This window comes from Loxodonta africana, chromosome 22 (assembly GCF_030014295.1).
Source record: "Loxodonta africana isolate mLoxAfr1 chromosome 22, mLoxAfr1.hap2, whole genome shotgun sequence".
Classification (NCBI taxonomy): domain Eukaryota; kingdom Metazoa; phylum Chordata; class Mammalia; order Proboscidea; family Elephantidae; genus Loxodonta; species Loxodonta africana.
In genome coordinates, this window is record NC_087363.1 from 4,517,114 (window position 1) to 4,661,292 (window position 144,179).

At 40.5% G+C, this 144,179-nt stretch overlaps 2 protein-coding genes and 1 pseudogene across 2 annotated transcripts; all 3 read left to right on the forward strand.

Annotated features, from left to right (window-relative positions):
• Positions 1–42,605: 42,605 nt before the first annotated feature.
• Positions 42,606–58,875, forward strand: LOC111748942 (ATP synthase membrane subunit K, mitochondrial-like; annotated as a pseudogene).
• A 14,562-nt stretch (positions 58,876–73,437) lies between these two features.
• Positions 73,438–102,965, forward strand: LOC100659498 (olfactory receptor 9K2-like). The gene is made up of 2 exons (XM_003422842.3): positions 73,438–73,476; positions 101,817–102,965. The coding sequence occupies exons 1-2, from the start codon at positions 73,438–73,440 to the stop codon at positions 102,798–102,800; spliced, it is 1,023 nt and encodes a 340-aa protein (XP_003422890.2). The 3' UTR covers positions 102,801–102,965.
• A 34,944-nt stretch (positions 102,966–137,909) lies between these two features.
• Positions 137,910–138,863, forward strand: LOC135228442 (olfactory receptor 9S13-like). The gene has a single exon (XM_064274222.1). The coding sequence runs from the start codon at positions 137,937–137,939 to the stop codon at positions 138,861–138,863; it is 927 nt and encodes a 308-aa protein (XP_064130292.1). The 5' UTR covers positions 137,910–137,936.
• Positions 138,864–144,179: the final 5,316 nt, after the last annotated feature.

Sequence of the window (144,179 nt, forward strand, 5' to 3'; positions counted from 1 at the left end):
ACTCAAAAATCTTCCAGAGGAAGATAACGTCTTGGACTTACCAGAGGTAGAATTCAAAAGACTAATATACAGAACTTTTCAAGAGACCAGGAACGAGATCAGGCAATACAGAGACCACACCACGGAACACAGAAACAAAGCAATAGAGGAACTCAAGGTGTTTCCACTAGAGCATAATGACAAATTTAACAGGCTGTAAGAATCCATAGACAGCAAATAGAAATTGAAGAAATTAACAATAAAATTTCAGAATTAGACTACTCAATAGATAGTCATAGGAACAGAATTGAGACAATGGAAGTCAGAATTTGTGAGATTGAAGATGAAGCACTTGACACCAACTTATTTGAGGAAAATCAGATAAAAGAATTAAAAAAAATTAAGAAACCCTAAGAACTATGTGGGACTCTATTAAGAGGAATAAGCTATTAGCAATTGGAGTACCAGAACAGTGGGGGGATAAGAAGAAATACAGAGAGAATTGTTGAAGATTTGTTGGCAGAAAACTTCCTTGAAATTGTGAAAGATGAGAAGCCATCTATCCAAGATGCTCATTGAACCCCACACAAGGTAGATCTGGAAAGAGAGTCACCAAGACATATTATAATCAAACTTGCCAAAACCAAAGATAAAGAGAGAATATTAAAAGTGGCTATGCATAAATGAAAAGTCATTTACAAAGGAGAGTCAATTAAGCTCAGACTGCTCAGCAGAAACCACGCAGGTAAGAAGGCACTGGAATGACATATGTAAAGCCTTGAAGGAAAAACATTGCCAGCCAAGAATTATATATACAGCAAAACTGTCTCTCAAATGTGATGGCGAAATTAGGGCATTTCCAGATAAACAGAAGTTTAGGGAACTTGCAAAAACCAAACCAAAATTATGAGAAATGCTAAAGGGAGTCCTTCGGTTAGAAAATAACATCAGATAACAACCCAAGACTAGAACACAGAACAGATATCGACCCAGATAGGGAATTCACAAAAATAAATCAAAGCTAAAACACTGAAAATACAGAAACAGAGATGTCAGTCAATATATAAAAGATGACAACATAAAACAGAGGAACTAAAAAATGTAGTCATAAATCTTCCGTATGGAGAGGATGTCAAAGCGATATAAAGAAATACAAAATTTGTTTAAACTTAGAAAAATAAGGATAAATATTAAGGCAACCACAAAGGAAACTAACAATCCTACACATCAAAACAAAACAAAACAAAACCACAGACTCAGCAAATACAAAATCAACAACAATGAAAAAGAAAATACATAAAGAAAAACAACGCACCACAGGAAATTAAGTGGAACAAAGAACTGTCAGCAATACACACAAAAAAATATGTCGAAATGACAGGACTAAAGTCATACCTGTCAAAATTACACTGAATGTAAATGGACTAAATGCAGCAAGGAAGAGACAGAGAGTGGTAGAATGGATAAAAAAAAAGATTCATCTATTTGCTGCCTATGAGAGACACACCTTAGACTTAAAGACACAAAAACTCAAAGGATGGAAAAAAATATATCAAGCAAATAATAATCAAAAAAGAGCAGGAGTGGCAGTATTAATCTATGACAAAATAGACTTTAAAGCTAAATCCAACACAAAGGATAAGGAAGTACACTATATGATGATTAAAGGGTCAATACACGAAGATGACATAATCATAATATATATGCACCCAGTGACGGGGCTCCAAAATACATAAACTCTGCCAGCATCGAAAACAGAAATAGTTCCATGATAATAGCAGGAGACTTCAACCCACCGCTTTCAGTGAAGGACAGAAGATCCAGAAAGAGGCTCTATAGAGACACAGAAGATCTAAATGCCACAGTCAGCCAACTTGACCTCATAGACGTATACGGAACACTCCACCCAACAGCAACCAAGTACACTTCCTTTTCCAACGCACATGGAAAAGTCTCCAGGATACATCACATATTGGGCCACAAAGCAAGCCTTAACAGAATCCAAAACATGGAAATACTACAAAGCGTCTTTTCTGATCATAAAGCCATAAAAGTAGAAACCGGTAACAGGGCCGGCAACTCTCTTTGGAGGGTTAAGATGGAAAGCTGAGACCTAGCCTGTCCAGAAGCCCAGGGTAGATCAGTCACCCCTCTTCAAGGATTGAATTGTGTCCCCCCAAAATGTGTGTCAACTTGGCTAGTCCATGATTCTCAGTATTGTGTGACTGTCCACCATTTTGTCATCTGATGTGATTGTGTTGTAAATCCTACCTCTGTGATGTTAATGAGGTGGGATTAGTGGAGTTATGTTAATGAGGCAGGGCTCAATCGAAAATATTAGGTTGTGTCTTCAATCAGCCACTTTTGAGATATAAAAGAGAGAAGCAAGCAGAGAGACAGGGGGCCCTGATACCACCAAGAAACAAGAGCCAGGAGAATAGCGCATCCCTTGGACTTGGGGTCCCTGTGCTGAGAAGCTCCTAGAGCAGGGGAAGATTGATGACAAGGACCTTCCCCAGAGCCGAAAGAGAGAGAAAGCCTTCCCCTGGAGCTGGCATCCTGAATTCAGACTTCTAGCCTCCTAGACTGTGAGGGAATAAGCCATCCACTTGTAAAATTTCTGTTATAGCAGCAGTAGATAACAAAGACATGCCTGTAGCAGTCAAGGTACAATCAGAAGAGAAAAAAGCACACAAGGTTGTTTTTTCAAAGAAAGAATTTAATATAAATAATTTCTAATTAAACAAAACAAAAAAACCTGTTGCCTTCGAGTCAATTCTGACTCATAGTCGGGCTATATAGGGTAGAGTAGAACTGCCCCATAGGGTTTCCAATGATTGCCTAGAGGATTTGAACTGCCGACCTTTTGGTTAGCAGTCAAACTGTTAACTGCTATGCCACCAGGGTTCCCAAATTAGACAACTGAAAAGGCAAACTAGAATTTTATCTGGGAGTAGAAACTGTAGGAAGTAGCTACCACTCACAGGCCTGGAGAACAACAGGAAGAGACCGAAATTTATTAAAACTTAAAAACTCAGGGAAGGGTCCTAGGGGCTGGGACCCAGACCTCTGAGGAGAGGGTACTGCTCAGCAAATGCTGGTGTCTCTGAGGGGCACCATGAGGTGAGTTCTGTAGTGTTACAGAAACTGCAAACTGGACAAGTGCCCAGCTTCCCCTCCAGCCTGCTGTATTCCTCTATCGCCCTCTATTGGCAGCCCTGAGCGGGGAGCCACTGCAAAGCAGAAATTTGGTTTCCCTGTCCCAGCCCCAGCATCACAAAGCTGAGTATGGAAGGACATGTTTGGAGTTGAGAGGCAACAACTTGGTAACTGGCACATCTTTCCAAAGGGTACATTTTGCAGGAGTCATAGAGACAAGCTGCCTGTGACTTGGCCAGCACAGGCCAACCCCAAGAATATAGTCAAAGGGAGAAGAAGCAAGAAAATAATTTGGAGGCCCAGCAGGTCATTGGAAATTCAGTTTGTAAAAGGAATGAGCAGTTCAGGGTTACCATAGCAAGATGACCCAGTGTTCAGTAACAGGCAGGGACATTGCTAGAGCTACTAAGGACTTGGAAATATCGATGCCGTAAACTACCAGTTTACATGCCTTTCTTTGTATCACTCCACTCCCCTTCCAAACCCTCTGTAGACCCTTCATTGGTTGCTGTGTCTGCTTTGTAGAAAACAGGGATTAAACTTTCGACCACCTTTCTCAATAACACCACACAAGGAGAGTCCTGAATTAGTGACTGTATTTGTTACCTACTGCTGCATAACAATTACCCCCAAATTTAGCAGCTAAAACAACAATGTATGATCTCACATTTCTGTGGGCCAGGATACCCTTGGTTCAGAGTCTCTCACAGGCTGCATCAAGGTGGAGCTGCCGTCTAAAGGCTTGACTAGAGGAGGGTCTGCTTCTAAGCTCACCCACGTGGCTGTTGGTAGGTCTCAGGTTTTCTCTCTGTTTGGTGGCCAGAAGCCTCCCTCAGTTCCTTGCCATGTAGGCCTCTCTATAGGGCTACTCACAACATGGCAGCTAGCTTTACCCAGGAGAAGTAAGAAGCAAGAGAGAGTGAGAACAAAAAAAAGTCTGTTGCTGTCAAATCAATTCCAACTCGTGGAGACCCCACATGTCACAGAGAAGAATCGCTCCATGGGATTTTCTTGGTTGTAACCTTTTGCAGTACCACTAACCCTGTTGCCCTAGAATGGATTTTGACTCATAGCCACCCTGTAGAACTGCCCCATAGGGTTTCCAAGGCCACAAATCTTTACAGAAACAGACTGCCACGTCTTTTTCCCACAGAGCTGCTGGTGGGTTTGAACCATCAACCTTTTGGTTAGCAGCTGAGTGCATAACCACTTCGTTACCAGGGCTCCTTTTGTGGTACCACTGGGGGTGGGGGGTTCAAACCACCAACATTTAGGTTAGTAGACAAGTACAAGCCATTTGCACCACCCAGGGACCTAGAGAGCGTGAGAGGTAGAGAGAATGAAGTCACGGTCATTATTCACCTAAGCTTAGAAGGGATATCCTATCACTTCCGTTGCCTTCTATTTGTTAAAAGAGAGTCACTAGGTCCAGTCAACACAGAAGCGCAGGGGATCACACAACAGTGTGAACACCAGGAAGTGAGGCTCCCTGGGAGCCATTTTGGAGGCTGCCATAGTTGCTTTTCCCTCTGTGGCTTAGACCATAGTTGCACCAACTTTAAGATTAGTAGATATCCATTCTGTACCAGTAACAAAATGAAGGCTCAATTCATGTAGAGCCTCCTGTTCTAACCAAATTATGCTTTATAATGAAGTTAATTTAAGGCATATATAATGATATACATAAGTATTATGGCGTCATATAGGGATTAGGCATCCCTGCTTGGAGGCCCACCCAAATGACTATAATTAGTCTTACTTCGACACAGCCAAACCAATTTAACTCTTCATTTGTTGAGGTTGCCAGTATCTATCATCAGCCTCCAGGTTGACAGTTTTCCCTGATACCACTTACCACTTAATTATCACCCCGCATGCAGACCCTGACATATAAACGCAACTGCAAACAGCCTAGATATTACCATGCAATAGCTGGGTTCTTTTTCTCTGCCTCCCGCTTCTCCTTGCTCCCCAAACACAAGTTCCTGAACAGCAGGAGACTTGAGGTAGCAACCCATTGGATGAGGAGACTGAACTGAATTTCTCAAGGCAGGTGCTGACACAGTGTAGGGCTTGGTGAGACCAATATAAAACTCTCCAGCATTTCAGAATGGTCTCCTTCAATTAATTAATGATATTGCTCTGTAATTTCCACATTCGGTTGGATCACCTTTCTTGAGAATAGGCATAAATGTGTATCTCTTCCAGTCAGTTGGCCAGGAAGTTGTCTTCCATATTTCTTGGCATAGACGAGTGAGCACCTCCAGCGCTGCATCTGTTTGTTGAAACATCTCAATTGATATTCCATAATTCCTGAAGCCTTGTTTCTCACCAATGACTTCAGAGCAGCTTGGACTTCTTTCTTCAATACCATCAGTTCCCGATCACATGCCGCCTCCTAAAATTATTTGAACATCGACTATTTCTTTTTGGTATAATGACTCAGTATATTCCTTTCATCTTCTTTTGATGCTTCCTGCATCCTTTAATATTTTCCCATAGAATCCTTCACTATTGCAACTTGAGGCTTAAATTTTTTCTTCAGTTCTTTCAGCTTGAGAAACACCGAGCGTGTTCTTCCGTTTTGGTTTTCCATCTCCAGCTCTTTGCACATGTCATTATAATACTTTACTTTGTCTTCTTGAGCCGCCCTTTGAAATCTTCTGTTCAGTTGTTTTATTTCATCAGTACATCCTTTTGCTTTAGCTGCTCGACGTTTGAGAGCAAGTTTCAGAGTCTCCTCTGACTTCCATCTTAGTCTTTTCTTTCTTTTCTGAAGTTTCAGTGACCTCTTGCTTTTTTCATGTATGATGTCCTTGATGTCATTCCAAACTCATCTGGTATTTGGTCACTAGTGTTCAATGCATCAAATCTATTCTTCAGATGGTCTCTAAATTCAGGTGGGATATACCCAAGGTCATATTTTGGCTCTCATAGACTTGCTCTGATTTCCTTCAGTTTCAGCCTGAACTTGCATATGAACAATTGATGGTCTGTTCCACAGTCGGCCCCTGGCCTTGTTCTGACTGATGATATTGAGCTTTTCCATTGTCTCTTTCCACAGATGTAGTCAATTTGATTTCTGTGTGTTCCATCTGGCTAGGTCCATGTGTATAGTCCCCATTTATGTTGATGAAAGAAGGTATTTGCAATGAAGAAGTCATTGGTCTTGCAAAATTCTATCATTCAATCTCCAGCATTGTGTCTATCACCTAGGCCATGTTTTCCAACTACTGATCCTTCTTGTTTCCAACTTTTGCGTTCCAATTGCCAGTAATTATCATTACATCTTGATTGCATGTTTGATCAATTTCAGACTGCAGCAGCTGATAAAAATCTTCTATTTCTTCATCTTTGGCCCTAGTGGTTGGTGCGTAAATTTGAATAATAGTCATGTTAACTGATCTTCCTTGTAGGCGTGTGGATATTATCTTATCACTGACAGCCTTGTACTTCAGGTAGATCTTGAAATGTTCTTTTTGATGATGAATGCAACGCCATTCCTCTTCAAGTTATCATTCCCAGCAAATTTTGCTGAAGATCATTCAAACATGGCTACAGCAGTATATCGACAGGGAACGGCCAGAAATTCGGGCTGGTTTCAGAAGAGGACGTGGAACCAGGGATATCATTGGTGATGTCAGATGGATCCTGGCTGAAAGCAGAGAATACCAGAAGGATGTTTTCCTGTGTTTTATTGACTTTGCAAAGGCATTCGACTGTGTGGATCGTAACAAATTATGGATAACATTGTGAAGAATGGGAATTCCAGAACACTTAATTGTTATCATGAGAAACCTTTACATAGATTAAGAGGCGGTTGTTTGGACAGAACAAGGGGATACTGATTGGTTTAAAGTCAGGAAAGGTGTGCGTCAGTGTTATATTCTTTCACCATATCTGTTCAATCTGTATGCTGAGCAAATAATCCAAGAAGCTGGACTATATGAAGAAGAACGGGGCATCAGGATTGGAGGAAGACTCATTAACAACCTGCGCTATGCAGAGGACACAACCTTGCTTGCTGAAACAAGGATCAAAGACCACAGCCTTCAGTATGGATTACAGCTCCACATAAAGAAAACAAAAATCCTCACAACTCGACCAATGAGCAACATCATGATAAATGGGGAAAAGATTGAAGTTGTCAAGGATTTCATTTTACTTGTATCCACAATCCACAGCTATGGGAGCAGCAGTCCAGAAATCAAAAGACGTATTACATTGGGTAAATCTGCTGCAAAGGACCTCTTTAAAGTGTTGAAGAGCAAAGATGTCACCTTGAAGACTAAGGTGTGCCTGACCCAAGCCATAGTATTTTCAACTGCATCATACGCTTGCGAAAGCTGGACAATGAATAAGGAAAACTGAAGATGAATTGACACGTTTATATTGTGGTGTTGGCGAACCATGGGTTTAAATAAAAACGAACGAAAACAAAAAAAAAAAACCCATCACTCTGGGCAAAACATTTCTTCCTGAGCAGCCCATGTTAAAGGGATTTAGTTTGCCCCTTGGTGAGCAGCATGGGAAGGCAGATGTGAATCTACCCCCTGTAGGAGTGAGTGCCTGGGTGGTGCAAATGGTTAACAAGCTCTGCTGCTAACCTGAAAAGTTGGAGTTTAGAGTCCATTGAGAGGCACCTTGGAAGAAAGACCTGGAGATTTACATCTGAAAAATAAGCAATTGAAAACCCTGTGAAGAACAGTTCTACTTTAACACACATGGAGTCATCACGAGTTGGGGTAGATTCCATGGCAACCAGTATTAATACAGGTAGAGCTTCTCTGAAAACTAACTTTTTCAGTATTATGGATCCTATTTTTTGATTAACAAAGCAGACGAAGGCACAAGAAATAGTTCACTTGTTCATTGTGGAGCAGGAAAACAAACTTGGATCTCCAAGGTTTCTCATAAACCAGAAAAAACAGGTTCCATTAAATCTTAATCTCTTCCTCTAATTTGTTCTCTATCCTACTGTCTAACCGCAGTATGGGTCAAACTGTTGCCTGCGCTGGGAGAAAACTCCTGTCTTTGCCAGTTGTCTAAGTAGCAGAAATTTCCTGGATTCTTTGCTGAAGTTTCTCAGAGTGAGTGGACACACGCTGACTTTTTAAAAGCTAGCTGCTACTAGGGGCCAAAAGAAGTGTAAGAGAAAAATATTTATCTTCTGGGCCTCCAAGGTAGGCAAAAAATTCTTCTTAAGAAAATGAAGGACAATGGCCAAAATGTCCATATTGCTCTTCGTAAATCTGCAACCTGGTTCTGAAACTGCAGGATCCTAGGGCCCAGGTGGGTTGATAAGACAGGGAGGATAAAAGGAACAAGACAGGATCTGGTCATCAGAACTGGGACCCAGTGTTGGACCAAGTGGTTCCTGCTGTCCAGCTAACCTTATCCCACAGCTCTTCTCCTTTCCTCTCTGCTCATTGTTCTCACTCAAGCTGTTTCATCCCTCTCCTCTGTGCCCATAGCCTTGCTGGCCCTTCTGCCCAGCTATCCCCACTCCATTCTCCTGGCTACTACTTCCCATCATTTAACACTCAACAAGAGCAATGTCTCTTCCAAGCAGCCCTCCACCCCAACCCTCCCAGGTTGTGTTAGGTGCCTTTCCAGTGTGTTCGCACAGCAGTCTCTGCCTAGCTCCATCATTGCATGAATCACAACATATAATATTTGTTTGTTTTGGTCTCAGGCTCCTCTACAGTATCCGAACACCTTGAGGCCAGAGACCATGTCTTGTTCAACTCTGTACACCGGAGTTTGGCACAGTGCCTGGTCTGCATGAGGCAGGTGTGTGTTCAGTGGATGGCTGGATGGGAAATGACTTTGATAGTGGTGGCTGGAGAGCTGCATATCATTCATGTCTGCCTGGATCTTGTGAGGATAGTAACAAGGGCCTGTGTGGTGTTTCTAAGATTTCTAAATGCCCCTTAAATATCACACATTTATCCAGGGTAAGAAAACTCCCTGATGAAAATGTCCATTTGCGTTGTTTCTGGCTGGAATTCCATACGCCCTCTCAGATTACCCCAGTTTTTTCATGAGGAATAGAGAATGTAATTGGCTGTTAATATATGTATATCCTTTTAAAGAAGTGTGCAAATTATCGCATAAGTGCAGTTTTTGGAGATAGAAAGGTACGTAAAATCACCAGTAAACTGTACAGGATAAAAAATAAAATGTTTTCCTTGGTAGTGAAAAGGTTGAGAGCCAAATTTATGTCATCATTTATTTAAATATTTATTGAGCACCACTTACATGCCAGGCACTGTTTTAGGAGCTTGAGATACAGTAGTGAACAAGACAGACGAGGTCCTCTCCTCCTGGAGTTTACCTTCTATGGGGAGAAAGACATCGTAAACAAATAAACCAATAAACATATGAGAAAATATCTGATAATAGGAAATGCTCCCCATAGAATGGAGTCTCTGGGTGGTGCAAATGGTTAAGGTGCTTAGCTGCTAACTGAAAGGTTGGTGGTTCGAGTTCAAGGCCTGCTGATCCACTCCCAAAACATCAGCCACTGAAAACCCCGTGGAGCACAGTTCTACTCTGACAGACACGGGGTTGCTGTGAATCAGCATCGACTCAATGGCAACTGGTTGTACTCAGAGAATGAAAATTGAGGGATGTTCTAAAGGGTGACTAGGTAGCAGGAAAGGCCTCTATGAGAAGGTGACATTTAAGCAGGGACCTAAGTGACAAAAACTATTAGAAAAAAGAGCACTTGAGGAAGAGGGAATCATGCAAAGGACCCCTGGGGCAGGACCAAATGAGGCATTTTCATTGCGTGTGTTTATTTACTTGTTTATCATCTGTCTCTTCCACTAGGCTGCAATCTCCAGGACAGGAGGGACCATGTCTATTTTATTTACCAACATATCTCAGTGCCCAACATAACATCTGTTTGTGTCATAGAAGGCGCTCAATATATATTACTGAGCAATGAATGATCACTCATTTTGCCCAAGTTAGGGCAGTCCCTGCATTGTGGACCACGGGCTCACCTGGTCAGAAGGGAGGAGGCAGAAGCTGTGCCCTGGCAGCCTGGCAGCCAGAGGGCCCAGAGATGTGGGGGTTGGGTGAGCGAGCATCGCTCATCACTCCCCTCCCCCTTTCAGGACTTTATGTTCAGACTACTTATTTTCTGTGCGTATGGAAATCTGAAAACAGACTTGGCCGAATTAATTCTTATCACTCACTACATAATAATTTCTTGGTAACGGAACCTTCTAATAAAGAGTTCGAATCCCATAGAGGCCACCAAGGCAACAAAAACCAAAAACCCAAACCCGTTGCTGTGGAGTTGATTCTGGCTCATACAGACCCTATGGGACAGAGCAGAGTTGCCCCATATGGTTCCCAAGGAGCGGCTGGTGGATTCAAACTGCTGACCTTTTGGAGAGCAGCCGTAGCACTTAACAACGCACCACCAGGGCTCCCACCAAGCCACATATTTAGAAAAATCTCCAGCCATCTTTCTGGTACGTGGATGGTAACAGGCAACTGGCATGCTGCTCTGGGACAGTCGGGGCCTTTAACTCAAACACAGCAATGACAACACGACTATTAAAAAAACCTGCTGCAGCTGCCCATTCTGGGGACTGGGGTTATTCGAGGGCCCATCTCCTCCCATCTGCTTGGCTTCTTCTCTCTTGTTAGGTCCTGGAATATTTAAGGTCTTTGTTGACCTCAGACCTACTTCACACTCTATCAAATATCTTCACTTCCACCCACATCCCAAAGTAGGCATACGGAATTTTTTTTTCTTTTTTGAACTTTAGGTGAAGGTTTATAGGATAAACTAGTTTCTTCTCAAACAGTTAGTATACACATTGTTGTATGACATTGGTTAACAACCCCATGACATGTCAACACTCTCCCTTCTCAACCCTGGGTTCCCTATTACCAGCCTTCCTGTCCCTGCCCCAGGCATGGTGTGCCCCTTTAAAAAGTCTTGTTTTTTTCCATGGGCCTGTTCAATCTTTGGCTGAAGGGTGAACCTCAGGAGTGACCTCATTACTGAGCTGAAAGGGTGTCCAGGGTCCATACTCTCAGGGTTTCTCCAGTCTCTGTCAGGCCAGCAAGCCTGGTCTTTCTTTTAGAGTTAGAATGTTGTTCTACATTTTTCTCCAGCTCTGTCCAGGACCCTCTATTGTGATCCCTGTCAGAGCAGTCAGTGGTGGTAGCTGGACACCATCTCATTGTACTGGACTCAGTCTGGTGGAGGCCGTGGTAGATGTGGTCCATTAGTCCTTTGGACTAATCTTTCCCTTGTGTCTTTAGTTTTCTTCCTTGTTCCTTGGTCCTGAAGGGGTGAGACCAGTGGAGTGTCCTAGATGGCTGCTCATAGCCTTTTAAGACCCCAGATGCTACTCACCAAAGTGGAATGTAGAACATTTTCTTTATAAACTCTGTTATGCCAATTGAGCTAAGTGTTCTCTGAGGCTATGGTCCCCAGAGCCCTCAGCCCAGCAATTTGGTCTCTCAGGGAGTACGTATGTGTCTATGGAGCTACCATATCCCTGCCTTGTACAGCCTGTGCTGGCTTCCCTACTGTTGTACACTGTCTTACCCTTCACCAAAGTTACTGCTTATCTACTGCCTATTAAGAGTTTTTCCATCCCCACCCTCATAACCATCAAAGATTGTTTCTTTTTATATGTAAACCTTTTCATGAGTTTTTACAGTAGTGGTCTCATACAATATTTGTCCTTTTGTGGTTGACTTCTTTCACTCAGCATAGTGTCCTCCAGATTCATCCATGTTATATGATGCTTCACAGATTCATCCTTGTTCTTTAGCATTGCATCATACCCCATTGTGTGTATGTACCACAGTTTGTTTATCCACTCATCTGTAGATGGGCAACTAGGTTGTTTCCATCTTTTTGCTATTGTGAACAATGCTTCAGTGAACATGGGTGTACATATATCCATTCGTGTGACTCTTATTTCTCTAGGGTATATTCCCAGGAGTGGGATTGCTGGATCATATGGTATTTCTATTTCTGGCTTTCTAAGGAAGAGCCATAACATTTTCCAAAATGGTTATATCATTTTGCATCCCTACCAGCAGTGCATAAGAGTTCCGATCTCCCCGCAGCCTCTCCAACATTCACTATTTTCTGTTTATTGATTCGTGCCAGTAATGCCGGGGTGAGATGGTATCTCATTGTGGTTTTGATTTGCAGTTCTCTGATGGCTAGAGATGGTATTTCCTCATGTGTCTGTTGACCGCTTGAATATCTTCTTTGGTGAAGAGTCTGTTCATATCCTTTGTCTATTTTTTAATTGGATTATGTGTCTTTTTGTTGTAGAGGTAGGCATACAGGATTTTCCTTTTTGAAAGGGTTTTGTTTCACTTAGCTAATGCTGTGTAACAAATCACCTCAAAACATAGTACCTTAAAACCTGGGTGAATTATCCAATAAGCCTGGTAAGCATGGTGCTTACCAGATCATCTGTAGTGAACAAAGATGTGGTGAAATCCACGTGAGATTGTTCACTACAGATTAGTAAGTAAGCACAAGGAAGCCCGTGCTTACCTTGCTTACTGGGTCATCTGGCCCTCTCAGGGGTTATAAATTTAAAAAGAGGCTTTGATTCAGTAGGAAGGTGCTATGGGATTGTGAGAGAGACAGATTCCAGCCTGACCTAGAAGAAGAATCTTTGCTGTGGTGAAAAAATGTGAAATTGTCACTACAGATGATCTGGTAAGCAAGGTAAGCACCTTGCCTATTGGATAATCTACCTCTGCAAAGCCACAATTCTGTGGGTTGACTGGTTCTTCTGCTCCAAGTAGTATTGGCTGGGACAGGGGGTGGTTACAATCATCTGGAGGCTCAACCAGGAGCTCAGCTGAGACTGGAATGTCTGGGATGCTTGGACATCTGGACATTTAGAGTCAGATGGAGCTTGACTGAGAGCTCAGCTGGGTCTGTCAGCGGGGGGCCTTGGTTCTTGTCCACGTGGGTCTGTCCATATGGCTGCTTGGGCTGCCTCACAGCATGGTGGCCGAATTCCAAGAAGAATTGTTCCAAGAGTAAACATTCCAAGAGGGAGGAAGCAGAGGCTGCCAAGTCAGTTAAGGGCTTGTCCTGGATTGGTACAGCATCACTCTCTGTATTTTATTAGTCAAAACAGTGACAGGCCCAGCCAACAATGTGGGAGGGAACTACTGGGCGTAAATCCTGGGAAGTGTGTTCATTTGGGCCATCAGAACAGCAGTCGACTACAAGTTCTAAAACAATTGTTATTATTTTGAGTTTTGTAAACGTGAACTATTCACTTTTTTGATGTCTGTTTCTGCTTCCATAACGATTACAGCTTAGGAAACCCTATGGGGCAGTTCTACTCTGTCCTATAGGGTCACTATGAGTCAAATCAACTGGATGGCACACAACAACATTATATTTATAACTATGTAATTGTTAGCTGAGCTGTAATTAACTTTCTTTGCTATGCAAGGTGTGGTCCATGGACCAGCAGCATCAGCATCACTTGGGAGCTCATTAGAAATGCAGACTCTCATGCCCCACCCTAGACCTCCTGAATCAGTCTGTATTCAAAAAAGAGTCCCATTGGAGAGAGATGCCAATGAGGATTGAGCTACTTGCATCAGGTGGAGACTTGAGACCATGTTGGCATCTCTTGTCTAGAGAGGAGAAAGAAGGGTAGAGGGGGTTAGAAGCTGGCAAAATGGTCATGAAAAGAGAGACTGGAAGGAGGGAGCGGGCTGTCTCATTAGGGGGAGAGTAATTGGGAGTATGTAGTAAGGTGTATATAAGTTTGTATGTGAGAGACTGACTTGATTTGTAAACCTTCACTTAAAGCAAAATAAAAATTATTTAAAAATAAAATAAAGAACCCCAGGTTTTTTGTTGCTGACTAGTGTTTGAGAAACAGTGAGTTAGTTGACATAATGCTGTTTTGTAGAAATTTAATGAAACATTTATTGATTTTGATTATGTAATTTTCCGTTTTGAAGGCATTACCCCCTCCCTTTTTTTTTTTTTTGAGCCCTGGTGGTGCAGTAGTTAAGCACTTGGCTGCTAACAGAAAGGTTGGCGGTTCGAATCCACCAGCCACTCCTTGGAAATCCTGTGGAGCAGTTCTTCTCTATCCTATAGAGTCGCAAGGAGTCGGAACCAACAGCAACAGTTTTTTTTTTTAAATACTTTTTTTCACCCTTATAAAATTTCACAGGCTTTTAGGAAGCTCCCAGGCCCTAGGCACTATGCCTAGAGTGCCCAGGGGATGGAATTTGTAAAGTTTGCATGTAGTCACATCCCTTTGGTTCTAATCCCTGACTTTTCCTCACAGTTACAGCTCTCCCCGTCATCTGCCTCGTTTTTACATGAGCTCTTCCCTGAGATGAAGCTGCTGGGACACTGCTGGGCTTTCAGAACAACAGCCCATGGCTGAGTGACCTCAGCCCTCAGAGCTGACCCAGGTCTCTGGGATACCAGGTCCAGCTGGCCAGGGAGACAAAATCAACCATGTTGGCTCCAACTACCCAGTGTTCAGGCCAGCCTTAAAACTTCCTCTTGGAGAAGGTAACCTCAACTTTAGCGCCATTACTGTTATTATTTATTGAAGTACAATATACATACGGAAACCCTGGTGGCATAGTGGTTAAGAGCTGTGGGCTGCTAACCAAAAGTTCGGCAGTTCAAATTCACTAGGTGCCCACTTGGAAACCCTCTGTGGCAGTTCTACTCTGTCCTAAGTGGTCGCTATGAAGTCCGAATCAACTCCTTGGCAATGGATTTGGTTTTTGGTTAATATACACACAGAAATATGAACATATAAATTTACAACTCAATACATTTTCATATACTAGACACTGTCTTGTAGACAATCACCAGATGAAGGAATAGAGCATTAGTAGCACCCAGGAGATCCTTCTAGTCACTACTTACCCCAAGGATAACCATTCTGAGTAACAGCATGGATTCGTTTTTACCAATTTTTATTCTTCATGTAATAGAATGATCTAGCATATTCTCTTTTATATTTTGCTCAACTTTACATGTATGAGATTCTTCCACATTGTTGCATGTAATTGTATTTTGTATTGTCATGGCTGTATAGTGTTCCATTTTCTGAATTCACCAAACTTTTTTATTCATTATATTGTCGATGGGCATCTGGGCTGTTTCTGGTTTGGGGTTATTATAAGTAATGCAGCTAGAAACATCTCTGTACATTTTGGGGGGATGGAGTTCACATGTCTGTGGGAATAATGTAGGAGTGGAATTGCTGGGTCACATAGTGCATGTCTGGGAGCCCTGGAGACACAATGGTTAAGAGCTTGGCTGCTAACCAAAAAGTTAGCAGTTTGAATCCACCAGCTGCTCCTTGGAGACCCTATGGGGCAGTTCTGCTCTGTGCTTTAAGATCACTGAGTCAGAATTCACTCCATGGCAATGGGCTTGCTCAGTTTAGTGTGTGTCTTTGTTTAGCTCTAGCAGATACTGCCAAACAGTTTTCCGAAACAGAAGTCCCACTCTGAACCTAACGGTGAACGTCCCTACTCCCCTTCTGGAGCATTCTGAACCTAACGGTGAACGTCCCTACTCCCCTTCTGGAGCCTGGTGGCATAGTGCTAAAGAACACAGGCTGCTAACCAAAATCTCAGCAGTTCAAATCCACCAGCAGCTCTTTGGAAACCCTACGGGGCGGTTCTCCTCTGTCACGTAGATTCACTATGAGTTGGAGTTGATTCGATGGCACATAAGAGCAACAAAACCCCATCCTATCCTTTCTTTGAGTTGTGAGGAATCTCAAACGTGACATTACTTCTCACATGCAAGATTTACAAATCTCTACCAAAATATCAGTGCTAACATTTCAAAACAAATAAATGCTTCTAGGAAATCCTCAGGAGTGGCTGACTGAAAAGCAAAGAATCTGAATGGCAGCTAGAAAGCCAAGATGCTAAGACATTTTTCTTTGTTGTGGAGAGGACCGGGAGCTTTTTGCAAACACCCCTACCAACCAGGCTTGCTGATCATTGCAGGGCTAATTAACAACACTTGGGCAAGCAAGGCGGTCAGACCCTGCACAGTGATGTGAATTGAGCTGTCCCAGGGCTTTTGACTAATTATAAACACAAAGAGCACTTAAAAGCTATGATTTAAAAAAAAAGAGAGAGAGAAAAGTCTTCAGGGTGCTTGTGATTGAACAGCTGGGAGGCAGGGGTGCCAGTGAAAATCTCCTGCCACTGACTAAATCACATGGAGCCCCCCTTCATGTAGCCATCCTCCTCTGCATGCACTGAGGAAGGGCTTCCTCCGTGTCCTGCAGAAGTTGGCGGGGGGGGGGGGTCAATTCATTTCCATCGTGGGGGCCCTCCTGTGATAAATCTGCTATTTTCCTGCTCTCACAAAGCATGGATGCACAGACGGGGGTAATCCAGGCCTCTGGAGGGAGGCTGTTGTATGTGCAAGCTTTGGTCCCCATTAGCTACAAACTGCAAATAATCCATAAGGTCTGCAAATCAGGCTTCAATTAATAGCACTTATTAACATGTCCTGGAACCTGCCAGGAGAAGCTGCGAATGTCTGCCAGGGAGGAAAGGCACACTTGTGGGCCTCACTGCAAAAGCTTCTCTGGTCAGGTGAGAAATCCTGGGCTCATTGGGAGGTAAGAAAGAAGCTGAAACCGAAAGGCTGCTCTGGTGCCCACAGGTCATCTGGAAAAGTGTCCACACAGTTCAGGTTTGAGGGGTGATTTGCTGTGAGGTGGAGAAATGGGACAGGAATGCATTTCCCTGCCTCCCCTGCCTTGGGGCCCTGCCTGGCCTGGGCCCTAATGAGTTCTCAGTGCACAGCCTCTGGGAAGGGCCAGGCAACCTAAGGCTGGAAAAAACTGGCAGAGGCTGGGCCCGGAGGGGAAGACTGATGGTGAAAAGTTGATTGCATTAACAGCCTTGCTTACTCCCTAGAGCTATAACCCAACCTAAGCTGTAACCCCACCCATTGCTGTTGAGTCAATTCCAACTGATAGCGAGCCTGTAGCACAGAGGAGAGCTGCCTCATAGTGTTCCCAAGGAGTGACTGGTGGGTTTGAACTGCAGACCTTTTAATTAGCAGCTGATCTGTTAACTGCTTTGCCACCAGGGCTCCACTCCCTAGAGCAGGGGCAGGGGGAGGGAAGTTAATTTTACTTGATCTGTGGATCCCTCTGGCATTCTAGTGGAGACCGTGGACCCCTTTTCAAATTAAAAATTTTAAGTACATAAAACATAATGTATAATATTAAAATACAGCTTTCAAAATATTTAAAGTATTATAATATGGTAGTAAATGTGGTTGAAATATGAAGATCTAGTAACAGATTGATGACTGCAATAATTTTAAAATAATGATGATCATAAGCAGTACTTCCAGATATCTGCAATAACTGTAACCTTGTATAAGAATATCTGTGATTTCTATTGGCAACAGTTAAAATTACTGCTAACACTCCTGTGATGTGTTACTCACATTCATTACGGAAGGTAATGCAAAATTTCAGTTAGAGGTTAGTGAGAATGTGATTTTTGTCTTCCAAGTTTGTAAACCTTAGAAACCTATGGGGCAGTTCTACTCTGTCCTATATGGTTGTTACGAGTCAGAATCGACTCGACAGCACACAACAACAAGAAGCCCTTGTTTAGCATCATTTACCGATGGCATAAACTGGATTTAAAAATATACATCCAAGGTTATTAATAAACATTTCCCTAGCTTCAAAAGACTTATACAACAATTAAAAATGATTCTTATGAAAATTATTCTTAGGGGCATTGACATTAAAAATATTTTAATGGCTCTTTACAAGAGTTGAGTTGAGATATGAAGAGATATTCATCCTTCCAGTCTTTCTTCTACTTATCTATTAAGAGTGTTCTGAGTTGGAAACAGTTTGATGGCAGTGGGTTTGGTTTATTTGTTTGTTTTTTAATGCAGCAACTAGGGACAAAACCTGCCACAGTAATTATAACAAGTTTAGCTGGTGGCAGACAGCTAGCAGTTCCCCAAAGATTTGTTCTCTCCTTCCATAGAGTAGAGTTGTCCCTGGGAAGTTGCTGCCAAGCCAAGGACTGTATGTCCTACTCCTGCATTTAGGTGGAGGTGATAAGATGAGTTCTTATCAGTGGAATATGAGCGTAAGTGACAGATGCCTCTCCCAGGCCAAGGCTGTGAAGAAGCTGACATGCCTTTCTCACCGTCTTTTCATCTGTCTGCCAGTTGAATATTGAAGAAGTCAGCCTGGGTCCTGGAATGACCCATGGAACAAAGTGCCCCCCAGTCCCCTTCCACAATTTTCAAGACCCATTTTGGACATCACAGGATTGAGTGATAAACTTCTATTATGCTAAACTTTTGAGATTTTGGGGTTTGTCTGTTATAGCGGCCATTTTTTCCTTAACTAATAGGAGAGGCATCAGTTAGGGATTTTGCATGGGGGCCCTTATTTCCCTGCCCATCATGGATGGTATGGCAGGTATTGCAAACTGACTCACTGACCTCCATTCCAACCCCTTTGTAGTGGGAAAGCTAAATGGGAGGAAGTTAAAGACATTTCCTTATTATCCAGACACCCATTTATACTTCAGGCTTCACATGGGACATACATTGTTCCACGGGTATACTTGTGTGTAATTTAGGAGGCAGAAATGAACATAATGAGGTAGAGGTCATGCTCCTACTATTTCTACTGTTTCTTCTATCAACCATGTTTGTGAGGCTACAGATAATAGAAAAATCCACTTTCAAGGGCTTAAACAAATAGGAACTTATTTTTTCACCTAACGCGAAGTTTGGAGGTAGGCAGATACTGGTGTTGGTTCATGAGTTCAACAGTGTCAGGGTCAGCGTCTGTGCAATTCTTTTGGATGTTCCCTCATGGTTGCAAGGCCATTGCTGCAGCTCCAGCCATCACATCTGCATTTCAGGCAAAAAAAAAAAAAAAAAGTAGAAAGGGGGAACATCAATGCCAACTGCTTTTTATCAGAAAGGCAAAAGCTTTCCCAGAAGCCTTCAAATTACCTGTAGGTCTCACTGTCCAAAACTGGGCACATTGCCACCTGAACAAAATTAGGGTTCTATTGGCATGCAGGAGGGGAGGATAGCTGTAGGGTACCCTAAAGCAGAAGTCATGGTCACTGTTCTAAAGGACCTGATAATGGCTTTGTAGAAGCAAAACATAGGCATGCACATTTGAATAATAATACCAGAGTTAAGAAAAGCTATATGACAATAATGTAAGTTACAGAGCAGACATTTTAGAGGAGATGGGAATTGTAGGGGTCTAACTACCCCACCTCATTTTCGGGAGGGCTGGTGTGAAGAACCATGCATCTCAGCTGAACTCTGTGGGTAGCCTCTTGTTTGCTCATGGTGCCATGCTAGCATCACCTGCCAGAGCAAACCAGTGTTCTGAGCGAGCGTCCAGATGAAGTGCCCTTGGCAGGATTGATGAGCAGGAAGTGGTGAACTTGACCTGACCCTGGGCGCATGAGAAGGTACTACAGGGACCAAGGAAAGTGTCCTGAATACAACTCCAGAAGTGAATTCTGTGAGTAAAGCATTTCCCTGGATGCCAGAAACACTAAGGATGGCCACCTGCCTGTAATTAACCCGAATCTCCTTAGTCACCCAGACATAATGCAGGCTCTGAATCTGCCTCCAGAGAGGAAGGGGCCCTCACCCGGGAATTACTGGCACTTGCCTTTTGACGTGACATTTATTGACATGAATGATCCCAGTCCCCTATGGAGTTGCCTTGACCACTGAGATGATAAATTTACCTTCTATGGCAGCAGTGCTCCTGAGGAATGAGTATTAAGTATTTGGAATGAGTTTATTTTCCGGTTTTTATTTCATTTTGGTGGCTTTTGTGATATTTGTCCCTGGATCATTTGTCATTCAAGCTCAATTTTAATTTTCTCACTAACATGGTTCAACAACCTATTGGGATGCTGCTTTGGGAAAGGATAAAAATCTGCAGAAGCACCTCTCCCATATCCCTAGGTCTTTACCACTTTGTCGTGTCTCAGGCCTGCTTCCAGCTGCCAGTCTCGAACCTCTCTGCCTGAGGGCTCTCTTGGAAACTGTGGAAAGTCTCTCTCTGTCTGCCCACACTGCAGGCCAGAGTGCCCGAGACTCATACCACCCTCCCTTCAGGGTAGCTGTCAACCAAGGACTGATGGGATTTGATGAATTTACATATCTCAGCTCCTCCATCCCTGTGGTAGGATAACCCTGACGAGTGTGTTATCGCACATGTGTGAGCATATGAGACATGTGCGAGCATATGAGACATGTGCCCATGGCTTGTTGCCTACCAGACCTTCGGCACTTTATCTCTTGTAGAATCTCTCTGGGTAGCTCCCTGGGCTGGACTCCTCTTTCCACCATTAGTGAAACCTGGAGATAGCAATGCTTCTTCCCCTTGGTCTTTCTGGGGTTGCCAGGGCTTTTTCTTTTCCAGAGTTGATTGATAACATTAACATTCCTCACCTGATGTGCCAGCCTGCTCAGGGGAACCGGTGCAAGGCAGGTAGGAGAGAAGAGCTCAACGGGTTACCTCAGCTCCTGAATTTTCCCCAAACATCCTTGTTGGAAAAAAGAAACTAGTTCCTAAAATTTAATACCACTCTTTGGCCAACTTTAACCTTGACAGAGTATAAATACACTTTTTTTTTTTTTTAAAGAACTTTTCATTAACAGAGGTGAATTCCCCCTTTTTTTCACAGATAGCCTTTTAGTAAAACCCAGTGTGTGCAGAAGAGAGAAACTGGCTGTCTAGGCTTGGGCAATATTGATGTTAGTTGACTCAGAGAGTCAAAAAGACAGAACGTCCCTTGAACATTAAGGAGTCAAAAAGAGATCCCTAAGCACTCAAAAAAGTAATGGAAAAAGGGAGGTTTAAAAAAAGAAAGAAGAGGAAACATGTATTAAACATCTACTCTGAGCTGGGCACTTAGCTTTTTTTTTTTTTTTAAATCAATTTTGCCGCTGTCTGTCCTTTCCCTCATCTCCTAGGGAAGAGATTGCATACCTCTAGGGGGAGTGTCTTAGTTATCTAGTGCTGCTATAACAGAAATTCCACAAGTGGATGGCTTTAACAAAGAGAAATTTATTTTCTCCGTCTGGTAGCTAGAAGTCCAAATTCAGGGCATCAACTCCAGGAGAAGGCTTTCTGTCTCTGTCAGCTCTGGAGAAAGGTCTTTGTCATCAATCTTCTTTTGGACTAGGAGCTTCTCCTTGCAGGAAGCCCAGGTCCAAAGGATACACTCTGCCCCTGGTACTACTTTCTTGGTGGTGTGAGACCCCTATCTCTCTGCTTGCTTCTCTTTTTTAAAACTTGAGAAATTGGTTAAAAACATAATCCACTCTTGTAGAATGAGTTCTGCCTCATTAACATAACTGCCCCCACCCCACCTCATTAACATCATAGAGGTAGGATTTACAACATATAGGAAAATCACATCAGATGACAAAATGGTGGACAATCACACAATACTGGGAATCATGGCTTAGCCAAATTGATACTTATACTTTGGGGGAACACAATTCAATCCATGAGAGGGAACCATTCATATCTTCTTAAGAAGCATGGAAAGTCCCATCTTGGGGATTTCCCCCTCTTTGCTAGAAATTTTGCAGACCATCTCCCATTCACCCATGATGATCCACTGCTCCTTGCTTCTGTATTCTTAGATGCTTGGACCTCTATTTGTCTCTGACTTCCAGCTTCTGTAAAGGGGCTCTCACCCTCCCACCCCCCTTTAATGTCCATACTGGACATAGCTATTTGGCTTGACTAGCCCCTTTTTCATCTGCAAGCCTGGCCTCCTGCCCAATGATAAGCACCCACCCTTCCTGTTTCTATTTCAAATATTGAGCTGCTCACAGTCCTGTGGGTCTGCTACAGATTAACTGGGCTAGGCATTCTGTCCCAGGCCCCAGGCTACAGGTTGGGTTCAAGTCTGCTCCACATGTCTTGTTCTGGAGCCCAGGCCAAAACATCAGCAGCTACCTAGAGTATGTTCTTCTCATGGTGGATCACCAGAGCACCAGGGAGTAACCCAGCCACACAAGCACATTTCAGGCCTTTGTTCACATCATGTGTCTAGCCCAAAGTTGAGAGGTAGGTATACTCCATTCTCCATGAAGCCGTTACTAGACTGTGAATAATTTTATTACAAGAAGATGACAAATATGGACTAGTAATTCAATGTATCGGGTAACCTATGGTAAAGTTGACGTGTGTCTCTTTAAATAAAACTTTGGTCCCATTTGGGCTTTTCCAAGTAGCCAAAATAAGTGTCTATGTTACTGGCAACAGAGGAAGTGGGGAGAAGGAAGAAGCAGAGAGTTAGCGTGGCACGTTTGCACTCTCAGGATACTGAATATATACAACTCCGTGTTGGTGTGTTCCTGTATGTGTTTATTCATGTGAGAAAGAAATGCAAAGAAGGACATGAAAGTTGTAAAACTGCTTTAAAGTTCATTCATTAACTTCTAAAAAGAAAGCCCTTCAAATTCTGAAAGACAAATGCTTAAGGCATATTAAGGGAGTACCTGGTGCACAAAAAAAGTTCTTTTTAACTTTGACTAAGCAGTGTTTTTAAGGGAAAAAATAGAAACATCAGCTAAGGTGCTGCGAAACTGTCAATCAGAAAACTCACTTACAACTGATAAGTCATTTGACTAATTCAAGGGAGGGAGGGAAAGGGAAAAAATTGGTGGTTGTACCAGTATTTGTTGGCAAATTCTGACTTACCCTTCGGTAGCTACCAGTTGACAAAATTGACAGTATTCAAAAACTTATGACTAGTCCCATTATTGAAAAAAAGAAAAGAAAAATTTGAGACAATCAGAGACACCTTGAAAAGATGTTCTTGGTTTTTCCATAGTAACTACGTGTGGCTGAGTACTCTGGGACACTTCTCTCCTGGGACCATTCCCGCAGCAAGTCCTGGGCACTACTTCTGTTTGCCACATGCAGCTCACATAAGCAGCAGCACATTTTCTGGGCCCTCAGCCACACAGCCCTCCTCATCTATTGTCTCAGGCCAACATAAATTGCACACGCTTTAGAACAGGGTCTTACCCATAAATACTCAATGATTTTCATCTTCAAAGCACTATGCAAGGAATACTTGGTCTTTGCTGAGTGTGCATGTCCAATCTTATTTTATGGCATAGTTTTGCTTACTGATTATTGTTGTTGTAGTTGTTAGTTGCTATAGCATCAACTCTGACTCATGGCGACCCCATGTGCAACAGGAAAAATGTTGCCTGGTCCTGTGCCATCTGCACAATTGCTGATGTGCTCAAGTCCATTGTTGTGGTCACTGTGTATTTTGAGTGGCTTCCAACCTAGGGGGCTCATCTTCCAGCACTATACTGGGCAATATGCTGTTGTGATCCATGAGGTTTTCATTGTCTAATGGTTTTCATCAAATTTTGGAAATTTTCAGTGATTTTCTTTATTCTTTCTGTCCCTTTTTCTCTCTCCTCTGTGACTCCTATGTGTATGTTGGTTAGCTTGATGGTGTCCCAGAAGTCTCTGCGACCCTGGTCATGTTTTTTCATTCTTTTTTTTTTCTATTCCTCAAATCAGATAATCTTAATAGTTTTATCTTCAGGTTTGCTGATTCTTTGTTTTCTGCCAGTTCACATCTGCTGTGCAGCCCCTCTAGTGAATGTTTCTTTTTTAGTAATTGTAGTTTAAAACTCTAGAATTTCTTCCTTTTTTTAAGAGTATAACTGCTTTCTCATTATCAATATTCTTTATTTGGTGAGACATTAATCTCACATTTTCTTTAATTTTTTGGACGTGATTTCCTTTGTAAAAGCTGATTTAAAGTTTTTGTCTAGTAAATTCAACATATGGGTGCCTCAGGAACAGTTTGAGGTATACTTTTTTTTATTTTTTTCATGTCTCATAATTTTTTGTTAAAGACCAGATAAAAAAATATATATATATATATAATTTTTTTATAATGTGGAAAACCGAAAATCGTATTCCTCACCTCTGTAGGATTTGTTGTTGCTGTTTGTTTGTTTAGTGTCTTTCTTGGATTACTTCTGTAAAGCTTGTATTCTTAGTTGTGTGCAGCCACTGAAGTCTCTGCTTGGTTAGCTTATCCATAAACCCATTGCTGTTGAGTTGATTCAGACTCAGAGCAACCCTATAGGACAGAGAAGAACTGCTCTATAGGGTTTCCAAGGAGCTGCTGGTGGATTTGAACAGCCAACGTTTTGGTTAGCAGCCTGAGCTCTTAACCACCATGCCACCAGGGTTTCTTAGTGTCAGCAAATGATGGGACAGAGATTTCCCTAAATGCCTTGAATCAACAAGCCTCCCAGCCTTTTCCAAGGGGCACAGCATGTGTTAGGCATGGCATCAATGCCTTGGCAGGCATTTTACAGCTTTACCTACCCTTTAGTTCCTTCTTGTGCAGAGCCTCAAGGCCAGCAGTTGTGAGAAAATAGGGTCTTCTCAGGTCTTCCCTGGGCATGTGCACAGCCCTGCATATGCATGAGACCTCCTAGAATCTCAGAAACATGTCCAGACTTTACAAGGCCTCCCATGGACATCTCACTCTCAATCTTTTTCTTTTTTTAATTAATGTTTTTGATCTGCCTCTTGTTAACCCCTACCAGTGTTTCTACTTCAGGCAGCTGTGATGTTAAGCAGTTGCTACTAATTATTTCTAACAAATGCCCTGGGGACAGGGCTGGTCTCACAGAATGAGTCTGAGTCAATGAAGAGAAACTCTGAGACTAAAGCTTTTTCAGTGAACTGCCAATCTGGTGAAATAGTGACATTTTTCTGGGGACAGGACTTTTGGGGGGGCTTCAAACCTTTTCTGCTCCCTCTGGTGGCTACTAGGCTGCTGGTTTTCATAGCTGCTGTGGTTATGAGGCTGTTGGTTTTCAAGGTAACTATATATTTTTTTATAGAGCTAGAGAGCAGGATATGGGAATAGGTCAAGTTAAAATGCCACAAAGCCTGTGGTTCTTACAATGATTCGGTATTTTTCTTGAATAAATGCCCCTAGGATTGTTGCAAGGAACTTCCAGTTCCAAATTATCATGTTGTCAGTGTTACATCTAATAAACAAGACATGTTGACGCAGCGTGTGCATGATGTCAAAAATACTTAGATATTCACATTTAGTGATTTAAATAAGTCAAATTCAAAGAATCATTTCTTGTTTAGCTCTTATGATGAGCCAAGCACTGCACCCTGGAGAATAACAAAGGTGAGTGAAACTGTATTATTTAAGATTCTCACTGTAGAAGCAGACAGAAAATCACCTTAATCTCGTGCAGATGAAAGGGAGACCTGTTGGGGTGGTTCAACAGTGCCCTGCACAGATCAGAAGTAAAGATTGCGTGGGAATGAGAATGTCTCAGCCAACACCAACATGGATAGGAGACAATACCCAGAGAAGAATTCTTCTCCACACTTATATCAACCCTGATGCCTTGGCACCTATGGAACCCAGAGAAAACTCTGGGGAGTGGTGAGATTAGAGCTCTACCACTTGAAAGTTATAAAAAAGTAAATTAAAGAAGAAGTTTCTTGCAGGATTGAACTTGTAGTTTGAGATTTGTTCCTACCTCCCTTAAATGTTTATAAAATTGATGTTACATCACACATTCTGTTTTATTCATGAAAAAAAAAAAAGGTTATGGACATTTTTCAGTGTCCTTAATCTGGTTTTACGGTATATTTCATCAACTAGATATGTTATAATTTATTTTGTCTCCCTAAGTGGGGCATATAGTTTCCAACTTCTTATTATTATAAACGATGCTGTGATCAATAATTTTCACATTAAACCCTGTCTGTCAGGTTTTACAGCACTCTCATTTCTCCTACATTTACAGTATCTTTCTTGTTCTCATTTTATCTTTATCACAGTTAAACATTCAGTTAAATTTATTGTTTTGTATTGCATTGTATGCATTTTAATGAGGTGCTCCTCAAATCCTTTCTGGAGCAAGATAAAATATAAATAAATAAAAGAAGAATGCCCATATTTGTAAAATAAAAATCAGGATGCTTAGTGTGACAAATATGAGTTCACAGGGATGAAATTGCCCAGATAGTCTAATGGATCTTCGAGTTACAGAAACTTAGTCATAGAACGCTTAAACGCTCAATGCTCCCTATCTGTAAAATAGGGATGATAATAATAACAATACCTTCTTTATAGAATTGTTACGAAGACTAAATGAAATAATTATGTATACCAATTAATACAGTGTTTGGCTCTTTGTAAGTGCTCCATAAGTGTTACTATTTGTAGTATCATTGATGGCCACTCAAAAGTAACCAGTGGCAAACAGGAAGTAATGTGACGGCCTACTTAAGTGACTAGATGACCCTGCTGGCCACCACAGCATTTTCTGGCAAAGCCAGCTCTTAATTTTAACCCTTCTTCAGGGTTTTCATAAATTATAACTATTTTGGTTTGAGGTCACAAAAACTCAGGTCAGACTAACAGAAGCAAAAAAGGAGATTGTAACATTGATATGGAAATTTTACCTGGAATCTAGTGGCAGCAATGATTTGGGCCTCAGGATCCCAGTGGAACCATGGATTTGAAAGACTTCATGACTTTTTGCCATGGCTTGCCTCTGCTCCTCTCTGGGTCTTTTTATCTTTTCTCTCTTGTAATGACTGGTTTCTTCTCCTATTTAGTCTACACAGAGGAACACGGCCACCATTTGACCAAGGTTTTACATATAGCAGGTTCAGCAGCCTGGAGGGAAACCCAACCCTGGGACCAAAGACAAAGCCCAAAGCCCAAATTCCTAGTGGATCAGATTGATTACCACCTTCTGTCACTTTGTGGTACTTGGTGACTTGTGTGTTGCTGTGATGGGGGAAGCTATGCCACCAGCATTTCAAATGCCAGGAGGGTCACCTGTGGACACATTTTAACAGAGCTTCCAGAATAAGACAGACTAGGAAGAAAGGCCTGGTGATCTGCTTCCAAAAAATTAGTCAGTGAAAACTTTATGGATCACAACAGAATATTTATCCAACTCACTTGTTTTGGACACCACTGTGCCACCCGGGCTCCCGACACATCATCAGAAGGGACCGATTGCTGGAGGAGGACATCATGTTTGGTAAAGTAGGGGGCCAGCTAGGGTGAGGGAGACCCTCAAGTGAGATGGATGGGCAAAATAGCTGCCATGACAGACTCGAACCTGCTGGTGATTGTGAGGCTGACACAGTCCCAGGCATCGTTTTGCTCTGTTGTATGTAAGGTTGCCCTGAGTTGGAGTCGACTTGACGACAGTTATCTACCTATCTATGATTGATTAGCCTACATTGGGATGGGTACCTATCCCAGAATCAATCACTTATAGCTAAAGGAGCAGAATAATGTTGCATAAACTGCTTGCTGCCATGATAACCATGTGGCTTGGCTCTCAGAAAATGGAAAGGCAAAATCCAGAAAAGTAAGGACTAAAGTCAGATAAAGTAATAGGAAATAGATGTTCGTTACAGTCCCTCCTCCCTGCCATTTTCCTGTGGTTGTTGAGACAGCAGTTTATGCAGGACCCCAAACACTCATCCGAGGAGTGGGAATTGATTACTAGACGTGGTCATTCTTTCCCTTAGCTTGTAGGCATACCTTCCTCTGAGTTCCCTCTGTTTTTCTCTACCTGTGCCCACTTTCCAGCCTGTAGGCAAAGGAAGGCTTGCTGAGTGTTCCAATTGAAAGGTGCTGTCACATTTTACAAAACCCTTAGGACCATCACTTGGGACACTTTGGTCCTTTGTGTCCTGAGAGCAAGCACCTTGGTGCTTGGTGGAGGTGTCTTGAATAGGTGTTAAGTACCAGCTCACAGAGATGGTGAGGTGGTGTGTTTTAGAGCCTAACCTGCTATCAGGGAACATACAGATTTTGTTATTTCCGTTTTAGCAGCTTGCTCTCTGTGGACTTTGTCACATCAATTTCGGAAGGATGGAGTGTTTTCCTGATTGACCCCTTAGAATTGCTCTTTGTGGCACAGTCACAAATATCCCCAGAACTTGCTGGCTACTGTGAAGTCTGAGCTGCGAGAGACAATCTCTCAGTATCACCTGACACAGTGTGCGAGGTCGGTCTGGCCGAGCTGAGCTGCTTGTATGGACACAAAGCCAGAGCATTATGTGCCCTGCAGGAGGCCCATCGCCCTGAAGCCTGCCCAGAAGGAAGACTGACACATGTGGGTCATTCCACGGAGCCTTCTCTCCTTCACAGAGCAGAGCAGTCCTGACACTTCCGGAAGAAAATGACAGGGAACGCGCTCAGACAAAGGAGGGACAACGTTACCAGCCCTTTGTGGACTTGTACCAGTCATTCTTTTACCCACTTCATCTAATCCACTTCTAGCAACTGTTATTTAATGAATTCATTCTGTGTGCTGCAAGCAGCGGTACGTGTGCCGGAGATGGTTTGTACAGGCTCACGAGAGCCAATTGTTTGCTTTCCAAGAGTTTTGCAAGAAACTGTTAAACAGGGCCTTAAAAAAAAATTAAAATATGTTAACATAATTAGAAATGAAATAAACTATATTAAAACGAAAGAGATAAATATTCAGAACTCATTGCTTTTTAATTGTTTGACTACATTTTACTGTTACTTATGCTGTAGCGGTTATTTATGTCTGTGGTATCTGTACATTGGGAGTATTGTATAATAGCTTGCTACTGCACAACTCTGTTGTATTGGTGGCTTGGAATTGGCCATGGTGGCAGTATTTAGTGGAAACCCTGGTAGCATACTGGTTAAGAGCTACGGCTGCTAACCAAAAGGTCAGCGGTTCGAATCCACCATGCGTTTCTTGGAAACCGTATGGGGCAGTTCTACTCTGTCCTATAGGGTCGCTATGAGTCTGAATCGACTCGACGGCAATGGGTTTGGGTTTTTTGGCAGTATTTAAGTGGTGCAAACAGTTCGTGATCATCTACTAACTTAAAGGTTTGGTGGTTCGAACCCACAGAGCAGAGCCGTAGAAGAAAAACCTGGCAATCTGCTTCCATAAAGATTACAGCCAAGATAATCGTAGGGAGCAGTTGTACTCTGTAACACACGGAGTCGTCCTGAGCCAGAATTGACTTGATGGCAACAAGGTTTCTTTAGTCAATATTTATACCACAGAAATCAACAAACCCTACAAATCAGGGCTTGATTTATTGCTTTGTTGATTGCCTTAGTAAGTGATGGAAAAAGGTGAATAACATGATTAAACTTAAAAGTGTCTATAGCCATTATGTTATGAATACCACAAAAAATTATGGATCTATTTTTCCAGTATTCAAAATTATTGCTGGATTCAGCAAAGAAGTTGCTCACGTCATTGGCCAAGCAGTGAAGTCTCACATTCATTTTTGTCATTTCACTTTTGTCTTACTCATTAACATGAGCAAAAAGGTCACCAGCATATCTGTGTCTTATGTTGTTGTTGGTAGGTGTCATGGAGTCGATTTGTCTCATACTCCTACTCATAGCAACCCCATGTGACAGGGTAGAACTGCCCCATAGGTTAATCTTTACGGGAGCAAATTGCCAGGTGTTTCTCCCATGGAGCTTCTGGGTGGGTTCAAACTGCCACCCTTCAGTTAGCAGCTGAGCACTTAACCACTGTGCCACCAAGGCTCCTATCCATGTCATGGCTACACTTATTTGTCAGTTGCAGCCCTAGTTTGGCTATGGATACAGTGGCAAAAATCAATGAAAGCATTTCATGAAGAACTAATTAATAATGAGTATCATGTATTTTATTAGTAGTAAATTGTGTTCTACATATCCTTTCTATCAATATTTATTAGTAGTAAATTGTGTTCTACATATCCTTTCTATCAATAACATTTATAATAGTTATAATCTATGACACATATACACGCACAATTTTTGGAGAGCCCATTGTAATTTTTAGCTATTCTTAGCTATTACTCTGCCATGAGCATATTTCCCTCCTGATCTCACTCTCCAAGATCCAGTTCAGAGGCAAATTTATTCCTTCTTTGGGGTCCTCTAGATTGGTCACAGCCCTTTCTCAAGTGTATTAGGGTGTATGCAGGTCCTGAGCAGAAAACAGAGATTTCTTAGCACAAACACAGCTGAAGGGCAGGGACCTTGAATTTTCCAGCTCTGAAACTCAAGATCTGAGCTAAGTATTTGGTACATAAACCCATTGCCATTGAGTTGATTCTGACTCGTAGCGACCCTATAGCACAGAGTAGAACTGCCCCACAGGGTTTGCAAGAAGCAGCTGGTAGAATCGAACTGCCGATCTTTTGGTTAGCAACCGAACGCTTAACCACTGAGCCACCGGGGCTCCGTAAGACGTACTCAAAAAGTGTTGGTTGAAAAACATAGCCAGTGCCTTGTCTGAGATACAGATAAAGAGAAAAGGAGGAGATCACATATATAGAAAAGGGACAATCAAAAATACTATAGACCACCTTTCTTTTTAATTTTGAGAGTTCATAGAAAGATTGTGCAAAGTACAGAGATCCTATACGCTCCCTTTACCCCACCACAGTTTCTTCAATTATTAACATCTTGCATTAGTATGTTACACGTGTTATCATTGATGAATGAATATTGATACATTGTTACTAAGTAAAGCCTTTAGCTCACATTAGAGTTCACCCTTAGTGTTGTTCAGTCCTGTGCATTTTGACAAATGCATAATGTCATGTATCCACCATTACAGTATCATACAGAATAGTTTAACTGCCCTAAAAATGCCCTGTGTTCCACGTATTCAGCACCCCCGCTCCATCCCTTCAACCACTGATCTCTTCACCGTCTCTGTATTTTTCCCTTTTCTATAATGTCATATAGTTGTAATCATACGGTATATGGAATTTTCAGACTGGTTTCTTGCACTTAGGGATATGAATTTAAGGTTCCTCCATGTTTTTCCCCAGCTTGTTAGCACGTTTCTTTTTATTGCTGAATGATATTCCGTTGTATAGGTATACTGCAGTTTATTTATCTGTTCACCCACTGAAAGACTTCTTAGCTGCTTTGAACTTCTGGCAATAATGAACAAAGCTTCTATAAACATTTGTGTGCAGGTTTTTGTGTGCGCAAAATTTTTAACACTTTTGGGAAAATACAAAGGAGTTGTTGGTCAATGATGGCACAAATGGTTTGAACTCGACAGCTAACCTAAATTTTGGTGGTTTGAACTCACCCAGCAGTACCGTAGAGGAGAAGTCCTGGCAATCTGCTTCCATAAAGATTACAGGCAAGAAAACCCTATGGAGCAGTTCTACTCTGTAGCACTTGAGGTTGCCATTAGGTGGTACTAAAGATAACAACAACACGTTAAGGCTGCTTAGCTTTGTAAGAAACTGCCAAACTGTCTTCCAACGTGGTAGTACCATTTTGCTTCCCTACTAGCAATTTTTACTAGCAATGAAGGAGAACTCCTGTTGCCCTGTATCCTCCCCAGCATTTGGTGTTGTCAGTGTTTTAGCTTTTAGCCATTCTAATAGACCTGTACTGGTGTCCTGCAACCTTGCTATCGTCACTTGTTAGTGCTAAGATTTTGTAGATGCTTTGGGATTTTCTATGTAGACAATCACGTCGTCTGTGAACAGAGACAGTTTTATTCTTTCCTTTCTGATCTGCATACCCTTTATTTCCTTTCCTTGTCTTTTTGTGTTAGGTAGAACTTTCCGTATGATATTGAATAGCGGTGGGGAGCAGAACATCTTTGCCTTGTTTCTGATCTTAGGGAACATCATCTAGCTTCTCACCATTAAGTGTGACGTCAGCTGTAGGTTTTTGTAGGTGTTCTTTATTAGGTGGAGGAAAAGTCTTCTCTATTCCTAGTTTGCTGAGAGTTTTTTTTTAAGTCATAAATGGGTGATGAGTTTAGACTACTTTTAAAATATAAATTTCCTTAGGATTCCTAAAGGCGACAACCTGTATAAAATACAGCCAAGCTTTGGTTGACAAAAGCCCGATGAATGAAAACCCTTAATGAAGTGGAATTGTTTGGAGGTGATCATGTGTAGAGAAGAATGAGATAAGTCACAAGGTAACCAGGACAACTCAGCTAATTGCCAAATCCATCCTGATGGGTTCCATTGTAACACTCATTGAACATTTTCTTGAACGTGGCAGGTGCTGGGTTTTCCATGCATCGTGTGTGTAAGCGAAGTGCCAATGGAACATTAAAAGCCCACGAGGACTTACCCTTATCCCAGCCTGCATGTCCTGCTGCGCATCCTGGCTGCAAGCTCCTCTCCAACCCTCTTGGTGGGACCTGGATGCTAGCTCTCCTAGTCGAGGTATTTCCGGTCTTTAAAGCCCAGCCATTGTTCACAGGCTAAGTTTCCTGTTCAAAGAGTGTGCAGTTAACTATTTCCCCAAAATACATATCCCACCAGGATCAGATTTTCCCGGGGCTGGCCAGCCACTCCTCTCAGATGGGAAGTTCCCAACAAACTTGGAAAGAAACACAGATCTCTCTCCATCTTCCACTTCCTCTACCACAGTTAGTCATAACCCCAGGAGAGGTCAGCCAGAAGCTGTCCAGTCTCCAGCACAGCCCGGTGCAAGGTAGGTGTGTCAAAGGGAACAGAACCATCATTTACATCCTCCCCCCCCCCCACTGTGTATTACATGCCATTTTCTCAGCGGAGCCCCACAATAAAACCAAAAAACCAAACCCAGTGCTGTCGAGTCGATTCTGACTCCTAACGACCCTGCAGGACAGAGTAGAACTGCCCCATAGAGTTTCCAGGGAGCACCTTGGACTTGAACTGCCGACCCTTTCATTAGCAGCCATAGCACTTAACCACTACGGCACCAGGGAGCCCCACAATAGGCAAATTAAAATGTCAGGGTGTGGGTCATCATTTCTCCCCTGGATTATTGCAGCAGACTCCCTGATTCTGTCCTTGCCAATTTCAAATCTGTTCTCAACTCTGAGACCAGAGGGATCCTGTTAAATGGCACATGACAACATGTCACTCCTCTGCTCAGAACCATCCAGTGACCCCCACTTCAATCAGAGGTAAAGCCAAAGCCTTACAATGGCTAAAGGCTGTACATGATCGATGCTCTACTACCCCAGTCCCTCATGTAGCTGATTTCTTTTGTGTTAATATCGGGGATTTTGGTTGAGGTACATTTTGTAGACTACAGTTACCCAGGATTGCTGATTACCTGTGGGGTTCATATAATGGTTGATATTTTTGTGTATATAACCTTTTTGAAAAATAATTTTTTTTGCTGTTGTTGAGAATATACACAGCAAAAACATAAACCACTTCAAGTTTCTACATGTACAATTCAGTGTCATTGATTACATTCTTCGAGTTGTGCAGCCATTCTCACCCTCCTTTATTGAGTTGTTCCTCCTCCATTAACATCAACTCGCTGGTTTCTAATATTCCTGTCTAATCTTTTGAGTTGCTATTATCAGTTTGATCCCATGTAGATCCATCTTAAAAGACCATAATGCTCTAGGCAGACATTCTTTAGTAGTTAAGCTAAATTACTGTTTGGTTTTAAGAAGATTTCAGGGGATATTTTTGGTTTAAGGTTTAAAGATTATCTTAGGGCAATAGATTTGGGGGTTCATCCAGCCTCCATGGATCCAGAAATTCTGGATTCCATGAGAATTTGAAATTATGTCCTGCATTTTCTCCCTTTTGATCAGAATTCTTCTATAGACTCTTTGATCAAAATGTTCAGTAATGGTCACAAAGCTGATTTCTTACTAGTCTCTCCCTTACTCACTCCTTCCCAGCCACAATCATCTTCTTGCTGTTCCTGAAACTCACCAGGCATACTCCCACCTCAGGACTTTGCCCTTATTGTTCCCTGTCTCTGGAACTCTCCCGTCAGATATCCTCATGGCTCACTCCCTCATCTCCTTCAAGTCTTTGTGCAAATGTCACCTTCTCAATAACATGTATGGTACTAGTTAAAATGGCAAACTGCTCTCTTCCCCTCTATTATTGTCCCTCCTTACCCTGTTCTATTTTTACCATAGAATTTATTACCTTCTATCATCCCATGGAAACCCTGGTGGTGTAGTGGTTAAGTGGTATGGCTGCTAACCAAAGGGTTGGCAGTTCAAATCCGCCAGGCACTCCTTGGAAACTCTATGTGGCAGTTCTATTCTGTCCTATAGGGTCGCTATGGGTCGGAATCGACTCAATGGCACTGGGTTTGGGCTTTTTTTATCATCCCATATCATTTACATATTTAGTATGTTTATTTATCTCTCTTTCAGTAGAATATAAGCTCCAAGAGGGCAGGATTTCTGTATTTTTTGTCTATTTTGTTCACCGATGTATCTCAGATGTCTAGAACAGTGCCGGGCACAGAGTAAAAAAACAAACAAACCAAACCCATTGCCGTCGAGTCGATTCCAACTCATAGCGACCCTATAGGACAGGACAGAACTGCCCCACAGGGTTTCCAAGGAAGCACCTGGTGGATTCAAACTGCCAAACCTTTTGGTTATCATTGGTAGCTCTTAACCACTACGCCACCGTGGCACAGAGTAGGAACTGAATAAACATTTGTTCAGTGAATTACATTCCATTTTAAAGATGAAGTATCCGAGATGCAGAGAGGCTAAATGGCCTGCTCAAAATCACAAATGTTAGTGAGGCAACCTGGAATAGAGATCAGTTTCCCCCTTGTCAGAACCCACACCGACCTTCTAATCCTGGCTTCTCTGTCATTGACAAGTGGAATTGTGGGAGAAAGTTCTAGGGAGTTCTCTCTAGAAAGAGCTGCTCTTGGGCTTTGCTAGCTTTACTTTTTCATCAAGATCAAGAAAGCCATTTAAAAACTCTAAAATGTGGATTTTTTTCAGTTTTTTTTTTTTGGAAATCGTCCTCTTATTTGGATAATTTTATGTACATATGTTGATACTTGCAAAATAAACTTAAGGAATTTTTATTGCTGGTAGTGGAGGAGGAGAGAGGTGTGGTTGAGGAGGAGGAATATAGAAACAGCTTAATCATGTGAACTGCTCTAATAATAAAGCTGGTAGCTCCTTTCTGACAGAGAGCCTCGGGAAACTGAATAGGAGATAACTTTCCTTTTAAAAGACAGTTTTGCTGAGTCATTGTCCATCTCTGAATTCCCTCTATCCTCCTTCCCACTCGGACTGCTGATTTCATTTCTAATTTATCTAAGGGGGTTTATGAGTCATCGCTGACATTGCAATTTCTTTAAGGCCCTCTATTTCTAAACACTGTGTTATTTCAGTTATTTATTGATGTATAACAAACTACCCTAAAACCTAGTGGGTTGAAACAACAACCATTTATTTGCTCACCATTCTGTAGGTCAGGAATTCAGGCAGGAATCAGTGGGGTGGTCTTTTGTTCCAGGTGATGTCAGCTGGGATCATTCACTCGACTGCATTCAGCTGGTGGCTGGCTAACCTGGAAGCTTGGCTCTATGCACACCTCTGATGCTTCAGTGCTCTCAACATGGCCTCTCTCCAGGCATTTGAGCTCCCTCTCAGCATGGTGGTCTTAAGGTTTAGCCTTGAAAGTTGCAGAACAGTGGTATTTCTACTATATTCTTTTGGTCAAAATAAGACATAGAGCCAGCCTATATTCAAAAAAAAATTCAAAGGGAAGGAATATTTCTCACTGGGAGGAGTAGCAAAGAATTTAGTTATAACCCTATGCAGTTTGAATCCGCCAGGCGCTCCTTGGAAATTCTATGGGGCAGTTCTACTCTGTCCTATAGGGTCGCTATGAGTTGGAATTGACTTGATGGCACTGTTTTTTTTTTTTAATTCATTAAGTAACCAAATATCGATGATTTGTTCCCACTTTCACTGTTTCATCTCACTTCTCTGATAAATAAAAGAGGTATTCAAGGAGCCTTGATCCCATGAGCACCTAAAATATGCATCTCCGTTATTTATGAACGCTCCCACTTCAGTCAAGCACTCACTTTAGGAATTTCTCTGCTTCTAGATCTGTTCCTGCTTAGAACCACTCTGTCTTGCCACAGAGGTTACTCCCCAAATCCCAGATCCCCATCACCACGAATCCCTACCTCACAGCCAAACCATCCCCCATATCCATTGTGTCTGCTTTTTCTGGGACCTTGTGGCCCTAGGACATCCTTCTAAATGTTATAATTGTTGCAGGATACAAGGAAGGAGAAAATCTAATTCCCACTGGCTGAAGTTCTAATTTTGACATTGGAATTAACTTTCCCATAGGAAATTGTTGGCTCTGCCAAGTGAGAAATTTGGGTGAGCCCAGCAGCAGTTAATTTTAAGATGGAAATGGTACATCTGGGACTGAGCTCAAGCAGGACCAGAGGGCACAAGTTAACTGCATAAGCAGATAGTTCAGATACCCCATGTCACCCACGTGGTTGTACCAGCACTGCTCCCTCAGCTCACAACTATGGCCATATGTGGGATTTCATAAGAGCAGCTGAAGAAAGAGGAAGAAGCCTTAGCTTGGTTTACATTTGAATTGGCTCAGTGTGTGGGTTCAAGCCTAAAATGGACAGCTACTACATTACAACCAAACTCAGGGTTGGCCTTGAAAGAAAGTGGGGAGGGGAAATCTTCCCAATGGGCGGAGCTGCAAGTAGTGCATCTGGTCTTTCACTTTGTGTGGCAAGAGAAGTGGTCCAATATGACAAAATATGTGTACTCATGGGCAGTGGCCAATAACTTGGTAGACTGGCTATGGGCCTAGAAGGAAAATGACTGGAAGATTGGGGACAAGGTGGTATGGGGTAGAGGCAGGCATATGGAGCTATGGAAGTAGGCATGAAGTGTGAAGATTTTTGTATCACATGTTAATGTCCACCAGAAAGCATTCATCACAGAAAAGGCATTGAACAACCAAGTAGACCAAATTCCTGGCTAGTTGACATTAACCAGCCTCCAACATTAACCCTCCAGAACTGGCATGATGTATTATTGAATGGATCCATGAATGGAGTGACCATGGTGACAGAGAGGGATGTTACGCATAGATCCAACTGCATGAGCTTCCATTTAACAAACCTGATATAACTATTGTCCCCTCTGAATGTCCATTCTGCCAGCAACAGAGACCAAAACTGAGCCCCTGATATGGCACTAATCTTTGAGGAGATCAATTGATCACTTGATGGCAAATTGTTTTCACAGCAATAGACAACCTATTCTGGCTTTGAGTTTTTCTTTCATGCTGGCAGAGCCTCATGCAGTACCATTATTCAGTGGCTTATGGAGAAGTTGTCCACAGGCATGAGATCCCACACAATAGAATATCTGATCAAGATAAACACTTCAGAGTGAAAGACCTGCTGGAATGGGCCCATGATCAAATTTTAAGAGGCCATCAATCGTAACTCACACCCCCATTTCAGAGATATTAAAATGTGAAACAATCTTGCATCTTTCAGGGTTGACCTTACCATTCCCCTGGGTTTCTTCTGGGCTTAAGAAGCTCAGATGATCTCATGGCCTCTGAGATGGGGCATCTTATCTATGGTTTGTGTGACTCAATGCTGGCCTTTACTGTGCAGCTTTGTCCTGCTTGGTCTTTGGTGATGGCCTCCTTCCTCAGTGGCCTAAGATTACATCTAGTGAAATCCATGGTCTGTCTCTTGGCCTGACCTGTGCCTAGGGGTCCCTGGGAGTCATGGCCCTCATCCCAGCTCTGGCAGATCCCTTGGGGGTCTGTCTGTGACTTTGGCCCTATAATGCAGGCCCCGGCCTCCAGAACTGCCCAGGCGAGCTCTTTAGGCAGCCCTTTCAGCTGTCATCTGTTAAACCCACCAGGGCCCTCTGTCTTTTAGACCTACCCTGCCACCATTTCTATCCCAGGTGGTGATTCCATGTTGACATGGAACGCTTGGAAATTTCCCTTCCTCTCAGAACTTCTGGTAAGAAGTAGGGCTTCCTTCAGACCCCAGAACCTGAGTCCCTACTTCCTCTTTTCCGGGGTTCAACCTTAGGAGGGGACAGGGCCAGAACTGCCACTCAAAAACACTCGCCTGCATCTAACTTTCTTACCCCTCTCCAGCCTTTATCCTTCCTGCATTTATTTCTCTGGGTATGAAAATTGCTTTTACATACTTTTATATATCATATCAATAACCAATTTGAAAATATCATGGGGAAAAAAATTCTACTTACCATAGGGGGGAAAAAAAACCCGTTGCCGTCAAATTGATTCCAACTCATAGTGACCTATAGGACAGAGCAGAACTGCCCCATAGAGTTTCCATGGAGTGCCTGGCAGATTCAAACTGACGACCCTTTGCTTAGCAGCTGTGTAGCACTTGCCACTACGCCACCGGTGTTTCCCTATTTGCCATGGCAAAGAGAACTATGTATTACCAAGTAGCCAATTTAAAAAGGACAAGCATAAGGAATATTTCAAACTGTGTCGAGAGACAAAGAAGACTTGAATAAATGGAGAGACATTTTATATTGGTAGTTTAGAAGTCAATATTGAAAAGATGTCAATTATTCTCAAACCAATCTAGAAATATAGTATTAGTCCCAAATTATTAACATTTTCATCAGAACTTGCCAAATTAGTCTTTTAAGAGAATATTTAATTTCAAAAGCTCATTATATAAAAAAAAAAACCCACAAATGTGTCATAAAATATTTCCTTCAGAAATAATCACTCTTTATAGTTAGGATTATACTCTTACACACACACACACATCTTTTGCTTTTTTTAACATAAATGGATCATTTTTCTCATTGTGTGCTGCAATTTTTCTCACTTATCAGTATGTCTTAGACATCTTTCCAGGCTATTAATATGCAACTATCCATTCCTCTTAACCAGGGCAAATATTTGAAGGAGGGTTGCCCCATCATCCATTTATCCATCTCCCTATTAATGGGTATTTGTGTTGTTTCCAGTGCCTTTGCTAAAATAAACATTGTTATACATATATCTTTACACATTTACACTAGCATTTCTGGAGAATCAATTCCTAAGAGTGCTATTGCTGGGTCATAGGATGTATACAGTTAACAACTTGATTGATGCCATCAAGTTAGTCTCCAAAAATCTTGCGCCTATTTACATTTCCCCAAGAAAGACTGTTTTCTCATACATTTTTCAACACTGGGTGCTATCAATCTTTTTAAAATTTTGCCCATCTCTTAAGCAAATACTTCTTCCTGTTGGTGTTTAGTTGCCCATTTTCTTGATCACTAGGAGAATGGAGCTTCTTTTCATAGTTTTTGTGGCCATTTTGTGTTTCTTCTTTCATGATTCAACTATTTATATCCTTTGATGATTTTAAAATTGTTTTTTTTTAATTAATTTTTTGGAACTCCATAATATATCTTCCCTTTGCCTATTAAGTATATTGCAGCTATTTTCACTTCATCTGTTTTTCTCTCTTTTTTTTTTTGGTTGTAGTTGTTATGACAAAGCTTTTAACTTTATGTAGAGAATCTGTCAAATTCTCCTTTTAGTCCCTCTGATTTGCATCATACTGAGAAATTCCACCTCAACCCATAACCATAAATGCATCATTCTATATTTTCTTCTCATGCACTTAATTCACTTGTGTAAGGTTATTATGGTGTGAGGTTGAGAGCTAACTTATATTTTCTTCCAAATGTATAACTGATTCTTTTAAGATTGCTTATTGAATAACCCATCCTTTTCCCACTGATTTGAAATGTTCCCCTCCCCACATACCAAGTTCCCATATGTAACTCAGGCCCAGTTCTAGACTTCCTATTCTATTCAATTAGTCTGTTTGTATATTCCTATACCAGCCCCATACTGCAGGGTCTGAATACCTTTACATATTTTCAAAAGCAGTTGACTAAGTGAATCTAAAGCTACTTTGGTGAGTAAACAAATGAGAATAGCAAGAAGAAATAAGACAAACAAAGGTAGTGGGTGATGAATTGTGTCATAAAATGTCTCTAATTATGGGGCTATGATACTAGTGAAGGGATAAAAAGACAGATTAATAGAACAGAATAACAAGTCTATATCTTTACCTATTTACATGAACTTAGCATATTATAGGAAACCCTGGTGGTATAGTGGTTAGGAACTATAGTTGCAAACCAATAGGTTGGCGGTTTGAATTCACCAGGCGCTCCTTAGAAACTCTATGGTGCAATTTTACTTGGTCTTATACAGTCGCTATGAGTCAGAATCCACTTGACAGCAATGGGTTTTTTTTTTTTTTTTTTGGTTTTATCATATTATAAAAGTCTCAAAGAAATAGGGAAAGTCTGAATTATTAAAATAAAAGGATAGTCTTAGGATAATTAGTTGTATTTTAGGAAAAAATAAAATTAAATCTCTACTTCACACATTGTTAAAAATAAATAGGTGCATTAAAAAAAGACAAGTTAAAAGATTAAAGAATAATACAAGAAAACATAGAATATTTTTATAATTTGAGTCAAAAGCAGAAAAACTGTAATAGAAAATATTCATATATTTAACTCCATAAATGGAAATTCCTGTATGGCAAATGACAACAACCAACAACAAAACAAAATTAAAATGCAAATACCAACTAGAGGGGGAGGGTTTGCTGTATATAATAGACAAAATCTTAATATTCCAGAAGTGTACATAGCTCTTTCAAATCAATAAAGAGATAAACAAGCCGATATAAAAGAGTATGAACAAGCACTTTTCAAAAAAAAAGAAATACAAATCACCAACAAAGATATGAAATGATTTTCAACCTCCCTCATAATGAAATAATGCATATCTAACAATATTTTTCACTTGCCAAATTTGGCAAAGGTTTTAAAAACAATGATAAGAAGAATAATATTACCGAGTATTGCTGTAGATGTAAAAAAAGAGGGACTTTCATGTATTGTTGATGACAAGGTAAACAGTGAAACATTTTTGGAGGGCAAGTTACTGACTAACTAAATAAATGAATAAACCTAAAGTTGGATCCAGTAATGCTGCATGCAGAAACTTAAACTCTACTGTAACGCTAGCACAGCACGCAAGGATGTAAGTCCCAGATCTTTAATTGCAGCCTCACCTATTATCTGTAGAGATAATCATGCAATAGGCTAACTCCGGGGCACTTAAGTCATCGAGCCCTAAAAACCACAAAGTGTGCAACACTAATACAGTCCATTTAGATTGGTTTGCACCAAGCTTAGTCTGATTCTTTTCCAGTATCTTCAATTGTTCAAAAATTCTTGATGTCTCATATCATTTATTACACAGTCATACATATATGTACACTTAGACACATACAGAAGCCCTGGTGGCCTAATGGTTAAGAGCAACAGGTGCTAACCAAAAGGTTGGCCGTTTGAATCCACCAGACACTCCTTGGAAACCCTATGAGGCAGTTCTGCTTTGTCATATAGGATTGCTAGGAGTCAGAATCGACTTGACGGCAACAAGTTTGGTTTGGTTTTTGGTTGGACACATACACACACTCATGCCTACAAACACATGAAAAAATTCCAAAAGGATATATATCAAAAAATTTTGTGACAAGACTACTCTCTTCCAGCATCACTGCCCTGGCTCAGCCAGGTAAGAGGAGAAACCAAGAACCAGGAAGAAGCTATTGTGTATGGTGCTGTTCTGTGTTAAGTGAATGGAAAAGAGCTTTAACTCAAGGTCCTCCACAAGGCCTTGTTGTTTTCACATGGTAAGATCAAAGTGCTGCTGGAGTTGGCTTATACTGGCTCTCAAGAGCATATTGTTAACTTTTCAGGAATTTCGTGAGTCTGTTGATAAACACCAGTTACCAGTTCCCAGCCAGGCTGACTCCAACTCATGGTGACCCCATGTGTGTCAGAGTGGAACTGTGCTCCACAGGGTTTTCAGTAGCTGACATTTTGGGGGTAAATTGCCAGGCCTTTCTTGAGAGGCACCTCTGGATAGACTGGAACCTCTAAACTTTTGGTTAGGAGTTGAGTGTGTTAACAATTTGTACTACCCAGGGACTCCTTGATAAACAGACAATATTAAAAAAATCACATACATAAACTTATAATTTAATAAATTATTTAAAAAAGCAAAAGTTAATCAGCCCTCAAAATGCATCACTTCCAGTTATGATTTACTGCATTTTACTATTATGTGTGCTCTTGAGATTACTTCCATCTATTGCATCTTGATGATGGATATGGGCTGTATTGCTGTGCTGCTGTGCATCTCTTCCCAACTCTGTGATCATGACATCATGTTGGTAGCCTGAAATTCACCGTAGTGGGAGTATTTACACCATGAGAATTAGCAGGCACTGCAAATCAATACCCTTTTTTCTTTACAAAGAGCTGGTTGTTACACATTTAGCAGCACACAGCTGGGTCAAAGTCACTCTAATAGGAACAATATGTACATTTTCTGTATTATCTGTAGTGAACTGTGTATTACCAATGGGGGCTTTTTGTTTTATGTGTATTTTAACAAAAAGGGAGAAATGCAAATTAGAGCTCTGTACCTTGAAGTAGAATAAATGGGTGAGAAAGAAAACGTGTTTCACAATCACAGTACATGAGGTTAAAAGGGTTTCTCTGGATCCTGGCTGCCATGGTCTCCAAACCTTCTGTTGGCCCAGGACAGGAACCATTCCTGAAGACAACTCATCAGACATGGAAGGGACTGGACAATGGGTTGGAGAGAGATGCTGACGAAGAGTGAGCTACTTGTATCAGGTGGACACTTGAGACTGTGTTGGCATCTCCTGTCTGGAGGGAGATAGGAGGGTAGAGAGGGTGAGAAACTGGCAAAATTGTCACGAAAGGAGAGACTGGAAGGAGGGAGAGGGCTGACTCATTAGGGGGAGAGTAAGTGGGAGTATGGAATAAGGTGTATATAAACTTATATGTGACAGACTGACGTGATTTGTAAACGTTCACTTAAAGCTCAATAAAAATTATTAAAAAAAAAAAGGGTTTCTCTGGGGCCGAGGGTGGCTGCATATGTTGAAGGACACAGGCTGAGGAATTCGTGGCTTTGACAAGATTGAAAATCATGGCGGCTCCAGAAACTGATGGGCAATTTCAGTTCAGTGGTACAAAAAAGTATTTCAAGTCTTGTACTCTCACCAGTAAAATGAATCGTGTGCTGGTCACGTACTGGGCATTGCTTTGCTTCTCCTATACTTCAACTTAAGGTCTGAAAAAAACTCCAGCTGTGAAAGCAACATATTCTAAACTGTCTGAACCTCAACTAGTATGTTCTCACGCTTGGAGAAGCTCATGTCAACTCATCATGTGGTTCTCAATCTGTACAATAAATGACCAACCTGAGGGAAAAACGAGCTTCCCTGTGGCAATGTACTTAAAAGAGTTACCAGATTTAAGAATGTGTTTTTTCTTTTATAAATAATGTTCCAAACTTGCTGACTTTTTCCATGATGAAAATGATGTCAGTAATGCACCTAAAGGATATTTGAGAAAATAACCACATTTGTCTTTTCAGGGGAAAGGTTATGTTCTAACAAAACAAAAGAGAGAGAGTAACAGCTCTTCAAAATAAACTCACACTGTCCGTAGGTGAGCTGAGAAGGCAGAAAGGGACAGGAGCTGGCTGAATGGGCACTGGAAATCTGGGGTGGAAAAGGGGGAGTGCGCTGTCATTATAGAGAGAACAGCTGGGGTCACATAACAATGTGTTTATAAGTTTTTGTATGAGAAACTAAAGCTGTAAACTTTCACTTAAAACACAATAAAAAAATTAAACTCATACTTTGTAGAGAGTATACTGACAAGGGATAGTGGAAATGTCTATAGTGTTAGGTGATTTTGAGGCAGAATATTGTGTAAGTGGGCCACCTATTAAAATCGTTTCTATGCTTTAAACGCTTGGAAACACGGTATTTGAACCTCATAAAAAGCTAAAATAAGCTAATTTGTTAACAATATGAAAATTATTTTGCAAGAATAACTGATTGACATTAGGAAAAATGGAAATCGTTAGCTGAATTTCAACAAAGAGCTTTGCATGCCTGGTGGAGAAGGCTGAAAAATGAGTATCACAACTTGTTAGGCAAAGTCCATAAAGCGCTTTTTCCATTTGGTGTCTGTGCTTGTTGCTCAAGTTCTTTTTCAAGTACTGGAATAATCTGAATTTAGAACTAAACCAACATTGTCAAAAAATTGAGCATATTTACCTTTTCTAAAACACACACACGCACACACATATATAAAACCAAACCAAACCAAACCCGTCGCCGACAAGTGGATTCCAACTCACAGCAACCTTATAGGACAGAGTAGAAGTGCCCCATAGGATTTTCAAAGAGCGCCTGGTGAATTCGAACTGCTGACCTTTTGGCTAGCAGCCAAACTCTTAACCACTACACCATCAAAGTTTCTATATATATATATATATACATGAACAACAACAAATAAAAACCAAACCTATTGCCATCAAGTTGATTCCAACTCATAACTTCCCTAGAGGACAGAGCAGAACTGCCCCATTTCCCAGAAGAGTCTAGTGGATTCAGACTGATGACCCTGACCTTTGGGTTAGCAGTTGGATTCTTAACCCCTAGGCCACCAGGGTTTTATATATATATATACACATACACACACACATATTTTTTAGTGAGAACAAAAATGTGCTGTGTCCTAATAAGTAAAATAAAAATTTATTTGTTTTTATTGTGCTTTAAATGATGGTTTACAGAGCAAATTAGCTTCTTGTTAAATAATTAATACACATATTATTTTGTGACATTGGTTGCCAGCCCTGTGACATGTCAACACTCTCCCCTTTTTGACCTTGGGCTTCCCATTCCCATGAGTCCAGCTTTTCTGTGCCCTCCTGCCTTCTCCTTCTTGTCTCTGGGTTGGTAGTCCCATTTAGTATTATTGTTCATTTTATGTGCCTATCTAATCTTTGGCTGAAGGGTGAACCTCAGGAATGAATTCAGTACTGAGTTAGAAGAGTTTCTGGGGGCCATACTCTTGTGGTTTCGCCTGTCTCTGTCAGACCAGTAAGTCTGGTGTTTTTTTGTGAGTTAGAATTTTGTTCTCCATTTTTCTCCAGCTCTGTCTGGAAGCCTCTCTTGTGATCCCTGTCAGAGCATTTGGTAATGGTAGCCAGGTACCATTCAGTTCTGCTAGAAAAATAAAAAATATTTTTCAAAGGTAGTTTATTTGATATTTATATTTTCTTTTCAGAATGTGAAAGTGTAGTACTTGGACCAGCAGCATCAGCACTACTTGGAAGCATGTTATAAAAGAAGGTTCGCAAGCCCCACCCAAGGCTCCAATGTCACTGCTAAGAGTTAAATGTGGGAATTACCTGCACTGATGAGTTTGGTATAAGTACAATCAGAAGAGGCCAATCTGCCGCTAGGCGTCAGAATCGACTTGACAGCAAGTTAACATAAAACTTATGGTTTACAGATGAGGAAGGTGAGGTATAGAGAATTTTGTTTGCTCAGGGTCACGCCCCTAAAAAGTAGCATGGCCAGGATTTGGAATATAGTCCATCTGGCTCCAGAGCCCAAGCTCTTAACTATTACACTACACTGCCTAGGTATAAAATGTATAAATGAATAAATATTCATATATTGGAGGTGTATACACAAATATTTTTATTGATAAGGAACATAATCAAAAAAATTTGGGTACTGCTAACCTAGGGGATATAAGCTCAAACTCTAGTGTGACATAAAAAGCCTTTTGTGACCTGGCCCCAACCAATTTCTCTGACCCCACCTGTTGCTCTCCTCCCTTAAAACCTGTGTTCTGACTTCTGTCATACTGAACGAGCATCCTGGCAACTCCCTGAATTCCCAATGACTTCTCTTATCTCCTACTCCTACTTGAATTTAGGAACTCTACCTGCCCTTCTCAATCCCCACCTTCTCCACTTCCCCTCATTTGCCCTAACCCAATGCCAAGGCCAGCCCAAGTATCCTATGTACACTCCCAGCATTCTCTGTATACTTCTCCATGACCCTTGTTTCACTAATTTGTAATTATCTATTCACTTGTTTCTCTATCACCCTTGATTGCAGTGTTCTATCTTGTTAGTTTCTTATGTCTAGCATCTAGTGTAAGGTCTGGCATATAGTAGGTGATGTTCATATGAATGAATGAAGTACTGTTGAAAGAGAAAGCAGCCCTTGCCCTAAGAGTTACTCTTCGACCTGTTATTTGTATAATGGCCACCGGGGGGGGGGGGGCAGATGAACAGGGTCAAGTGAACACCACACATTTAGAAGAATTAGGGGCCAAAAACTTTAAAGAATTATTCTAGATCTGGAAGGGAAGTTGTGCAGTCATGTAGGCCATTGCCGTGTTTTATACAAAACTTTTCGAATAATCACAGTGATATTTAAATTTTTTTTTTGTTTTGCTTTTGCTTTTATCTAGGTAGTCTTCCCACCACTTGTTTGCCAGCTTGTTCTACTGTGGTGGCTGTCATGTTGCTGTGATGCTGGAAGCTATACTACCACCAATATTTCAAATACCAGCAGGGTCACCCATGGTGGACAGGTTTCAATGGAGCTTCCAGACTAAGACAGACTGTTAAGAAGGACATGGTGACTTCTAAAAAAAACTGGCCAATGAAAACCTTCTGAATAGCAGCGAAACATTGTCTGATATAGTGCTAGAAGATGAGCTCCTCATTTTGGAAGGCACTCAAAAGACGACTGGGGCAGAGCTACCTCCTTAATGCAGAGTAGACCTTAATGACTAGGATGGAGTCAAGCTTTCAGGATCTTCGTACGCTGATGTGGCAAGACTCAAAATGAGAAGAAACAGCTGCAAACATCCATTAATAATTGGAATGTGGAATGTGCGTAGTATAAATCTAGGAAAACTGGAAGTCTTCAACAATGAAATAGAACACGTAAAGACTGATATTCTAGGTATTAGTGAGCATGAAATGGACTTGTATTGGTCATTTTGAATCAGATAAGCTTATGGTCTACTCTGCTGGAAATGACAAACTGAAGAGGAGTGGTGTCACATTCATTGTCAAAAAGAACATTTCAAGGTCAATCCTGAAGTACAGTGCTGTCAGTGATAGGATAATATCCATACTCTTACAAGGAAGACCAGTTAATATGACTATAATGCCAATTTATACACCAACCACTAATGTCCTTTAGGGTCGCTATGAGTCAGAATTAACTCAATGGCAGCAGGTTTGGTTTTTTTTTTTTTCTTTTTAATCATTAATATCACATGCAAATAAAATTTTGCTGGAGAAAATTCAAAAATGTCTGCCGCAGTATATGCAATACCGACCTATCTATTTATATATCAATTCCAAACTCAAGGGGACAGAACAATGGCAAGTCAGATTATCAAGAGCAGGGAGGCCAAGGGATGGGACACGTCTCTCAGGAATGGGGTCCTAGGAGCCATTAAAAACAGTCAGCATCACAACCCAGCTAGACACTGATTGCTGGAGAGCAGAAGTCCCTTTCCTACGAAAGACCTCGGGTTGCACCATTGACATCATATGGACACTGCTATGTCGAATCCAGGGACGGAATTAAAAACAAAAAAAGACAAACCCATTGCCAATGAGTTGATTCTGACTCATAGCAACCATTTAGGACAGAGCTGAACTATCCCATATGGTTTCCAAGGAGCGCCTGGTGGATTTGAACCACCAACCTTCTGGTTAAAAGCTATAGCTCTTAACCACTGAGACACCATGGCTCAAGGCATGGGATTAGTACGTGCATAAACCAGTTACTACCAATTTGATTTAGACTCATGGTGACCCTATATGTGTCAGGGTAGAATTATGCTCCATGGATTCTTCAAAGGCTGACTTTTTAGAACTAGATCGCCTGGCCTTTTTCTGAGGTGCCTCAGGGTAGACTCCAACCTTCAACCTTTTGGGTGGTAGCCCAACACATTAACCATTTGCCCCACCAGGGACTCTAGATGTGCATAAAAACTGAACTGGTTGCCCTTGAGTCGATTTCAACTCATACCGACCCTATAGGACAGAGTAGATCTGCCCCACAGAGTTTCCAAGGAGCACCTGGTGGATTCGAACTGCCAGCCTTCTGGTTAGCAGCATGAAGCTCTTAGCCACTGTGCCACCAGGGTTTCCAGTATGTGCATAGGGAAGGAAAAACAAGGTTAGCTTCTTGTCCCTTCTTAGTACCATCCCATCCAGAGAGCTCTTAGCAGCAGCAGCAGCAGCAGCAGCAGGTCTTCAGCCACACAAGAAAATTGTTTTCTTGAAATATTTTCCTGGAGGGGGGAAAATCCCTTCTGCAGGGAAGAAGTAGAAAGGTCTTGGGTATTAAAGCATCCATTTCCAGACAATATCCTGGGGGCTGCTGGGACCAACGAAGAGGCCATGAATATGAGACCAAGAGAGGCTCGCCTGTTTGAGCAGCTACAGAGAGGACTGCACTCATATCACTAATGGAAAATGAGAGGAAGGAGGAAGGAGATGCCCAGTGATGCCCTGGATGAAAGCCTTATTGACTAAGGTTGACAGGATGGCTTGGTGCCCTGGTAGGATCACAGGGAGTTTAGAGACGCACAGCCTGGTTTTCCTGGGGTCTGGACACAGAATTTTTTTTTATATATATATAATTTTTGTTTTGCTTTAAGTGAAAGTTTGCAAATCCAGTCAGTCTCTCACACATAAACTTATATACAGCTTACTACACACTCTCACTTACTCTGCCCCCAGTGAGTTAGCCCGCTCCCTCCTTCCAGTCTCTCCTTTTGTGATCATTTTGCCAGTTTCTAACCCCCTCTACCCTCCCATCTCCCCTTCAGACAGGAGATGCCAACATAGCCTCAAGTGTCCACCTGATGCAAGTAGCACACTTCTCATCAGCATCTCTCTCCAACCCATTGTCCAGTCCAATCCATGTCTGCTGAGATGGATTCAGAAATTGTTCCTGTCCTGGGCCAACAGAAGGTTTGGGGACCATGACAGCCAGGATTCTTCTAGTCTTAGACCATTAAGTCTGGTCTTTTTTTGAGAATTTGGGGTCTGCATCCCACTGTTCTCCTGCTCCCTCAGGGGTTCATAGTTGTGCTCCCTGTCAGGGCAGTCATCGGTTGTGGCCGGGCACCATCTAGTTCTTCTGGTGTCAGGATGATGTAGTCTCCAGTTCATGTGGCCCTTTCTGTCTCTTGGGCTCATAATTACCTTGTGACCTTCGTGTTCTTCATTCTCCTTTGGTCCAGGTGTGTTGAGACCAATTGATGCATCTTAGATGGCTGCTTGCTAGCATTTAAGACCCCAGACGCCACCCTTCAAAGTGGAAGGCAGAATATTTTCTTAATAGAATTTATTTTGCCAATTGACTTAGATGTCCCCCGAAGCCATAGTCCCCAAACCCCTGGCCCTGCTCTGTTGACCTTCAAAGCATTCAGTTTATTCAGGAAACTTCTTTGCTTTTGGTCCAGTCCAGTTGTGCTGACCTCCCCTGTATTGAGTATTGTCCTTCCCTTCACCTAAAGTAGTTCTTATCTACTATCTAATCAATAAAATAACCCTCTCTCAGTCCCCAAACCCCTGGCCCTGCTCTGCTGACCTTCAAAGCATTCAGTTTATTCAGGAAACTTCTTTGCTTTTGGTCCAGTCCAGTTGTGCTGACCTCCCCTGTACTGAGTATTTTCCTTCCCTTCACCTAAAGCAGTTCTTATCTACTATCTAATCAGTAAATAACCCTCTCTCACCCTTCCTCCCTCCCCCCTCTCGTAACCACAGAAGAATGTCTTCTTCTCAGTTTAAACTATTTCTCAAGATCTTATAATAGTGGTCTTATACAATATTTGTCCTTTTGCAACTGACCAATTTCACTCAGCATAATGCCTTCTAGGTTCTTCCATGTTATGAAATGTTTCACAGATTCCTCACTGTTCTTTATCGATGCATAGTATTCCATTGTGTGAATATACCACAATTTATTTACCCATTCATCTGTTGATGGGCACCTTGGTTGCTTCCAGCTTTTTGCTATTGTAAAAGTGCTGCAATAAACATGGGTGTGCATATATCTGTTCGTGTAAAGGCTCTTATTTCTCTAGGATATATTCCGAGGAGTGGGATTTCTGGGTCTTATGGTAGTTGTATTTCTAGCTTTTAAAGGAAATGCCAGATCGATTTCCAAAGTGGTTGTACCGTATTATATTCCCACCAGCAGTGTATAAGTGTTTCAGTCTGTCCACAGCCTCTCCAACATTTACTATTTTGTGTTTTTTGGATTAATGCCAGCCTTGGAGTGAGATGGAATCTCATCGTAGTTTTAATTTGCATTTCTCTAATGGCTAATGATCGAGAGCATTTTCTCATGTATCTGTTGGCTGCCTGAATATCTTCTTTAGTGAAATGTGTGTTCATATCCTTTGCCCACTTCTTGATTGGGTTGTTTGTCTTTTTGTGGTTGAGTTTTAACAGAATCATGTAGAGTTTAGAGATCAGGCGCTGGTCGGAGATGTCATAGGTGAAAATTTTTTCCCAGTCTGTAGGTGGTCTCTTTAGTCTTTTGGTAAAGTCTTTAGATGAGCATAGGTGTTTGATTTTTAGGAGCTCCCAGTTATCTGGTTTCTCTTTGTCATTTTTAGTAATGTTTTGTATTCTGTTTATGCCTTGTATTAGGGCTCCTAATGTTGGCGAACTTACTTTTTATGGTTCATTCTCCTCCTGAGATATTTGCCTTTTTTTGAGCAGACATATTCCTTTCCAGAGCCCTCAAATACTGGGGCAGAGGACACAAACGTTCACTAAATAAAAGGCGTCTTTAGTCTCTGCACATCTTTACTGTCTGTTATTATAAGGAATCGGTATTTAAATTTCACTTCTCTCCCCTCTACTCCCACCTAAAGGAGAGGCATATCCCTGGGAATTCAAATCCTGCTTTGCACTAGCTGTTCTGCCATAATTATTAACAGCACCCCCTCCCCCTTCCACTCTCACAAGTGTCCTAGTTTGAACCATAAATTACATGATCATCTGTCTTAGTTTGGGTTCCCTGGGAACAGGAGTCTGATACAAGGATTCAAGTATAAGCAATTTATTTTAGAAGCATAGGAAACAAGCTGGTAGGAGAGTGGGGAAATGAGACAAGAAAGGAAAGGCAGCTAATAAAGATTGTGCTATCAAGCCAGTCCTAGAATACTCACAAGGAGCCCTGGTGGCACAACAGTCAAGCAATTGGCTGCTAACTGAAAGGTAGGCAGTTCAAACCCACCCAGTGGCTCCACAGAAGAGAAGACCTGGAGATCTCCTTTCATAATGATTACAACCTAGAAAATTCTGTCGGGGCAGTTTTACTCTGTCACATGGTATCGCTGAGTGGAAATTGACTCGATGGCACTCAACAACAAGAGCATTAAGCCAGCTACCACAGTGGGCTCCTGGAGCTTAATGCTGCAGGAAAACTCTGGGAAAAGGTACAAAGTGCATGCCTGAGGATTGTGCCACCCCAAAGCAAGGGCAAGGCAAGGGAGCTTGGGTATTTACACACCAATTCCTGAGAGTCACAAGGCTACTCCTGGGGCTCCTCATTCCCCAGCACTTCTGACTTGCCTCATGGCAGAGAGGCCAGAGTTTTGGGGCAATAAATAAATAAAATCTCTTAAGCAAAGAGGTGCAGATTCCCAGTTGAAAGTCAGCCAGAACCCACAGGAAGTCCAGGGGATGTGGGTGAGCATTGACAGCATCTGCTGCAGCCCTGTACCTATAACTTATCCTTCTCTCCATCATCCAGTTAGTCTCCCATCTCCAAGCTCACCAATAGCTTCCTGTTCCCCAATCTCAATAGACTTTGCCTTCAAACTTCTCACTGGCTTCCCTGCCTCCTTTCACCACTGCTTAACCTCTCCCTATTCAATTGCTTTGCTTCCCTGGCTGTGGTGACCCTGCTTTCTCTTACTTCCTCGATCCTGCTATTGTCTTTTACAATTGTGTGCACTTATCAAAGCCTCTCTTCTCTTCTGAATGGCTCCTCTGAACGGCTATCATACTTCTTGGATATGTGCTACTTATTTGTCATTTAACCTCACATATCCTATGTTCTGGAAACGCTAGTGGCATAGTGGTTAAGTGCTACGGCTGCTAACCAAAAGATCGGCAGTTCGGATCCACCAGGTGCTCCTTGGAAACTCTGTGGGGCAGTTCTACTCTGTCCTACGGGGTCACTATGAGTCGGAATCTGCTTGACGGCAATGGGTTTTTTTTTTTTTTTTTTCTTTGTCCTATGCTCTATCTTCTGCTACTGAAAGGGGAGAACATTTTATTTAGTTTTTTAACTGGTCACATATTTAGATTATTTCTCTCTAGCTGGGCCATTGTTTGGAAACCCTGGTGGTGTAGTGGTTAAGTGCTACAGCTTCTAACCAAAAGGTCTGCAGTTCAAATCCACCAGGCACTCCATGGAAACTATGGAGCAGTTCTACTCTGACCTATAGGGTCGCTGTGAGTTGGAATTGACTCGACGGCAACGGATTTGGTTTTGGTTTTTGGGCTGTTGTTGGACTATAGGCCCATGTCCTAGTTTACTTTTTCATCCCGTGAGAGACCCAAACATGAGACCTTGTCCAGACTGGACTCAAACATTGTCTGATTTGGTTCCTACTGGGCTATCATCCATGATGAACACGTATCGACCTGGGACGTCTGGTGGGGAAAAAGGCCTATGTTGAGAGTCAGGAGATCTGGCTTCTGATTCTCACATGAGCCAGGAGATGTGGCCAAATCACAACTCTCTTTATTTCATGGATTTTCCATCTTGAAATAATGACAATAAAACGTGTCCTAACTCAGAATTGTTGTGAAAACACCCGGGAATGATAAAAAGAAAGTGCTATATGAATGCAAGTTATGTTTATTCACGTTGATAATTGAAAGAGAAAACCCAGATGGTGCCAATAAGGTATCATTTTCAGATACAATTCTTGCTACCAATTTTGCATTTACACAATCATTTCCTTCTCTAAATGACTCCATTTCATCTGCTGAAAGCATGAACCAGTGGTTAAGCCAACCATTTAATCAACCTTGAAAAGCATTGTGGAACTTTAAAGAAAATCTAATAGGAAACCTTGGTTTCCAAAAGTTTCTATTGGGAAAACTCATTTCTCCAGTCCCACTTGGCATCAAAGTGCTGATTGGAAAATCATAACTTTACTGCTAAGTGGATTTGTTTTTCTTCCAGTGCTTCTGGCAAGTGTTTAAATAACTACTTTCAGTAATGAAGCTTTTTTTTTTTTAAAAAAAAAAACATCAACCTTTCCTTTCTCCTTTTGTTGAAGAGCCCAGAGTCTAATTCTCTTCTCTTAATCAAGCTGCAAATTCCATTTTACTCACTGCCTTGTATGTTGTCTTAGTTATCTAGCACTGCTATACCAGAAATACAACGAGTGGGTGGCTTTAACAAAGAGAAATTTATTCACTCACAGTCTAGGAGGCTAGAAGCCCAAACTCAGGGTGTCAGCTCCAGGGGAAGGCTTCCTCTCTTGGTCAGCTTTGGAGGAAGGGCCTTATCATCAATCTTCCCCGGCTGAGGAGCTTCTCAGTGCAGGGACTCTGGTCCAAAGGACACAGTATTCTCCTGGCTCTGGTTTCTTGGTGGTATGAGGTCCCCATGTCTCCCTGCTGAATTCTCATTTTTACATCTCAAAAGTGATTGACTTAAGACACAGCCTAATCTTTCAGATTGAGTCCTGCCTCATTAACATAATAACTTCCGCTAATCCCACTTCGTTAACATCATAGAGTTAGGATTTACAACATACAGGAAAATCACATCAAATGACAAAAGGGTGGACAATCACACCATACTGGGAAGCATGGCCTAGCCAAGTTGACACACATTTTTTGGAGGGACACAATTCAATCCATAACATGTGCACCAGACACAGTGTAAGACACTGGGTCAATAGGGTCCAGTCCTTGCTTTCAAGGAACATCCAGTCAAGTGGGAAAGACAAATGATAAAAAATCGTTTATAATTACCTACAATTATGCAGTTAACGATTATCTAACAGTGTATGAGCTGGGTAAGCTAGCAGCTGTAACAAACAACCGCCAATTTTCAGTCTGTTAACATAGTAACTCACACAAGGTGCAGTGTGCCTGTTCTAGGTTGAGTGATTCTCTTCGAAGTGGTGATGCAGGGATCCAGGCTCACTCTACCTTGTGATGTCACTGTCTTTAACTCTTGACCTCCAGGTTCACCAGGAAAGGGGAAGTTAGTGTGGGCAATGTGCACTGGGCACTTAGCCACCTCAGCATAGAAGTGATAGAAGTGACCTCTGCTTGTATTTCATTAACCAGGTCTAGTTAGTCACACAGAGCAATTTAGATGCTGGGCAGCTGCTTCTAGCCCCAACTACACTATATAGGAGGAATGCATATCTTTGGAAGACAACTGGTAACCTCTGCCAGAGGCAGGTACTATTTTACAGATGACAAAATTGAGGAACTCACCCAAAGTCACACAGCCAGTATGTGGAGAAATCAGATGTGAACCCAGCTTAGTTTGATCCAAAGCTCATGCTCTAGCCACTCTATTATGCACTCTACTGTGACCACTGCTCTAGACCATAGTGTGGTTCTCATGAGCATGATCTGCCTGTGGATCCCATTCTCTCTGGTTTGGACCCGTCTGCAAAACTGGTGTTGCTGCTGCCTTAGCTTTCTGGCCTAATTTTCCTTGGCTGTGACCTGAGGTCTTGCTAACCAAACCAACCCACTGCGACTGAGTCAATTTTGACTCATGGCAACTCTATAGGATGGAATAGAAGTCTCCCACAGGGTTTCCAAGGCTGTAAATCTTTACAGAAGTAGACTGCCACATCTTTCTCCCATGGAGTGGCTGATGGGTTCAAACCACCCACATTTTGGTTAGCAGCCGATTGCTTTAACCACGGACCTGCCAGGGCTCCTGAAGGTCTTGTTAATTTACTGTAATTCTCTCCTTCCTCAAATGAATTCATAGTACTAGAGGAAGTTTCCATCTTTGTGGCATGGAAAACAAAGGAACAGGATTCAGTTTTCCACAGCTGCTGTCTGGATGGGATAGCAGCAATTTGGATATACAACTTCACACATCGTTGGTTATACAGTGGTTACATTATTTTATAGTTCCACCTCCCAAAGGCTAGTAAATGGGCAGTGTTAAATAATACCCAGGGCTGTAGGAGCTTGGATATAGAAGACCACATTGGGTTTGAGTACAGAGCCAATTAATTTTGTGAAAAGAAACCTCCATACTGGGTTACAAACATAAGCAAGAGTACAAATATGTAAAATAGGCTTTTAACCTTTGATTTTGGAATGAATGAAAGCAAACAGCCTGATGCAGATGTACGAGAGAAATGTCAACCCCATCTGAAACACCTTGATTACACTGAATTCTAATTACTACCCCCGTTAAAAAATTACCTCAAAAATTCATAGCTAATACAACCATTTATTATGCTCATGGATCCTGTGGGTCAGGAATTTGAGCAGCACACAGCAGGGATGTCTTGTATGTGAGAGCTGAGATCATCTGAAGCCTTGTTCATTCATAAGTCTGATGGTTGATAATGGCTATTGGCTGGGGGCCTCAATTCCTTTTCATGTGGGCCTATCTATGTCATATTTCTATGTAGGCTAGTATGGGATTCCTCATAGCATGGTGGCTGAGTTCCAAGGGTAAGCATCTTGCTAGAGAGAGAGGACTAGGCAAAAGCTGTATTGTCCTTTTTGATCTAGCCTCTGAAGTCATGTAACATTGCTTCTGCCACATTGTTTATTTATTGAAGCAGTCAGAAAGTTTTGTCCAGGTTCACAGGGAGGAGAAATAGACCCTGCCTCTTGACAGGGAGCAGCAAAATTCTGGAAGAATGAGTGAGACTGGAAATAGTGCTGCAGCCAATTTTGGAAAATATAATCTGCCACACTTTGCTTTTATTCTGATCCTTAAATCTGACTTAAATATTAGCTATCATCTACTTGGTGCCCATGCGCCAGGCCCCATATATTCATTAAATATCATCCTGACCCCAGCTCTGCAAAGTAAATCGTGTTGCCCCTTTTATATTTAGGAAACTGAGGCCCAGAGGAGTTAAAGCAACTTACCCAAGGGCACAGAGCTAGCAAATGGTAGAGCCAAGTTGCAAAGCTAAGCCTGGCCAACTCCAAATCCCATACTCTTTCCCACAGTTCCTATATGATTCCCAGTGGGATGACTCATTCCTTTAACCAAAGTCAAGTTTATCAGAGGAAGGCTGGACTGGTGGTGACGGGGTAAAGGGAAGTTTAGATGCTTTGAATTATGGTAACTTCTATGAAGATTTATAATAATTTCCACCTTCTGGAATCGACATATCCTTAAAGCCCATCAAGTCAAGGCAATGTAATTTAAATCCTCCCTGGTTTCCAGACAGCTGCAATACATTTCCTTTGATTCTCCAGCATGTATAAAGTATCCCTCAAAGACCACAGGGGAAGTAAAATGCTAGCGGACAATGAAATCTACCCTCTTTCAGGTAGGCTGATGAGAAACCCTGGGAAACTTCCCTGGAGTGATCATCAGGCTGTATCCTTAAGAGTTGTGTCCTTTACTGATGTGAGTTATACCTCAACCAAAAATCAATACGGCTGCAAAGAAATGAAAGTTATGCCAGGACAACAGGCATAAATGAGTTCTGTCCTGGGCAAATAGGGCTGGATGGACGTTATAACCTGTTGCTGTTGAGTCGATTCTGATTCACAGTGACCCTGTAGGACAGAGTGGAACTGCCCCATAGGGTTTCCAAGACTGCAATCTTTACAGAAGCAGACTGTCACATCTTTCTCCTGTGGAATGGCTGGTGGGTTCAAACCACCAACTTTTCAGTTAGCAGCTGAGCACTTAACCACCGCACAACCAGGGCTCCTTGTAGCCATTACCAACTCCCAAGCTAACCTCGCTGGGGACAAGGGGCTGTTAGTGCTCAGAAATAATAGAGTTTTCAAAGTTGAGATTCCTAAATCTTACATCTTCGGATGCATAGTAAATGCACACACTCACATAACTTACACTCATACACACATTCACACTCACACCCACTTACACACAGACTTGTACACTCACATTCACACCAGACAACTTCTACTCATACATAGCTACTCTCACACTTACATGACTCACACACACACATATTCACGTACTTACATTCACATATTCACAAACTTATACATGCAGGTTCACTCTCACACAGCTTACACTCACCTTCAGATATACACATTACACTCTTATATTCATAGTCACACACACATTCACATTTACAATCATGTTTACAAACACAACTTACACTGGCACACTCACATTTACATTCTCTTTCTCTTTCTTAAATCCCTGGTGATGCAGTGGTTAAGAGCTCAGATGCTAACCAAAAAGTTGGCGGTTCAAATCCACCAGCCACTCCTTGGAAACCCTATGGGGCAGTTCTACTCTGTCTTGTAGGGTCGCTATGAATCAGAATCGACTCAAGGGCAACAGGTTTTTGGTCTCTCTTTCTAACCCACCCACACATATACTTTATCTCAGTCCTTTGAGAAGGACTCAGCTGGAACCAGAATGGGACAATTAGAACTTTTTCCACCTTAATTTTACCACACGGGCTAACTAACTGCTAAGGGGTCTTGTCATTGCTGCATTATTTCTTCTGTCCTTATTTGTGTTTTTCCTTCAAAGAATCTCAAGTTTTTTGTCCCATAATAATAATTTCCATGTTAGTGCATATAAAATTTACATAAACACAACAGTGCTTCTTGCTAAACTTGAGAACATTAAAAAAAAAAAAAATACTGCCCTCAGTCCCGATGTTCAAAATTTGATTCCCTTGCTATGTGTATACCTTATAAGTTTTAGACAGCGCCTCTTTTGATATTAGCGACTGAAGTATTTTAAAAACTAAAAACTCCTCAAGCTTCAGCTAACAGACCCAGGCAGCTGGGGGCCTTAGGGACACAAGTCTGTCTGGGGCCCTTTGTGTCAGTAATTTGTGCTCATGGTGGCAGTTTCTCTGGCTCTACCTTGGTTCCAGGCTGAATTACTGGGTCAAAGCTGAGCTGGGCAGTGTGTGGGCTGGAGAACTGCCTGGGCAGCCTGCATAGAAGTGTGCACAAAATAGTTAAAAAACAAAACATGAAAATAAAAACCTCAGACAGCTCAGATAGCTGTAGCTGGTGGGGGGTGGGGGGGAATAGTTCCCAGTGCAACATCCAATTCCCCCCAGAGCTGATGATGACTCAGGGGAGGCCTTTGTAGGCTGTTTACTTCTCTTGCCACCCAATTAACAGCACAGGCTTTAAAACCTCCTCATACTCGGGCGACACAGATCAGAGGGTGCGCAGACCAGAGCGAGGCAGAACGCTGAGCAGAGCAGGCAATACAAGGCCATTCCCAGTGAACATGTCAGCAGCAGTATTTCACAGCCAACTTGGAAAAGGAGGCATGATTCCCTTAACGTCCCAATAGCAAAAGGTAAAGTTAAAGCTATACGAAAACCCCAACAGAACCTGTTGCTGTTGAATCAATTCCTACTCATGGTGACCCCAATTGTTACAGAGTAGAATCAAGCTCCATAGGGTTTACTTGGCTGTAATCTTAATGGCAGAAGATTGCCAGGCCTTTCTTCTGTGGCACTGCTGGGTGTTTTCGAATCCCCAACCTTTTGGTTCATAGTCCAATGCAAACTGTTTGCGCCACTGCGGTGTGATGGATGACTTTCGTGTGGCCTTTCTAGCCATGGTCTTGCAACTCCCACGCAAGTGATTGGGCAGGACTATGCAGATATGGTAATTGCGGCCACCAAAAGGATTGATCAGGTTTGCCATCCTGCTAGGCTTGAAGGAGGTAGGAAGGAGAAGATCCCTCCACCACCATGGAAGAATAGCCAGGAGCAGAGAGCATGTCCTTTGGACCTGGGATCCCTATGCTGAGAAGCTCCTGGAACCAGGAGACAGAGAGAGAGAGAACTGTAACACTAAAGGCAGTGAGAAGTGGCAGCAGAGACCTGGCAGCAGGGAGACTGCACATTGGGCTTTCCAGCTCACGGACAGAGAGTGCCTTTGGGCAGAGGCCTAGGGTCAGGGAGAACTGGGCCTGCGAGCATGGCTGGGAAGAGACTGGCCTATGGAAGAACTGTGTCCTTGAGTGTTCCTGGAGCTGAACTGTAACCTGTTAGTTCTCTAATAAACCCCATAATAAAAAGTATGGGCTGTGAGTTCTGTGTGACCACTGCAATGAATTATCGAACCCAGCAGAGAAGTAGAGAGTGCTGTGTGAGGGACGGTTGGTGTCAGAATTGGTGAAGACAGTGGAGAGAGGAGGCGTGTTTGGCCTCCACCTCATGGGGACAGGCTTGGGCCGTTGATCTTGGTTCTCTTCCCCCTTGTGAGGTTAGAGGAGGTCACTCACCATCCCCGTGCTGTTTCCATAGCCACCCAGGGACCTTAAAGCTATGTGAACACAGCTGATGAAGCTCTGTACCTTCAGGCTGGAAAAGAATTAGAATCCTCTGCAATCTCAGTGTAAAAGGCAAAACAGGCAAAGAACTTGTATTTAAGAAAGCCCCTTTCCTAATGCCTGAAAGCTTGATGTGGAACAGCATGGCACACAAAGGAGGACCAGTGAGGACTGCAGAACCAGGTGACAGAAGAAAAGATTGGACCAGGACAGAGAAGTCCTTGCCAAACCCAGATGAGGAGCCCCTTGATTCTCAGTTAGTAGGGATTGGAGATTAATGCCAGGACCACATAGTATGGAAATTGTCTCTGACTTGTATTTTTCACTTCCTGACTCACTCTTGCTCTCTTTTTATTATTTGAGGTAGGATTAATAAGTCTCAGCCAGACCCTAAAGAGAAACCCTCAAGCCTTGTCCACTTTCTGGGAATATCTGAAAGTCCAACGTTTGTGTCTAATCACCTTCAAGGCTCACACTCACCAGGGGCCATTTCCCCACTTGATTATCTCATCCCCACTGTTTCCTTGGGTGATAGACTGCCCCATGATGGTGAATTTGGGGTAGTTTTGGGAGTCTTTTTGCTTAATGAGCTGGTTGAATTAAGATTAATGGACCCAGCTTTCCTTTAAGAAAGGATAACGCTCTGTTTTCTCAGACTTAGAGGGTCTGAGTTCCCCCAAACCAGTTGTGTATTATTTTTCCCACATATACATCAGGGTGCAAGTAGATCTCAAGATCCGTAGCCTCAAAAAGAAAAAGAAAACTATCACTCCACTTCCTCTCTCCCCTTTTAGGGCCAAGGAAAGTCCATGTGTTCTCTCTCTCTTAGAACTTCATATTAGGGTCTTTGGCCAATGGGCCTAGGCCAAAATTCATTTCTCCAAACTTAGAGATCTGAATTGTAGGGGAAGGAACAATGGTGAAAGTGAGGGTGGTAATGGTAGCAGTGACAGGTTTTGTAATGGAGGTGGTGATGCTGATGATGTTGATATTGAGAGTAATGAGGGTGGTTCTGGTGGCAGGCGGCATCATTGATGGTGGTGGTAAAATTGATGGTAAGAGTGATGGTGATGGTGGTACTGGTAATGATGGTGGTGATGAGCTGTGTAAGGGAGGTGGTGAAGGTGGTGGTGGGTAGCATGATGGTGGTGACAGTAGGTGATGCGATGCTGCTGGTGGGTTGTATAATGGAAGTGGTGATGGTAATTATAGTGATGATTATGGTTGGTGCTATGATGGTGGTGGTGGAAATTGTAGTATTGGCGTTGGTGAGGGTGGTGACAGTGGTAGTAGAAGTGGTGGTGATGGGTTGTATGGTGGAGATGGCGATGGCTATGGTGGTGGAGGTAGTGGTGGTGGTAGTAGTGATGGTTGGTACTGATGTTGGCCATGGTTGGTTGTGATAAGATACATTCAATTCCTTCTCTCCCAGGAGACCCCTGAGTTTCTTGTGTAACTTGTACAAATCTTCCTTAGACTTCTGCATGCTACAAGAGGAGCCGCTTTCCTAGTCAAATACAAATGTCTTACTCATGGCATAAAAGCCCTTAGCCTACATCTGCATAGCAAAAGTTGATCTCGAGATCTGCTCAAATATGACTTGACAGCTTCATTTCTTGAAGAAGAGAGAGAAACTACTGCTGGCCTACCCACTACACAATTTTGTTAACCGCAGTAAACTGTACATAGCTCCCACTTCATTGTATGGGTTCGGACTTTCCTTGTCAAACCTGTATTTGTCGTAAAAAAGTCTCTAGTAAATGAACCTCTTTAGGCATTGAATATAGGGGACCTGGGCAGGAAGGACCTAACTGACAACTATATAGGAAGGAGTCTGATACCCTGGGTGACAAGAAATCCCTCCCTCAACTTTACTGTGCACTCCCAGGTTGAACCTGCATACAGGCCACCTTTCCTGTATCTCTTGCTTTAACTCCCTTTCATTGATTGCCTATTATGTGGCAGACATCATTCTGGGTGCTTCACAAGTATTTCAATGTAATCCTCAGCAATAATCTTGTGAGGAAGACAGTATTACTCCCATTGTAAAGCTGAGGAGACTGAGGATCAGAGAGGGGCAGTAATTTGCTGAAGATCTCACAGCTAATAAGTGGGAAAGGCCCTACGCATATTACTATGCCTCTCCTCATTATTCCAGTTCAGCAGATCACAGGATGAAACATCCAACAACGATAATTTCACCCCAGCAATGGTGCTTAGAGCAATAATGGTTTTTGTCTGCTCTAAAGGCCCAATGCAGAAAGAGGGATCCCTGGTAAAAGACAAGGAGTCACCACTCATTAATGTGAGTTCTTTGACCCATTTGAAGATGTCTGTCACATACCACTTCCCCATACCTCCTTGGTTCCAATTCCCCAATCATGTTCCTTCCAAGTCCCTGCCTATCCAGCCAAACCATTGACCACAGCCCATGAATCAGTGTACAGCTGCATATCTGGCCATTTATCCTTCCAAGCCAAGTGAACAACCAGGTGCACTGCTTGAAGTTCTGCCTTTGGGAAGATATCCCTTCATCACTGTCCTTCAGGGAAGTCCCAGAAATGGGCTGCAGCGAGCCGCTGTGCACATTCAAGTGGTGCCTGCACAACACGCAGAACCATTAATGCACCAGGCACGATATTTCTCTTCCTCAGGCAACTGATCATGAGGCACTCCCACTGAGGCCATAGGTGCAAACTGGGAGAGGGCAGGTAATGTGACAGGAGTGGGGACCATGAGCATTTGGGCCATTTCCTCATGCAAATTACTTGAGTGTTCAGGTCATGCTCAGGCCCTGTATCATATATACCTCTTCCATTTAATGATGGAGTGCTGCTGTGCACATCCAACTTTATGGCTCTATGGGTCAGACAACGCCCAATTCATGATGGGTGACTCAGGCCACATGGTGATTTGGTGGCCCATGTTTAAGAGTTCAGTTCCTACTAAGACCCACTAACAAGACAAAAGCTGTTTCACAAAAGGAGAGTAGTTATCTGTGGAGGATGGCAGGGTTTTGCTCCAAAATCCTAAGGATCTGCACTGTGATTCATCAATAGGAGCCTGCCAAAGACCCCAGATAACATCTTTATTTGCAAATGACTCTGCAAACATCGCTGGATCAGCTGGATCATATGGCTCAAGTGACAGAACAGCTTGCACGTCAGTCTGAACCTCTTGCAAGGTCTTCTCTTGTTCTGGGCCCCACTCAAAACTATCAGTTTTTCAAGTCACTTGATAAATAGGCTGGAGTAGCACACCCAAATGAAGAGTATGTTTCTTCCAAAATACAAAGATGTCCAGCAGGGGTTGTGCCTCCTGTTTTGTTGCCAGAGGGGCCAGATACATCAACTTATCCTTCACTTAACAAGGAACATCTTGACATGCCCACACCACTGGAGCCCTAGAAAGTTCACTGAGGTGGAAGATATCTGAATTTTGGGGGAATAATTCCCACCCTCTAGCACACAAAATGTTCTACAAATAACTCTAGGGTCATTGACACTTCTTGCTTACTAAGTCCAATCAACATAATGTCATCAATGTAATTGACCAGTGTGATGTATTGTGGAAAGGAAGGGTGATTGAGGTCCCTGTTGATTGAATTATGATACAGGGCTAGAGAGATCATATACCTTGAGATAAGACAGTGAAGGTGTATTGCTGGCCTTGCCATCTGAAGGCAAACTGCTTCTGGTGGTCCTTCAAAACAGGGATGGAGAAAGACACATTGGCCAGATTTATGGCTGCATACCCCAGGAAATGTACTAATTTGCAGGCCACGTTCCCAAGGAAATGTCTCTTCTAACTGATTGGCTGCTCACATCAGATCTTAAAATGGAGTGTGATTACATAATGTCTGCCAAACCCCTGAGAATCATGGCCTATACAAGTTGACAATACCATTAACCATCACAGTGCTGATAAAAATGTTTTGAAGTAGATACTGGTGATGGTGAATAGGATTGTGGAAGTACATAAAGCCACTACATTACACACTTGAAAGCTATTATTAAAACAAAACTTTATTTAATGAGCAATCTACCAGTTAAAATACTGTAAACTATACAGAATAAATTGAGCTGGAAAAATACTGTTACAAAACCCAAAAACTACCCACTCAGGTGAGGAGAAGTAAGGGTCTGCTTCTGGAGCAGATGTTCCCTGGCTGTCAATAAGGAGCTGCTGCAGAGAAGGTGTGGCAACTAGCTCAGCCTCTGGTGCCCCAGATGGTGCTGGAGATGGAGGACTTAATGGTGTATGGGGCTCCACTGTTGGAACAGGAGCTGGATCAATATCAGCTGTTCATCTGGGAGCCAGTTGGAAGTGGCCCAGGATGGAAATCCACCCTTCCAGGTGGCCCTTCATCTGGTGTTGGTGATGAAGCTGGAGAAGGAAGACCTGTGGCTTCAACAAGCTCCAGTGTTGGTCCAGGATCAGAATGGACATCAGCCGGTGCTATGGAAGCCAGTTCTGAAGGTGGCCCAGGATAGGAATCCGATGCTCCAGCTGGCTTTTTGTCTAGTGTTGCTGCTGGAGCTGGTTATGGAATAACTGGTGCTCTAAGGAGTTCTGGTGTTAGTGCAGGAGCGGGATCAACATCAGCAGGTGATAGAGGAACCATTTCAGGAGATCGTGAAGGGTTGCAATCCAGCTCATCCAGCCGGCTGTCCTCCTGGTGCCCAGGCCAGAGCTGGAGATGGAGGGTGGTGAGCTATAGCGAGCTCTGGTGTTGTTGTAGCAGCAGGACTAGGGTTCACATCAGCCGGTAGTCCAGGAGGCCGTTCTGGATGTAGCCCAGGATAAGAATCAGACCTTCCAGCCAGCTGTCAATCTGGTACCAGTGATGCAGCTGGTGATGGTGCTCCATAGAGGTCCAGTGTTACTCCAGGAGCATGATCAACTCCACGAGGTGGTCCAGGAGCCCATTATGGTGTTGACCGAGGAAGAGAATCTGATCTTCCAGCAAGCTCTCTGTCTGCTCAACTTGGTGATGGAGGACCTGTTGTTGTACCCGGCTCCAACGTTGCTGCAAGGACAGAATATAACTCGGGAATTCGTCCTGGAGTCTCTTCTGGAAGTCGCCCAGTGTAAAAATCCAGCTGTCCATCTCTTGGCAGTGCTGCAGATGGTGATGCTCTATTGAGCTTTGGTGTTGGTTCAGGACCAGGATCTCCATCACCAGGTTGTCCAGTGTCTCACTCTGGTGATGGTCCAGGTTAAGAATCCAAACCTCCCTTGTTCTATCTCTCTGCTGCCACAGCTGAAGCTGGTCATGGAAGAGCTGGTGCTCTACGGAGCTCCCGTGTTGGAGCAGGAGCAGGATCGACATCAGCTGGTGGTCCAGGTTCCGGTTCTGGAAGTAGCCCAGAGTGGGAATCCACCTCTCCATCCAGTTGTCCATCAGATGCTGGTGATGGAGCTGGAGGAGGGCCTGGGCTACATCGAGCTCTGGTGTTGGAGCAGGACCAGGATTGACAGTAGCCAGTGCTCTAGGAGCCGGCTCTGAAGGTGGCCCAGGATAAGACTCTAACCCTCCAGCTGGTTCTTCATCTGGTGCCAGTGCAGGCACTGGTGATGAAATAGCTTGTGTGGTATGGAACTCCAGTGTTGCAGCAGGAGCAGGACTGACACCAGCCAGTGGTCCGGGAGCCAGTTCTGGAGGTGACCCTGGATGGGAATCCACCCCTCCAGCCGGCTCTCCATCTGGTGCTGGGGCTGGAGCTGGCAATGTAATAGGTGGTGCGCTATGGAGCTACAGTGCCAGTACAGGAGCAGAATATACCCCAGGACATAGTTCAGGAGCTGGTTCTTGGGGCAAAGATAGATCTTGAGCTACTTTTACAACTGGCACTGGCCTTGGCTCTGGAGCTGCAAAGGAGAAATGTCCACTAATATGACTGCCTTTCCTTGTGCCTTTCCAATGATGGAAAACATCTCAGTGCCATCAAGAAAAGCCCATTCCCAAGATTTCCACCCCAGAAAGTCTTCCCAGACTGTGGTCCACCAGAGGAGGGTCTGAGGTTACTCTGCACTCTGGCTCAACCCCAGCCTCTGTGTGTCTTCCCATGTTCCCTCACAAGCTCACATGCAGGCATGCCCAGTCCTCCTCACCCTCTGGCTCTGTCTCAGTGACTTTCATTTGATCTAGCTGGGCCAAGAGAATTTGGGCACTGCGCTCCAGATGTGAGCCTGGCATGTTCACCTGCACATACTCCACCAGGAGCTTTAGCAGGGGAAGTATGGGGGCTGATCGAAATCCTCTGAGTATTCTTCCAGCCATGTGCCCAGGACAAAAGAGATGACACTGGGGGTGGGTGGTAAACAGCAGAGTCAGAGGCCTTGCTTTCCCACCACACTGCTCTCCCAGAGCACTCCTGCAAAGTGCCCTGTGTCTGCCCGTCCTTCCAAAGGTCAGCACCACCCTGCATCACACCCTCTGGCTATCCTGGCAGTGGCAGGCCTGGTCACTGAGCAGAGGGCTAGCACACAGCCTCCATCCTAGGGAGCTCCCCATCAATGATCTGAACAACTCTCCCTGCTCGGGGAACCTGAATTACATCTCATTCTGTCCCCTGGCCCTCTCCCACTGGACAATAACCCTCTAAGGCCACAGAGATGTGTGTCTGCATGTTCACCTCACAGCCTGACAAACAGTAGTGCTCCAGGATTATCTGATGCTGGGCGACACAGAGTCCATCCCCTGACTCAGATGCCCAGGACATAGGACCCCTCTTCTGGAGAGTGTGCACCACTGTGCTGCCTGTTTCTCTGCAGGTATATGAGGGTCTGTTCTCCCATGGACACTGTCCTCTCCCAGGACAGGGACCTCACATGCAGCTGAGCACCCATGAATGGGGATCTGGTTTGGGGAGCAATTTTCTCCACCCCCCAGCCACCCGCACCTCCTGTTTTGGGCCGCCAATAGGGGAGGGGGCAAGTGGAAATGTGAGGGGATTGTGGGGGGATAGGTTCTCTCAGGGGCCTCTCTGAGCCCCCAGCCTCCCCTCTGCTGCCCAGGATGCCCAGGTTCCACCCCAAGCTCTGTAAGACTGCTTATGTCCTGCAGGGGGTGCTCCTAAACTCATTCCTCTAGTGGAGTCTAGATGCGTGGGGCCTAGGGTCTGCCCAGCCCCAATCCAGACACAGACCCCCTACAGCCTCCACCCTTCTATATAGACAGGAGCCCCTCTTTCTCCACCCAAAGTCCACTCACCCTTTCAGCTGGTCATGGAGTTCAACGTCCTGGGCAGAATAGGGGTGGTTACATCCATACCTCGAGGTGGCATGAGGGTGTCGCATCTAATACACTGTGGACTCTACCTGCCTAAGATGTCTGGTGTTCCTGTCTTACTCCCTGACTAGAATGGAGGCCCAGGAGGGCAAAGCTTCCTGTCTGCTCCATTTACTGAACAATGCTAAGTGCCTAGAATAGTGTCTGCAACAGGAGGGGCTTCATGGATAATTGGTGAAGGAGTGAACCCAACCAGCACCTTCCCAAGCATCTGAGATTCCTGGGGGCCCTCTGTCAGCCTCCAGGGATCCCTGTTCAGGCTACACCAAGGACAAAACACTAAATTAAATCTCAATCCTGCTTGTCAAATAGGAAATAGGTTTGCTCAAGGGCACGTAGTCAGTGAGGGGTGAGGCAGGAAGCTTCTTCATGGAGGAGAAGAAAATAATAAATGTGAACATCCCAGCCCTTCCAACACCCTTTACCAGAGAGCTGGGCTCTGGTATACACTTTCCATGGCTTGTCCCACAGGGTTCTGACAGTAATTCTAGCTGATTTGTCCTTTACCACCCCACTTCTCAATGAAGCAAATAGGTTCTGAGTGGTGAAGTGACATTTTCCAGACTCACAGCTGATAGGGAGCAGAGTCTCCACTGGGCTGTGGAGGGCAGGGCACTCACCTTTGGAACAGCTGGTCTAGGACCTGCTGGGTGGTGGCATAGGTTCTGTAGGTCCCAAGGAAGATTTTGATGCAGGAGAAGTCACCCTTTAGGAAGGCGGGCACCAAGTGCTCCACCTGCTTCTCCAGTGAGCCTGCCTTGGTGGTTTTCATCACCCAGACTTCATCCAGGTGCTAGTCAGAACCACAGACACCCTGGGGTGGGACAGAGGAGGGACATATTGTCAGAGGGAGCCTTATGAATCACTAGAAGGGTTGGGGGCCCAGAGCTCAGACCAGGTACTCCCTCTCCCTCAGTGACCTATGGCAGGAGGTAGGACACGAGTGCCTTCAGCAGAAAACAGCCCTCGGCTTTCCAAGCAGAATTGGAGGTGGGGGATAATTAAAAACATTAGGAACCTGAAGGGATTTTGTTAACTAAGTAACCATGGTATCTCCCTGGAGGAGCAGCCGTATCCCAGTGAGTCCTCACAAAACACCCAATTCCACAGATGAGAAAACAGAGGCTTGGTGATGTCTAGTGTCTGCTCAAAGTCACCTAATCAGCACCCACAACCACCCAACACTAGAGCTCTGTGATGTCCCCTCTGTACTGCGTGAGGTCTGCTCTGCTCCTGACTCAGAGGGGAACGTCTGGTGCAAGCTCACTCTTTCCCAGCTGGAGACAGTGCACAGAGCAGACATACCAACGAGATAAGCAAGACACAGATTTTTCTTTCGGTACATTAAAGGGAGTTTTGAGAACCAGAAGCTAGGGAGCACCCAGATCCAGCCAAGGGTGAGAGCCTGGAGATACTGGGAGGGGAAAAAGACCCCAACAGGACCCAGGATCTGAACAAATGACTCAGGAAGAGTGAATCTGAATGGCTAGTAAATGAGTGAGGGGGGCTTGGCTTCTCAGGGCCAACAAGCACCTCAAAGCCACCCTGCAGTTCCATTGGCCACCCTGACAGCAGATTGGCAAAATGGAAAAGAACCCTCAAGGCAGGGACACAGCCATTGTCACAGACTAGGGGGCCATGGAACTGCAACTGCTGTTTTGGGAAGGAGTCTGGCTCTAGTGATCCTAACTTGAAATGTGCACATCCTTGCCCCAGCATGCCACTCCTGGAAGTCTGTCCTGTGCGGGTCAGTATATGAGGACACATGTAAGCATTCCTGCAGCCCTGCTGAAAGGGCAGCGCAAGGAATCAGTCCAGGGCCAGCATCAGTGAGAAACTCAGTCACTGTGGGAACCGACCTTTCTTCTGGAACATTCTGCAGCAAGTCAGGATACAGCCCCTGACCTGAAGGGGTCACGTGATGTATTCCCCGAGATTGCAGGTTGTACAAAAAGGTGTGTCATAGCCTGAGCCCTGCACTTTAGGGTAAAAGAAGCCTGCTAAGTGTGATGTTATGTGAGGCTGGGAGAAGGTGTGGAAGACAGCCCAGCCGACTGCTGGCTGGAACCCTGGTATTGGAAGTTAAACACTGAAACAGCAGCAACACGCAAAAGACGCATGGGCTGATGTGAAGTGACGACAGTATAAAAAACTCGTTTCTGATATTCCTATAAATATGGGAAGAGTGACTTTGTAGCTGGCCAGGGTAGGGAAGTCAGTGGGGTGGGGAGGAGGTATATTCCTTTGGGAGGGGACTGGGGACCCTCGAGAGGGAAAGTCCTGTGAGGGACCTGAGGTCTACAGGGTGGTACCTGGGCCCTGGCCCCCCTCTGGCCATCTCGGGTCCCTGGGTGGGCATGCCGCACCCCCCCCCACAGTCACCCAGAACCTGTGCCAGCTCTTCCTGGCCCCTTTCTTGGGGTAGACCGAGTAGACAATGCCATTCTCCTTTTTCTTGGGGATCTCCTGTGGGGAGTTCTGCAGAGACAGTGCCAGCAGTGGCCAGGGAGGCATCAAGAGCTCCTCCAAGCCACCTCCTTCTCTCTCTGCCCCTCAATCCCTTGTGCCTGCTAGGAGCTCCATGTTCCCCCATGCTGGGCGGGTCAGCCTGTGGGCTGCACCATCCAGCCCTGACCAAGTCCATGGAGAGAAAAATCAAGATCTGATTGCAGCAGGATCTGGCAGAAGCTGGGCTGGCACAGGGTCAGCAGTGGCCCAGGCAATGCCAGCAGCTAGGGCTGCATGCTGACTGCCACACTGAGGGTTAGCTGGATCTCTGAAATGGCCCAGGTGAGAGTGCTGACTTAGCCAGCGACCCCGAGAGTCCCTCCCTAAGGCCTGGTCTGAACTGGAACCCCTGGGTAGACTTACATCCCAGTGTTCTGTGTCATCAGTGGTGTCAGGACAGGAAAGTAAAAGAGGCCTCCACATTTGCCAGCCCAGCCCCCAGCCTCCCCAAGGCAGCCAGCGTGGTGGACTAGTCCCAGCCACAGTCAAACTCAGGCCCATGAACCCAGTATGCTAAGAGACTGTGGGGGTGGACCTTGGGGTTGCCTTCAATGTGTGCTAGTCCTGAAGCAGCAGCACCATTTTCATCATCCTCATTATCACTCCTGCCCTCCCAAATCTCCCCAGGTCACATGGCTCCTCCTTCCCTGACCCCCACCACCTCTTTTCCAAATGGACCCTGCCTCAGCCAACAACTTTCTGCCTCGTCGGTTCTGTCCACATTTCCTCCCAGCCCACCTTACCAGGGACCCCATGAGGACAAGGGCTGGCATGGCCTGGGGGATGGTATGACCTGGGGGAGGGGTGTGGGGCTGCCCATGTGGGATCACAGTGGTAGCTTGGCCTGGATTGGCAGCTCTGGGCCACCCTGTATTACCTTTGGATTCTTCTTGGTAAATGGCCTGAGCTTTTGTGGGTGGGGGACAAGACCATGTCTCAACCTTGGTGAAAGTGTCGAACTCCTGGGTCTCTCAAGCTTTGATACAAGGGAAGACGGGAGACAACAAGAAAACATGTTCCTGGTTTGAGTGTCTCCACTCAAGTGAGTTGGGTAGGGGGCTGCGTGTAGAATGTGGGTGCCTGGATACCAGGGTTCCAAGTTCCATGTACTCTGTCAAGGAAGTGAGGTCATGTCCTGAGTCTCCTAACTTGAGCTTGATGTCAGATAAGACCTACTCAAAGTCCCCTCTGGGCTGCTGAATGCTTACCTCTCCCCATGCCATCTTCGTAACTGTACACAGTGGCACCAACATAGCCCTAACCTCGCCCGCCAGAACCTGGGGAAGGCCTGGGTGTAGCCAGGGCCCCAGCTTTGAGTAGACAGAGCTGGGTTCAGACAAAGCTCATCCCTCTCATCCAGTCTGTGACCTTGGACAAGTCTTTGTGCTTCTCAGAGCCTTCCCAGTACCCCTACCCACACAATCGGGATCATTCTGGCATCTTCTTCCTAGGGACTTCAGCAGGTATATATGAGATAAAACCTATAGAACCTGTGGGCTGGCATTACATGTAGCTAATCAGGGGTGGATTACCTAATAGGCAAGGTAAGCATAAGGCTTACCTGCTTACCAGATCATCTGTAATGAACATTTTCACATTTTATCACCACAGCTAGTACTGTGCTTCTAGGTATGGCTGGCATCTATCTCACCCAACCGCAAGACACCTTCCTACAGAATGGAAGCCTCTTTTCAAATTTACAATCCCTGACAGGGGGCAGATGACCCTGTAAGCAAGGTAAGCACAGGCCTACTTGTACTTACTTACTAATCTGTGGTGAACGATTTCACATGGGTTTTACCACATCAAAGATGTGGTGTTCACCATGCTTACCTTGCCTATTGGATAATCTGCCCCTGTAGCTAATGCACAGACTCAGAGATGGAAGAATTTCAAGTAGGGGTGGGAAGCAGCATGGAGCACATCTTCAAACAAGGCTGGGTTCTAGTGGTGTAAGCTTGGGAAAGTCACTTCCGCCCTTGGCCTCTATTTCTAGTCTGCACCAGGAGTGGGTTAAATTAAATGAACATCAGATATTGTCACCCTCTGCGTAAAACCCTCAAATAACTCCCGTTATATAGAATCTGAACCAGCGCCTCATCTCAGACTAGGCAGCCTGCACAATGGCTCCCAACAATCCTACCTCTTGGTCTCCACATCCTGTAAGACCCCCTCTTCTCAGTGCAGATTTGACCCAGGGACTCGCTTCTCAAGAATGTTGTTGTTAGTGCCACTGAGTCGATTTCAACTTATAATGACCCCATTTGAGGCAATGTTTCTTGGCTCATTTTTATTCTCTCTCTCAGCCATCTCTCTGTCATTTATTTCTCTCTCCCCCTGGAAGCAGTTGTGATGTATGCCCTGCCCATGGAGAGACTCATGTGACAAAGACCTGAGGGAGGGTCTTGATCAACAGACAGAGAGGAAGTGAGGCCCCCCAGACCAACAGCTTACAGAGTCCTGCTCATAATATGGAAGTGAGTAGGTACAGATCCTCCCCAGTCAAGACTCATTTGAGACCCAAACCACAGACTCCTGAGAACTTGAGGCAGTCACGAGGTAAGCCATGCCTGGATTCCGGGCACACAGAGACTGTGTTCTGTTGTGAGTCATTAGTTTTGTGGGTGTTGTTATCACAGAGCAGGAGATAACTCCTCCAGCCCAGCAGGTCATGGGTCCTGGACCTGTTCTCCTCCCTGTCTGCTCTCCTCCTAAGCTCCCTCTAGCCATAGTGGCTGCATTTCAACCCCCTCTCTGGACAAACTCACGTCTGCCTCCCAGTCTCTGCACCAGCTATGTCTTCTCCGTGGCATGCTATTGCCAGACTTGTGCAGGGCTGGTGCCTGCTGTCATTCTGGTCACACATAAATGTCACCTTAGTGAGGCCTTTTGGACCACACCCTAGCCTTATCTCACAGCACCCTGCTTTATTTTCTCTATAAAATATGCTCTTTTCTTTGATGTATTTGTTTTCATTCTTTTATCTATCTTCATGTCTCCCCTACAGATTGTGAGTTCCTAGGTCAGGGACCACGTGGGTCATTTTCAGAACCAGCTCCTGGACCACCTGCTGATGTTGATCCTGCTCCTGCACTAACACTGGAGCTCCACAGTCCACCAACTATTCCGTCACCAGCTCCATCACCAGCATCAGATGGACAGTCAGCTGGAGGTGTAGAGTTCAATCGTAGCCACCTCCTGAATGGCTCCCAGACCACCTGCTGATGTCAATCCTACTCCTGCTCCACACCAAAGCTCCACAGAGCACCAGGTCCTCCATCTCCAGCTCTGCCTCGGTCACCAAAGGTTGAGCCATTTGCCACACCTCCTCCACAGCCACCCCTCATTCACAGCTAGGGAATGTCAGTTCCAGAACCAGACCCTTTCTTCAACTCACCTGAGTGGGAATTTTTTGGTTTTGTCATAGTATTTTTCCAGATCACTTTATATTTTATACTATTTTCACAGGTAGATTTCTTATAAAATAAAATTTGTTTTAATAGTTTTAAAGTGTGTAGCTTTATGTACTTTTACAATCTTATTTAACTATCATCAGTATCTATTTCAGAACATTTCCATTACCACTGTGAAAGTTAATGTTATGTGTCAATTTGTTTGGGCCATGATTCTCAGGGGTTTTTCAGAAATTATGTAATCAGCCTCCATTTTGTGATCTGATGTGAACAGCCAATCAGTTGCAAGAGGAGTTTCTTTGGAGGAGTGAACTGCAGATTGACACATCTCCTGGTACCTGGTATGCAGCCATTAAACTGGCCAATGCCTTTTTCTTCATCTTTGTTTAGAAGGGCGGGCCCCTCTTGGTGAATCACAGTGCAGATTTGTAGGATTTTGGGGCAAAACCCTGCCATCCTCCGCAGATAACTACTCTCCTTTTGAGAAACAGCTTTTGACTTGTTACTGGGACTTAGTAGAGACTGAGCACTTAACCATGGGCCACCAAGTCACCATGTGGCCTCAGCTGCCCATTATGAACTGGATGTTGTCTGACCCACAGAGTCATAAAGTTGGACGTGCACAGCAGCAGTGCATCATTAAATGGAAGCGGTATGTACAAGATTGGGCCTGAGCAGGATGTGAAGGCCCAAGTAAGTTCCATGAGGAAGTGGCCCAAATGCCCATGGTCTCCATTTCTGTCACATACCTTTCATCTCCCAGTCTGCACCTATGGCCTCATGAGGAGCTCCTTATGATCAGGTGACTGAAGATGTGAAAACTTGTGCCTTGATTACAGATGGTTCTACGCAATATGCAGGCACCACTTGAAAATGGAGAGTGGCAGCACTATAGCCCCTTGCTGGGACCTCCCTGAAGGACAGTGGTGAAGGGAAATCCTCCCAAAGGGCAGAACTTCAAGCAGTGCACCTGGTTGTTCTCTTTGCTTAGAAGGAGAAACGGCCAGATATGCAATAGTATGTATACTGATCCATGGGCTGTGGCCAGTGGTTTTGCTGGATTGTCAAGGACTTGGAAGGAACATGATTGGGAAACTGGAGACAAGGATTTATGGGGAAGAGGTATGTGGATAGGCCCCTTTGAATGGGCCGAAGAAATGAAGATATTTGTGTCTCATGTGAATGCTCACTAAAGAGTGACCTCAGCAGACCAAGATTTTAACAATCAAGTGGATAGGATGGCGTGCTCTGTGGAAACCACTCACCCTCTTTTCCCAGGTACTTCTGTAATTGCTCATGAACAAAGTGGCCATGGTTGCAGGGATGGAGGTTATGCATGGGCCCAGCAACATGGACTTCTACTCATCAAGGCCGACTTGGCGATGGCCACTGCTAAGTGCCCCATCTGCCAGCGGCAGAGACCAACACTGAGTCCCTGATGTGGCCCCATCCCTCAAAGTGATTATCCAGCAACCTGGTGGCAAGCTGATTACACTGGACCACTTCGCTCATGGAAAAGGCAGAGTTTTTTTCTCACAGGAATAGATACTTACTGTGAATATGGATTTGCGTTTTCTACATGCAATGCTTCTGCCACAATTACCACCCATGCACTTACAGAACACCTTATCCACCATCATCGTATCCCACATACATTTCCTTGAATCAAGGGTCTCACTTCAGAGCAAATGAAATGCAGCAGTGGGCCCATGCTTATGGAATTCACTGGTCGTACCATGTTCCCCACCACCCTGAATCAGCTGGTTTGGTAGAATGATGGGCTGGACTCCTAAAAACACAATTACAGTGCCAGCTAGGTGGCAATACCTTGCAGGGTTTGGACAGTGTTCACCTAGGGGCTGTATATGCTCTGAACCAGCATCCAGTATATGGTGTTTTATCTCCCAAGCCAGGATTCATGGGTCCAGGAATCAAGGGGTGGAAATGGGAGTGGCACCACTTACTATTACCCCTAGTGACCCACTCGCAAGATTTTTTTTTAATAATTTTTATTGTGCTTTTAGTGAAAGCTTACAAATCAAGTCAGTTTCTCACACAAAAACCCATAAATGCCTTGCTACACACTCCCAATTACTCTCCCCCTAATGAGACAGCCCACTCTCTCCCTCCACTCTCTCTTTTTGTGTCCATTTCGCCGGCTTCTAACCCCCTCCACCCTCCCATCTCCTCTCCAGGCAGGAGATGCCAGCATAGTCTCAAGTGCCCACCGGATCGAAGAAGCTCACTCCTCACCAGCATCCGTCTCCAACACATTGTCCAGTCCAATCCATGTCTGAAGAGTTGGCTTTGGGAATGGTTCCTGTCCTGGGACAACAGAAGGTCTGGGGGCCATGACCACCGGGGTCCTTCCAGTCTCAGTCAGACCACGAAGTCTGATCTTATGAGAATTTGTGGTCTGCATCCCACTGCTCTCCTGCTCCCTCAGGTGTTCTCTGTTGTGTTCCCTGTCAGGGCAGTCATCGGTTGTAGCTGGGCACCATCTACTTCTTCTGGTATCAGGATGATGTAGTCGCTGGTTCATGTGGCCCTTTCTGTCTCTTGGGCTCGTAATCACCTTGTGTCCTTGGCGTTCTTCATTCTCCTTTGATCCAGGTGGGTTGAGACCAATTGATGCATCTTAGATGGCTGCTTGATAGCATTTAAGACCCCAGATGCCACTCTTCAAAGTGAGATGCAGAATGTTTCTTTAATAGATTTTATTATGTCAATTGACTTGGACGTTCCCTGAAAAACCATGGTCCCCAGACCCTTGCCCCTGCTACGCTGGCCTCCGAAGCATTCAGTTTATTCAGGAAACTTCTTTGCTTTTGGTTTAGTCCAGTTGTGCTGACCTCCCCTGTATTGTGTGCTGTCTTTCCCTTCACCTAAAGTTGTTCTTATCTACTATCTAATTAGTGAATACCCTCTGTCACCCTCCCTCCCTCCCCCCCTCATAACCACAAAAGAATGTTTTCTTCTCAGCTTAAACTATTTCTCAAGATCTTACAATAGTGGTCTTATACAATATTTGTCCTTTTGCAACTGACTAATTTCACTCAGCATAATGCCTTCCAGGTTCCTCCATGTTATGAAATGTTTCACAGATTCCTCACTGCTCTTTATCGATGCATAGTATTCCATTGGAAACCCTGGTGGCATAGTGGTTAAGTGCCACGGCTGCTAACCAAAGGTTCGGCAGTTCGAATCCTCCAGGAGCTCCTTGGAAACTCTATGGGGCAGTTCTACTCTGTCCTATAGGGTTGCCATGAGTCGGAATTGACTCGCCCGCACTGGGTTTGGTTTTTTTGGTTTAGTATTCCATTGCGTGAATATACCATAATTTATTTATCCATTCATCCGTTGATGGGCACCTTGGTTGCTTCCATCTTTTTCCTATTGTGAACAGTGCTGCAATAAACATGGGTGTGCATATATCTGTTCATGTAAAAGGTTCTTATTTCTGTAGGATATATTCCAAGGAGTGAGATTGCTGGATTGTATGATAGTTCTATTTCTAGCTTTTTAAGGAAGCGCCAAATCGATTTCCAAAGTGGTTGTACCATTTGACATTCCCACCAGCAGTGTAGATGTGTTCCAATCTCTCCACAGTCTCTCCAACATTTATTATTTTGTGTTTTTTGGATTAATGCCAGCCTTGTTGGAGTGAGATGAAATCTCACTGTAGTTTTGATCTGCATTTCTCTAATAGCTAATGATCGTGAACATTTCCTCATATATCTGTTAGCTACCGGAATGTCTTCTTTAGTGAAGTGTCTTTTCATATCTTTTGCCCATTTTTTAATTGTGTTATTTGTCTTTTTGCAGTTGAGTTTTTGCAGTATCATGTATATTTTAGAGATCAGGTGCTTATCAGAAATGCCATAGTTAAAAACTTTTCCCCAGTCTGTAGGTAGTCTTTTTACTCTTTTGGTGAAGTCTTTGAATGAGCATAGGTGTTTGATTTTTAGGAGCTCTCAGTTATCTATTTTTTCTTCTACATTCTTTATAATGGTTTATGCCATGTGTTAGGGCTCCTAACGTTGTCCCTATTTTTTCTTCCATGATCTTTATTGTTTTAGATTTTATATTTAGGTCTTTGATCCATTTTGAGTTAGTTTTTGTGCATGGAGTGAGGTATGGGTCTTGTTTCATTTTTTTGCAGACAGATATCCAGTTATGCCAGCACCATTTGTTAAAAAGACTGCCTTTTCCTCATTTAACTGTTTTGGGGCCTTTGACAAATATCAACTGCTCATATGTGGATGGATTTATGTCTGGATTCTCAATTCTGTTCCATTGGTCCATGTATCTGTTGTTGTACCAGTACCAGGCTGTTTTGACTACAGTGGCAGTATAATAGGTTCTAAAATCAGATAAAGTAAGGCCTTCCACTTTGTTCTTCTTTTTCAGTAATGCCTTATTTATCCGGGGCCTCTTTCCCTTCAGTATGAAGTGGGTGATTTGTTTCTCCACCTCATTCAAGAATGTCATTGGGATTATGATCGGAATTGCATTGAATGTATAGATCGCTTTTGGTAGAATAGACATTTTTATAATGTTAAGTCTTCCTATCCATGAGCAAGGTATGTTCTTCCACTTATGTAAGTCTCTTTTGGTTTCTTGCAGAAGTGTACTGTAGTTTCTTTGTATAAGTCTTTTACATCTCTGGTAAGATTTATTCCTAAGTATTTTTTCTTCTTGGGAGCTACTGTTAATGGCATTGACTTGGTGATTTCCTCTTCGGTGTTCTTTTTGTTGTTGTAGAGGAATCCAAATGATTTTTGTATGTTTCTCTTGTATCCCGATACTCTGCTGAACTATTAGTTTCAGTAGTTTTCTGGAGGATTCCTTAAGGTTTTCTGTGTATAAGATCATGTCATCTGCAAATAGAGATACTTGTACTTCTTTCTTGCCAATCTGATGCCCTTTATTTCTTTAACTAGCCTAATTGCTCTGTCTAGGACTTCCAGCACAATGTTGAATAAGAGTGGTGACAAAGGGCATCCTTGTCTGGTTCCTGATTTCAGTGGGAATGTTTTCAGGCTCTCTCCATTTAGGATGATGTTGGCTGTTGGCTTTGTATAAATGCCCTTTATTATGTTGAGGAATTTTCCTTCAATTCCTATTTTGCTGAGAGTGTTTATCATGAATGAGTGTTGAACTTTGTCAAATGCCTTTTCTTCATCAATTGATAAAATCATGTGATCCTTGTCTTTTGTTTTATTTATGTGGTGGATTCCATTAATTGTTTTTCTAATGTTGAACCATCCCTGGATACCTGGTATGAATCCCACTTGGTCATGGTGAATTATTTTTTTGATATGTTGTTGAATTCTATTGGCTAGAATTTTGGTGAGGATTTTTGCATCTACATTCATGAGGGACATATGTCTATAATTTTCTTTTCTTGTGGTGTCTTTACCTGGTTTTGGTATCTGGGATATGGTGGGTTCATAGAATGAGTTTGGTAATATTCCATCCTTTTCTATGCTCTGAAATACCTTTAGTAGTAGTGGTGTTAACTCTTTTCTGAAAGTTTGGTAGAACTCTGCAGTGAAGACATCCAGACCAGGGCTCTTTTTTTGTTGGGAGTTTTTTTTTTTTTTTTTTACCTTTTCAATCTCTTCTTTTGTTATGGGTCTATTTAGTTGTTCTACCTCTGTTTGTGTTAGTTTAGGTAGGTAGTGTGTTTCTAGGAATTCATCCATTTCTTCTAGGTTTTCAGATTTGAGTATAGTTTTTCATAGTAATCTGATATGATTCTTTTAATTTCGGTTTCGCCCATCTCATTTCTTACTTGCGTTATTTGCTTCCTCTCCTGTTTTTCTTTTGTCAGTTTGGCCAATGGTTTATCAATTTTGTTGATTTTTTTCAAAAAACCGGCTTTTGGTCTTGTTAATTCTTTCAGTTGTTTTCTGTTTTCTATTTCATTTAGTTCAGCTCTCATTTTTATTATTTGTTTTCTTCTGGTAACTGTGGGTTTCTTTTCTTGCTCCCTTCCTATTTGTTCAATTTTTTAGGGATAATTATTTGATTTTGGCCCTTTCTTCTTTTTGGACGTGGGCATTTATTGATATAAATTGGCCTCTGAGCACTGCTTTTGCTGTGTCCCAAAGGTTCTGATAGGAAGTGTTTTCATTCTCATTGGATTCTCTGAATTTCTTTATTCCATCCTTAATGTCTTCTATAGTCCAGTCTTTTTTTTTAGCAGGGTATTGTTCAGTTTCCAAGTGTTTGATTTCTTTTCCCTGCTTTTCCTGTTACTGATTTCCACTTTTATGGCCTTATGGCCAGAGAAGATGCTTTGTAATATTTCAGTGTTTTGGATTCTGCTAAGGCTTGCTTTATGACCTAATATGTGGTCTTTTCTAGAGTATGTTCTATATGCACTAGAAAAGAAAGCATACTTGTTTGCTGTTTGGTGGAGTGTTCTGTATATGTCCACAAGGTCAAGTTGGTTGATTGTGGCATTTAGATCTTCCGCGTCTTTATTGAGCTGCTTTCTGGATGTCCTCTGGGAGGTTTCTTAAGTCTTTGTTTTGGTGGAGTGCTGAAATCATCATGGTCTCTGCCTCTTTATGTGATTTGGTAATGACTGCTGTCTCTGAGCCATGAATAATTGATTATATTTATTTATTGTTTGCTTACTGCGCCCTAGCTTCTTGGTTTTTTATATGCTCAAATAGGCTGGTCATGTGAACTAATTTGGTTATGGGTGCCTTTCAGACTCTCACATTCTGTCTCCGGATGGCTAGAGCTATTACTAGGTATGTGAGCCCAGGAGTCTGTTTCTTTTCTTGTGAGGATTCTGCTCAGGAGTCCAGGTCTTGGTCACCAAGCGTGTGGTGTACGCTGTCACATACAGTCCTAGTTGCACAAGGGTGATTGGAGTACACATAGGTATTTGGCTACAGTAGAGTGTCATGCGCTGATCAAGGCAAGGGACTGACTTCTTCCCGAGTGTCTATGTGGAAGGCCTGTCCCTGTTCCCTAGAGCACATAGGTAGGTAGATTTTGCAGCCATATTATGGGCACCCAATGCTGTTGGGTGTAATGCCTGGGAGTCACCACTTTTTCTTAGACCTCTGTCACAGGTGGCTCAGTGGAGTGGGTGGAACTACCAGTCCTCAGGCCCCTAATGTGGGTGGGTGAGGACCCAGCTTAATGGTTAGAGTGGAGTCATCTGTCACAAATCTGCCACTCCCCCTTATAGCAGATACACATGAAAATAGGCTTCAGGTATAAACCCTGTTATACTGTCCTAATGAGGGCCTATGCTGTTGAAATGGGCTCACACAGGTCTATGCAGGGGTGAAATGCATTCGAAGTCCATGGACCCATTATGCCTGTGCCTAGGCAAAGGGTTGTGCCTGCCTTGTATTCCCAGAGTAGAGGAGCTGGCAGATTATTTTTTTCCCGTTTGTTAATTTGTTCCCTCTCCAAAGCGAGGAGAATGGCTCAGAGCACATGATGGGTCCTCCTTCCTGCACAGGGAGCACAGCACTTGCTGAAGCCTGACCAGGACCCAGAGCAGAGCAGGGAAGAAGCAGATAAAAAGGGTTTTATTTTTGTTTTGATCCGCGTGGTGGATTAGATATTTGTACTTATTTTTTGCAGGCTGAGGAACATTTTTCATAGGTTCTGGAGGCTTGAGCAGACTCTCCATGACTTGATCTCTCCCCATGTGGAAAACTGGTCCCAAGAACCACCGCTTGCCCCACCACATGTGCCAGCCAATGTAGCCTGCAGGGAGCCAGCACTGGCCAGGTCAGGTGTGGCAACTCCTCACTGTTTCTGAACCGTCTCTCCCTCCCTCTGCCACTCAGTCCAATTCCTCAACTTTGTCTTTGCTGTTTGAGGCTTCTACGTATTGCCATATATAATTGAGTCACTTGTTTTTGTGGTTCTTTGTTGTAAGAGAGACCATGGGAAGCATCTGACTACTCCGCCATCTTGGTCCTGCCTCTGCTGTACTGACTTTAATCACAAGGCATGATAGTACTAAGAGATGCCCTAAGGGATCATCTGCATTCCAGATGTACTCTACTTCCATTCCCAAAACCCATGGATTGCTATGAGTCGGAATCTACTTCCATTATGTAATATCAATCCAATTTCCTCTTGGTAAACAGGATCAATCACACCAGCCAGTATGGTAACTCCCTTCTTTGCCTGTTGATCCAGCCTGTTGATCCAAAGTGGCCATGTAGCATTCTTAGATTCCAGTTCAATGGAATCAGTGATATGTCTCCACATGGGAGCATTCTGCCCTTGGAACTAAGACCTCTAGATCTCCTGAGCATGAGGTCATGGGGAAAGGAAGAAAAAATCCTGTGAGGAGGCGGAGCCAAGATGGCAGAATAGACAGACGCTGCCAGCAAGCCCTCTTTACAACAAAGATCCGAAAAAAACAAGCGAAATGTGTATATTTGTGACAAGCTGGGAGCCCTGAGCATCAAAGGCAAGCTTAGACAATGAACTGAGGGGCAGGGGAAGAAAAGACCATTCAGAAGTGAAGAGGAGTTACCAGACCTGAGTTGCGGGGAGCCCTCAGGCACCATTCCTGGAGTGAGGGTGGTGGCAGCGATGGGCTGGTACTAGCGTTTGGCCGCAGTTTCCTCAGGGAGAAGCAGCCAGCCACACAGCCTACTCACACCTCCAGAACCTGAGAAGAATGGCGCTCTCGGCAAAAACTAAGTACTTGGGTATATTTTACCACACCCCGACCACCCCCAAGCCGGCTTCAGCGGCTGAATCCCTGGGCCTGAAAGAAACCCTGGTGAGCACCTAGAGCCATCCTCCCAGCCTTGGGGAAGGAAAAAAATTTGCAATTGGGGGAAAAGATAATTTGCTAGCTCCATTAACCAGAGGAGCTCAGGACAGAAATGGCTCCTGTCCAGGCATAAAGCATCCGTGGACCTTGAGCAACTTTCCCTTCTGCATGGACCTGTGTGGGCCTATTTTGGGAGAATAGGCCCTTGTTGGCAAACTCCAACCATTGCAGCTGTGCGGTGCAGAGGTGTGTGTTTGATGTTTGACATTGCCTGTTAAAAAAGGTCCTCACCTACCCACACCAGGGACCTAAGGACTGGGAGCTCCACTCAGGTCACCCAGCCACCCCTGACAGGGGTCCAAAGATAACTGGTACCTGCCAGTCCTTACAACCAAAAACTTTGGGTACCCATGATCCCTCTGCAGAACCCACCCACCAGCACACTCTAGGGAACGGAGACTCATTTTCCTCAGAGACACTTGGAGGTCAATTCTTAGCCCCCTGCCTTGTTCAGAGCATGACCCCCTGCTGCAGTCAGATACCAGTATATACGCCAAACAACCCTGCCCCTCTAAGACTGTAAGACAGAGCCTGTACCACACACTTGATATCAGCTACCTGGAAAACTGAGATGAATTCATACAAGAAAACTGAATGGACTCCTGGTCTGATATACCTGATAACAGCTCCAGCCATCTGGGGACAGGACACCGGAGCTCCAAAGGTGAAAATAATCAAGCTAGCTCACTCAAGCAACCCACAGGGGTATACCAGAACAAAACAAAACAAGCAGCTTTGAGACAGTAAGCAAGCACACACTAATACAATAACTTAAAGATGGCTCGGAGACAACAGTCAATATCAAGTCATATAAAGAAACAGACCATGATCACCTCAACAGGCTCTCAAAACAAAGAATCCAGGGATCTTCTAGATGAAAGTGCATTCCTGGAATTACCAGATGCAGAATACAAAAGTTTAATATACAGAACTCTTCAAGACATCAGGAAGGAAATGAGGCAATACGCAGAACAAGCCAAAGAACACACGGATGACGCAATTGAAGAAATCAGAAAGATTCTTCAGGAACATAATGAAAAGTTTAATAAGCTGGAAAAATCCATAGACAGACAGCAATCAGAAATTCAGAAGATTAACAATAAAATTACAGAATTAGATAACTCAATAGAAAGCCATAGAAGCAAAATTAAGGGAATGGAAGTCAGAATTAGTGAGATTGAAGATGAAGCACTTGACACCAATTTATTTGAGGAAAATCAGATAAAAGAATTTAAAAAAATGAGGAAACCGTAAGAATTATGTGGGAGTCTATCAAGAGGAATAACCTATGAGTGACTGGAGTACCAGAACAGTGGGGGGATAACAAAAAATACAGAGAGAATTGTTAAAGATTTGTTGGCAGAAAATTTCCTTGAAATAGTGAAAGATGAGAAGCTATCTATCCAAGATGCTCATTAAACCCCACACAAGGTAGATCCCAAAAGAAAGTTACCAAGACATATTATAATCAAACTTGCCAAAACCAAAGATAAAGAGAGAATTTTAACAGTGGTGTGGATAAGTGAAAAGTCATTTACAAAGGAGAGTCAACAAAACTAAGATCAGGCTACTCAGCAGAAACCATGCAGGTAAGAAGGCACTGGGATGACATATATACAGCCTTGAAGGAGAAAAACTGCCAGCCAAGAATTATGTAAACAGCAAAACCATCTCTCAGATATGATGGCGAAATTGGGGCATTTCCAGATAAACAGATGTTTAGAGAATTTGCAAAAACCAAACCAAATATACATGAAATACTAAAGAGAGCCCTTCAGTTTGAAAATCAATAACATCAGATGACTAGAACAGAAAACAGATATCATACAGCTATCTACCCAGATAGGGAAGTTCCAAAAATAAAGCTAAAACACTGAAAATAGGGAAAGAGTGACATCAATATGTAAAAGATGACAACATTAAAACAAAAAAGAGGGGCTAAAAAAGTAGTCATAGATGTTCCATATAGAGAGGAAATAAAAGATTTGTTTAAACTTAGAAAAATAGGGATAAATATTAAGGTAACCACAAAGGAAACTAACAATCCTACACGTCAAAAAAAAAAAGAAAGAAAGAAAGAAAGAAAAACACAAAGACTCAGCAAATACAAAATCAACAACAATGAAAAAGACAAAATACATACAGAAAAATAACTCAGCACAGAAAATTAAGTGTATCAAAGAAACCGTCAACAGCACACACACACAAAATTACATCAAAATGACAGCACTAAACTCATACCTATCAATAATTACACTGAATGTAAATGGACTAAATGCACCAATAAAGAGACAGAGAGTGGCAGAATGGATTAAAAAAAAAAACAATCCGCCTATTTGCTGCCTACAAGAGACACACAACTCAAAGGATGGAAAAAAATATATCAAGCAAACAGCAATCAAAAAAGAGCAGGAGTGGCAATATTAATCTCTGACAAAATAGAGTTTAAAGCAAAATCCAGCACAAAGGATACGGAAGTATACTATATAATGATTAAAGTGTTAATATATGAGGACGACATAACCATAATAAATGTATATGCACCCAATGACGGGGTTCCAAAATACATAAAACAAACTAACAGCATTGAAAAGAGAAATAGACAGCTCCACGATAATAGTAGGAGACCTCAACCCACCACGTTCAGTGAAGGACAGAAGATCCAGAAAGAGGCTCAATAAAGACACAGAAGATCTAAATGCCATAATCAACCAAATTGACCTTGTATACATACACAGAACACTCCACCCAACAGCAACAAAGTATAATTTCCAAAGCACATGAAACATTCTCCAGAATAGATCACATATTAGGCCACAAAGCAAGCCTTAACAGGATACGAAATATCAAAATATTACAAAGCATCTTTTCTGACCATAAAGCCATAAAAGTAGAAATCATTAACGGAAAAAAAAAAAATCAAATACATGGAAACTGAACAACACCTTGCTCAAAAACTACTGGGTTATAGAAGAAATTAAGGATGGAATAAAGAAATTCACAGAATCAAATGAGAATGAAAACATCCTAACAGAACCTTTGGGACACAGCAAAAGCTGTGCTCAGAGGTCAACTTATAGCAATAAATGCACACATTCTAAAAGACGAAAGAGCCAAAAACAAAACATTAACCCTTCAACTTGAACAAGTAGAATGACAGCAGCAAAAGAAGTTCTCAGGCACCAGAAGAAAGGAAATAATAAAAATTAGAGCAGAATTAAATGAAATAGAGAATAGAAAAACAATTGAAAGAGTTAACAGCAAAAGCTTGTTTTTTGAAAAGATCAACAAAACTATAAACCATTGGCCAAACGGATAAAAGAAAAACAGGAGAGGAAGCAAAATAACCCAAGTAAGAAAGGAGAAGGGCAATATCACAACAGACCCAAATGAAATTAAAAAAAATCATAACAGAATACTATGAGTAATTGCAGTACAACAAATATGAAAAGCTAAAAAAAAAGGACAAATTTCTAGAAACACACTACCTACTTAAACTAACATAAACAGAGGTCGAACAATTAAATAAACCTATAAAAAGAGATTGAAAATATAATAAAAATCTTCCAATAAAGTCAATGGAAATCGATAGCAACCAATTCCAACATGATTTCTAATGGCCCAGACCCTTCAGAAATGAAGGTTTGGGTCACACCACCAGGTAAAGAACCACGACCAGCTGAGGTGCTTTTTGAGGGCAAAGGGAATACGGAATTGGTGGTGGAAGAAGGTACTTTTAAATACCAGTTACTGTCATGTGACCAGTTGCAGAAACAAGGACTGTTATTTTTTTGAGTATTTCTGCTTTGCATGTATACACCAAATATTCTCGTTTTTTTTTTTCAGTTATAAAATATAATATGTAAATAGGGCTATTGCATTTTCAGTTGCGTTCCTTGTACCATGTTGGCCCAAGTGTGACTTTGTAATTGTCTTTACTCAGAGATTATGTATAATTTGGGGAGATGTGTACAGGTGCAAATTGACAAGGGGTAGACTGTGATGGTTAAGTTTGTGTGTCAACTTGACTGGGCTATGATTCTCAAGTGTTTTGGCAGTTGAATAATGTTGTGATCACTTCCCTGTTGAGATTTGATATGTGATCACCCCCAAGATGGGATCTGCAGAGGTGGGGTCTGCGGCAGCTCACCAACCCTTCAGAGTTCATCTCTCCACCGTCCACCGCTTAGTCCTTCCTACTGTCCTTGTCAGGGCTTTTGTTCATTCTAGATTCTGCAGCTGGCTTCCGTTCATCTGCCCTCGGTTCTTGGGACTTGATCTAGCAGATTACCTGTGCTCTTGCCTGCCGATCTTGAGATTCACTGATCACAGCATGCAACAGTCCTGCTCTCCAGCCTGCCAATCTTGGGTTCCTCAGCCCCTGTGGCTATGTGAATCTGGAGAAGCCTCTTTTCTTCCCCACAGACTTGGGACATTACAGTCTGTAAAAACCGAGCAGATCATTTCGTTGATATAAATCTCTCACTATATATATATATATATTTATATGCTTACTGGTTTTTCTTCTCTAGAGAACCCAGCTTAAGACAGGCTGAGTCAGTTCTGTCTCATAGTACCCCTATGTACAACAGAACAAAACACTGTCCAGTCCTATTGATCCTCACAATCATTGCTATGTTTGAGCTCATTGTCACAGCGACAGTGTCAGCCCATTTCATTGAGGGTCTTCCTCTTTTTGAAGACCCTCTACTTTACCAAGCATACTGTCCCTCTCCAGGAACTGGTCCCTCCTGATAAAGTGTCCAAAGTACGTGAGAAAAAGTCTCATCATCCTCCCCTCTAAGGAGCATTCTGGCTGTACTTCTTCCAAGACAGACTTGCTAATTCTTCTGAAAGTCCATGGTATATTCAGTATTCTTTGCCAACACCATAATTCAAAAGCATCAATTATTCATTGTCCAGCTTTCGCATGCATACGAGGTGACTGAAAATACCATGATTTGGGCCAGGAGCATCTTAGTCCTCAAGGTGAAAGCTTTGCTTTTTAACACTTTAAAGAGGCCTTTTGTAGCAGATTTGCCCAGTGCTTCCATGGGTGTTGATTATGGATCTAATTCATATGAAATCCTAGGGTTGCTAGACTTAGCAAACAAAAGCACAGTATTTGAATTTATTTGCAAAATACAGAATAAAAAAATTAAATTTCAGATAAACAAAATTTTTTAGCATAAGTATGAAATATGCAAAATTTGGGATATACTGAAAAAATTGTTTATCTGAAATTCAAATTTAACTAGGCATCTTGTATCTTATCTGCAAGGTTACTTTCAGGAAACAGTGATTCCCATTTGAGTTGCTTAACCCAGAAGAGCCACCTGTTTCAGAGAAAACTGGAAATATCATGCAGTTTATATCCCACAATTTGTGCAACCCTTTAAGCTCTCTCTTGTGACCAGAACTCCTATTTGAAAGGTTGTTTAAAATGTGTGAATTGTAAAAAATCTTGTCCTTAGGAATGTAATTATAATAAAAGGAACATATATTAGTCATAAAAAAAGGATAGGCTTATTTGTATACAGCTGCACTAATACAGTAGCCATTAGCCACTTGGCTATTAAACACATGAAATGTGGCTAGTCTGAATTGTGTAAACACACCAGATTTCAAAGACTTAGTATAAAAAAAGAATGTAATGTATCTCATTAATAATTTTTTACTTATTCATTACATGTTGAAATTATAATATTTTGGATATATTGGATTAAATAAAATGTATTATTAACATTTATTTCACCTATTTTCTTTTTACTACTTTTTTCCTTTTTAATTTTTTTAATTGGGTACTAAATCCAACCCAAACCCATGCTGTTGAGTTGATTTCGACTCATAGCAGCCCTATAGGACAGAGGAGAATCGCCCCATAGTGTTTCCAAGGAGCACCTGGTGGATTCGAACTGTCAACGTAGCAGATGTAGCTGTTAACCACTACACCACCAGGGTTTCCAGTGTGGCTACTAGAAAATTAAAAATTACATATTGTAGCTCACATCTGTGGTTCACATTACATTTCTGTTGGACAGTGCTGGCCTAGAGCAAAAGCAAAATCCGGGAGACCTAATAATGACCATCAGGTCAGGAGCCAGGTACCAGCCTGCTCAGAAAGAGTTAGATTCTCCTCATTATGAGCCTGTTGTGACTGAAATGCTTGGCGTATACGGAATCATTGAATGTAGTATGTGTTCATGTAGTTTTCCTTGTTTTTATTTTCTATCCTGACAAGAACATGATTTTTGAAAAATTGCAGAACAAAGAGAATTGTGGCTTACATTACCTATTATGTATGTTTGGCAGTTGAAGTACTTTTTTGACAATTACAAATTTCTGTCTGCTCTGTGGCTCATGAAAACATTAGATTGGGACATGGTGAGAGGAGGCAGGAGGTGGGGCAGTTGGGAAAGATTCTGGTTCCTAGAAGCCATGCTCATGAGTTATTCTTTTTTATTCTTTCTTCATTTCTCCTTTTGATTTTATGACTCTGAATTGATGATGGCAGGGCCACTTTGACTATACTTGCTAGAAGCAGATGTCTATGTTAAGTAGAATTTTAAGGATTGAAAACCATAAAAACAAAAGTGGAGGAGACCGCTTAGAGGGAAGAAGGGTTGGGAATGGGAAAGTGTGTATCCCTGGTTACTGAGGTAACCTGTTGGTAGCCCCGTGAAGCTGCCTTCCCAAACTCCCTGTCTGCAGTCCTTGGTTGCTGAGGTCTGAGACGGCAAATCCAGGTGGCAGTGAGCTGGTATCTCTCTGGCTGAGTGATCATGGCCCATTGGAAAATGGTGAAGGCTCTGAAGAGGGAAGAAGGGTGGGAGGCGGGCAAGTGTGTATCCCCAGTTTCTGAGTGCTTTCTCTCCTGTGAAGTTGTCTTCCTGTACTTGCTGTCTGCAATCCTTGGTGGCTGAAGGTCTTAGATGGTGAATCCTGCAGCAGTGAGCTGGTGTATCTCTGGCTGAGCAACTGTGGACCGTTGGAAAGTCGCGGAGGCCTCATATAGGAAAGAAGGTGGGGGATGGGGAAGCAGTGTCATGAATTGAATTATGTGTCCCCTGCCCGCCAAAAAAAATCTGTGTATCAATTTGGCTGGGCCATGATTCCTAGTATTGTGTGGTTGTCCTCCATTTTGTAACTGTAATTTTATGTTAAAGAGAATTAGGGTGGGGTTGTAACACCCTTACCCAGGTCACATCCCTGATCCAATATAAAAGAAGCTTCCCTGGAGTGTGACCTGCACCACATTTTATCTTTCAAGAGATAAAAAGGAAAGGGAAGTGAACAGAGAGGGGGACCTCATACCACCAAGAAAGCAGTGCCAGGAGCAGAGCACATCCTTAGGTCCTGAGGTCCCTGCACAGAGAAGCTCCTAGTTTTGGGGAAGATTGATGAGCAGGCCGACAGGGAGAGAAAGCCGTCCCCTGGAGCTGAGGCTCTGAGTTTGGACTTTTAGCCTACTTTATGGTGAAGAAATAAATTTCTCTTTGTTAAAACCATCTACTTGTGGTATTTCTGTTATAGCAGTACTAGATAACTAAGACAATGACATATATAAAACTTGGGAAAAAAACTGCCAACCAAGAATAATATATCCTGCAGAACTCTAAAATATGATGGTGGCAATACTATTCTCAGATGAAATAGACTTTAAAACAAAATCCATCATAAGAGACAAGGAAAGACATTATTGATTAAAGGGACAACCCACCATGAGGATGTAATCATAATAAATATCTATGCAGTCAATGACTGCACTCCAAAATACATAAAACAAACTCTAACAGCACTGAAAGGAGAAATTGACAGTTCCACAATAATAGTAGGAGGCTTCAACACACCACTCTTTGTAAAGGACAGAACATCCAGAAAGAAGGTCAACAAAGACACAGAAGATCTAAAAGCTACAATCAACCAACTTGACCTCATAAACATACATAGAACACTCCACTAAACAGCAGCAAAGTACACTTTCTTTTCCAACACACATGGAACGTTCTCCACAATAGACCACATCTTAGGCTGCAAAGCAACCCTCAACAAAATCCAAAACACTGAGATAATACAAAGCATCTTCTTTGATCACAACACCATCAAAGTAGAAATTAATAACAGGAAAAGCAAGAGAAAAAAAAAAAAAACAGATACGTGGAATCTGAACAACACCTTGCTTAAAAACCACTGTGTTAGAAGAAATAAAAGATGGAATCAAAAACATTTCTAGAATCTAATTAGAATAAAAACACATCATACAAAAATCTTTGGGACACAGCAAAGGCAGTGCTCACAGGTCAATTTATAGCAATAGATGTACAGATTATAAATAAGACAGGGACAAAATCAAAACATTAGGTATACAACTTGAACCAATAGAAAGAGAACAGCAAAAGAAGACCACAGCCACCACAAGAAAGGAAATAATAAAGATCAGAGCAGAAATAAATGAAATAGAAAATAGAAAAACAATAGAAAGAGTCCACAAAACCAAAAATTAGTTCTTTGAAAGGATCAGCAAAATTGACAAGCCATTGGCAAAATCCACAAAAGAAAAACAAGACAGGATGTAAATAACCCAAAAAAGAATCAAAATGGAGGACACTACAACACAGCCAACTGAAATAAAAAGCATCTAATAGAGTGTTTTCAAAAACTATACTCTGAAATAATTGAAAACCAGAGGAAATGGACAAATTTCTAGAAATTACCTACCTAAACTAACAGGAACTGAGACTGAGAATCTGAACAGACCCATAACAAGAGAAGACGTTGAAAAGATAAAAAATAAAAAATTCCCAACAACAACAACAAAAAGGCCTGGGCCAAATGGGTTCACTGGAGAATTCTACCAAACATTCAGAGAAGATCTTGCACCAGTACTACTAAAAGCATTTCAGAACATAGAAAAGGAAGGGAAATTTCTGAATTCATTCTACGAAGCTAGCATAACCCTGATACCAAAACCAGGCAGAGACATCACACACAAAAAAAAGAAAATAAGAAAAGAAAATTACAAAACAATATCTCTCATGAATGCAGATGTAAAACTTCTCAACAAAATTCTAGCCAATAAAATTCAGCATCATATACATAAAAAAAAAATACACCATGACCAAGTTGAATTCATACCATGTATGCAGGGATGGTTTGACATTAGAAAATCAATCAACACAATCCACTACATAAATAAAACAAAAGAAAAAAATTACATAATCATTTCAATTGATGCACAAAACGCAGTTGATAAAGTCCAACACCGAAGCCTGATATAAACTCTCAATAAAATAGGTTTAGAAGGGAAATTCCTCAACATAATAAAGGGCATCTACACAAAACCACCAACAGTTAATACCATTCTTAATGGAGAGAGGCTGAAAACGTTCCCCTTGAAACGGGAACAAGAAAACGATGCCCTTTATCACCACTCGTATTTAACATTGTGCTGAAAGCTCTAGCCAGAACACTAAGGCCAGAAAAAGAAATAAAAGGCATCCAAATTTGTAAGGAAGAAGTAAAATTGTCCCTATGTGTGGATGATATGATTCTATACATACAGAGCCCGAGCAAATCACCAAGAAATTTACTGGAACTAATAGAGAGATTCAGCAGGGTAATGGATACAAGATAAACATACAAAAATCAGTTGGATTCCTATACATCAATAAAGACAACCAAGAAAAGGGAAAGAGGAAAGCCATACCATCTATAAAACCCACCTAAAATAGCCCCTAAAAAAGTAAAATTCTTACAAATAAATCTAACCAGACCTATAAATAAATCTAAAAGACCTACAGAAAGAAAACTACAAAACACTACTGTAGGAAACCAAATAAGACCTACATAAATGGAAAAACAGACCATGCTCATGGATAGGTAGACTGAACATCGTGAAAATGTCAATTCTACCCAAAGCAATCTGCAAATACAATGCAATCTCTTTCCAAACACCAACAGCATTCTCTAAGGAGATGGAAAAACTAATCATTATCTTTATATGGAAAGAGAAGAGGCCACGGATAAGTAAAGCACTATTGAAGAAAAAGAATAAAGTAGGAGGGCTCACACCACCTGACCTCAGAACCCACTATACAACTTTGGTAGTTAAAACAGCCTGGTACTGGTAGAACAACAGACACATTAACCAATGAAACTGGATTGGAAATCTAGATGTAAATTCATCCACCTATAGTCACCCAATCTTTGACAAAGGCCCAAAGTCCATTAAATGGGAAAAAGACTGTCTTTTTAACAAATGGTGCCAGCAAAACTGAGTGTCCATCTGTAAAAAAATGAAACAGGACCCATACCTCACACCATACACAAAAACTAATTCAAAACAGATCAAAGACCTAAATATGAAACCAAAAACTATAATGATCATTGAAGAAAAAATAGGGTGAAGGCCCTAATACAGGGCATAAATATTACACAAGCCATAATTAACAATACACAAATTCCAGAAGATAAGCCAGATAACTGGGATCTTTTAAAAATTAAACTCACTCATCAAAAGACTTCACCAAAAGAGTAAAAACAGAACCTACAGACTGGGAAAAACTTTTTGGCTATGACAAATCCAACAAAGTTCTAATCTCTAAAATCTATAGGAAAATCCAACACCTCTACAACAAAAAGACAAATAATCCAATTAAAAAATGGGCAAGGGATATGAACACACACTTCACCAGAGAAGATATTCAGGCAGCTTACAGACACATGAGGAAATGCTTGCTATCACTAGCATTAGAGAAATGCAAATCAAAACTACAACGAGGTACCATCTCTCCCAGACATTACTGGCACAAATAATAATAATAATAAACAAAATAACAAATGTTGGGGAGGTAGTGGGGAGATTGAAACTCTTATGCACTGCTGGTGGGAATGTAAAATGGTACAACCACTTTGGAAAACCATATGGTGCCTCCTTAAAAAGCTAGAAATAGAAATGCCATATGATCCAGCAGTCCCACTCCTAGGAATACAAAAAAAAATATCCTAGAGAAATGAGAGCTGTCACATGAGTAGACATATGCACACCCATGTTCATTGCAACATTATTCACAATAGCAAACGGAATAAGTGCCCATCAACAGATGAGTGGATAAACAAACTATGGTACATACACACAATGGAATACTATGCAACAATAAAAATCAATGATGAATCTGTGAAACATCTCACAACATGGATGAAAATGGAGGGCATTTTATTGAGTGAAATAAGTCTATCAGAAAAGGGCAAATACTTCATGAGACCACTATCATAAAAACTCATGGAAAGGTTTACAAAGAGAAAGAAACAATCTTTGATGGTTGCTAGTTAGGGAGGGGACGGATTGGTAGGGAAAAACACTAACTAGACAATAGATAAGTGGTAACTTTGGTGAAGGTTAAGACAGTACACAATACTGGGGAAGTCAGCACAACTTGACCAAGTCAAGGTCATGGAAGCTTCCTAGACACATACAAACTCCCTGAGGGACCGAATTACTGGGCTGAGGGCTGTGAGAACCGTGATTTTGGGGGACATCTAGCTCAATTGGCATAACATAGTTTATAAGGAAAACATTCCATATTCTACTTTGGTGAGTAGGGTCTGGGGTCTTAAAAGCCTGTGAGTGGCCATCTAAGATACCCCACTGGTCTCACCCCATCTGGAGCAAGGTATAATGAAGAAAACCAAAGACACAAGGGAAAGATTTGTCCAAAGGACTAATGGACCGCAATTACCACAGCCTCCACCAGACTGGGTCCAGCATAACTAGATGATGCTCAGCTACCACCACCAACTGCTCTGACAGGAATCATAAAAGGGGTCTCAGACAGAGCTGGAGAAAAATGTACAGCAAAATTCTAACTCACAAAAAAAGACAGAAACTGGAGAAGTCTAAGAGTATGGCCCCCAGACACCGTTTTAACTCAGTACTGAAGTCACTGCTGAAGTTCACCCTTCAGCCAAAGATTAGACAGGTGCATAAAACAAAAGCAATCTAAATGGGTACATCAGCTCAGGCACAAGGAGGAGAAAGCAGGAGGGGACAGGAAAGCTGGTAATGGGGAATTCAAGGTCAAAAGGGGGGAGTGTTGACACATCGTGGGCTTGGCAACCAGTGACAAAATATGTGTATTGTTTAATGACTCTTTAAACCTTTATCTAAATTCAATAAAAGAAAACAAATAAAAAAAGAAAACAAAAATCCTCACGTCTGTACCAATAAACAGCATCATGATGAATGGAGAAAAGATTGAAGTTGTCAAGGATTTCATTTTACTTGACACCACAATCAACCCCCATGGAAGCAGTAGTCCAGAAATCATAAGATGCATTGCATTGGGAAAATCTACTGCAAAAGACCTCTTGAAAGTGTTAAAAAGCAAAGATGTCACTTTCGGGACTAAGGTATGCCTGACTCAAGCCATGATATTTTCAATTGCCTTATACGTGTGTAAAACCTGGACAATGAATAAGGAAGACTGAAGAATTGACACTTTTGAATTATGGTGTTGGCAAAGAATATTGTATATACCATGACCTGCAAGAGGAGCCAGCCAATCAGTCTTGGAAGTTCCAAGTACAGCCAGGATACTCTTTAGAAGCAAGGATAGTGAAACTTCATCTGGTATACTTTGGACAGGTTATCGGAAGGGAACAGCCCCTGGAAAAGGACATCATGCTTGGCAAAGGGTCAGTGAAAAAGAAAACCCTCCAGGAGATTGATAGACACAGTGGCTGCAACAATGGGCTTAAGCCTAACAATGATTGTAAGGACCGGGAAGTGTTTCATTTTTTATACCACTATTCATCTCATATGAGTCAGAATTGACTTGATGGCAACAGGTTTAGTTTTGGGTTTTAGAGGGTCACTGTGAGCTGGAACTGACTCAACTGCACCTACAACAGCAAGCACCAGATTGTACTTTTAGGTCTTCAATCCATTTTGAATTTGTTTTTGTGGATGGTGTGAGGCATGGGTCCTGTTTTGTTTTTCTGCATGTGAAAATTCAATTTTCCCGACACCATTTATTGAAGAGATTCTTCTTTCGCATGAAATGGACTTAGCACCTTTGTCAAAAATTAGTTAACCGCAGATATGTGGGCTTATTTCTGGACTCTCAATTGTATTCCATTGGTCTATGTGTCTGTTGTTATATCAGTACCAGGCTGTTCTGTTACTGTACCTGCATAGTATGTTTTAAAATCAGGAAATGTGAGCCCACCTACTTTGTCCTTCTCTTTCAATATTGCTTCAGCTATTTGTGGCCTCTTGCCATTCTATAGGAAGTTGAGAATTCGTTTTTCTATTTCTGTGAAGAAGGCTGTTGGAATTTTGATCAGGATTGTGTTGAATCTATAGATCGCTTTGGGTGGTATTGACACCTTTTTTATTATTTTAAACATACAAATTCAACTTAATTTCACCATTGTCATTTAAAGCTTGATTTTATCAAACATAAAAAGACATTTTTAAAGAGTTCTCTATCACAGGAAATTAAACAGTAGTAACGTCCATAGCTTCATAGGCACAAGTTATACAAATTAAAATCAAATAATTGGCAATTTTTTCCACGTGGAAACTATACATCTAAATAAATGGTGGAAGGATCTCAATATTTCATTACTTATGGGTTAATTTGGTTATTTTCAGAATCTAAACAAAGACTCTGATATTCAAATTTCTTTTGCTGTAATTAATGATTAAATACCATTCTACCTATATTCTGAGTCAAGCTACTTGAACAAAATGTCTGATTTAGGAAGCTATTTAGCTTTAGAGTAAAAGTTTTTCTAACTACAGTTTCCACCTTCAAAGGAATTGACATTACGATGCTGATGAAATCTGCTAGTTCCACTTTGAACAATGTGCAATATTCTTTTGTGCTAATGTATTTAGCCAAATACGTTAATGAGAGGAAAATACCATAATCTCTTCTAATTCGTGATGTCAATTCCATGGAACGTAAACAGGTACAAATATGGATTATGCACAGATCAGTAGGGTATAATATTGTTTCCCTTATCTAAAAATTAGCCAATGCAATAAAACATATCAACTTTTATTTGATTTCATTTCAAGAAAACACATCTGAGAATTGCAAGTACATTATTTTTCTCATCTCATTCCTCAGTCATTGACAGAAATTTTATCAACCACCATGCTATCTACTTTGTGGATTGTAGTAGTAAATGAACAAAGATGGACTTCCTCAGAATTGGTAATGAACTGTGGTCCTGATTCTTCCCATTTTCCAGGTACAACCAAGTCTTTATCTGTATAAATCAGTAGATCAAATGAACAAGAAATTTCCAACAGTGAGAGAAATTTTACTGTAGCTGTGATCTGTCTGAACGGTCTGTTACGTTTTTCTTCTTTAATCCACTAATATAATGAATGATATTAATTTTTCACTATTAGGACATTTTTGCATTCCTGTGATAAATCCATCTTGATTATGAGATATTATCTTTTTATACACTGTTGTTGTTAGGTGCTGTTGAGTTGGTTCTAACTTATAGCAACACATGTACAACAATATGAACAACAGAATGAAACTCTTCCCAGTCCTGTGCTATCTTCATAATCCTTGCTATGCTTGAGCCCATTGATGCAGCCATTGTGTCAGTCCATCTCCTTGAGAGTCTTTCTCTTTTTCATTGGCTTTCTACTTTATCGAGCATGATGTCCTATCATACACTATGATATAATATTTTTTAATATTTTGTTAATGTTTTTGTATCTATGTTAATGACTGTTGCTGGCATTTTTACTTCTTATACAATTGTTGCTACTTTATATTTCTCAATACATCATATAAGTGACAGACAATGGGGTTATAGTCTATGAAAATTCAAGAATGTGTCAAGTTTGGGAAGTTTTCTAGATCCAATGGCCTGGAACATGTTCAGTTACTCCCTCCAATGTGGAAGTAGAATTCCCGGGCTGTTCATCCTCTTACATGAAGAGTTAGATGTTTTCCTGAATTTTGTAGCCAATATATAATACTTCTCAGTGTGCATGCCACCATGAACACCCAACTTTCCATGGGCCATGTAATGACAGTGTTCTTCAGCTGGTTCAGCTTCTTCAGGAAAAGAGGTATTGCTCCTTTGAACTCATGAATAAGAATATCTAGGGATGCTTTGAGTCTTTATGGACTATCAGATGTTCTTTGGAAACTATTGCAAACCCTGATTGGAAAATCACAGCACTGGCTTCTGAGGTTTCTAGAAAAGCAAATTTCCTGCAAGTTATCTTTTGATCAAAAGCTCCTAACTTGGGCCCTGTATTCTTTACTATGGATACAAATGACTGTGTTAAGGTGAACATATGGTATATAATCCTTCAAGCATACACTTGGGTTTGACAGAATTGTTATTAAGGGCAAATGGTATATATGATAACCGGCTGAAGTTTTATGAGTAATGATTTATATTCCAGTGTATCTGTACCTCAGCCTATACCTATGATCACGGAACATTCTGTATTCAGAGTTTCTGAAGAAAAAATTAAATGGAGCCCAGTTTATAGATGCTGCAGCGTTGAATATGGGCATCAGAAGGAAATGGACAGTATAGCTTACTATTCCAACTTTAGGCTGTTTCCTGTAATGAAAGTATCCTTAGCGCACATAATTTCAAGCTGTGTATCTTGGTCAGTTTGCCTGGAAGTACGACAGAGATGTTCACCTACAATGACGTTTGAGCAGTGGCTGATGATTTAACTGAATCACCAGAAACCTGGGAAGCAACAAGTTTGGAGGATTATTGAAAAAGTGGTTTCTTTACGGATGGACCTAAGTGGTTAGAAAAATGCGGAATATTAGTTTTCCATATGAATGCTTTGAAAATTACATTCTCAATAATCTGGTGAAGGCGATGACCTATTATCTTCTAGCCTCTTTCCCATTCACTTCACTTCCCATTCAATTAATTCATCAATGGAATGAACTACCAGCCAGTTAACAATTTTAAGGCAAATCTCATTGGAACTTTTCCATGAGGGGGAAGAGCAATTTGTGTGGACACTGCTCTAAATATATAGATATTGCCTTTTCTGTTCAAGTTGCTTCAGTTAATACTGCCTGATATGGAATAAACAAACGTTTTAATCACTGTCATGCTATATTACACTAATGCATTGTAGCAAGGTAGTTATTTTACAAGAATAGGAAGGCAATGCACTCATACCCATGAAATTCGATAGACTGTTCATGCAACTAATCAAAGAGAATCCGACGCGCTACGGGAGTGGCGTAATCACTCACTGGAGAATCAGTTCTTGGATCAAGTGTTGATGTCAACGTCTTGAAAGGCTGGGTCACTGTCATCCACATGTGATCTGTGTTCTGTATTAGAAACCAATGTATGAGGCTATTTCTCCCATAACCAGACTGCAAGTCTAAGTGCTAGGGGTAAAATTGGGAATGTCACTTTAAAATCTAGTAAACTCCTTGTACCTTTTTTTTTTTTTTCTGTCCATATGTCTTTGGATTCTGATAATTTCTATTCAAAAGAGGAATAGTTTTACAAAGGGACAATCAATTTCTAAAATACACTACAAATTGAGACTCTCTTCTGGACACTTGTGGGATTCTTCTTTTCATTGAACCAAGAGGTAAAATGGATGCTTTGTATTCTTTTGGGTGACAGATTCTGATTAGCCAAGGAAAGTGTTAATAAGGAAAGAAGGAGGAGTACAGCCGTAACCCAGGCAGTTTTTCAGAATGCCTTCTAGTACTGTCATGTCTGATGGTAAATCTTAATGAGCAGCTAGAGTACTTCATCAGAGACAAGAACACAAAGCTCAGATCCTCGTAAAAGAAGGTTTGAGTCACCCTACTAGGTACATTTCAAGGCATTAAGATTATTGCTGAGACCAAATGAATAGAAAATTTATTCTGAAGTACAATATTTCATATCTATTTCTTTTGCCAACCAAAACTTTGCTCTAATATTACATTTAAAATGCTTCTTTTTCAGTGAAGAAATCAAAATTGACAGATCTCTTTTGTCCTCCCAAAGGATCCACACAAACAGGGACCCATAAAACTCTTTGTATGCACTTTGACTTCTACTAGACTCTATTGTTGTTATGTTTTAGTCTAAAGCCTCTGTGGTCCTCATGGAGCCTAGGTCTAGATGTCTTTATAACTGACTTAAACTTCCTTCTCTCCCAGAAGATGAGGGAAACCTCAATGCTGCAATTATTTGAAAATGTTGCACTGCTATGTCCAATCAAATCCATTGTGGATAACTGCTGCAGATATTTTGGCAGACTGTCAGCATTACCTTTGGCTCAGCGCCTCTACTTTTCTTACATATTCATGGCAATCTTTGTTTCTTCTTTGAAAGAATATAAGCATCCAGAAATGGAGGCGAGAGAATATCCTGCCGATTGATTCCTCAGGTTTACTTTGCATGGCTACAGAATACAATTTCTGGAATTACTTCAGTATGGCAGAGCATAATAACTTCATCTCTCTTCTAAAAAGACCTATAGCATTTTCATGGAACAGACTATTAAAGGAAAGGCCAATAATTTAAATAGAGCAACAAGGAAAACAAATTCCAGTCCTATATGGGAGGAATATAAAACTGGGAAAATGAACATGTATTTGGGGATTTTTTTGCAGTTCATTTTATCTCAAAGAGTTGATTTTCAGCACTTGAGGTTGTGGCACAGTCACTGATTATGTTTACCATTCCCAGAGTGAAAACAATAACAAGAGGAAAACATTGGAATTCTTCACTTTTAACTGGATCTGACAAATTACCAGAGGATACAAGGTAAAAGTAACTTTTAAAACACGTGCGGTTTTGACAAATATTAAGTCATAAATGGACTGCTTGCTTGTTGGCTGCTGTAGGAAGTGTTATCTTTTTAATGTGTGAGTGTTTTCAGTCATAAACCTATTAAAGTTTGCTTAGTTTATTAGGAGTAAATCTTAAAATAATTTGTATTTTTGCTCCTAAGGTTAATAAATAAAATGTCTTATTAAAAATAATATTTCATGACTATTACAGGCTGTGTTTTCACTGCTTAACTACCTCACAACTCTCCAGAAGCTAAGTATCACGTAATTAAAATTTTGTTCACAATAAATTATTTGCATATTTAATTTTTCATGGGGCTGGTAAATATTTTATTTTCAACATTAATATATTCTTGAATAACATTAACATAAAATGTCATTTTTCTCTGCCATCTTCTCCCTTAGGCAAAATATTGTACTTCAGTTTTTTTCTTTTTAAGCTTGTTACAATTTCTTTGATTCATTCTTTCAGCTTCAAATGGTTAATCTAAAAGCACCTTTATATATTATTAATATAAACCTCATTAGCACCAATTATTTTGGTGTGAATTGTGAGATTGAGAAGGTAAGGTATAATAAAAAATAAAAAGAATAACTCACATTTGTTGAGTACTTTCTCTGCCAAAAATGATGCTAACTGATTTACATACATTATCTCTTTTTATATCCAAGAAACCTTTGAGGTTTATATTATTTTTATCCCCACTTTGTATATGAGGATGACATAGCATGAGTAACTGGTCCAGGGTCCCAGTCAGAAAGTGAGAGAAGCAAACTGAGACTTAGGTCTGTTTTCACTGAACCCAGTACTAACCCTGGAACTATTACAGAGCCTTCAAGTTTTTCTATGAATCTTCATGCTCAGTTATCATTCCATATTACCTGTATAATAAATATGTACTAATTAATTACAATTGTCAGACACAGAACCTTATGCCGATGCTGACAATATACAGAAACCAAGCTGAATTTTGATCTTAAGAAAATTATTGCCTAGGGAGGAAAACATTGCAATTCTTCACTTTTAACTGAATCTAAGAAGTTATAAGAGGATACAAGGTAAAAGTACCTTTTAAAATAATAGGTCATAAATGGACTACTTGTTTTTGTATTGAAAGAGTATTGAAATACTCTGATGACAGCTATAACCTTGAAAGCATGATGGATACAAAGATGTTTTGGTGCAGACTGGAGAATTAGGTAGTTTATTCTGAAGATGTGAAACTTCAACTCACCTCTATAGTAAGTCAGGTAAGGACACTAGAAGTGCCCCTTATCAAAATGTGGTGTAGTATGGTAATAAAGAGCTGGATTCTGGAGGTTTCCTGGCTTCAGATCCTGCTTCTGACGTTAGCAGTTGACATTCAACAGTCTTCTTCATATATTTGTGCCTCAGTTTTCTCATCTGTACACTAGAGAACATCATAGGACCTCTCTCATATTATTATTGTATAGATTCTGTAAGTTACTTAGAAAAAGGTCTGGCATATAATAAATACTGCATAAATGTTTGGCATTATAATTATTGCTTAGAGAAAATTATGCATATAAAGGCCTGAGGTGAGAGAAAGGGTAGGCCATATTGTTAATACAAGGAGTTCAAAGTCTAATTGAGCTGTGTGGTGAATGAATTAATGATGCTCATGAAAGGTATATTGAAGATAAACAAATATGCTTTCAAGGATTTCCTCATGTGTATCTTTTTGTTCTGTGTCCATTTCTAAAGTATGTCCTCTAGCTAGACTGTGTATAGTCTTCTTCTCCAAGAACTATGAGCTTTGGGCTCAAGAAATGCAGAAAATTTTTGTTTATGCTAGGGCTTTTTGAGTCCATCTAGAAGAGAGGTCCTGGTAAGGGCAGGAAAATTATTTTTGTGTTTTGATGTGCACAGCTTTTCTCCTAGAGGGTATATACTACCTGTGACCCACAAAAGGTAATTGCATCTCCTAGGTGATTTTTCAATTTGTTCACATTCTTTATATTCATTGGTACTGAATTATTCCTCACTTTGGCCAATGAAGCCCCCTCTATCTCCAAACTGAGACTATATAAGTTGTTTAGAAAATATCAGTTATTTTTCTCACTTTCAACAACTGTTTCATGATATTGAAGTTATTGTGTAAATCATGGGTGTAAAATACGTAGAGAAGTGGTACTTGTAAATGTGAAATGCATTGCGGTGGAAAGACTGCACTCGAACAGAGACAAAAGAGTTAATTCCACCAATTGCTGGAATCAGGAAATGAAACTAACCTTTGAATTCATTATCAGTTGTAACTGGCTTCCATTTATGTCACAGTATCTCTGTTTTAAGGCTAAAATTAAGAATTATTACAAAGTAGCTTTAAATTCTAACACTAAAGAATTAAATGTAACACTAGGGTCAAATCAAAGCATTCCTTCCTTTATTTTGCCTGGTGCCTCTCAGCACCAGGGAAAGGAGGAATCATTCGGAAGTGACTGACTTCATTCTTGTTGGCTTCAGAGTCAGCCCAGACCTGCGTATTCTCCTTTGCCTGCTATTTCTGCTCGTATATGCTGTAATTCTTCTAGGGAATGTTGGGATGATGGCCATTATCATGACTGATCCCCGGCTGAACACACCAATGTATTTCTTCCTAGGCAACCTCTCCTTCATTGATCTCTTCTACTCATCTGTGATTGCACCCAAGGCTCTGATCAACTTCTGGTCTGAGAGAAAGTCCATCTCCTTTGCAGGCTGTGTGACTCAGTTCTTTCTCTTTGCCCTCTTTATTGTGACTGAGGGATTTCTCCTGGCAGCCATCGCTTATGACCGCTTCATTGCCATCTGCAATCCACTCCTCTGCTCTATTCAGATGTCAATGGGTCTCTGCACTCAGTTGGTGGCTGGTTCCTATTTCTGTGGCTGCATCAGTTCAGTTCTTCAGACCAGCATGACATTCACCTTATCCTTTTGTGCTTCTCTGGCCATTGACCATTTCTACTGTGATATTCGCCTACTTCAGAGGATTTCATGTTCTGATCTCTTTATCTGTAAAGTTGTGTCTTTTTCTGTTTGTACCATCAACATCTTGCCTACCATCATAGTCATTATTGTTTCTTACATGTTTATTGTGGCTTCAGTTCTCAAGATACGCTCCACCGAGGGACTTAAGAAAGCCTTCTCCACTTATAGCTCCCACCTGGGAGTCGTGAGTGTGCTGTATGGTGCTGTCTTTTTTATGTATCTCACTCCTGATGGATCTCCTGAAATGAGTAAAGTAGTCTCCTTATGTTACACCCTAGTCACCCCCATGTTGAATCCTTTGATTTACTCTCTGAGAAACAAAGATGTCAAAGAGGCTGTAAAAAATTTTCTAGAGAAGAAAAATACCATGCTTTGATTATAGTTTATCTTCTACCAATTGCATTGTTGATTTTATTTTATCTATTTTTTTAACTTTTTATCTTTTTTAAAATTGAAATTTAGGTGAAGGTTTACAGAACAAACTAGTTTCTTATGAAACAGCTTGTACACAAATTGTTGTATGACATTGGTTAACAACCCCAAGACATGACAGCTCTCTCCCTTCTCAACCCTGGGTTCCCTATTACCAGCTTTCCTGATCCCTCCTGGGTTCAATCTTTGGCTGAAGGGTGAACCTCAGGAGTGACCTCATTACTGAGTTGAAAGTGTATCAGGGTCCATACTCTCAGGGTTTCTCCAGGCTCTTTCAGGCCAGCAAGTCTGGTCTTTCTTTATGAGTTAGAATTTTGTTCTACATTTTTCTCCAGCTCTGTCCAGGACACTGTTGTGATCCCTGTCAGAGCAGTTGGTGGTGGTAGCCAGGCACTATCTAGTTGTACTGGACTCAGTCTGGTGGAAGCCGTGGTAAATGTGGTCCATTAGTCCTTTGGACTAATCTTTCTCTTGTGTCTTTAGTTTTCTTCATTCTTCCTTGCTCCCAAAGGGGTGAGACCAATGGAGTATCCTAGACGGCCATTGACAGGCTTTTAAGACCCCAGACGCTACTCACCAAAGTAGAACGTAAAACATATTCTTTATAAACTATGTTGTGCCAATTGAGCTAGATATTCCTGAAGTCCATCATCCCCACAGCCCTCAACCCAGCAATTCAGTCCCACAGGGCATTTGGATGTGCCTATGGAGCTACCATGGCCGTGCTTGTACAGGTTGTGGTTGCTTCCTAGTATTGTGTGCTGTCTTAACCTTTGCCAAAGTTACCACTTATCTATTGCCTGTTAAGTGTTTTCCCAACTCTACCCCTCCCATCCCTCATAATCATCAAAGATTGTTTCTTTTTGTAAGTAAACCTTTTTGTGAGTTTTTACAGTTGTGGTCTGATACAATGTTTGTTCTTTTGTAATTGACTTACTTCACTCAGCATAATGGCCTCTAGTTTCATCTATGTTATGAAATGCTTCACAGATTCATCGTTGTTCTTTATCATTGCGTAATACTCCATTGTGTGTGTGTACCACAGTTGTTTATCCATTCATCTGTTGGTGGGCATCTAGGTTGTTTCCATCTTTTTGCTGTTGGGAACAATGCTGCAATGAACATGGGTGTGCATACGTCTATTCGTGTGACGACTCTTTTTTCTAAAGGTTATATTCCTAGGAGTGGAATTGCTGGATCATATGGTTATTTCTACTCTGTCCTATAGGGTCGCTATGAGTCAGAATGGACTAGACGGCACTGGGTTTGGGTTACGGTATTTCTATTTCTAGCTTTAAGGAAGCGCCATATCGTTTTCCAAAATGGTTGCATCATTTTGCATTCCCACCGGCAGTGCATAAGAGTCCCTGCTGCCTCTCCAACATTTGTTATTTTCTGTTTTATTGGTTCATGCCAGTAATGCCAGGGTGAGATGGTATCTCATTGTGGTTTTGATTTGCATTCCTCTGATGGCTAGAGATAGTGAGCATTTCCTCACATGTTTGTTGGCCACTCGAATGTCTTCTTTGGTGAAGTGTCTGTTCATTTCTTTGCCCATTTTTTAGTTGGATTATTTTTTTGCTGTAGAGGTGTTGGATTTTCCCGTAGATTTTAGAGATTAGACTTTTGTCTGATTAGTATTAAGCAAAAATTTTTTCCCAGTCTGTAGGTTCTCTCTTTACTCTTTTGGTGAATTCTTTTCATGAGCGTATATTTAGTTTTTAGAAGATCCAGTTATCTAGCTTATTCTGTGGCACTTGTGTGTTGTTGGTTGTGGTTTATATCCTGTTAATGCCATGTATTAGGGCCTCTAACATTGATCCTATTTTTTCTTCTATGAACTTCATAGTTTTTGGCTTTATATTTGATCCACTTTGAATTAGTTTTTGTATATGATATGAGGTATGGGTCCTGTTTTGTTTTTTTGCTGGTGGACACCCAGTTTTGCCAGCACCGTTTGTTAAAAAGACTATCTTTTCCTCATTTGATGGACTTTGGGCCCTTGGCCAAAATCAGGTGACTATAGGTAGATGGATTTACATTTGGATTCTCAATTCTGTTCCATTGGCTGATGTATCTGTCAATTGTACTAGTACAAGGCTGTTTTGACTACCATAGCTATATAGCAGGTTCTGAGGTCAGGTAGTACGAATCCTCCTACTTTATTCTTCTTCTTTAATAGTGCTTTACTTATCCAGGGATTCTTTCCTTTCCATATAAAGTTAATAAGTTTTTCCATCTCTTTAAAGACTGTTGTTGGTATTTGGATCGGTATTGCTTGCATTTGTAAATCGCTTTGGGTAGAATTGTCATTTTCACAAAGTTGAGTCTACCTATCCATAAGCATGGTATATTTTTCCATTCAAGTAGATCTCTTTTGGTTTCTTGTAGTAGTGTTTTGTATTTTTCTTTGCATAGGTCTTTTTCATCCCTGGCTAGATTTTTTCTCAAGTATTTTATTTTTTTAGGGGCTATTATAAATGTTATTTTTTTCTAATTTCCTTTTAATCGTTTTTTTTTTTTTTTTTGGTGTATAGGAATCCAACTGATTTTTAAATGTTTATCTTGTATCCTGCTTCTCTGCTGAATCTTTCTATTAGTTCCAGTAGTTTTCTCATGGATTTTTTTGGGTTTTCTATGTATAGTATCATATCATCTGCAAATAGGGACAGTTTAACTTCTTCATTACCACTTTGGTTGCACTTTATTTCTGTTTCTTGCCTTAATGCTCTAGCTGGGTCTTCCAACACAATGTTAAATAGGAGTGGTGATGAAGGGCATGCTTATCTTGTTCCTATTCTCAAGGGGAAAGTTTTCCACTTCTCTCCATTAGGAATGATGTTGGCCATTGGCTTTGAATATATGCCCTTTATTATGTTAAGAAATTTTCCTTCTATACATATTTTATTGAGAGTTTTTGTCAGGAATGAGTGTTGGACTTTGTCGAATAGCTTTTCTGCATCATTGAGATGATCATATGATTATTTTCTTTCCTTTTATTTATGTGGTGAGTTACACTGATTGATTTTCTAATGTTGAACCATCCTCGCATACCTGGTATGAATCCTGCTTGGTCATGGTGTATTATTTTTTTGGTATGATGCTGAATTCTATTGGCTAGAACTTTGTTGAGAATTTTTGCATCTATATTCATGAGAGATATTGGTTTGTAATTTTCTTTTAAAAAAAAAAGTTTTTTTTTTTTTTTTTTCTTGCCTGGTTTTGGTATCAGGGTTATGCTGGCTTCATAGATTGAATTCAGAAGTATCACTTCCTTTTCTACGTTCTGAAATAGTTTGAGTAGTACTGGTGTAAGCTCTTCTCTGAATGTTTAGTAGAATTCTCAGCAAAGCCATCTGGGCCAGAGCTTTATTTTTTTGGCGGGGGGGGGGGTAGAGTTTTTTGATTACCTTTTCAATCCCTTCTCTTGTTATGGGTCTGTTCCGATTTTCAATGTCATTTTGTGTTAGTTTGAGTAGGTAGAGTACCTCTAGAAATTTGTCCATTTCATCTAGGTTTTCAAATTTATTAGAGTATAGTTTTTCATAAAACTCTGTTATGACCCTTTTTTATTTCAGTTGGGTCTGTAGTAATGCCCCCTATTTTATTTCTTATTTGGGTTATTTGCATCCTTTACTGTTTCTCGTTTGTCAATTTGTCCAGTGCCTTGTCGATTTTGTTGATCTTTTCAAAGAACCAACTTTTGGTTCGTTGATTCTAATATATATATATTTTTAATTCTGTGCTGCATTTTATTTATTTCTGCTCTGATCTTTATTATTTTCTTTCTTCTGGTGGCTGTGGACTTTTTTGTCTGTTCTCTTTCTATTCATTCAAATTGTGTAGCTACTGTTTTGATTTTGTCCCTTTCTTTTTCTTTTAATGTGTGCATCGATTGCTCTAAATTACCTCTGATGACTGCTTTTGCTGTGTCCCAAATGTTTTGGTATGATGTATTTTCATTTTCTTTTGATTCTAAGAATTTTGTAATTCCATCTCTGTTTTCTTCTATTACCCAGTTGTTTTTAAATGGGATGTTATTCAGTTACCATGTAATTGACTTTTTTTCCTTGCTCTTCCTGTTGTTAATTTCTACCTTGATGGCATTGTCGTCAGAGAAAATACTTTGTATTATCTCAGTGTTTTGGATTTTGTTGATGGTTGCTTTGTGGCCTAAGATGTGGTTTACTCTGGAAAACGTTCCATGTGCCTTGGGAAAGAATGTGTATTTTGAAGCTATTGAGCGGAGTGTTCTGTATATGTCTGAGTTCAAGTTGCCTGATTGTGGCCTTTAGATCTTCTGTATCTTTGTTGAGTTTCTTTCCAGATGCTCTGTCCTTTACCAAGAGTGGTTTGTTGAAGCCTTCTACTGTTATAGTGAAACTGGCAGTTTCTCTTTTCAGTGCTGTTAGAGTTTGCTTTATGTATTTTGAAGCCCTGTCATTGGGTGTGTAGATGTTTATTATGGTTAAGCCTTCATAATAGAGCATCCCTTTAATGATTATATAGTGTCCCACCTTGTGTTTTATGGTGGATTTTGTTTTAAAGTCTATTTTATCTGAGATTAGTATTGCCACTCTTACTGTTTTTTGGTAGCTGCTTCTTGATAATGTTTTTTACATCCTTTGATTTTTAATAAATTTATATCTTTGTTTCTAAGGTGTGTCTCTTGTGGAGAGCATATTGATGAATCTTGTTTTTTTAATCCATTCTGTCATCCTCTGTCTCTTTATGGGTGTGTTTTGGCCATTTACGTTTGGTATAATTATTGATAGGTGTGTTTATTGCTGTTATTTTATAGTGCTTTTTTTTTTTGTGGTGCTGACAATTTCTTTGTTTCTCCTACTCTCCTGTGCTAATTTACTTTTGTTTGTGGGTTTTTTTAAATTTGTTTTGTTTTTGTGTTTATTAAGACTTTATGTTTTTCTTCTTTATTTCGATGAGTATATTCGTTAACTTTCTTTGTGGTTACCTTGAAATTTACCCTTATCTTCCCAGGTTTGAACCAGTCTATTATTACTTGGTATCACCGTCCTTCCTCTCTGCTAGAAAATTCTATATCCACACTCTTTATTTCCTCTTTTATTGTTCTGAAATTGTTGTCATTTACAGATTAACCTCTCCGGTTCCCTGTTGCAAATGTTTTCGTTTTGAATAGCCCTTGAGAGTTCATTTCCTAGGTTGGTTGATATCTGACTGGTGCAATCTTGTGTCTTAGATTCAGGCTGTGGTCTGATGTTCTTTGCTCTCAGATCAAAGGACTTCCTTAATAATTCTTGTAAGTTTGGTTTAGTTTTTACATATTCTCTCAATTTCTGTATCTGGAATTTTCCCAATTTCACCATCATGTTTGAACGAGAATTTTCAGTATATATTTTTATTGGTTGGCAATTTTATTTTTTCAAGGTTTTATATGTCATCCCATTGCCTTCTTGCCTGCATTGTTTCTACAGAATAATCAGAGCTTAGTCTTATTGTTTCCCCTCTGTATGTGATTTTTTTTTTTTTTTTTTAGCTGCTCTCAGAATGTATTGTCTTTGGTTTTAGACAGTGTGATTATGATGTGTCTTGGTGATTTTCCTTTGGGGTCTATCCTATATGGGATTCATTGAGCTTCATGGATGGTCAGCTTTTCATCTTTCATGGTATTGGGGAAGTTTTCTGTCAGCAATTCTTCAATGAACCTCTGTGTTTTACATTTTGTTTGCCTGTTATGGAACGCCAATCACTTGCAAATTTTTGGTTTTGATTATATCATTGTCAGGGTTTCTTCATTTTTCTTCATTCTTTTTTCAGGTTTTTACTCAAAAATGGTATCCAAGTATTTGTGTCCTATTTTGCTGATCCTGTCTTTCATTGTTTCACACCTCCTCCTTAGATCTTCTATGTCATTATTCATTTCTGAAATCTTGTTATCTTTTGGATTTCCAATTGTTGTTTTTGTAAGATTTCCAGTTGTGAATTAATTTTGACATTTTGTTCTTCTCTTATTTTCCCAAATTCTTTCATCTTTTTTCTGTATTTTACATGAATTTTCTGCATTTTCCATGCATTTGTCTATTTTTTCCTCATTTTTGTCTGCTTTTTCCTTCAACTCCTGGACTGCTCTGACTATTAGAGATTTGAATTCCCTATCAGGTAGTTCCAGTGCCTTTTCTTCTAATGGAAAGTCATCTGGTGCTTTTCTTTTTTCTTTCTTTCTTTTTTTTTTTTTGGATGTCTACTGGAACCATCCAGTCCTTTTTTTTTTTTTTATGTGCTTTGATATTGTCACCTGCCTTGGTGACATTGAGTAGTTATTTTTTTTTATATTGATTATACATTTTTTGTTTTGTCCTGCTTTTTTGTTTTATTTGGTTATGTCTGAGCAGATGGATTATGCATTCTTTCTTGTTTGCTCACCTGTGTACACGATACTTTTCACCTCCTTGTGCAATGGGCAGGGCAAGTCGCTCAGCTATGGTGCAGCATGACAGGTCCAGCTGAAAGGGAGGTGCTTGGATGGGTTGTTTGTGCCATGTACTGGGGCCAACAGGGTGTGCTGGGGTAAGTGCAGGGCAAGTTCCAGTACACCATGCCTGTTCTGCTTGGGACTGCAATGTTCATAACACAGTGCAGATAGACAGGAGAGAGGAAGAGAGGGGAGTTAGATGTGTAGAGCTCTGTTGGGTACGAGAAAGAAAAGAGAGAGAGAAACAGGAACCAAAAAAAGAAAAGTGCTCAGGGAGGCTGTCATTGGAGTGGAGACACAAGAAATGAGAAAAGAAGAAAAACAAAAAGGAAATAAGAAAAACAAATGTTCCCAGGGATTCCACTGGTGCTGCTGCAAAGACTGGGAAAGTGGCTCCCAAGCCACCCTGTACACCCTGGCTAGAATGGATAGAGATGATACACAGCACCAGGTATTCAAGAGACAGTAAAAGAAGGTAAGTAGAAAAGGACGAGAAACCGAGAAATGAAGAAAAATAAAAATGAAAGAGAAAACAAACAAACCAAAGAGAAAGAGGGAAAAAAGAAGTTCCCAGGGATCCCACCAGGGTGGTGGCACAGACTGGGGAAACAGTTCCCCAGCCAAGCAACGAGATTCACAGCCTGTCAAAAAGAAGCAAAGATGGCACATGGAGTGAGGACTTTGATAGAAAGGAGGGAAAGGAGGTGAGAGGCAGCAAAGAAACCAAAAGAAGCTGAAAAAAGCAACACCAGCAGCAAAGAAATGGCACTGAAGGAGACTGCTGGTGTGGACCCAGTGAATCCATACAGCATAGAGCTGGTGGTTCCTGCGCCACGGTTGGGGCCTGCTGGAAAGTGGCAGATTGGCCCTCTGGGAAGTTGTTACTTGGCCTGCTGGAAAGCGACAGAGGCCAAGAAGGGGAAGGAAGGATGGGGTGTGGGAAAGCCTGTATCATTGGTTACTGTGTGCTCTGTCTTCTGCTGGGAGCTCTGTGACTCTGCTTCCCCATATTCTCTGTATGCTGATCTCTGACAGGAGTCCAAGATGGTGAATCCATGCTGCGTTAGCCGATAGGGGACCTCTACTCTTATCTTTCCTCACTCTGTGTTCTCTGTCAGTTTTGTCTTATTCTATTCGGTGCTTGGTTGAGTTCTTTGTCTCTCCGTTTGATGTTTAGAGTCCCAGGACTGATGTTTGTCTCTGTTTTACTTAGCTTTTTGAGACTTTGCTGTGTTGAGACAGCGTGGTGCTTCTATCTCTTTTAGATTTACCACTTCTTTTCATTTGTAGGCTTGACAAACAGGAAAGCTTTCACCATAATGATCAGTTAATTATAAATTTGGAGAATGTCATGAAATTCTTCTGTTAAAATGTTTGGGTAAAAGTCTTTGTAAATGTTGTCTGGGAAAGATCTAAACTGTTTCATTATTCTGAATTTGAAGCCTGAATTTGACAAAAAGTTGACAGAAGAGACATAAGATATGAGCACAAGCCATTAGAAAGTGTTACAGTCTCAGGCCAGAGTGAAAATGAACAGAGTAGTAAAAACGGTAATTTGGAATTCCAACTTATTCAGAAATAGACTTTGTTAAAATCTTATCAAAAGCATAGAAAAGAGGATGTTTTGTCATCCCCTGCTTAGGAGACGATAGGATTGTCCAATTCAAAAGGGCCAATACCGTTCCATTTTAGCTCACTAATGCCTAGGATATCGATCTTTATGCATTCCATCTCTTTTTTGATGATTTCTAATTTTCCTAGATTCATACTTTGTACATTCCGAGTTCTGATTATTAATGGATGTTTGCAAATGTTTCTTCTCATTTTGAATTGTGGTACATCAGCTAATGAAGGTCCTGAAAGCTTGACTCAATCTGTGTCATTAAGATCGACTCTACTTTGAGGAGGCAGCTCTTCCCCAGACGTATTTTGAGTGCCTTCCAACTTGAGGGGCTCATCTTCTGGCACTGTATCGGACAATGTTCCACTGCTATTCATAAGGTTTTCACTGGCTAAGTTTTTCACAAGTAGACTGACAGGTCTTTCTTCCTAGTCTGTCTTAGTCTGGAACTTCTGCTGAAACATCTCCACAATGGGTGACTCTGCTGGTATTTGAATACTGGTGGCATAGATTCCAGCATCACAGCAACATGCAAGCCACCACAGTAAGACAAACTGATAGATGTGTGGGAATGTTGGCAAGCCAGATTTTTTACTTTAAATTAATATTACTCTCCTCTTACATTGTACGCTTTCTCTTATAGTCATGCACCTTCCCTGATGTCTTAAAGTGTGAAAAATGAACATAAGACAATCCCAAATACTGCATATTTTTTCAAATATATTATGTAATGGCCAATTTATATTATATGTAAAAAGAGATTAAGGTACATATTAAATTTATACTTGGAGATCCAGCATTTTGACAGAAAGATATTTAATTTTTTTCCCAAAAGAGTGTAAGTGGAATAACTAAATCCTTCTCACATGCAGCATTACCAGAAGCTCACAAGAGTGAACACTTCACCTTCAATTCAGTTGAAATTTTAATAGATATAATTTTAATCATTTTGTTATACCAATAATAACATATTTGATGTAAAAAACTAGTGGAGGCAATTTAGGAAATTTAAACTGATTAGTCTTTACATGAGAAAAGAATCCTAAATGTTGACTAGACTAAAAATTATTTTTGCAGTTTAAAACTGTGATAAAATCAGGGAAATTAAGTATCATTCTTTCTAGACCAAAATAATTATTTCACTGAAATATTTACCTTAATTAGTAATATTAATAACTCTTTACTATGTTTATACATCAAATAAAAATATCTTTACCTTTTTTTAAAGTACTCAATTTTACTTTGCATTTTTCTCTTCTTATCAAATTTCACTCATTTGCTCTTTCCACCTAGCTTAATAATCAAGACCATTAGTTTAATTCTGAGCTAATTTTTTTCCTTTTTGTGTAACAGTTTCAGCAAGTGTCTGAAGCTTAAAGAAGCCAGTAAATGTGAAGCATTTAATGTGGAATCTCTTATCCTTTTTTTCCCTAGAATATGTTACAATTTTAACATTTTTGAAAATGCCACTTACATCTCTATGAGCCAATAATACAGTAACTTTATTAAATGTAAGGAACTTTTTAATCTGCTTTATTATTTATCTCTGTAAGTAAAGTTATACCAATCTGTTTGCTGAGAAAATATTTCTCACTCATTAAACAAAGTATTCTTGTTCAACTATTGAGTAAACTAGCAAGTTCAGAAACACTTTTTAGCTGAATTTCTCCCTACTTATTATGTGCTGCTTTCTGAGTTGCATTTGTTCAGGGAAATTGAAGGTAGAGCTAGGGACCCTTTTAAGACTCCTTCTCAGCAGGTGGAGCATGTTTCCCAGCTTGAGTCTTCATTCGTATATTTCTATAAGTCTTTCTAATTTTCACGTGAAAGAGGAGAGAGAAAAAAACGTGCATTCAACACTATTAGATTTTTCACAAGGTCATAAAACTCTGGACAAATCAGAAGTAACCTTTCCTATTCACTTGTATTGCCATTCTTTTGTTCATTGAGACTATTTCACACAGTTGTTAATCAAATCATGAACAGTTCTAAGAATTAAAACTTTCTGCCATGCAAGACTAGTTTAAAAAAGTTTTAGAAATCCTTTAAATATTTGCCCCCTTAAGTAGTAATATGTCTGTTTGAAATATATCAGTATAACATGTACAAATAGTTTTATAACCAACTAATTTCCGAACATTTTTTCCTGAGATAAAAAGAGTTAGCCACGGCAAAGAAAGTGTTGCAAATATCTTTGTGAAAAAATTGAGTTACTTCCTTTTTTGAGGGCAAAAAAGGCATTTTTCATTCACATATTCATAATGAGAGCTAGAAGAGTCAGTTTTCAACCTCAGCTAAGTGAGCATAGCACAAAAGCTCCATAATTGGTCATGATAGTTCCAGATTTCAAAGATCTTGCCTTCCTTCCAGAGAGAACATTTTTTTTTCTTTTTAAGTGGTTGCAGGTCACAACGAAACAAAACTATAGCAAATAACAAATCTTTCAGACAATAAAAAAGGACAGATTTCCTATCAACTGCCCTCCAACAGAGACTGTCACACCATGACACCAGATTTTTAAGGGGAAACGTGAGGCTAACCACAAGCCAGAATCAGAATCAGAGTTCACCAAGAACTAGAACACTTATTAAAAAAGCGAGTGTCAGAGGTGTACTGTCACGTGGCATTCACCTTGTAACTGAAAAAGGGAATGTGGAAACAGCCAACAAGTCATAAATCTCAGGCTATGAGGTTTTGGTCAGGTTTGATATGAGTCCACTTGGGCACTCTCAGTTTACCTTGCAAAGATTCAGAGAAAAAAAAAAAAAGGAAGTAGTTTACTTGCAATGAATGTTTGTTGAGGGGTCCAGGCTTTAGGGCTGAATTACCAAATTAAAAAAAAAAAAAAAAAAAGCAACAGTCATTTAAAGGCAAAAAAGGAAAAAAAAAAGCAACAAATCTCAAATGTTAATCAAGTTACTGATAATCTACTTAGTCTATGCTTAGTGGTAAAAACAGGAATTTTATCACATCCTGAAGACTATGACATAGTTGCAGACATAACCACTGCAAAATTCAGGAATAGAGCTGTTTTTGTTAGAGTCGGCCACTTACGGGGAATATCCAGATTTCTTTTTATTTTTCTTTTATTTGATTTAAGGAAGCAGAATATTATTTTCCACTGACTGTGTAATGGGATGAGCACAGTTGCCAAAGTAGCAGCCAAACAAGCTGACATTTCTACAGAGATTAAGTAACTGACCCATACATAACAACTTGGCAAATAAGGATCTTGCCTGGCACTTGAATGCATGGTGCCTGGTCGAACCATTAAACACACTGTGCAGAAATAAAGACTTCTTTCAACTAGGACAGGAAACAAGAAGAACGCTGTAAAAGAAATACTTTTTTCTACAGTATTCTTCTTATAGGTTTTCAACAAGAAAGATTATTGTTGTGCAATTAGTTCAGAACCTAGAAGTTTCTTGTTATAAGGTCTTATGTCAGTTTTTACAAGAAGAAACAAAAAAAGACAAATAGGCATTGCTGGGGAAAAAAATACTGTGCAAGAAAATCCTGGTCTGAAATCAAAACACTAAAATAAGAGCTATAAGTTTCCTTGCCTTTGTAAACAAAATGTCCTCTGAGCAGCATAAGCTTTGTTATATAAAATTACTTTCCTTGTTAGTAGGTTTGATGGTACTACTTGGTTATGCAGTTAATAATTTTACATAATACTACCTTAAATGTTTACTCAAACGTTTTTGAATAAACTTATAGATAAAACAGGGACATGGTATTTTGCTTTACTTTGCCTGTAATTACATTATTTCACCTGCTTTCCTTTGTTCGTGTTTGTTAGGTATCTTAAGAATTCTTAAGAATCCCAAAATGTCATTCCTGTGACTTTTTGTTTTATATAAGGCTCTTGTAAATAGAAAATTTGATAGTTGTGTTTAATTATTTTTATAGAATTTTAAAATTTATTTTTAATTTTATTGTGCTTTAGGTGAAAATTTACAGTTCAAGTTAACTCATTCAAAAATTTATACACATATTGTCTTGTGACATTGGTTGCAATCCACACAATGTGAAAGCACACTCCTCCTTTCCATCCCGGGTTCCCTCTGTCCATCTGTCCAGTTCCTGTCCCTTCCTACCTTCCTGTCTTGCTTTTGAAGAGGAGGTGTCCATTTGGTCTCCTATATTTGGCTGAGCTAAGAAGCATGCTCCTCAAATGTGTTATTGTTTGTTTTATAGGCCTGTCTAATCTTTTTCTGAGAAGCAGGCTTCAGGAGTGGTGTCAGTTTTGAGTTAGAGTGTCCAGAAGCCATAGTCCCAGGGGTTCCTGTAGTCTCTGTTGGACCAGTGATTCTCGTCTTTTTTTGTGTGTGTGTGAATTTAACTCTGTTCTACATTTTTCTACCTTTCTGTCCAGGGCTTTTTGTTGTGATCCCTGTCAGAGTGGTTGCTGTCAGTAGCCAGGCACCATCTAGTTCTTTTGGGCTCAGGCAAGTGGAGTCTCTGTTCATGTGGTCTTTTAGCCCTTTGGGCTAATATTTTCCTTGTGCCTTTTCTTTTCTTCATTCTCCCTTGTTCTGCAGGGTTTAGGACCAATAGATGTATGTTAGGTGGCCACTCGCTAGCTTTTAAGACCCTAGACCCTACTTACCAAAGTGGAATGTGGAACACTTCCTTTATGAGCTGTGTTATGCCAATTGGCCTCCATGTACTCCGAGACTATGGTTCCCTGCCTCCAGGCCCCATAACTCGGTCCCTCAAGGTGTTTGGATGTGTCTGTTGTTGTTAGGTGCCATTGAGTTGGCTTCAACTCATAGCAACCCTACATACAACAGAACTAAACACAGCCTGGCCTGACCATCCTCACAATCATTATTATGCTTGAGCCCATTGTTGCAGCCACTGTGTCAAACCATCTCCTTGAGGGTCTTCTTTTTTGCTAACCTCTGTTACCCGATTGAGGTCTGTGCCCTGAAACAGTCCAGCCAATGAAATGTACTCCAAGTCAGAGAGAGAAAGTTTACTAGGAGGTGATACCAGTGGGGAATCCGGCAGCAACTTTTTGGAGTCCTGGAAAGCAATTTCTACATAAGAGTTTATACATCATTTTTACAAGGATTACCTAATGTCTTCAAGCACATAGCCCACAGATGGTCGGCTGTGTATGCATCACAAAACAACTACAAGAAACCCTTTATTAGACTAAAGATATGCATGCTGGACATCTGGACTTGAATCTGTAGGTTTATAACAGACAAAAAAAAAAAAAAGGCTTAATAAAAATCTCTTGGCTAGTGGAACTGCCCAGTCAAGTTTATTCTGATTGAGATAAGCCATAAGAAAGAGAGTTGCAGGCCAAAAGCACCAGGCAACCTTCCTAGCTGCCCTCTTGCAGGCTGAAGGCCATCTCCCAAGAGAAAAAAGAAAAGGGAGGAGACAAATGCTGCAAAAGCTGAGAAGGCGCTGCATCCCTTTGGAAAGAGACAAGTGCAGCTGGTATAATCAAAAAGGACTTTGAAAGTGAGAGTGTACAAAATGCCAAGGAAAAAAAAATTCTAGGTTAGTTAGAGTATCGTTCTGGCGTTAGTTATATCAAGCTCTCTATCACCTAGTTTGAAAAGGAGAAAGCATGTTGCGAGGTATTAGGGTCACACCTCCACTTTACCAAGCATAATGTCCTTCTCCAGGACTGATCCTTCCTGATAACATGTCCAAAGTATGTAAGATGTAGTCTCACCATCTTTGCTTCTAAGCATCCTTCTGAATGTACTTCTTCTGAGACAGATTTGTTTGTTCTTTTGGCAGTCCAGAGTATATTCAATATTCTTCGCCAAAACCACAATTCAAAGGTATCAATTCTTCTTTGTTCTTCCTTATTCATCATCCAGCTTTCGCATGTATATAAGGCAATTGAAAAAATAGCCTGTGAGTAATTTACTCATAATGAGTCAGCACCTGTCAAAATTCTATAAAAAGCACTTTTACATTGAACTTCTTCGGATTTTGGTCTGTTACTAGCCTCAGGACTTGCAGTCAAATTCCCATTCTGTTTTCCGATATGTCATAATAAAAATCTCTTGGTGACAGAAGGCTTTGGTGAAAGTTATTTCTCCACAACAGACTGGTGTGCCAATAACAGAGTCTTCACTAGCACGTTTCTCTTCCGATCTCCAGGAGAACTGGAATGCTTGTTCGCACCACAGTGGGTCCATTGTATTTTGCCTCTTGTAATCCGTGTCCCCTTCAGATTTTCTCTGCTGAGGTAAGTGCTATCGAAGTACCATCTTTATTGCCTTTCTGCATAATAAGAGATATTGTGGCATATTTTTGTTAGAAATACTGGTGTTGGCAATTTTTTCCCCGTTAATTAACTACTTTTTTATTGTGCTTTAAGTGGAAGTTTATAAATCAAGCCAGTTTCTCATACATAAACTTATACACACATTGTTATATGACCCTAGTTGCTCTCCCTACGATGTGACAGCACGCTTCTCTCCACCCTGTATTTCCCATGTCCATTCAACAAGCCCCTGTCCCCCTCTGCCTTCTCGTCTTGCCTCCAGACAGGAGCTGTCCACAGAGTCTCATGTGTCTACTTGAGCTAAGAAGCACTCTCCTCACCAATATCATTTTATGTCTTATAGTCCAGTCTAATCTTTGCCTGAAGAGTTGGCTGCGAGAATGGTTTTAGTTTTGGACTAACAGACAGTCTGGGTGTCATGATTTCTGGGGTCCCTCCAGTGTCAGTCAGACCATTAAGTCTGGTCTTCTTACTAGAATTTGAGATCTGCATCCCATTTTTCTCCTGCTCCATCAGGAATTCTCTGTTATGTTCCCTGTTAGGGCAGTCATTTATGGTATCCGGGCACCATCTAGTTCTTCTGGTCTCAGGCTAATGGAGTCTGTGATTTATGTGGCCCTTTCTTTCTCTTGGGGTTGTATTTTCCTTGTGTCTTTGGTATTCTTCATTCTCCTTTGCTCCAGGTGGGTTGAGACCAATTGATGCATTTTTTTTTTCTTGCTAGCTTTTAAGACCCCAGACGCCATTCATCAAAGTGGCATGTAGAACATTTTCTTAATACATTTGTATGCCAGTTGACGTAGATGTCCCCTGAAACCATGGTCCCAAGACCCCTGCCCCAGCTACTCTGTCCCTTAAAGTGGTTGTATTCAGGAAACTTCTTTGCTTTCAGTTTAGTCTAGTTGTGCTGACTTCCCCTGTATTGTGTATTAGCCTTCCCTTCACCTAAAATAATTCTTGTCTACTATCTAATTAGTGAATACTCCTCTTCTTCCCTCCCCACCCTCATAACGATCAAAAAATGTTTTCTTCTGTGTTTAAACCTTTTCTTGAGTTCTTATAATAGTGATCTCTTACAATATTTGTAATTTTGTGACTGACTAATTTCATTCAGCACAATGCCTTCCAGATTCATCCATGTTATGAGATGTTTCACGGATTCTTCATTGTTCTTTATCGTTGTGTAGTATTCCACTGTGTGAACACACCGTTTGTTTATCCATTCATCCATTGGTGGACACCTTGGTTGTTTCCATCTTTTTGCTATTGTAAACAGTGCTGCAATGAACATGGAGTTTGCATATATCTATCTATTCACGTGAAGGCTCTTATTTCTGTATGATATATTCCAAGGAGTGGGATTGCTGGATCATATAGTAGTTCTATTTCTAGCTTTTTAAGGAAGCACCAAATCAGAGGCGGAGCCAAGATGACGGAACAGACACTTCCAGTCAGCCCTCTTTACAACAAAGACCCCTCCCCAAAACAAGTGAAACAAGTGTATTTATGACAAACCAGGAGCCCTGAACATCAAAGGCAAGCTTAGAAAAAGAACAGTAGGGCAGGGGAGGAAGAGATGGTTCAGAAGTGGAGAGAAGTCACCAGACCTGAATTGGGGGAGCCCTTAGGCACCATTTCCCGGAGCGGCAGCTGTGGGCTGGTACTAGCATTCAGCAGCAGTTTCCTTAGGGAGAAGCAGCCAGCCACACAGCCTACTCACACCTCCGGAACCAGAGAATAATGGCACTCTCAGCAAACGCTAAGTACTTGCATATATTTTACCACCCCCCCACCACCAAGCTGACTCAGTGGCTGAATTCCCTGGGCCTGAGAGAGGCACTGTTGAGCACATAGAGCCATCCTCCCATCCTTGGAGAAGGAAAAACTTTGCAACTGGGAGAAAAGATAATTTGCCAGCTCCACTAACTGGGGGAGCTCAAGACAGAAGCAGCTCCTGTCCAGGCATAATGGTCCACGGACTTTGAGTACCTTTCCCCTCTGCATGGACCTGTGTGGGCCTATTTCAGGAGAATAGACCTATATTGGCAGACTACAACTGTTTCAGCTGTGCAGTGGAGGGGGGGTGTTTGATGTTTGACACTGCTTTGCTTATTAAACAGGGTCCTCATCTACCCACACCCGGGGCCTAAAGACTGGTGGTTCCACTCAGGTCACCCAGCCATCTGTGACAGAGGTCCAAGGATAACTGGTACCTCCCAGTCCTTAAAACCAAAAACATTGGGTGCCTATGGTCCATCTGCAGAGCCCAGCCAACTGTATGCTTTAGGGAACAGAGATGCGCTTTCCTCAGAGATACTCAGGGGTCAGTTCTTAGCCCCCTGACTTGTTCACAGCGTGACCACCTGCTGCAATCAGATACTGGTACATACACCAATCACCCCTGCCCCTGTAAGACTGTAGGACAGAGCCTGTACCACATACTTGATGATCAGCTACCTGGACACCTGAGCTGAATTCATAGAGGAAAAGTGAATGGACTTCTGGACTGATATACCTGATAACAGCTCTAGCCATCTGGGGACAGGACGTCAGAGCTCCAAAGGCAAAAATAATCAAGCTAGCTCAGTCAAGAAACACATTTGGGCATATGAAAACAAAACAAAGCAAGAAGCTATGACATAGTAAGTGAACATAAAATAAACTAACACAATAACTTATAGATGGCTTGGAGACAACAGTCAATATCAAGACACATAAAGAAACAGACCATGATTGTCTCAACAAGCACTCAAAACAAAGAATCAAGGGATCTTCTAGATGAAACTGCCTTTCTGGAATTACCAGAGGGAGAATACAAAAAATTAATATACAGAACCCTTCAAGACATCAGGAAGGAAGTGAGGGAATATGCAGAAAAAGCCAAGGAACACACAGATAAAGCAATTGAAGAAATTAAAAAAATTATTCAGAAACAATGAAAAATTTAATAAGCTGGAAAAACCTATAGACAGATAGCAATCAGAAATTCAGAAGATTAACAATAAAATTACAGAAGTAGACAACTCAATAGAAAGCCAAAGGAGCAGAATTCAGCAAGTGGAAGGCAGAATCTCTGAACTTGAAGATAAAGCACTTGGCACTAAGACATTTGAAGAAAAAATCAGATAGAAGAATTAAAAAAATAAAGAAGAAACCTTAAGAATCATGTGGGACTCTATCAAGAGAAATAACCTACGAGTGATTGGAGTAAAAGAACGGGGAGGGATAACAGAAAATACAGAGAGAATTGTTGAGGATTTGTTGGCAGAAAACTTCCCTGATATCATGAAAGATGAGAAGATATCTATCCAAGATGCTCATCAAACTCCACATAAGGTAGATTTAAAAAAAAAGTCACCAAGACATATTATAACCAAACTTGCCAAAACCAAAGATAAAGAGAGAATTTTAAGAGCAGCTAGGGATAAATGAAAAGTCACCTACAAAGGAGAGTCAATAAGAATAAGGTCAGACTACTTGGCAGAAACCATGTAGCCAAGAAGGCAGTAAGATGACATATAAAAAATTGAAGGCAAAAAATTATCAGCCAAGAATCATATATCCAGCAAAAATGTCTCTCAAATATGAAGGTGAAATTCGGACATTTCCAGATAAACAGAAGTTTAGGGAATTTGTAAAAACCAAACCAAAACTACAAGAAATACTAAAGGGAGTTCTCTGGTTAGAAAATCAATAATATCAGGAATGAACCCAAGACTAGAACGCTGGCCAGAGCAATCAGAAGTCAACCCAGACAGGGACATCACAAAAATAAATCAAGATACAAAAATGCTCAAAACAGGAACAGCGATGTCATTATGTAAAAGAAGACACCATTAAAACAATAAAGAGGGACAGTCATAGATCTTCCATATGGAGAGGAAGATACAGTGATACAAGGAAATAAAAGTTAGTTTTAAATTTAGAAAAATAGGGGTAAATAATAAGGTAACCACAAAGGAGACAAACTATCCTACTCATCAAAATAAAATACAAGAAAAAAAATAGAGACTCAGCTGAAACAAAATCAACAACAACAAATATGAGGAAAGGACAATATATAAAGAAAATCTACTCAGCACATAAAATTAAGTGGGAAAAAGAAACTGTCAGCAACACACAAAAAGAGACATCAAAATGATAGCACTAAATTCATACCTATCCATAATTACCCTGAATGTAAATGGACTAAATGCACCAATAGAGACAGAAAGTGGCAGAACGGATTAAAAAACAAGATCCGTCTATATGCTGTCTACAAGAGACACACCTTAGGCTTAGAGACACAAACAAACTAAAACTCAAAAGATGGAAAAAATATATCAAGCAAACAACAATCAAAAAAGAGCAGGAGTGGCAATATTAATTTCTGACAAAATAGATTTTAAAGTTAAATCCATCATAAAGGATAAGGAAGGACACTATATAATGAGTAAAGTGACAATATACCAAGAAGGTATAACCACATTAAATATTTATGCACCCAACGACAGTGCTGCAAGATATATAAAACAAACTATCAGCATTGAAAAGTGAGATAGACAGCTCCACAATAATAGTGGGAGACTTCAACACACCACTTTCGGTGAAGGACAGAACATCCAGAAAGAAGCTCAATAAAGATACGGAAGATCAAATTGCCACAATCAACTGACTTATGCTTAACTGGTCCAGGGAACTGCTAGAAATTCAAGCCAGATTCAGAAGAAGACATGGAACCAGGGATATAATTGATGACGTCAGATGGATCATGGCTGAAAGCAGAGAATACCAGAAAAATGTTTACTTTTGTGTTATTGACTAAGGCATTTAACTGTGGATCATAACAAATACGGATAACACTGTGGAGAATAGGAATTCCAGAACACTTTATCGTGCTCTTGAGGAATCTGTGCATGGATCAAGAGGCAGTCATTTGAACAAACCAAGGGGTACTGTGTGATTTAAAGTTAGGAAAGGTGTGCATCAAAGTTGTATCCTTTCACCATATGTACTCAACCTTTATGCTGAGCAAATAATCCCAGAAGCTGGACTATATGAAGAGAGCACGATATCAGGATTGGAGGAAGATTCATTAACAATCTACGTTATGCAGATGACACAACCTTGCTTGCTGAAAGTGAAGAGGACTTGAAGCACTTACTGGTGAAGATCCAAGACCACAGTCTTCAGTATGGATTACACCTCAGCATAAAGAAAACAAAAATCTTTACAACTGGACCAATAAGCAACATCATGGTAAATGGAGAAAAGATTGAAGTTGTCAAGGATTTCATTTTACTTGGATCCACAATCAATACCCATGAAAGCAGCAGTCAAGAAATCGAAAGACACATTTAAGGAAGACTAAAGAATAATTGATGCCTTTGAATTGTGGTGTCGACAAAAATATTGAATATGCCATGGACTGTCAAAAAGAACTAACAAATCTGTCTTGGAAGAAGTACAACCAGAATGCTTCTTAGAAGCAAGAATGGCAAGACTATGTCTTACATACTTTGGACATATTTTCAAGAGAGATCAGTCCATGGAGAAGGACATCATGCTTGGTAAAGTAGAGGGTCAGTGGAAAAGGGAAAGTCCCTCAATGAGACAGATTGACACAGTGGTTGCAACAATGGGCTCAAGCGTAGCAACCATTGCAGAGAATGCACAGGAAAGGGCAGCATTTTGTTCTGTTGTGCATAGTGTCGCTAGGTGTCGGAACTGACTGGGTGGCACCTAACAATGATAACAACAAGGCCTACTTGCCTACAGCCACTGCTGAGTACTCAAACTGCCAGTAGCAGAGACCAACACTGTAAAAACCTTTACAAGAGATGAGGACGTATATTTAAAAATTCCTTCATAACTACCATCTTAGTAACCTAGTGCTGACATAACAAAAAACACTTCAGATGGGTAGCTTTAAAGAACAGGCATTTATTTTCTCACAGTTCAGGAGCCAAAAGTCCGAATTCATGTCATGGTTCTAGGGAAAGTTTCTTTTCTTTGTGTATTTTAGCTTCTAGTAGCTGCCAGGAATCTTTGGCCTTCGTGGCCTTGTAGATACACCTACCTTTTGTGTCTTAATATGCTGTCTCCCACCTATGTGTCTCCTGTTCTTTTTATAACTCAAAAAAGTGATTAGGTTTCAGACACATCATATTTTGTCATGACCTCAATAACAACAAAAGAATACCCCTATTTCCAAAGGGGTCATATTTACAAGCACAGGGTTCAGATTTCAGTGCATATTTTGGGGCAATACCATTCAATCCATAATAACTACTGAGTGATTGAAAGGCTAGATTAGAACTAGAGACATGAAACTCTTTGTAATAAGCTAAGTATTATAAGAATGTCATTTTTCTTAAATCTTTCAAGAATTTAATTTAATGTTATAATTTTTTAAGATCCAGTTTTTAGTCAGCATATATTATTAGAATTGATCTAGAACTTTCTCAGTGTACTGATGGCAGAAAGATGCAGGACCAGAGCTTCTCTTTAGTAAAATTTAGTCAGTGTACAAAGGAAAACACTTTAAAAAACCAAAACCCACTGCCGTCGAGTTGACTCTGACTCATAGCGACCCTGTAGGACTGAGTAGAACTGCCCCATAGGTTTCCAAGGAGCGCCTGGTGGATTTGAACTGCTGACCTTTTGGTTAGCAGCCATAGCACTTAACCACTATGCCACCACCAGGCTTTCCGGAAAACACTTTAGGTATTATAAATTCAAAGATATTCATTAAGAAGAATTGACGCCTGTAAAATTTGGAAAGATTGGAGGAACTTTTTTCTGATGATCTTGTAATGATCCTAGATCAATATAGGATTAATTTTTTTTAAAAGTCCACCAATAGAAGAATGATTTAAAAACGCAGTATCATAACGGTGATCAGATACATGGAAGCAAACAGACATCATCACCTCAGAATTCACAATACTTAATATTGCTGCAGAAAATAATAATAATAATAATAAACCCCACATGTTTCCATAATCTTCCTAACCAGCAGAAAAAGCCAATAGAAATAGAAAGATGATCTCCATTTCACTTTGGTCTTTCAAATTCTGTTTGCATGGATCTAATTGGTAGGATGAAATCTGTGTTAAGAATTATAGCAACAGGAAACATTGTAACTTCTCAACATCTTCAATTAGAAAGAACATGAGATGGGTATTGGATATCTAATCTATAAAATATATCAAAATCCAACATAAATGTCCCCACACTTAAACTTCCAACAACTACATTAGCAATAACAACGTGCAACTTTTAAATACATACAAAAAGTTACCAAAATTGGCAATAGAGTTGGAAATAAACACTCAACAAATTCAAGGATTTGTGTTCTTCAGTGTATGTTCTCTGATCATGAACAACTTGATATAGAGGTAAAAAACAAATAGATAACTAGGAAAACCAACAGGCATGACATTAAATATAAACACTTTCTAAATATCCATGGGTAAAGAATTAATCAAACTAAATTTTAATTTAGTATCAACTAAATGATAATAAAACGAAAAAACTTTTGGAATACAGCAAAAAAAGTACTTATAGGGGTATATATAAGTCTTATATTCAAATATTACTTTAAAGAGAAAAGCAGAAAAATTAATGGATGAAGCTTCTATCTTAACAAGGTGAGATAAAAAACATCAAATTAAACCAAATAAAGAAAATAATATAGATAAAAAGTTAGACCAATCAAGAATATCCATAAGAATTAATATTCTTTCTTTGAAAGATTTATAAAATATATAAAACCCTAACAAACTTAACAGAAGAAAAAAACAAAACTATAAATCACAAGTATCAGGAATTAAAAAGTTTTTTTTTTTTTTTTATCAATACAGTACTTCAAGATATTTAAAAAATTAAAAGAAGGTAATAAACAGGCAAAATATTTAATAATAACATTGATTTTTTGTGAAATAAAAATATTTAAAAAGAAAAAATATATATAAAAGAGAAACTGAATTTTAAAATATCTTTTAAAGAAATTGAATTTTTATTAATAACATTCCCATGAAGAATGTCCATGCACAAATTACCTCACCAGTATTTATTTTAAAAACATTTAAGGAACAAGACCAATCTTACAAAATTCAGGAATAGTTACAAAAAGAATAATTTCTAACTATATTTGAGTCCATCATAAAAGAAAAGAAAATAGATAAACATCTCTCATAACCTAACTTCAAAAGGTTTAAAGAGAATAATAACAAACAGAATAAATCAATACATAAAGAATAATAAGCCACTCTGAAGTGTGTTTATACCACATATATAAAGATGGTTAAACATTTAAAAATCAATTAATTTTAAGATACTTCCACATCCACTTATGAAAGAATAACTCCTATTAGATTTGTCCTCCGTCACAAAAACATGAAAGCTGGAGAAAAGTATGTGAACCACCATTTTCAGATATTGTACAATAAGCCGTGAGTGCCTGTAATCTCCGAGAAATATGAAACAAACCAAGTATATCCTTAGACTCTACAGCAGGGAGATTGTCATGAAAGCAGAGCCTAATGAACCTACTGAGAAATCAGAGGTTGAATTTAAGGGAGGCCAAGGCTGTTAGAATCTGTAAAGCAGCCTTTAAGAGAGGAAAGACCAGCACTGAGAAAGAACTCCCGAAATCAGGCAATGTGTCACCTTGAATCTTTGGCTGAATAATAATCTGTATATAAAACAAAAACCCATTGCCGTTGAATCAATTCTGACTTAGAGCGACCCTATAGGACAGGGTAGAACTGCCCCACAGAGTTTCCAAGGAACACCTGGTGGGTTCAAACTGCTGGTAGCTCTTAACCACTATGACGCCATGGATAAAAATCCATGACTCTGGGGGGGAAAAATATATATAAGGGGGAAAAAAAACTACCCAGCAGCTGTAAACCAAAAAATTCTGAGAGTTCACACAGGTTTGGAAAACAATAAAATTTTATACCCAAAATGGAGAGACCTCATTGACTCCATAGGACAGTCAGTTTCGTCTCCCCAAAAGGCACACCCTAATAGTTGAGCTAAAGTAACCCTAGAGCACCTGTTGCTGAAAAACATTCCTAATATCCCTTAAAAACAATCTTCAGTAGGATAAAGTTGATATCTTCAAATAACTGTCTACCAAAACAAATACTCATACACTTTAGAAAGACAAAAAGGAAAAATCAAGGAAAAAAAAAATCTAAACATAGAACATTAAAACATTTATAATGTTTGACATACAACCAAAAATTTCTAGACAAAGGAAGAAATATGAAAATATGATCCATCACCAGGAGAAGAGTAAGTCAACAGAAAAGTATGCATGTAGGACAGATGAATAAATTAGCAGACATAAACAATAAAATAACTGTCATAAATATTCACATGAATTTAAAGGCAAGCATGAATGTAATGAGGAAAGAAATGGACAATGGAGAAAAGGAACAGGTGGAAATACTAATATAAAAAATCTGAACTAAAAATAGACAGGATGGAATTAAAAGCAGATTAAGCATTGCAAATGAAAAGATTATGAATCTGAAGATACAGCAATTGAAACAAATGAAATAAAAGAACAGTGTAAGTTAAAAAACAACAACAACACTCAGTGACCACTGGAAAAAAATTACAAATATAATTCGAGGAAAAGATCCAGTCAACTAGAAGCAATAATGTTTGAAAAATTCTCAAAGTTGAAGACAACTATAAACCAAAATACCCAATAAGCTCACAAAACCCCAAGAAGGAAAAACAGAAAACCAAGGGACATTAGTGTAAAGCCTCTGAAAATGAGTGAAAAAGAGAATATTGTCAAAGTCGTTAGAGAAAGAGATATTACATTACATACAAACAAAAGTTTAAATACAGACTTTTTGTCAGAAACAATGTAAACCAAAAAAAGTGGAAGGACAATTTTAATGTGATAAATAAAATACTGTAAATATAGAATTACAGTACTGGTGAAAATAACAATATTACTGGTGAAAAGAAATTAGATGTAGTCAGCACGCATCTTTCCCATTGAATTCAGCTCTAAACCTTGGACAGAATTCTTGAAATAGCTATTAAAGGACACTAAAAAGTAAATAAAAGGAGCCCTGGTGGTCAATGGTTAAGTGCTTAGCTGCTAACAGAAAGGTTAGCAATTCCTTGGGAGTAAGGACCTGGCAATCTGCTCCCACAAAGATCACAGCCTAGGAAACCCTATGTGGCAATATCAGTCTGTCATATAGGGTAGCTATCAGTCAGAATTGACTCAACAGCACAACTAGCAAATAGTAGTGAGTGCATTGGGGAAGAAGATGAGAATTGAAACTACTACTGAACTGACCGTTTACCATTTTTTTCCTTCTGTACACCCCTGACAAGAGTCAATGCAAACCAAACCCCAAAAGTGTACATCAGTATGAACAGAGAAAACTACTTCAATTGGAGGATCTGTGGTCTCAGGTTGTCGTTGTTAGGTGCCGTTGAGTTGGTTCCGACTCATAGTGACCCTATGTACAACAGAACTAAACACTGCCCGGTTCTGCGTCATCCTCACAGTCATTATGCTTAAGCCCATTGTTGCAGCGAATATGTCAATCCATTTTATTGAGTCTTTCTGTTTTCCGCTGACCCTCTGCTTTACCATGCATGATATCCTTCTCCAGGGACTGATCCCTCCTGATAACATGTCCAAAGTATGCAAGAGGATGTCTATCCACCCTTGCTTCTAAGGAGCATTCTGGTTGTACTTCTTCCAAGACAGATTTTTTTCTTCCTTTGGCAGTCCATTGTATATTCAATATTCTTCTCCAACACCACAGTTCAAAGGTATCAATTCTTCCATTTTCCTTATTCATTATGCAGTTTTCACATGAACAGGAGGTGATTGAAAACACCATGACTTGGGTGAGGCCCACCTTAGTCTTCAAGGGGACATCTTTACTTTTCAACACTTTAAAGAGATCTTTTGCAGCAGATTTGCCCAATGCAATGAGTCTTTTGATTTCTTGACTGCTGCTTCCATGGGTGTTGATTGTGGATCCAAATAAAATGAAATTCTTGACAACTTCAATCTTTTCTCCAATTACCATGATGTTGTTTATTGGTCCAGTTGTGAGGATTTTTGTTTTCTTTACATTGAGGTGTAATCCATACTGAAGGCTGTGGTCTTTGATCTTCAGTAAGTGCTTCAAGTCCTCTTTACTTTCAGCAAGCAAGGTTGTGACATCTGCATAACATAGGTTGTTAGTGAATCTTCCACCAATCCTTATGCCCCATTCTTCTTCATATAGTCCAGCTTCTCATATTATTTTCTCAATATACAGATTGAATAAATATGGTGAAAAGATACAACTGTGAGGCACACCTTTCCTGACTTTAAACCATCCAGTATCTCCTCTTCATCTATGTACAGGTTCCTTGTGAGCACAAGTAAGTGTTCTGGAATTTCAATTCTTTGCAATGCTATCCATAATTTGTTACGATCCACACAGTCCAATGCCTTTGTGTAGCCAATAAAACACAGGTAAACATCTTTCTGGTATTCTCTGCCTTCAGCCAAGTTCCATCTGACATCAGCAATGATATCTCTGTTTCCACGTCCTCTTCTGAATCTGGCTTGAATTTCTGGCAGTACCCTGTCAATGTATTGCTCCAGCCACTTTTGAACGACCTTCAGCAAAATTTTACTTGTGTGTACTATTAATGATATTTTTCTATAATTTCCACTTTCGGTTGGATCACCCTTTTTGGAAATAGGGATAAGTATAGACATCTTCCATTTGGTTGCAAATAGTCTTCCAAATTTCTTCTCATAGACGAGTGAGTACTTCCAATGCTGCATCCCTTTGTTGCAACATCTCAATGGGTATTCCGTCAGTTTCTGGAGACTTGTTTTTCACCAGTGCCTTCACTGCAGTTAGGCTTCTTCCTTCAGTACCATTGGTTCCTGCTCATATGTTACCTACCGAAGTGGTTTGAACATCGACCAGTTCTTTTTGGTATAGTGCCTGTGTGTTCCTTCCACCTTCTTTTGATGCTTCCTGAGTTGTTTAGTATTTTCCTTGTAGAATCCTTCAGTATTGGAACTCGAGGCTTGAATTTTTCCCTCGGTTCTTTTAGCTTGAGAAGCGCAGAGTGTGTTCTTCCCCTTGGTTTTCTAACTCCGGGTCTTTGCACATGTAGTTATAATACTTTACTTTGTCTTCTCGAGCAGCCCTTTGAAATCTTCTGTTCATTTCTTTTACTTCATCATTTCTTCCTTTTGCTTTAGCCGCTTGATGTTCAAGAGCAAGTATCAGAGTCTGTTCTGAATCCATTCTGGTCTTTTCTTTCTTTCCGGTCTTTTTAATTACCTCTTGCTTTATTCATGGATGATGTCCTTGATGTCATTCCACAACTCGTCTGGTCTTTGGTCATTAGTGTTCAACAAGTCAAATCTATTCTTGAGATGATCTCTAAATTCAGGTGGTACTTTGGCTCTCATGGACTTGTTCTAATTTTCTTCAGCTTTAACTTGAAACTTGCGTATGAGCAATTGATGGTCTGATCTGCAGTCAGACTCTGGCTTTGTTGTGATTGTTGATATTGAGCTTTTCCATCATCTCTTCCCACAGATGTAGTTGATTTGGTTCCTGTGTATTTCATCTGGTGAAGCCCATGTGTATAGTCTCTATTTATGGTGAAAAAAGGTTTTTGCAATGAAGAAGTTATTGGTCATGCAACATTATATCCTGCAACCTCTGGCATCATTTCTATCACCAAGGACATATTTTCCAACTACAGGTCCTTCTTCTTTGTTTCCAAATTTCACCTTCCAATCTCCAGTAATTATCATTGCATCCTGATTGCATGTTCAATTAACTTCAGACTGCAGAAGTTGGTAAAAATCTTCAATTTTTTCATCTTTGGCCTTTGGATGGTATGTAAATTTGAATTATAGTCATATTAACTTGTCTTCCTTGCAGGTGTATGGGTATTATCCTGTCACTGACAGTGATGTACTTCAAAATAGATCTTGAAGTGTTCTTTTTGACAATGAATGCAATGCATTAAGTTGTTGTTTCTGGCATAGTAGGCCATATGATTATCTGATTCAAGGAAACAAAAGGCTGGGGAGATCATGAAGAAGGAAAGGCTTGAGAAAGTGAGTCAATAAAGTTGTTTATGAATTCTTGGGTTCACTACTAAAATTTACATGCAAAGATATGATAAAGAATGGCATAATAAAGGCTATGAGGAGTGAAGAAAGCAACAGAAAACTGCTCAGGTTCCGGACTGGTTACCAGCTAGTGCAGAATAATACTGATCAGAATAACACTGCAAAGATCACAAAATGGAAATAACATTCAAGCCACAACCTCCAGAAAGGTGGTCAGAATTTGTGGACTAAACTCAACTGGGTTGATTCTCTGGTAAAATGAAAATTTAATATATTCTCCATAGGATTTAAACAAAACTCAGAGTCTCATAATATTCAAAACGTTCAGGACACTGTACAAAGCTATGCAGCATACAGGGAACTGGGAAAAATCCCATTTTGCGTAGGAAAAGATAATTAACAGTTGAAAATACCCACCACAAATTTGGCAAAAGACATAAATTTACAGACTCAAATAGTTCAGTGAAAGCCAAGACGAACAAACCAAAGAAAACCATGTTCAGGAACATGGTAAATCAAACTGCTGATAACTAATGACAAAAAAAAAAAAAAAAAAACTCTTGAAAACAGGCAAAGCAAAATACATCACCAATAAGCATTAACATTAAGGAATCAGTAATTGACATGACTGCCGATTTCTAATCTGAAACACCTGGAGGCCAGAAGGAAGTAGCACATATTTTAGGTACTGAAAAAGAAATGTGAACCTTAAAATCTATAAAAAAAAATAAATAAACTTCTTCTCAAACACTAAGATTATCTGTTGCCATCAGAACTATTTAAAGAAAAAAAATCAAATCTGCTAAAAAAAAAAAAAAGATCTTCAGACAAATGGGAATGATACCAGATGTAACCTGGAACATCAAAAATGAAAGAAGAACAATGGAAATGATAAACCTTTCAGGAAATATACCATTCATGTCCCCTGAAGTTTAAAAAAATAGCCCTGGGAGTTCTTATTCATTGATGGTGGGAATGCAAAATATTACAATAACTTTGGAAGATAATTTGGCAGTTTCTTAAAAAATAAAACATAGGCTTACTGTGTTGTTGTTATGTTGAAAATATATGTCTACAAAAAAGTCTGCACATGAATGTTTATAGCAGCTTTGTTTATAATGACCAAAAATTGGAAGCAACCAAGATGTTCTTCAACAGGTAAATGCATAAACAAACTGTGGTACATCCATCAATGGGGTATTATTCAGTGATAAAAAGAAATGAGTTATCAAGCTATGAAAAGACAAGAGGGAACCTTAAAAGCATATTGTTAAGTGAAAGAAACTAATTTGAAGAAGGTTCATAGTGTATGTTTCCAGCTATATGGCATCTGGAAAAGGTAAATCTATAGAGACACTAGAAAGACCCTATAGGACAGGTTCAGGAGGAGGGGGATAAAGAGGTAGAACAAAGGGCATTCTGTATGATACTGTAATGGTGGACATATAATATTATACATTTGTCAAAATCCATGGGACTATATAACACAATAATGAACCCTAGTGTAAACTATAACCAAAAACCAAACCTGTTGCCATCTAGTCAATTCCAACTCATGGAGGTTCCATGTGTTACAGAGTAGAACTATGCCCCATAGGGTTTTCTTGGTTATAATCCCTACAGAAGCAGATCACCAGGCCCTTCTCTGGTGCCAGTGGGTGAGTTTGAACCATCAACCTTTAAGTTAGTAGTGGAGAACAAACCATGTGCACCACCCAGGGACCTATGTAAACTATAAAAAACCAAAAACCAAACCCAGTGCCGTCGAGTCCATTCTGACTCATGGCGGCTGTATAGGACGGAGTAGAATTGCCCCATAGAGTTTCCAAGGAGTGCCCTGGCGGATTCGAACTGCCGACCCTTTGGTTAGCAGCTTAGCACTTAACCACTACACCACCAGGGTTTAGTTAATAGTAATGTATCAATATTGGTTTATCAACTGTGAAAAATATGCCATGTGAATGCAAGACATTTATAATAGAAAAAAAACTGTGTGTGCTGGGGGGTAGAGGGAGTATAAGGAAACTCTGTATTTCCTGTAGATTTTTTTCTTAAATCTAAAACTACTCTGAAAATGAAAGTCTATAAAATAAAATAAACACAAAAAGAAAAAATACATTTGTTAGATGAAAGCAAAAATTATAATGTTGTTTTCAATGTATGTAAATTTGATATATAAGACAAATATAAAAGGGGAGGATATAAAACCTTTGAGGTGGTAAATACATTAAAAAAGTGGTAAAATATTGACTCTTAGCAGACTGTGGGAAGTATATATATTGTCCCTAAAGCATCCACTAATACGCACACATACACACACAGATACATAGTCACCATTTTTTGTCGTTGTTAGGAGCCATTGAGTTGATTCCAACTCATAGTGACCTCATGTGACAGAATAGAACTGTCCCATGGTTTTCTAGGCTGTCATCTTTCTGGGAGCAGGTTGCTAGGTCTTTTCTCCCACGGAGTTTCTGGGGGGCTTTGAATCACCAGTATTACAGTTTGCAGTTGAGTGCTTAACTGTTGTGCCACCAGGGCTCCTTGTAGTCACAATAGATAAATAAAAATGATTTATAAAATGATATAAATAAAAATGGTATTAAAAATGATATAACCTAAGAGAAATCAGAAAAGAAAAGACAAAAAAAAAAAAAAAGAAAGAAAAGAAAAACAAAATAAAAAACTTTTGAAAGCTACCAGAGAAAATGCCACATTATATATTGGGCAACAACAATTTTCATAACTGTGGACTTCTCTTCAGAAACTGTGGGGGCAATGTCTTTAAAGTCCTTAAAATGTGTGCACGTTGGGAAGGGGCCCAAAATGCTATCTTTAGGAAAAAAAATACAATTTAAGATTTCAGAAAAATAAAACACTTTGCTAGTAAAGGAAAACTAAGAGAATGTATTATGCCAAATTTCCACTCTATGAAATGTTAAAGGAGGTTCTTTATGCTAAAGTAGATGATAATGGTAAAGTAGGATCTGTAGAGATGTATGAAAAATACTGGCATTGGCAAATATATGAGCAAATATAAAGACAATTTTTATTCTCTTATTATCTTTGAAATATAAGCAACTGTTTGAAGCCAAAATTATAAAGCTGTGTCTGATGGTTAAGATTGTGTGTCAGCTTGGCTCAGCCATAATTTTCAGTATTTCGGCAGTCATATAATGTGATCACTTCCCTGTTGAAATTTGATATGTGATCAGCCCCCACGGTGGAATCTGCTAAGTGGTACCTGTGGGAGCAGGACCTGTGGTGGCTCTCAGCCCCCTCAGCCTGCATCTTTCTGCCCTCTGCCACCCACTTCCTTCCTGTTCACCTTGCCAAGGCTTTTGGCTTGTTCTGGATTCTACAGCTGCCTCTCATTCATCTGACCTCCAGTTCTTGGGACTTGAACTAGCAGCTTACCTGCCAATCTTGGGTTCTTCAGCCCCTGAAGCTAGGTTAATCAGGAGAAGCCTTGTGGTTTTGCCTGCTGATCTTGGGATTCCTTGGTCTTCACAGCCTGTGAGAAAGAATCCTGCTCTCCAACATAACCATCTCGGGTTCGCCAGCCCCTGCGGCGACGTGAATCAGGAGAAGCCCTATCCTGATCCACAGACTTGGGACATCGCAGCCTCTACAATTGTGCAAGCCGTTGCCTTGATATAAATCTCTCTCTGTATATACATATTTATATGCTTTACTGGTTTTTCTTCTCTAGAGAACCCAGCCTAAGACGCTGTGTTTTGGACTTTATATAGGACAATTACAGCTTAAACACGGTAGCAAATTTGCCAATACATCTACATGCTCACAGGGTTTCTAGAGTTTGTATGAAGTGATATACTACTAACTAAAATACCCCATGAAAAGTTAAGAAAGAGTATATATTGTTTACTTCAAGAATAATCACTAAAAATTACTACAAATTATTATACCTAAAAATCTAACCAATACATTAACATTGATTTTTAAAAAGTAACATAAGTGGCTGTTGAATGTTTTCAAATACTTTTCCTGCATCTAATGAGAGACATCAGAGTTTTCTTCATTATTTATACATAGCAGATACAGAGAGGGTTTAAGACATCATTATTGCCAGCTAGGAGTCCTGGTGACGCAGTGGTTAAATCACTTGGCTGCTATCTGAAAGATTTGAAGCCACCAGCCGCTCTGCAGGTGAAAGATGTGGCAGTCTGCTTCCGTTAAGATTTACAGCTTGGGAAACCCAAGGGGGGAGTTCCACTGTGTCCTATTGGGTTGCTATGAGTCATAATTCGAAATGGCAATGGGCATCACAAACTGTTCGTTGGCTCACACTTTATCACTTAACTATTGTTATTTTGTAGCAGAAATGGTTTACTCATTAATTAAAGGAAATGAGAAATTTTGTGTAGTGTCATGTTTAGATGAATGAGCAAATTAATGATACGTGAAAAAATGGAAAAGCATAGGTCTTAAAATCCTTGACAAAAAATCCTCAAATCATAAAAATGTTATTTATGTTTTCTTCAATGATTTGGAGACTTTCTGTCCTCTTTCTCTAAGTTGTTTCATTATAACTCAGAATTTGCTTGTAAATAAAGTTTTTGGTAACCTGCAGTATAATCAGTGGATATCAATTTAGGACTATGCTCTGTTATTACTAAGATGTTTTGCAATGTTTTAACGGCACTGGGTTTTTTTTTTTTTTTTTTTTTTTTTTTTTAACGTACCGTCTACACTGAACAAATCAAACATATTTTACTAGTAAGGAAACCAATTCAACAAAGATATCAGCCTTCTATGAAGACACAGAATATGACTTTTGAGAGTTTGGATTTTTTTTTTCTTTGTAAGATTGCTTCTTCCTTAAAATGTTAGTTGAGGCATCTTTTTATATTTTAGAGTAGAGGTCAGCCAAATTCAGTTGCATCCATATGTTTACATATTGTCTATGGCTGCTTTAATACTACAAAGGCAAGTTGGAGAGGAATGAAGAGAGGGTATTTCTCTCTTTCCATCTGCTTCTTGGGGTGTTTTTTTCTTTTGGTCCTAACTCCTGCTAGCCAAACCCCAGCATGAATCTCACTCTTGAAGAAATTCCAGGGCTTCAAAGATCTTTCCCACAACCTCCCCCTGTGCCTTGAGATCGTAGGTAATTGCTGTGACTGTCTGCTGTTGCTCATCTCTGCTACTCCAACATCACGTGCTTTTATTCTTTTATTTGCTTCATTGACTGCTTAGCCTATTCACTTTATGAATTTTCCTCTGTTTGGAGTAGAAGGGTTTCTGTGTTCCTAAGTGAATCCTGACTTACCACAGCATGATTTAATTACAGTAGAGGCAAGAAATAAATTACTCAAAGTAAGGGTTGTAATTAATTCAAACGAAAAATAATAATAGCCCTGTGTGTAAATCATGAAAATAAAAGATAAATCAAGTACTTCTCGTCCAATTATGTTTATTACTCTTTTCTGTCAGTAGATTAGCTCATATGTCTTCCAGAGAAGACTTCTAACTTTCCAAATGTCTGATAAGTTTACTAATTAATATTTCTTCTTTCATTTTTCTTTCTGCACTGTAACACAAAATGCTTGGCTGGCAAGAGGAACTGTGAGTCCCTGGTGAATAGCCTGCAGAGGGAATGCCCGCCACTTTAGTTTCTCTCCCCACAAAAGAATCTCTCTGAGGATCTGCCCCACAGCTATTTGTTGGTCCAATCAATGAACAAGTAAACCAAGAATAAAAAATAAGAGATAGGCTACAACTTTTACTAGTACTTATTCATCTTAGCAAATTGAAACTTGATCTGGACAGCAAGGAAATGCAGAAAGACTTCTTCTAAAACAAAGGTTTGCTTTCTTTCCTTTCATATTTTTGTTTCTTCATGCATGTGCTTGACTTTACACATAGGAAAGTGTTTAATAACATAAGAGGTAGCATTCATTCTTGATGATATTTTATATTTGCCTATTGTTTATTCTCCACACACTTTTCTTTTAGATTGTATTAGTTACATTTCTCCCCTTTTTTCTTTTGTACTGTCCTAATCAGAAACTTACTATGTAAAATATGAAGTTTTGTAGTTGACGGGCTCTGCAACAGGTACTTTTGACCATTTCTCTTCCTTCTAGAATCAATTGACATCTACATTCAACTTTAATTTTTTTCAAAAAAGTAGAATTTATAACTGGACCAAATTAATTCTAATATATTTCCATAGAGCCAAACTGCGTTAAAAATAATGTCAAAATATTGATGGAACCATAACAATAATGAAAATTACATGGCATTTTCATAGTATGAGAATTGTTGAATTTATAATTTGTCAGGTTTTCTTTTTTTTTTTTACATTTAATGGTAAAACATTGAAGAGAAAACTAGTATGCTGATCAATCTCATGATCCATGCAAGCCTCTTAAATCTGTTTTTGTCTCAGTTTCCCCATTCATAAAGTTAGAATAAAAAACTTACTTTCTTTCTCTACCTCTCCACTGTATTTTATTTAAGAATATTTTATAGTCATAGCAAGATAAACTGAAATAAATGTAATTCAAGTTTGTGTTAATACATATTTATTACTTTTTTTCATTTACAACCATCTTTGAGTTGAATTGTCCTGTGTGCCTTCTGTTATTCATATGCATAGATCTTTTGATTTGTGATTAGGTTTGTCTATATCTGAAAAGACAGAAAACTCACTGACCAAGATCTTAGAACTCTCCAGTTGCATTCCAATCTGCAAAAGCCAAAGGGAAAAAAAGAGGGAAAGAAGGGAGGAAGAAAGAAAGACAATAAAAGCCTCATTTCAACAAATTTAGTGAATATAAGCAAGAATCACTTCTGCTTTTAGCACATGAACTGTGCCGCTAAGACTGTATACAATCATAGGGACAAAAATGATGGAAGAAACAAAGATATGAAGCTAATGTGTAACAAGACAAAGCTGTAATTTATCAAGATTATTTATTTATAATGACTGACGCCGTCCTTCTACTACCAAAAAAACAAAAACCCAAACCCATAGAGTAGAACTGCCCCATAGCGTTTCCAAGGAGCGGCTGGTAGTTTTGAACTGCCGACCTTTTGGTTAGTAGCCAAGCTCTATAACCACTGTGTCATCAGGGCTCCAGATATAATTGTTGTATATTATTTTCCTATAGCAGATAGAGAAAACTAAAACAACATATTTTCCTTTTAAGAAAACGAGACTATCAAATGAGTCAGGTTTTCACTCTGAATAAAAATTAAAATGACTCAGGCTATCAGGGAGATAACTTTCACTGGCAGAAAACTGATAATGAATCAATAAATAAAAAACAGCTGTTGGTTTCAGATATTTCCCTAGAATATCCATTTTTCTAGAGCACGCCTAGAGGGCTAATCTGCATCATTTGCAAATAAATATATTGGCATAGCTAATCAATCAAATTGTACTGTTCACTAGGAAAACCTGTTCACATCATAACCCAGTCTTTGAACATTCATTGCTGTTTTGGAAAATATCGGGAACAATATGATGAAGCAAAATTTTTTCTCTGCTGGTTCACCAGTTGCATTATTTTTACTAAAAAAATAAAAGCGTTCTGGTTATTTCTTTTTTTTGTCCCTCTTGTTGCACTTATACCTTAGGCATGAAGAATGTTGAATAGGAATTACTCAGAGGTGACTGAGTTCATTCTACTGGGCTTCAGAACCCCTCCAGAACTACAGATGCTCTTATTCCTAGCCTTCTTGCTAATCTACATTGTCATTGTGGTGGGAAATACCAGCATGATATTCGTTATTTGGGTGGACTCCAGGCTTCACGCCCCTATGTATTTCTTCCTCAGAAACTTGTCCTATTTAGGCCTCTGCTGCTCCACTGTCATTGCTCCTAAAACTCTAGCCAACTTCTTGTCTAATGAAAAGAAAATTTCTTACAACGGCTGTGCAGCCCAATTTTTCTTCTTCGCCCTCTTTGTCACAACTGAAGGCTTTCTTCTGGCTGTGATGGCATTTGATCGATTCTCAGCCATTTGTGCTCCTCTCCTTTACCCAGTGCACATGTCCCAGAAGGTCTGTGTTTGGTTGGTAACTGGCTGTTATATCTGTGGAGTCATTAACTCCGTAGTACAAACAGGTTTCACCTTGAGTTTGCATTTCTGTGAAGAAAACAGATTGGACCACTTTTTCTGTGATGTCCCAGCCCTGATTGAGATCTCATGTGTTGACAGTTTTCTGAATGAGATTGTGCTGTTTGTTTTCTCTGCTTTTATCATCATCGTTACGACAATGGCTATTCTGATATCTTATGCTTATATCCTCTCCACTGTCTTGAAGATCCCCTCATCTCAGGGAAGGAGTAAGACCTTCTCCACCTGTGGTTCCCATATAGCAGTGGTGGGTTTATTCTATGGGACTGTGTTCTTCATGTATGCTCAACCTGAGGCCATCGCCTCACCCCAGCAAAACAAGATTGTTGCTGTGTTCTACACACTTATAATTCCAATGCTCAACCCTCTAATATACAGTCTGAGAAACAGAGATGTGAAAGATGCTGTGAAAAGAAAATTATGCGGGCAATGATCCTCTCACTGATGTTTTTAAGGCCATCAGTTAGTGGACACAATTTATCTTCCACGACTTCTAGTTCAAAATATGTCTGTTTCCAAAATTTTTATATCTAAATATGTACTCAGTATATGGCATGTGAAATACTGTAAAATGTAGTTTTACAACCTAGAAACAACCACTGTAAGCATTTTATCCTACTTTCTTATAATATTTATTAATCAAATGTAAATTAAATTTAATGTATATGTATATTTATGTATACACACACATTTATATGTATTTCAAAATTGGGACCACACTTTAGGAATTTTTTCATTGTTATCTTTTCACTTAACTCATTTTGTTTACAGAAAAACATTTATCAACATCATTAAATATTCTATAAGTGTATGAATTTTGAAATTTTTACAACATTATAGAATATTGATGCGCCGTTATCTGCTTAAATGGCACTTTTCACTACACATTTCCTGCACTGCAGTGGGATATGAAATGATTCAAAGATTTATCTATGTGGGATCACATTGACAACAGCATCTCAAAAGGTTAGATCAGAGGCTCAGGAGGCAGTTACTATATGCTGATGGTCGTTGAGTAATTTGGAAAGGGAGAGCAAGAACAGCTACACAGCCTGAAGAATGTAAACAATGGTACTGGATTGTACTTGTAGAATTTGTTGGAAGGGTATATCCTTTTTCATGTATGAGTCTGGATTGACTCAATTGCAACGGGTTTGTTTTTTTTTAATGATATTTTCATAAAAACATTAAAAAAGATATCTTCGGTATTTTGATAGAAATTGCATTAAACTTGTATATAAATTTGGGGAAAATTGACATCTTTGCTATGTTGAGTTTTCCAATCCCTGAGCACCGTATGTCTCCCAATTTATTTAGATCTTTGATTTGCTTTGTCAGCATTCTCTAGTTTTCATCATATAAGTCCTATAGATGTTCTATTTACCACTATTTTTATTTCAGCAGTTCTGTATGGTATTATATTTGATGTACATGTGTTCATTGCCAATATATAAAATACAATTGTTTTTTTAAAAAAGTTATTTTTAGAAGTTTGAGGTTTTCAGAAAATTTGGAAAGATAATACAGAGTTCCCACCTACTCTACACACAGTTGTCTTTATTGTTAACATTTACATTAGTATACTAAATTTGTTATGATTAGTAAAACAATATTGATATATTAACTAAAGTCCATACTTTATTCAGATTTCTTTATTTGTTATTTGATGTCTTTTTTCTGTTCCAAGATTCCAACCAGGATACCACAGTGGTTAAGAGCTCAGGGTACTAACGAAAAGGTTGGCAGTTTGAATCCACCAGCTACTCCTTGGAAACCCTATGGGTAGCTCTGCTCTGTCCTATAGGGTCACTATGAGTCAGAATTGACTTGATAGCAACAGGTTTAATTTTTTAGTTTGATTCAATGACCTTAGCAGTATTTAGGAGTACTTGTTATGTATTTTACAGACTGTCTTTTTATTGGAATTCATCTTATGTTTTTCTGAAGATTAGGTTGAGCTTTTGGGTCGCTGGGAGGAAGATCACAGGGGTAAGTGCCATTTTCATCACACTGTATCAAGAGTAAATACTATCATCATGAGTTATCACTGTTGATGTTGACCTTAATCACCCAGCTAAGATAGTGTTTGTCAGGTTTTTCCACTGTAATGTTACTCTTTTTCTTCTGCTTTCCATATTACACTCCTTGGATGGAAGTTGTCATGCATAACCTATGCTTAAGCAACGGGGAGCTATGTTTAACCTTTGTGGTGGCAGAGAATTATTTGGAATTCTTCTGCAGGGGAGGATTGCCTGCTCTTCATTTATTAAAGTATTCAGTCATGTATTTATATTGGTGTGGACTCATAACTATTTATTTTGTACTTTAAGTTATAATCCAATCCTTTGTGGATTTTTTGCTCAAATTATTCCAGATTTGTCACTGGAAGTTCTTTCAGTTGGCTTCTGTGTTTCCTTGGCATATCTTATTTACATTCATTATTATAAACTATTATCTTTATTTTGCCATTTTAAATATTTTTGTTCTTTCTGCATTCCTCCTTTTTGTATTTTTCTATTGAGAAAATAATTTCCTGCTATTTACCTCTTTAAAAAGAATAAGCCCATATTATATTATGTCAATTGTATTTATATTTAGCTTATAGTGCTACATTTTTTACCTTTTAAATTTTATAACCAAATTATTGTAGCTCATTTTTCATGAGCTTTTGTAAAAATTACACGTTTTTCAGTTGTCTTTGCACTATAAATAAATAGCCTGGCATGTGAGAAACTTGTTTTTTTTTTTTCCTGAAAATGGTTTGTATCATTATAACAGATGTTGTTGTTGTTCGGTGCTGTTGAGTCGGTTCCGACTCGTAGCAACCCTGTGTACAACAGAATGAAACACTGCCCATGCCCACAATCCTTATGTTTAAGGCCACGTTGCAGCCACTGTGTCAATCCGTCTCATTGAGGGTCTTCCTCTTTTTCATTGACCCTGTATTTTACCAAGCATGATGTCCTTCTCCAGGGACTGATCTCTCCTGACAACATGTCCAAAGTATGTAAGATGTAGTCTTGCCATCCTTGCTTCTAAGGAGCATTCTGGTTGTACTTCTTCCAAGATATATTTGTTCATTCTTTTGGCAGTCCATGGTATATTCAATATTCTTCCCCAACACCACAATTCAAAGGTGTCAATTTTTCTTCTGTCTTCCTTATTCATCATCTAGCTTTCACATGCATATGATGCAATTGAAAATACCATGGCTTGGGTTTTTTACTGGGTCAGGCACACCTTGGTCTTCAAGGTGACATCTTTGCTTTTCAGCACTTTAAAGACGTCTTTTGCAGCAAATTTGCCTGATGCAATGCATCTTTTGATTTCTTGATTGCTGCTTCCATGGATGTTGATTGTGGATCCAAGTAACATGAAATCCTTGACAACTTCAACCTTTTCTCCATTTATTGTGATGTTGCTAATTGGTCCAGTTTTGAGAATTTTTCTTTTCTTTATGTTGAGGTGCAATCCATACTGCAGGCTGTGGTCTTTGATTTTCATCAGTAAGTGCTTCAAGTTCTCTTCATTTTCAGCAAGCAAGCCTGTGTCATCTGCATAACACAGGTTGTTCATGAGTCTCCCATCGATTCTTATGCCCTGTTCTTCTTCATATAGTCCAGCTTCTCAGATTATTTGCTCAGCATACAGATTGAATAGGTATGGTGAAAGGATACAACTCTGATGCACACATTTCCTTACTTTAAACCACACAGTATCCGGTATCCCCTTGTTCTGCCCGAACAACTGCCTCTTGATCTATGTACAGTTTCCTCATGAGCACAATTAAGTGTTCTGAAATTTCCATTCTGGAAAACTACTGCCTATCCCTAATTTCATCCTGCTGTCTCACTGATAAACTAACCATTATCCTGATGTTGTGCTAAGTACCTTTTGTTTTTTTAGAAAAAACAATTCTACCATCTCTGTGTATTTTACTAAACAATACATTGTTTAGTTCTAAAAGTTAAAATAGTAAGCACAAGCCCGTCTTGAATGTGTGTTGTTTTATATTTTTTACTTTTGTATCTGTTTTCCTTACTTTCATTCTTAGCTGTAGATCAAAGCAAAATATGTCTGTGAGGTAAAATAAATGTATCCAGTTGATCCAAGCCAAAGGAAGTGGAGTGGGGAGAAGAATCTGTACCCATCAGGAAAAGTTAAGTTCAGAAATAAACTAGGCCAAGTCTATCTGACAATTGTCTTCAGATTAAAACAATAATATCTTGCAATTTACTGTATGTGAATTGTACTTTAATAAAGTAATATAAAAAGAGGAAAAGAATATCAACATGCACAGCGGAGACGTGCCTTTGATGTGTCTGTTTCTTGAGTCACAATGATAAGATCCAGCGATGCACTCTGGATTGAAGTCTTCTACATCTATCGTAGAGCTGCCATCTTGGAATCTCACTTTGTCATCCTCACTTAGATTCTCTTTGTCTCTCCTGTTGGCTGTATTGAACATCTGTCACATTCTTAGTTTAGTCTCTCTTTTGGTAGAAGCTACCCTACAGAAACTTCTTGATAAGAGTGTGCGTGATGTATATTTTTGAACTTTGTTGAAAATCCTACCCTTATACTTGATTAATAGTTTGACATGGTATAAGATTCTATGTTGGAAATAATTTAACTTCAGAATTTTGAAGACCTTCTTTTCTTTATTTGTTTTATTGATTCCTGTATTACAATGAAGAATCAAAAGCCATTCTAATACATGCCATGTTTTTTCTTCTAAAGCTTGTGAAATTTTATAACGATGTGTCCTTAGGTCAGTTTTCGTCCATTTTTTGAATTATGGTAGCTGTTGTCGTCGTCAATTCAAACTCATAGCAACTCTATAGGACAGAGTAGAAATGTCCCATAGGGTTTCCAATGAGTGGTTGGTGAATTCGAACTGCTTACATTTTGGTTAGCAGTTGAGCTCTTAACCACTACACCACCAGGGCTCCTGAATTACAGTACCAAAAAACCAAAACCCAATGCTGTAGAGTCGATTCCAACTCATAGTGACCCTGTGGGACAGCGTAGAACTGCCTCATAGGGTTTCCAAGGAGCACCTGGTGCAGTTGAACCACCGACCCTTTGGCTAGCAGCCCAAAACTTAACCAGGGTGCCAGAATTATGGTAGAGCCCTTTAAATTAGAAATGTTAAATCCTTTAGTTCTGAAAAACTGTCTGAAATATTTTGTTGATAATGTTGTTTTCATATCCCTACTTCTTCAAATTTTATTATTTTTATGTTGGACACACGGAATTGTCCTCTAACGTTTGTATCTTTTCTCACTGTTTTCTTTTTTGTGTGAGGGGTGGGCTCTTACTCTGTGTGAGATTTATTTGGCTCTATCTCCCAAGCTTTTTATTAACTTTATTTTTATTTTTGGTAGTATGTTTTTAATCATCATGAGCTTTTTGAAGATTATTTTCCTCTGAATGACTGTTTTTATAGCACCTGTTCCTTTCTTAGAATGTAAATCTTCTCTTATTTTTTGAGGCTATTAATGATTGGGAAACCCTGGTGGCATAGTGGTTTAGTGCTTCGGCTGCTAACCAAGAGGTTGGCAGTTTGAATCCACCAGGCGCTCCTTGGAAACTCTATAGGGCAGCTCTACTCTGTCCTACAGTGTTGCTAAGAGTCGGAATTGACTCGACGGCAGTGGGTTTGTTTTTTTTAATGATTGAGGTTTTGTTTAATCTGTTTGGATTAGAAGTTGTTTTTTTTTTTTTTACTGCTACCTTGTCTGTTTCC

Bases quoted from the DNA above. Each gene is read 5' to 3' on its own strand.
- LOC100659498 (XM_003422842.3), top strand. From the start codon at position 73,438: ATGTACAAGATTGGGCCTGAGCAGGATGTGAAGGCCCAA. The intron at 73,477-101,816 runs GTAAGTTCCATG...ATGTAACACTAG, and splicing joins AGCAGGATGTGAAGGCCCAA to GGTCAAATCAAAGCATTCCT.
- LOC135228442 (XM_064274222.1), top strand. From the start codon at position 137,937: ATGTTGAATAGGAATTACTCAGAGGTGACTGAGTTCATTCTACTGGGC.